The sequence below is a fragment of the Erithacus rubecula genome (genome assembly GCF_903797595.1).
Source record: "Erithacus rubecula genome assembly, chromosome: 3".
Lineage (NCBI taxonomy): Eukaryota > Metazoa > Chordata > Aves > Passeriformes > Muscicapidae > Erithacus > Erithacus rubecula.
Window position 1 is genome coordinate 119,858,394 of NC_136689.1, and position 121,896 is coordinate 119,980,289.

The 121,896-nt window shown below is 39.4% G+C and overlaps 1 protein-coding gene and 1 long non-coding RNA gene across 2 annotated transcripts; one reads left to right on the forward strand and one right to left on the reverse strand.

The window, feature by feature from the left end:
- The first annotated feature begins 78,228 nt into the window (after nt 1-78,228).
- On the forward strand, nt 78,229-116,508 carry STMN2 (stathmin 2). Its single transcript, XM_079300081.1, has 5 exons — nt 78,229-78,557; nt 101,926-102,021; nt 102,574-102,746; nt 112,636-112,827; nt 115,138-116,508. Exons 1-5 carry the CDS (start codon nt 78,539-78,541, stop codon nt 115,195-115,197), a joined length of 540 nt encoding a protein of 179 aa, XP_079156207.1. The 5' UTR covers nt 78,229-78,538; the 3' UTR covers nt 115,198-116,508.
- On the reverse strand, nt 111,051-121,601 carry LOC306799288. The gene is made up of 3 exons (XR_013773571.1): nt 121,457-121,601; nt 119,087-119,176; nt 111,051-111,196 (listed from the first exon to the last, which is right to left on the reverse strand). It is a non-coding gene; the product is annotated as an uncharacterized lncRNA (long non-coding RNA).
- Nucleotides 121,602-121,896: the final 295 nt, after the last annotated feature.

A 121,896-nucleotide genomic window follows, 5' to 3' on the forward strand; every position in this document is an offset into this window, starting at 1 on the left:
AAGACAAGTCACTTAAAATTATTTAGAAAAATTTGATTGTTCAGAGTCAATCCATTTCCACCTCAAAGCTTTAAGACATTCTTCTCAACATTGCTAGATTTTCTTTGCAATTTTTTCTATTCCATTTAAGTGCACAAATTAGATGTCCTTTGTCCATATTTTAGCCTGGTGTTCCAAAGAGGTAATTCATACAATAGACATTCATATCTAATTGACATTTTTAATGAAAAATTAAAGAGGGACAGGAGCCTCCAAAACTATTAAGTCTCTAAAAGTTTGCCATAATAAATGGCTGAGTAAAAGGAGAGTAATTCAAGTTTCCATGTCTTCTAAAGAATGTCTTCTGTTGTTCCCCACAGAACAAACATTATTGCAACATATCATAGTTTTTCTTACTTCAGTTCCAGGTTCTTTAAAGCACGTATTGCTGCCTTGTTGACTCAATATTTCAGTCTCTTCTCAAAAGAAGGAGGCAAATCCTTGTTTCTATGCATCAGGCTGCATGTACACATCCAAACACATGAAGGCTTACATGGTGCTGTACATGTATATGTATGTATATATATGCACATACAGAGGTAAAATAAACTTCTTTCCAATTTCGTGGGTTTTTTAATGTCTTTTATTGTTCCTCAGATAGTCTATGCCATCTTTAGTTTTTCTCAGCCAACAGCATTCAGGTCTTTGCTTCAGAAAGTGTATTTGGTGAAGTAAAATCCTCCTTGAAGACCTGTCATTTCCCAGCTCTGCATTCTGCACATTGCTATTTTCATCAGAAATTTTTGGAGTCCTAAAGAAGTTGTGAAAGTCCACTTCCATACTCAAACAGAATTTAAATTGTTTTATTACAAAACTAATGTTTCCTTTCTGTAGAATTTTTTAGAGATATTCTTGTGACTTTCTCTAACAGTTTATTATGAAACTGCAGTGTTCACTCACAGTCATCATGAATCTGAGAATAGTTCTGTTTAATTTCCAAAAATACAATTCAGAACTCCCCAGAGAATGAATAACCATTTTTTAAACCCTGGGAATTAAATTAAACTTGGTTTCTCTATTTCATTCTTAAACAGCAACGTAGTCATAGCATTGTCGAACACCAAAATAATTTTTATTAACTTGTCATCAGTGTATGACCTTGAATTCCTTGAATGGAATTACTTGGAAGGAAACACACAGTATTCTTTTCAAGAATCATGTGAATATTGATGTCTGTTCTATTTGCAAACATTTCTTTTTCTTTCTGGAACATGTCCCATTAGGGTTGTTTGTGCAAATTTCTCTTGGTGCTTTTTTTTTTTTTTTTGGCTGCTGAAAGCACACTGTAGCACAAAACTTAGATAATTATCGGTATTTTTACATACTTCTCTTTCATGATGTTTGGAGTGATGGGGGAGTTGACATTTTTTCCAGTTACTTTTCCCACTAACTTGAAAAATATCTCATTGGTGAATTGAATTGGCTCAAGAGGAAAAAGCAGCATAATGAATTACGTGGGTGTACTCTGAATAAAACATTTCTTAGAAGAGCAGTAAATTTCATGACCTGCTTTTAAGTGCTTCAAAATACAGTGTTTCTGGATATCATTAGCATATCATACAGATTATGGTTTTCAAGGAAGATGAGAATTACTGTTACAAGGCAATTTGTATAATTTTTGAGTTATTTAGGTTGGAAAAGACCTTAAGAGCATCCAGCCCAGTGGTTAACCCACCACTGCCAAGGTCACCACTAAACCAGGTCCTCTAGACCCATATCTACATATCTTTTAAAAACCTCCAGGAGTGGTAACTCAACCACTTCCCAGGGCAGTCAGTATCAATTCAATCAGCCTTTCAGTGAAGAAATGTTCCCTAGTATCCAATCTGAACCTCCTCAGGGCAATTTGAGGCAATTTCGTCTTGTTCTGCCACTTGTTATTTGGGAGAAGTAACCCCCACCTGGCTGTAATCTCCTTCCAAGCGGTTGAAGAGAGTGATAAGGTCCCCTTCAGTCTCTTTTTCTCCAGGCTAAGCACCCCCAGCTCCCTCAGCTGCTCCTCACAGGGCTTGTGCTCCAGACCCTTCCTCAGCTCCATTGCCCTTCTTGGGACACACTCCAGCACCTCCATGTCCTTCTTGTACTAAGACTGGAAACACAGAGGAGATTGCTTGTGCTCCTCATCACTTAACCAGTCATTCCAAGTCCATGAAGTCTCTCTTGATTGCCCTTCAAATTCTTGTTGCAACTTCTCTGCTGAAAAATCAATAAAGAATGGTAATCTGAGGGTGAGAAGCTTTTTCCCCACGTCTTTAATCCAGAAGATGTTACAAAGTCGAGAGCAGCTGCCAACACTCTCAGGCCTTGGACAGGCACAGACACAGAGATGCAAGGATGTTCAATCCAACAATTTAGGTTTAGCCTTGCTGTCAGTAAAGGGATTCCCCCTTGGTCTCTCAACTGACTGCTAAAGTCAGACAATGAAGAGGCCAGACACAAACCTGTGGGAAACAAGCATATTCCTTTCTGTGGGTGATGGAACCAACTTGCCTTTCTTTCACCCACTAAGAAACCAAAAAAGCAGTAGAAAACTTCAAACACCAGGATCCTTAAAATGCACAATAAACATTATGAGGCATACCACAAAGTTAAACAGTTTATGCTACAGTGCTTGCAGCAAACTACTCCAAAGTAAGCACAAAGAAAGAGGAAGCACACAAGTTTTAACCAACATTAGTTTTTTCAGTGATGGGTGCAAATGATCTCAAAGAACAAAATATTGACAAAACTTCTTCCTGAGGTTATCTCCTCATTAGATCAATAAAAAACATCTTTCCTACCCATCTCCCCAGAGCTGCACCGAATCTCACCCAGCCATGCCTAGTCTCATAAGCAGGAATTCTCATTTCAAAGGCTGATTTGAAGTGCCTATTCTTCTTTGTAAAAGTTTCTGCAGCCTCTCTTATGAAGTAGGGAATGTAGCTCATGAATGTAGATCTACATAATAAGATTATGGCTGAAAAAGTGAGCAGTAGAGCTTATTTATTCTACATGCCTACTGCAGGAAAGGATGATCATCAATAGCATAAACTGGAATGGAGAATACCAGAGAGGACAAACACAGCTGCTGCCACAGGTACAAAGGAGATAACTGTGGGGAAACTATCACAAAATATTTGAGATAATCATTAAAAACAGCCAACAAAGCTCAGTGGCATTAACCAACTGTTTGGTTCAGACTCATTTAATGGACCACATGGGCAGTTTCAATAAATTCTGGCATTTCAGAGTGGCTGCACTGGAAGTCAACTTGAGGGCAAGAGGAAGCATGAATCAATTCCTCTAAAAAGGCAGTTGTTACAAAAATTATAATTTTGTCTATTTAAATTATATTTGTGTCAGGGAAAAAATCTGAGATGTAAAGATGATCTTAAAGGTCTTTTGCAATCTTAACAATTCCAAGATCAGTGGATATACATTAATGGCCCAGTATTGTAGCCCTATCAGGAATGCAACTTTTCCAGGCATGACACAGTCTCATTCATTTGAATGGTGTCCACATGGTAAGAGGAAAAGACAATGAACTTGATCACATCCCACTGATGCAGGCCTTTCTCTAGCAGGTATTTTACCAGAATTATATTTTGAAATTAATCCATAGGGGAAAGAAAAGTTGGACTGTATCAGCATAAGCTTGACCTTTTCTGACTGAAAGGTACTCCATTCCATTTGACTTTTCTAAATTTTGCATTATGCTAATATGTGCAGTATGCATGTTAAAAAATAAATATATTTCAATATTCTTTTTTAATTACAGAAAATATGTAAAGAATACATTCTATAATTGCAATGAAATCTCTCTACTTTCTAGAAATATATGCAAAGCCACATCCAGCATTTGATCTAGTCCTTTATACTCACTATTAATGGATACATTCAAGAGATCTTTTTCTTTAATGTATTATTAACCAAAATTCCAAAGATTAAGCCAAACTGGTAAGTTGCTTTGGTTTTTTTTCTTCACATAAACTCCATCAGCTAGATATAATTTTAAATTTATAAACTCTTGTATCTCCTTTCATACTGCTTTATCTCTTGACAAGAGATGAAAGATGAACAGACACCACCCACTTCTCATGAGCAGCGATGCTTTGGCTATCTAAGTCTGTTAGCTTTGTCAAAACATAATTTTGATGGCTCCCAAAGGAAACTAACATAAATAGTAATTGCCATGCAAAATGAAATTACTAAATTTCTTTATATAAGATACAGCTTGATTCAATATATTACACCATGACTTTAGTGAGACATATTAACAGCCAATAAGAAACACTCAGTGCTGCAGCACTCTGCAACTCCTTAATGTAGCTTGGTGGACAGCAAAATTGTCACTGCTGTGACTCCCAGCAGTATTGCAGGTGCAGTCTAAATGAGCCACTAGCTCACTTTCAATGGACAAATACCTGTGTTTTCATCAATATGTAATCTTATGAAGAAGATGAAATTGAAGTCCACAGGCCACAATGTAATCATATTTTCCACCTTAGTTTATCTTGGTTTGGTTTTTGTTTTCCTTTGGTCTGTGGTCTTGTTGCAGTTTTTCTGGTACCTTCTACCTTCTGGTGCAATCAGAAAAATACTGAACGAAATGTGTTGCTGAATACTTGTCTATTCAGTGCATTTTGTTCTGAGTATTCTTACTGATTTTCCTTTTTTCCCCTCCTCTTCCTAAATAGATATTCTAGCAAATTTAAAACTAAAATCTAATTTATCTATTACAAATGTCATCACTAAATTGTCTGCATAAAAATTTCACTGTAAACATAACCCCACTACTGTGTGAAATATCTAGTTACCTATGTGCTTTAATATGCTTACAAGTAGATTTTGGATGTTCAGTTTGGCACACATGAAAGTGATTTCACAGTGACACATCAGGAAATTTTCTCCATGGCAGCTGCTGGTGTGACTGAAATCTCTCATGACTTTCTAGTAAAGAACCATTCTGAATCTCAAACAGTGAATGTTTTCAAACGATCCTAATGTTCTAAAAATACTCCAAAGTGCTTTTGACCATGTCAACAATGAGTATTCACTGTAATATCTTCACTCATGGAGAGAAAATGAGGTATGAAAACCACAGGGTGTATATGCTGAAGTGGTCAAGACTGTGGATGTGCTGAAATGATTAAGAGCATTTTCTTCAAATCAGCCACTCCATCTTGCCTCATGCTATAGCCAAAGTCAACATCTCCATAGGAACACATTTTGTGTTGCAGAGATTGTAGCTACTGCTTCCGCATTGCTCTGCATGCCTCATGAGAGGGATGAACATACTGGAGAGAGTCCAGCAAAGGGCCACAAACCTCATTAAGTAACTGGAGCATCACTTCTGTGAGGAGAGGCTGAGAGAGCTGAGACTGTTTGGAAAGCAGACATGAATTCATTAATGTCTACAAATTCCTGAATGGGGGGGCAAAGAGGACAGACCCAAACTCTTCACTCTGTCAATTTGCCCAGTGACAAAATCAGAGGCAATGAGCACACACTGGAATATGAAACATTCCCTCTGAACATCAGGAAACACTTTTTTTACAGTAAGAGTGATCAAGCATGGTACAGGTTACCCAGAAAGGTTGTGGAGTTTCCGTCTTTGGAGATATTCAAAAGCCATTTGGACGTGGTTTTGGGCAGTCTGCTTGAGAAAAAGGGTTGTACCAGCTGACCTCCAGAGGTCCTTTTAAACCTCAAAGATATTGTGATACTGTGTGGTTCTGCTTACAAACTCCAGTTTGAAAGAACTGAAAGCTCTGCCATTACTACACTGGAATTCAAAACATGGGAGTGAAACCTTCAACCTCAGGTCTTATATGGAATGTTTCCTTCCTTACAGAGGGAGCAGCCTGCATAAAGGAAATCTTTGGTTTAGTCACCATCTCTCCTGAGGTCCTGTAAACACTGACAAGAGGAAAAATCCTTCAGAGAGCATTAAAGCGCTGAAGTCTATTTTAGCCATCTGTCTTCTCTCTCTCTCTCCCCCTTGACTACTTAGCTTAGGAAGAAAAGGCAGCTCTATCCTGCACTGGGGACAATGCCCCTAAAATTTACAAACAGCTGTCCCATTGCAATGCTATACAGGATATCTCATATTGCAGCAAGAAACTTTGGCTTTTCAACAGCTCATTAAAATAAAGCTTTTGGGGTCAGAGCATGAAGCTTTTGTTTATCCTCCAGGATCACACACAAGCATGCACATCAAGGGTATGGCTCACACAGAGGGAGGCTTCCCAAGCTCAGAAGAGATGAGCCATTGAAGTGCACACAGTGCAGAGCAGGTTTGCAGCTGGCAGGATGGTGCCTTCTCAGCACAGTGACCCAGGATCTGCCTGGAACATGGCCACAGTGATAGGGAGATGCTTTTTTAACAGTGCCAGACAAGGCAAGGTGATTATTCTGGTGGTGAGGGTCCATACAGGAACTTCCTCCCACAACTGGAGAAGATGGAGATAGACACAGGGTTGGTGGCAAACCTACAGGCAGGGAACAAGAACTAGACACAGGCTAACCCAAAATACAGACATTTGGTATCAGGATCTATGCTGAAGCAGGGCATATGGGCAGGGCTGATGAGAAGCTGGGGAGAGCCAGTTGAGCCTGGCAGTTCCCCCAGAGTCTGGAAATCATTTGACCCTACAGACTAATTACGGCCATATGTTGGCCTATGAGGATTGGCTTTATATGTGCACAGTTATAATTTCACAATTTCCCTTGTTTTTACTAATGACACTCTTTCAGATGTGGAATGACCTCCAAAGGCAATCTTCCAGCCATCCTGACACAGAAAATTCTGCTAAGAATCACTGCAGATGACTTCCAAAAATATGAACATGCTGGTTTCCTGGATGAAGATTTGCACCCATCAATCCTTCTATTGAATAAAAATTGACTCAGACAGCTTAAAATCTTTGATTTCCCAATTTACTAAAAAATTTGTCACAGTTACTAATTAAGACATTCTGTTAACTGTTAACCTGTCCTTTATATTTTTGATTCTTGTACATTTTTACCACTATATATCACTTCAAACTTTAGGTACTTTTTATCTAGGAAGATAACTGTGAAATAGCTGAGGAATCACAAATAGTTTCATTTCTCCTTTAAATAAACGTAGCCTCTGTTTACTTCTCACTTTAAGTTAGAAATACAGTATTTCTCCAATGTGGTCTTAAAAAATGTTTCCTGTATTATGGTACAAACAAAACTGTGGTCCTCAAAATTCCTTCTGAACTGTATTTTAAAAGCTTAGATAAACAAACAATATTCTAAAGCAGTTATTCTATAAACATGTTTTATGAGTTGTTTTATAAGAGACAGATAATTTTCTCTTATATCCTTAAGAACTTTCTGGAGAGGCTGTGCATTGGGTTAAAAGCAATACCTGAAAGAGATGCAGCCCCTGCAGTGCTGTCACAGACTGTGTTTGTGGCAGTGAGCACACTGGAGCTGATCAGCTGCTCCTCTGGAGCTGAATATTGCCTGGAGAGGGGCAGAGCAGTCAGCAAAGCAGGAACAGCAGGGGCCTGGACTCAAGGTGGAATTACGTGTCACATGGCCTAAAGGCCAAAACTGATAGATGTGCAAAGAGTCCCTAGTAGCTTCACAAAATTAATCACACAAGCTCAGATTGTATCCTGACTTTTTACAACTGTGCCAGGAGGTACAGAAGATTTCAGTCCAGTCCACATTTAAGCATTTCTGAAGAGTGCATTCATCCCATACTGTTAATTTTGATTTCTTTAGGTTTTGGTTTGCTGTTTTATTAAACCCCATACTTTGCAGGATCCAAAATAGGAATCTCACATGAGCAGAGAGCATAGTTAACATCCTGAACAGCAACAAAATCCAAAATACAATCAGCCTTCCATAAATAAGCAGAAATTTATAGAGTACCATTATTGTCTATTTACATCTCTGCAGAACACACACAGCTGCTGTATTTTATATATATCACAAAGCATTTTATTCCACACACTCAAGAAAATTAATAATACTCTCATTTTCTTAGCCCTGCTATACAGAACACATTTTCTTCCATTCTGTATTGGGTACATGGAGTAAATCACAAAGGTCACACCAGTCTGTCAGAAGACATGTTTATGTTCTTGTTCTGTAACGTGACAGGTTGCCTAAGCATATTTAGAGGTGCTAGATAATTTTTGTTTTCCAGGCCTCCAGCCTCCCTTTGATCTCCATATATCACTTTCCAATTCCTTCCAATTCTATTCCCACGTGCATGGATGCAGCTATGCAACAACAGAGGTTATTTGTAATTAACCCTGAATTGAAGATACGACCTTCTTGCCAAGCACCAGCCCTAGAACAGAGCCTTCTCCACCTTTCCTGTTGTGTGGTTAATTGCCACTGGGGCCGTGGCATTCCCTGTGAAGTATCTGCAAGCAGCTCAGAGCCAGGGTGACAATGAGGAATTGCATATGCAGGGCTGATGACACCAAAATTACAGCTTATTTAACAGCATGATTCATCCAGATACTTAATGACAGATTTAAAAATAAATATACACTCTCTCCATTTGAAGTTAGTGAGACAGAAATACATCTTATTGAACAAAGCATGTGTCTGACAAATTCTGTAATGAATCAAGGCTTTCTACCACCAACTCTTAACTAAATTCAGTCACATTTCTATTCTTGCAAGCTACTATTACAAGAGTGCCCAGAAATCATCAACAAGGGCTTCCATTTGTTTAGCTCTGTACAGGGTCAGGGGGATAAAAGGGACAAAAGGCTGACAAAACAAGAGAAGAGACAACCAGCAGGGAGGAGATGGGAGTGATGGGACAGAGAGTGGGCAGCACAGCTTAGAGGGGCTCAGCCTGGCAGCAGCCCCATCTTCTGGAGACTGTCACAAGCACCCTGTCCAGGGAGAGCTTTTCTGGTGTCTGAGAGAGGGTAGGGAGGCAGCTTCACTGAGGTGTGCAGAGAGCTCCTGGCAGGCAGAGTGAGGGAAGACAGGAAACTGCTTCCTTGAAATGCTAACTAGTGCAGGCTGAAGCTGGCTGGCATCAGTGACCTATCAGGGCTAAGAGTTGACACTTTCTGTGAATTATAGGTGATCTGTAGGGAAGGTGCAGCTTTGAAGCTCCTTGAAGGTGAAGTCAAGTGCTTCACCTTTCATGTGATATAAAAAGAAAAGCCAGCAGTGGGGTGATGAGAGGGAGCAAAGTGACAACCCGTGGAATTATCTTGCAGCAGCATGATGAAGGTCAGGAAAAGGCTACATCCCTGCCCAGATCATTCCCTCCCATGACCACAATCTCCCAGCTGGTCCTCCTCACTACATGAGTATATGAGGCACTTCCACTAGCACTTGGCAAGTTGGAGTTTTTATTCTCAAGTTCAGGGCACGTATGTGATGGAGACTGTACCCAGGATAAGGAGCATGATAAAAATGCCTGAGAATAATAAAAAAATTAAAATCCAATAAAAAACCAATTTTAAAAATCTATTAATAAAATTATCACCAGATAATCAAAGGAAAGTAAGCAATCATTGCCTTATTTTTACATTTTGATTCATGTTTTTAATTTCCCAAGAATTTACGAGCTAAAGGGGCATATTATTCCATTAATATGTATTTCACAAAATAATCAAAATTAGAAGTAGTAAAAACTATTTTACTTTTTATCATAGCAATTGGGTATAAATAAATGGAAAAAAAAAATTATGTTAACAAATACTTTGTTTAATTGTGAGGGAGTTTTTCATCTCATAAAATCATTTGCTTTCATGTTCTTTCGCCTTTTCATCTCTCAAAATCACACAGGTGATGTCGTATTCTCTAGACATTGAGCTGCTGAATAGATCACTGGAGATCTAATCTGTCACATCCTTTGGCATGTCTGAATCCCCACATGGGGCACATACTCATCATTATCCTGTTGTAGCATTCCATACCCACACACTGTTTTGCTGTAATTTGTTTCTTTTATTCTGTGGTCCAGCTCTTGTCACCAACCTCATGCACTGACTGTTTTAAAGGAAATCTCAGACTTTGCCTTTTAGCCTCCAGCAATGACCACATGTGACCAGTAAGCAAAGAGGTCTGTTGAGCAACATTCTCCTACATCTGATATTAATAACCAACAGATCTTCTCAGCATTATTTCCTACAGGGTTCTTTACACAACATTACTTTCTTCCATTTCCTTCCAATCAGCTTTGCTTGGAATGCACACACACAAAATAACAAATTAAAAATATCCAACAACCAATGAAACAAACAACAACCAAAAAAGGCCTGGAGCAGCTGTGTGGAAAAGTACCCCAGCATCCCTGCATATTTGCACATGAACAGTAGGATTTGACTGGGATTTGCCTCCCTTAATTTTAGCTGTCTGAAAGGCATTGCCCCTTAACCATTGATTTTGACTATTTCTTCAGTCTGTGAAGAGAAGTGGCTACCTCTGGTTATTGATTCATCCTTCCCTCCTTTTGCATCTGTTTAGAGGAGGTTTCTGACCTTTGTGTGGCTACATGTGCACACAGCACAGGGCCCTATAAGGAGGCTTCTCCTTACAGGAGAAGCAGGGCTCCTTCTTGTAGTGCAGAGCTGCTACTCTACTGCCAGAGTCCTGCATTTAAGGGATGAATGTATTTGCCTTGGTTATAACAGAAATGGTGGGAAAAGCTCGCTAATTCACTCCCCACCAGATGGAAAAAGAAGGCATTCTTCTTTTTCTGCTGTCTCCTGTGTGATGAAAAGTTGATGATTTAGCCTTCTACAGATGTCCTTAAGTGTACCATGCTCCAGACCTTCCTGAAAACACACTTACTCTGCTCTGTTCTCTGACCACCTCTGGGACACTGTATTTCTGGAAACAGTCTCCATCACTCAGCAGTTACTCCACTGACTGAAGCACTTCCAGCTGTAGGAAAGCTTTCCCTGATAAACCAATAAGCCTTTAAATAATTGCATACATGTGTGCACAGCCTCTGCATTATTTACATGTGTAAGTTCAATGATATTTTTAAAGTAGTAAAATAACAGTTGAAACAAAACATTTCCCTTCCCAATCCCATAGTTTTGCTGTCTTGTGAAGTTCATGCCTCTTTAACCTAGTTTCACCCATGCATGCTCCTAACTCATCAAAACCAAGAGAGAAGAAACACATGCACAGCTCTTAAAAAGAAAAGTGTCCTGGTAAGAAGTCAGAAGAAAACATTTTTCATATTAATCAAGTGCTGAAAACATTATTTAAAAAATAAAACAAACAAACTGAAAGCAAACCAAAAACTACACAAAAATACCCAGAAACATAAAAACCACAAACCCAAGTATTTTGAGAAGTTCTGAACAGGCATGGGGCAGACTTAACCCAACTCCTTGACTGCTAAAATATTTGTGGGTGTAGGTGAAATGCATCACAGCACAGAAACTATCTCCTCTGCAATTTCCAGGTGCATGTTTAAGGATCCTGTCAGTTTTCCTGCTTCTTGCTGTCTTACTCCCTTTTCTGTGGACTTTGATGTCTTCTATGTTTTTAATTTTCACCTTTATCCCAGTGATAGCCCTTTGAGATAAATTTCTCTTCACATTCTAGAAAAATTCACACTCATACAAGAGAGGCTTCACATCCAGTATTAATTCTTGTTTCTATGATTTAGAAGTCCCAGTGAAACTCAGGAAAATGAAGATAAAATAACAAGGCTTCCCAAAAAAAGCAGAATCGGTCTTTTGGAAATGCACTTCTGAAAGTGGAAGAAAAACAAATATTTAGACCAAGAATGAATGAGAAATAAGGGTACAAAGTAAATTTTATTGGACAATTTGGCAACCTATACTTCTATCCCAAGACACAAGACTTTTTCCTTATCATTATTTTTTCTAAATCTAAGCTCTAAGAAATACTTAAAACATTTTTCTTGAAACTATGACTTGAAATGTGTATACGTTTATTGAATTAGCCCAGAATGAAAACAGGAGGTGTTCTAAACCTAAAGGATGGAGTCCTTTCCAGTTTTTTAAGATGTTTTTTCTGTCTTTGGATCTAATTTGATTAAGCAACACACAACACAGCTACCGAGCAATGTTCCACCACATTCATGCTGTCCTTATCTAAGAAGAGAAAATGTCATACTAGCAGTTCTGAGGTCTTGTTTATGGGATTTCAGTGTGGTTGTTTATATTGGAATTTTAAAGCAAACATCAAAGAGCAAAATTAGCCCCCAAAAAGATGTCTGAGAAATAATAAATTATTAATAAGTCTATAATCAGGTGTTTAGAAAGGAAAGCTTAACTCAGGTCATTGGAAACATTCTTTTCTGTTCCCAGGTGAGAAGTACTCAAGACTGGTCAGGTAGGAATGGTGGCTGAGACTAAAGGGCTCTATTCTTGCCTGATCAAAAGAATGTGATTTAATGTCCACTCACCTGCATCCCTGAGAGAAAATCAAACAGGATGTACCATAAAAGAAAGACAATCTTTCCCACAAAATGCTCTAGCCCTGCCTGCAGAGGGATTTCTCTAGGAGCAAAAATGAAATCAGCCACAAAGATGGAAGGAAAGCCACAAAAGCAGCTGCAGAAAAGCCCCAGCTGTGTGCCACAGCAGCCAGAGGAGGAGTGGGGCAGTGGGAGAGCTGCACCTGGGCTGCAGAGCCACCTGCCAGCCTGGCTCCTGCTCCAGGAGCACAAACTGCCCAGGATGCAAAGCTTAGAAAAGGTTAGAAGCTTCCTTCAAGCTGCCTGGATCAAAACAAAGCTTACTTCCATTTCTTGAAAAATATATTTTGGGGGGAAAAAAAAAAATTGATTCCACCAATGGAATGTTTTTAATAATATTTTAAGACATTATCAGAAATATTATACATTCATCAACATTAATAAGTAACTACACATTCATCTACATTAATTAATTTAATTTCTATCATTCTAGCTCTGTAGATCATATTTTTTAAATACCCTGATTTTTTTCTCACTTACAATCCAAGGAAAAAAGTGTTTGAGTTTCTAGGAAAGGAAACTTTTGCCTTACTGGAGAACAGTTTTTTAGAGTTTAAGGTAAGGCAGACTGAAATATTTACTGGAATAGAAATTAAGCATTTCACTGCACTTGTATTTAAGTCTGTCTGATCTTTGAAAAGATTATTTTAAACACAAGTATTTTAATATTTAAAGTTTTGGAGGAGGAGGGTTTCTGTCTTATGCAGTCACCAGTATCTGAATTCATTATTAATTTGTGAATGACTGAGGAATTTGATCAGGCATTTTGTATGAATAACAATTTTTAAAATCTTTAAGCTCTCATCTTCTTGTTTGTAGGAACAGACCTAGAGGTAGCATATTATAGAAATGTGTTGATATATTTACAGAAGTATATATTTCTACATGTATTTACAGTGGTGAAAAAAGATTTTAGATATGAAATAAGACACCCAGACTGAAAACAGAAACTGAAACCACCTTGATTTCCTGGTCTTCCATTGTGATCTGGGAAATATGTTGACTCCAAGTAGGAATAAAATTCCAGAATAGTAGAACACATTCTTCAATGTATGTCCCATAGACAACAACTTTGCAGAAAAATCAACCCAAAATCATTTTTTTCCTTAAACAAAAGACTTAAATTCCTCACTGAAAATGGAAAAGATCATGCAGAGAGGTTGCCACAGTCACTCTTGGCTATTAAAATTACCAAACTAAATCTTGCAGCTTTTATTTCTAAGACTGACTCCACTACTGAAAAAACTCTCCAATGCAAAGTTATTTTTTCTCTTATTCCAGAATTTCCTCAAATTCTATAATTTGTTACTGGAAAAAAAATCACCATTTAAATGCAGCAAGGGACAAGTCAACATGGGAAGGTCAATGCAGCTGTCAAACAGCTGATTTCACATTGCCTAGGAGAAAGAATAACAGCACTTATAGTGTTTGAAACATAAATGGAGTTTGTTGTTGCTTTCAAATTATGGTCTAAAATTATTTTGGAAACCTCATAATACTTCCCCTCAGAATTTTCTTTCTTTGTTAAAAACAGACTAATACATTAAATATGGCTTTGATATATCATTTTTTCACATTCTTGTCCATCAGCCATAAAACTGAATGCTATTTTCAAGGCAAAATAATTATGAAAAAATTCTGTAGTCGACTGCATTGGAATGAAAATTACAGTCCTACTCCTGAGCCAGGTGCAAAGACATTTTAAATTTCAAAGAATTGATAAATACATAACAGTGGCAGTACTGACCTTTTTCCAGGGTTGACTATTTATTTCATTGTTCTTGATGCTAAAAAAAATGGGTGGAAGGAAGAAGAAGTTTACTTGAAAATAGGAGACACATTGCCATTACAGTTGGTGAAAATGTAGGTTTCTTGATGCCAAAAGAGGAGTTTTTGACTGCTTTTTGTGTAAGAAAAGCCCTTCACATCTTCAAAGATGGACTTAGCTACAGTTACTCACAAGAAAGAATAGTAATAAATAGCAAAGGGTTATCTATCAATTACTGGAAGAAATATATCTAAAAGTAGACAGAGGTGAGATGGTCAAGACAGATTTTTCCTAAGAATTTCCAGAAATTTTGGTCATGTGGATATGCATTCTGCTGTGGTACTTGCCCTCAGGTACCATATCCTAGAGAACATACTCTGTTCAGTTTATTGATAAGACAAAAATTTTTTCTTACTTTTTCCTGCTTATAGAGATTGATTTCATACATGTCAATCACCTGTAATTCTAGTTTGTATAATGTACTAGCTAGAGCATCAATTCTATTCAATACTCAAATCATATGCACCTTTTACTGTGTTTCAATGTGCAAAGCAAATGATATAATCCCCATCTTGGAAAGGGTGGGCAACCAGAAGAACAGCCTGTCATGAATAAATGCATTTGGATCCAGGGGGTCAAAGTGTTTGCCTCCCATGGGACAAGGGAAGAGTCAGCTCTCCAAGCCTCAGTTCTTTAAATGTTATCAGACTACATGCTGCAATATGATTTTGTCAATTTTAGCAAGCACATACTTAAAGTACTGGAGATACTAATACTGTCTATTTTGATTATCTTGATTTCACTGTTCAATGTATTAGTACTGAAATTTGACTGGTGCACCATCACTAAGGGTGAAATAGTTCACTTACGCTGGAATAGCAGTATGATATGAAGAAAATAAGGATGACAGACAAGGCTAATGCCTCTACTCCAGTGTTTATTAGATATGGCAGAACACACAAATAATGAAGAATTACAGTGCTCACAGTAGGGGAGTTACTTTTTTGATAACCAAGGAAGACCTCATAGCAGATTTTTATGTGGCATTCTCCCATTTCAGCTGTTTTGAGCACTTACTGAAGCTGAAGAGCAGTAACTTCCTGCCACTGAAATCCCACTGGAGACTATCAGGCACCCTTGCAATAACTGGAGAGGTCCCAGTGAGACCAAGCAGAAGGATTAATTGAGGTTTCTAGGATGACACCCTGATTAAATTCCTGTAAATCCCTAAAGCAGAACCATCATAAGTCCCAAGTGAAGTCCAGGTGCACTCTTGGCAAGGCCTTACCCACTTTCTGTCTGGCAGCACATACAATTTCATGCAGCTACTTACACAGAACAGGAGGCATCCCATCAGTCACTGCTAATCGCTGCTTTATAATGTCGTGTGGAAACATTATCTAAAAGTGCAGCTGAGCCAGTGCAAACAGCATTAATTGAAGACAAGAGACTTTCCATGGGCCAAAGCACTTACAACCCAAATAAATAAGACACTAAAAGAGGTGAGCAAGTTAATAAGTTTCATCAATATTGTCAAGTTCATATTAAATGGTGAAGATAGGAAATCAGTAATCTGTGTCTGAATGCACATGCAGCCCTCCAGTAGATATGTGTTAATGTCCCCTGGCTGAGTTAGTCCACAGAGGATGAGTTGATACATCTGAATTCCTGCTCTGTGACAGTACAAACTCCTGTTACACCCATTATTAATTAGGGAAGTTTCTTGGTTTAACCTGTCATACATCAGCAACAGATGAGCAGGCAGAGAATGTACTGATACTGAGCACTAAGAAGAAAAATAGACTAAATTGTTGTCTAAGTTCATGGGATGCACCTTGGTAATTGAACCTTGAGCATGGTACTTATTAAGTAAAATGCATTAGTTTTAAACCACCATTACATTTGCCTTGACAGTTGCACATAAATAGACCTGTCTTTCTGTTCCAAATAGCTCTTCATGGTTTTTTACATAAATGAGTACAAAAGTACTAAATTAAAAGAAAGGGAATTTCAAATCCTAAGATGTGACATATCCTTGGATAGGCAAAAAAAGAGGCTGACTGTGAGGTGTCCTGCATTTCTTGACCTTAGCTAACAAATAATCCAAATTCCTATCATCAAACAGTTAAATTACATTTGTAAAGTCTCTCTCTTAAAAAGATAGCAAAGGTAGTGGTGCTGGGGTTTCTTTCAGCTTACCACAGGCTATTTTTCAAACTCGGATCTAACCTCCAAAGTCAGACCTGAGCTTAGACTACAAACACACTCAAATTTCAAAAATTAGGAGCATAGAATTAGATTCTCCAAATCAGAATTGCAAAATGAATGACTTGATTTTCTGAAGTTCTTACATGTAACAACTCCCACAGATGTCAGCAAAAACTTTAATTCAGAGTTTAACTTCTGTGCTTTAGAAATCAGGTCACTTGTTCATGTCCCTAAATATAGAAGAGTAGTTGCATCTTTTTTTTTTTTTTTTCCATATTTAAGTTTAACATTCAAAGCAGGTTCTTCCTTCAGTTCCTGCAAGAGAACTTTGAAAGACTTGGCTCAGGATCCAAATTTGGTAAGCAGACACAAAGTCCAGGGGTGTACAGAGCCATGGCTTCAGTCCCCAGCCATTTGTAGAAGGAATCTCAGCCTTTTGTTCCAGTTATCCTGTAAAAGACCCTGACAGCTTTACAGCAGCCCCTTCCACAGGTGCTCTTTGTTCACCTTCAGACAGTTTACTAAAACCCTGAATTAATAGTAAATGCATGACTGGGTACAAAAAACTCAGGCAGGTATTGGGAGTGCCACCTCACATATTAAAAAAAGCATGAGTATGCAGAAATTATTAATTACATGGGTTACATGACTTTTTATAGTGGTATCATGTACACAACTATAAAGATAAATGTTAAATGGGAGATTTTTCCCCTGAGTGCTTTTCCTTAGATTTGCATAAAATAGATGATTGTTTGGTTTTGCATGTATTTGGGCCTATTTGTGTACAAATTTGCTGCCAAGTGTAGAGAGATTAACAGAGGAACAACTTTTGCAAATGACAGATCTGGAATCACTAAGCAGAAACCTACTAGAGACATGATTGGATTGGAACCTTGATATTTCCATGAGGTATCTATTGTGCATGAAATTATCCTTATGAATTTTTTAGGGTTCAGCCCTTAGTTCAGTACTATAGATCCAGCTGTTGAGGGGTGATTATTTGCTCTGTTTCTACAGCTGTCTGATGAAAGACTTCTTGTCTTTCTACTTTCAGCCAAGAAAAGCATGCATCATTGTCCCTTCAAAACTAAATCTTTGTCCCTAAACTTCCCTCTGTTTTAGTCGAAGAAATTATGCTTGGAAGGCCAAAGACCTTAACAACCGAGAGAAAAAAATTATTCCCAAACAACTTCTTCAAAACAATTTTTTCCTGCATCTCAAAATATAAAATGCATTTAAAAAAAAAAAAAAAAAAAAAAAAGTCTATATTGGGCTCTACTTATGGATTTCTATTTACCTAAATCTTTCTTTGCATCAGTCTGCAAACTTTCTTTCAGCCCAGATGGCCTTCATCTCTAGCTGAAGACTGGGAGAATCCCTACTGTAGAGAGTAATAAGCATCACTGGCAATGGGTCAATAGTCTGTTTACTCCCCACTTCTTCCTAAGGTCATCTTCTGTAAGATTTAGTATGCCCTTTAATGGTCAGCTGAATACCCATAAATCTGTTAGTTTACTTTCTAGCTCACTCTGCAGACAAATTACATCCTGTGCCAAGCCCATTACGAATACAGACATACGTCATACCTAGCTGGCAAAAAGATGGGAGAGAGAAACACTCTGGGTGACAGGGCAAGGTGACACTTGAAAACAGCTTCTACTTTGAGGGATTTTTAATAGGAGCAGCAACAGATGAGTCTCTTGCCACATCTGTTCCTAAGGGGTCAGCAAATCACAGTGCAAATTCTGCAGTGTAACTTTAATTATGAACACAAGAAGCTGGGTTTGATGAATTTCATTAACCCATGGAGAACTGAGAAGCCCAATGTGTGTTGTCGCCAGTTGAAGCACTCAGGATGGCACAACAGCAAAGGGCAGCACACTGTGTGAGGCAGAAGAGAGAGTGACCTGCAGCAGCAGGGGGCTGGCAGCCCCAGGTGCTCCAGGCAGGTCTCAGGTAGCAGCTGCTAGACACTGTGCTCTTTTTTCCTGCCTTCCCCCTTCCATTGTCTGTTTTTTTCACTCCTACCACATGCAAAACTTGACTAGAAACCTGATGGATTTAAGAAGTCATAGAGAAAAGTGTTTTCATCCAGGGAGACAATCAAGCCTTCAGTTTGTAATAAACAAACAGTCCCCATGGACACTCGTGGATTCCCTGTGGTCACCTCCCTCCCAGGAACTGCCAGGGGATGGGAGAAAATGAATTCCCTTCCTGCATTCACCTTTCTATACGTCTGTATTATTTCCATAATATTTAAACTACTTGGATGGGTTTCCAAGTGACTGCAACATAGAGGGAAAGTTCAGGATGCTGACAGCAGGGATGTTGTCATGGCGACAGAGAGGGAGACAGGGCGGTTAGAAATTTGGAGACAGGTAATTAAAGATGCCCAGAAGCCAGGGACAAAGGTTTGATATTGCCCTGTTACCCTGAGGCAAAATTCAAATGAAGATGAAACCTTCTGCCCCGTGCTTGTAATTAATGCTTCCAATTGTGCTCCCAGGCACAGGGATTCAGTCTGTGCATTCAGCTGAGCAAAAGTACTGCTTGTAACAGAACACTGATTCATCATCTTCCTGTTCATTTTGGTTTCTCTGTTTCTGTAGTGACAGCATACAACTGACATACAACTTGCCAGCTGTGGATGACCCTGCAATTGGTGACATCAGGTTTGCTAGCATCCATTATTCACAATGTGAATTGTCAGTGAGTGTGGTAGGCTGGACACCACCTGCCCACTCAGCCACGCTGTCACCCTGCTCCTCAGCAGGATGGCAGGAGAGAGGGGAAGAAATAAATTGGGAAAAGGACATGGATCACAATAAAGACTGTTCAATTTAAAAAAAAATAATAAAATAAATAAATAAATAAATAAATAAAAAAGCAGAGAACACATACAAAAGCAAAGGAAATCAAAGGATTTCATCTCCTCATCCCATCAGTAGGTGATGCCCAGCTATCTCACAGGAACTGCATTGTTCCAGAAGACAAATTTCATAAACAATGAATGCCCACCCTCTCTTCCTTTCTCCTAGCTTTTATTGCTGATCACATATCACATCATATGGAATATCCCTTAGGTCAGTTTGAGCCAGCTGTCCTGGCTGTGTCCCCTCACACACTGGGTGTGTCTTTCCCACCCCCAGCCTACTGGTGAGGGAGGGAATGGTGTACAGACAGCACTGGTGCAGTGGGAGCAGTGCTAAGGCAGCATGCTGGAGTGTTATCAGTGATTTCCAGCTCCAGAAATAAAGCACTAAAGCACAGCACTGTGAGGGCTGCTGTGGGGAAATCTGATTCCATCCCAGCCAGTCCGAATACAATGAGTCAAAATATTCTGAGGATCTGACTCATTATGGTGTGAATGATGATATGATTTAAAAAAAAAAAAAAAAAAAAAAAAAAAAGATTTTTTTTTAAAATTACCTATTTTCTATGAGAAACAAGAGAATCCAAGCCTTGTGCCTTTGAATTGCAACTATATTTGGTTCAGCATGAAAAATAAAATTTCAACTTACTTCCCTTTGTGTTAGCAAGCATACAATTATGCACAGCTAATTTATTTGCATTCATTAGGTCCACATGGATACTTAAGTCCCCTGACTGAGACACTTGTATTGCTACAGGCAGGGTCCTTTATGCTACATGATTTGGTGACTCTGCAGTTTACCCCTTGTTACAAAACATGTTCCAGGTACTCAGCTTTCCTCGTGCACACAAGTGGCTCTAGCAAAGCCTTTGTGGTGCAAGGAAAAGCCTGAGAATGTGAGCTGAATGCCAACTGCAACAGCCATGTCTCCTGCACTAGCAAGAGCTCTGAAACAATAGGACACACACCCCAGCAACACAATTTGCCTCAAAGAGCTTCTAAACCCAAAGCTCTGAAAGTGGGAAATGATCAGCAAAAAGTGTGGAAGCATCACTAAATATTATAGCAGTAGTAACAAGATTCTATGCCCAATTTTAAATCTGAATCTCCATTTAAATGCATTGAAGCTCCTACAGAAATGCTCAGTCCCAGCAGTGAGGCAGAATCTAGGGGTCTCAGCACAAATTCTGGAAGCATATTGCATTGTTGTAGGATGCCTTTCACCTACAAACAGATGCAATTATACATGCAGAAACATAAGTGCATGACTTTTTTGTTATACATTTGCAGGAAATGTTGTTGTAGCTAGTGCAGTATGTCTCATTAACCAGAACTTTGAAAATGTAATGACTGTTATGTAGGTAATCTTTTTGCACTGAAAGTCTTTTTATCCACTGCATGTTGTCTATATTTTGTGCTATGTGCACACTAACTAAAAATCTGAAACTAAAGAATTATTGTGAATTTTGTAAAAAAGAAAAACAAAACAAAACAAACAAACACATCCCCCCACCCCCCAAAATAGGAAAAAATAAAAACAACAAATGAATAAAAAGATACCCAGAAGAGAAAGTATGGTCTCATTTTTGTTTTGTTTAAAAAGGTTGAGGAATCAGAGCATATCAGTAGTATTTTAAAATACTAAAATCTTGGACCTTTTAAAGAAGATGTACAAATAATCTCAACTCTGCCCTTGATTACTGACATATGGAAAGTCTCCTTCCCCTGCAGTAAGTAAGAGGCCACTCATCCAGCTCAACACCTGGCAACCTGCCTTGCATCTGGAGCAAAATTTCTGTGTCAGAGATTTTCAGGGGAAGTCAACAGTGGCAGATCCTTCAATAGCAGCTGCTTCATTTAATGAAGGGAAAGAGTCTTACTGCTGGAGTCATTTGTTGCCATAGCTTCCCATGTTAAAGCCAGAGAAACCACTAGAGCATCTTTCTACCAGAAACCAAAGATTTTTATTCAATTACACCCATTCTGAGTGCAATAATTTGTGTTTAGCAAAAGCATATCTCTCCAAAATCTATCCAATTTGAATGTGCATGCTATTTTTCATTTCAGTTTCTGAGGTTTTTGACTTTTAGCTACTGGTTCTTCTTCTTCATCTCCTTATTGTTGGATATTTTTGAAACCAGGAGAAGATTTGGACATTCTGATCAAGTCTCTTCTTGATATTTTATTTAATAAACTGTCTGTTGTGACCACTTGTCAAGCAAAGAGCATCCTGCCTTGCATTCCTTCTCTAGAATTTTTTGGTTCATAAGCTGGCTCTCATCTTGACCTAGAGAGTCAAAAAATATTTTCTGCCCTCCCTTTAAAGGTCTATAATACCCTTGTATGCATCAGAGTGAGGAGCATAAGTCTGCAGCCCTGAGGAATAAAAATCCCTCCCTCTTTCTCAATCATTCTTTCTCTCTCCCCACCAAGGAGGGCAGCAGATTTGTTTGTTTGTTCTAGACAAACAGCAGCACAGAAAGGATAAAGCCTTTCTCTGTCTTACATATCAGACAAGGGCACACCCCTGCAGCCTAAATCTCCTGGCTAAACCCAGCAATGCATTAATTACATCAGTGCTGTTATCCCTGGCTGCTGGTTGTCTTCACTACATATACTGTCATATTTCACAGTTTCACTGTGTTAAAATGTATCAAATATGTCTATTATTGCCACTTTTTAAGAGATTCTTATTTGTTTTCCTATAAGGTACTTGCAGATTCTCTGCAAATCTACAAAGTTTGATTTTTACCCTTTGCTTTCTTAGCAGACAGAAGAAAATAATACAACCCAAACCATTACTACTTCTAGTTTTGGGTGTTCTGTTCAAGGTGCATTGCAAACAAAATGCAAAACAGAAACAACTGACTATACCAGAAAAAATATGATAATTTGGAGATGAAACACAGAGAGTGAGACCTGCACCCTGTACTCTGAATACACTGATCTCCCAGAATAAAAGAAGGATAATTTCCTACCAACAAGGTATCGATCTCCACATTGCACACACAACCATTTCCTGGAAGTGTCACATGGTGGATTTATAAAGTCTGCAAGAATTAGGAGCACAGATGTGCATTTACTGAATTGTTTCAGTACTACACATACCTTTCAGTCTCATGGTTTATTTCAAATAAGTGACCTATATTTAATAAATTTAGTGATTTAATTACTGTGAAGTCTCAATGTATACATGCAATAGGAAGTCAACTAGCTTGTTGAGCTTGTGCTCAATCCAGGCAAAACTGATCCATGTCACAATTGTAACTCTACACACATCAGAGCACACATCAATCTATACTCTTGTTGTGCTGCCAAATCATCACATTCTATAGTAGAAGTAGACAATCACATGAAAGACTAAGTAACTATTTAGTTGTTCACTACTAACTATGTGATTAACAGAGAATAAAGTGTCCAATTCCTTACCAGGCTTGATGTGAATCTGTCAGAATGATTTGATCTAATAGTGTTAGAGCATGCATAGCTTAGATAAGTAATTCATAATTTACCATATACAAGTGGTATCTCCCTACTACTGGTATTCTCTGATGGATGCTATCAAATCCCATTTCATACTGGTCATGGATTTCTCCTGACACACTTGATTATAAAGGCAGGAAATGTTTTCAAACATTAGATCATAATTTGGCTACTGATGCCCACCTGAATGTCAAACAGTGGCAGTAAAGATAGGATTTCTTCAGACCCAGGTTGAAATTCAGCATCCAGGACAACCAAAAGAAGATGGAAGACTTGGTGTGTCCTACAGCAGACCTATTACCTCCCTAGTTGATGGAGGGATTCAGATGAGATTCCTTGAGGAATCTAAAAGTGTGGCAAATCATTCTATTCAGGACAAAACACTTGCTTAAGTGCTTCTAACCCAGGACCTGAATTTAACATTCAAAATGATAGCAAGGGACATGAAAACCAATTTCTTGTCACTGCAGCATAGTGTGCTCTGTGTGTATGTTCACTACTTAAAACTTATCTAGGAAATTAATTAGGCCTTTAATGTTCTGATTTCTTCACTGCTTTATTTGCAGGTTAAGAGCACTGTAATCATTCATAGGGAATCTTGGGCCCCCATAACCAAATCATACTATGGAGAAAAGCTAGCAGTGTTATGATTAGAGAGTATTGGGACCACTGTGCTGTTTTCAAATGCCAGTGTCATTTTCTCTGCAACTGTTGACAGCAACCACACAGACAGGCTCTTCCCACGGGGCAAGATGGTCATCCCATTTCAAATCCCAGGCTGGACTTGGAGCAGGATCACAGTTGTGTGTGCATGCACACAGCTGCACAGCTATGAGGGGATTGGGGTACAATCCTATGTGTTCCTGTCTGTGACTAAATGGGAAAGTTTAAGGAAGGTTTAAAGAACTGTGCTCCCTTCTGTATTCTTGGGCCTTTTTACTGATTTCTGCAAGAATTTTTGAACTACTATTCCAATTCCCCTACTTCTTCCACTGGGTTATAACTTATGATAGAGAAGTACAACTTTGACAGCTCACTGGTCCTGGGTGAAGAACGAGAGTTGGTGCTTTGGCAGGCTCCCACCAGCAGGGAGAATGAACTGGGAACTCTTCCTGCCTCAGTCACAGGGGGTAGCCACAAACCATCCTGTGAATTTTAAGAAATTAACTGTCTGATCACTTTTCTGCTTGTCAGGTTTTAGTTTAGCTGGTAGGCACAGGGAAGAAATCTGAATTACTGATTCCTATTGGCATAGTAATTATCATCAGACTACTGTGGTCTCCAGGAGTCTCAATTGTCTACTGAGTCTCTCTCTACTGAGTCTCTGTCTACCCAGTTGCTCAGGCATCTTTTGATTTTTGCAATATTCTTAATTCAGAACTAGCAATTCCACAGCTGTTTCAATATAAAATTGATTAACAAAATGTCATGTGGATACACGCCATCCAGACTACTGCTACCATGTTTAACTATAAAAAGAAGTTTGATAAATCTTTAGCTTTGTTTCAGTAGTTGCTTTACATCAATTTAAAGCCCACTAAATGCTAAAAACACTTCCAAGAATGTACATCATGGATTGATCTAAATTTACTACTTTGATTTTCCTTGCCATCTGTCAAATTATAGACTTTCATTCCATGTATATTGCCAGATAATATTCGCTAAATAGAAAAAAAATATTTCAGAGCTGACACTGCTACCTCCAAAAGTCAAATAAACCTAGACACAAGTAAGTTAAAAAAAGGAAGTGAAGCAGCTTTGATTAAACTCAGAAAGAATCTATGCCTATTCAGGAATGATTGGTAAATGGTATTATATGTACAAGACACATTCAGAATGCAGCAGGAGGATAACAGAAGTCTGACATAACTGGTCTTAAACCAGAGGCAATAAACTGCGGGAGGGCACAGTGTAGATAAAGTAATTGTGTCTGTAGCACTCCAGCACCCACTCCCAGTAGCAGTAGAATGTTATCATTTGTTAGTAGCAGTAGAATGTTATCATTTGTTAGTAGTCCTTTTCATTTGTTTTAAATTCTTTTTTGAAGAAAAGGCTGTGGTAAGTGCTAGAAGTATAATCTCCCTGTGACTTACTACCCTCAGAGTTAGAGATGATGAAAAATAGATTGAATGCTCTCTTGTATATTTTTGAACAATTTTGTTAAGTATGTTTATTCCAGTAAAATTTTATTGTGTGCTTTTTATTGTATTTCCCTGTCCTTTTTAAATCTGGAATACAATTTCAATTGATCTTGGTATAATACTTTAAATTAAAAGCAGCATAAAGGATCAGAACAATTATCTCCTTTAACAGGTAGTGTACTTGGAAACACATCAATACTCTAGAAAAATGCATATTATTTTTATTTCCATCAAACATGAAAAATCTATCTGTTCCCCTAGCTCACTTATGTGCCACAAGAAACAACAATAGACTCTTGGAGTCTATCAAATCTTAGATTAATAATAAATGAGCACCAAATGATAAACAGAACCTTTCACTGTTCTATTGCTGAAGATTACTGCAGGGTAAATACTAACAGGAAACTGAGCAATGTTAAACATAAAGCTTAATGGATACATTATTTACAATCTGAAAATAAATCCAAAATTCACACTAAACTAAAAGGATTATGTTATGAACTGAAGGGCATATGTTAAAAAAAAATAATAAATTTTATGGAAAATATTTTAAAAGAACCTAGTTTTCAATATTTAGTTGCAGAAATGTCCAGGGAATTCAGAGGTGTCAGGTTGTACAACTTTTGATTTGTTGGTGCTGCTGAGGTAGAGATGTATGATGACTGGGAAGAGAAATGTTATTCGGGAAGGGCAGAGGACCTGAAATCTCAGCAGAATTTTGGTGGAGAGAATGAAATTACCCAAATCAGAACATGTTCAGAAGAGAGTCCTTGCTATAGTCATGTTTACAGAGTGACAGACCCCATTAGAATTTATCTTTTAGAAAAAGAAGACAGCAAAATATCTTCTGACACCACATTTTAATATACCCAGCTGGAGGACCATGCATTTAGGAGTCTTACCTAAAGTATTCATGGAAGCAGTGACAATAAGGAGCATCTCAGAGTCCCAGTACAAAGTTAGACCAGCCATATCTTCATCCTGTGATAAATTAGAAAGCCATCAGAAATAGATGTATAGAAATAGGTATTTGAGGGATTTTTTCCTTTGTTTATGTTTAGCACATAAGTGAAATTACTAGCAATCTAACAGTAGTAACTCCTTGTATTGTCAAAAGTCTGTTGAAAACATGCCTCATTCTGAAAGCATCTCAGTAGCACTGAATTGCCTGTTTCTAATATGTACATCAAAATTACTTTTGTAAAAAAACAGATAGGAAACACAGATCAAGTAGATACCACACTTATAAAATAGCTATTAATACCTAAATGTCTTTGCCCAGAGCAACAACACTTTTTCCTGGGCAATGAGTATGTGATTCTAAGTAGGAGCTGCTCTGCTCACAGGCATTTTGAGTCCTCACCCACCACTCTGGTTACACCCTATAGCCCTTAGGGTGGGCTGCTATACAGGCTGTTCCCCATCCCAAAGGATGAGACTACTGTGGAGGCATTTCATCAAACACAATGTCACTTTAGTCTCTCTCTGTGACCATCTTAATACTCTGCTTTCCTTAGGGGAGGTTACCTATGTTTTTTGATGCCAGAGAGGGACCCCATTGTAAATAGTTAATGTTAATGTAAAATGCCTATTCAGGAACAGATCACAGCTTGAGAAGAATTGGAAATGGAAATCCTGGATTTTGCTGCAATGGTGGGCAGAAGATTGTATAAAATGTCAGGAGTATTGAATTCAGAATCTTGGACAGTTTCTTCTACTGGAACTTGCATTTAGAGCTCTTCATTTAAGGAAGAAGGGGAGGCAGCAGGGAAAAGTCTGTAACTGATGAGTGCAAGATAAGCAAACAATCATCATTTCACCAAAGACTAGACTTGGAAAAAAGGGAGCATTAATTAATCTACTCCTAACTCAGCTGTTCCTTCTTAACACCTTTCCTGAATATACAAATAAAGTCCTTCCCACATCCAGGACAGATGCTTTGGGTTGGACTGGACATTAAAGATCAAACCCCCCTCCCATAGGTAGGAACATCTTCCACCAGACGAGGTTGCATAGAGACTCAAGGAAATGAAAGATCCTGGGAAAAGGAGCCACCTCTGAGCTTCATGGGCAAAATCCCAGTTCTACAGACCAGGATTTTCTTGGGTTTCTACATAAGAAAAGCCTTGCTATTCTATTTCAGGGTCCTCACAATATCATATTGTCATTTTCTGCTAAGGATGATAAAAAACCCATCGAAATGACCTCTGGAAAACAAATATATTAATAGCAACAACTCATCTTTCCTGCAAGAGCCAGGCTTCATTCCAATGTAAGGGAATATGGTAATGTTTGATTTCCTAATAGCCCAGAGACCCAAATAGGAAGAGCACCAAATAGGGATGTGTGTTTTCAGGACTATGTGTTCACCACATTAAAAAAGCTTCTATGAGTAAAGTTCAAAGATAAAGAACAGCTAGCTCTTTTCTGATTGTTTTGCTGTCAAAATCTCAGACTGTTTTATGACCAAAATTAATGATGCATGTATCATTCAATCCACTATCATTCCTTTCTCAAATACAAACATTAGCAGCCAATCATAACAAGTTCCCACAAAATCATTTTTTCAATATATAGAAAAGGTAGAGAGAATGGATATCACTAATCCATCATTATAATTCATATTCCTTGCACAGTTAGCACTGTGCTTTCAGCATTTACATTCAGGCATTCTTCTGAGGTTTCTACCATTTTCCCAAGTTCTGTTTTTCTGCCTGGTCCTTGTGTTGCCACTTACTCCTGGTCTGTAGTTGGATTACCTGGCTGTACAAAATAAGTTATCATACTCAACATGCCTAAAACCATACAAAAAAGGAGCACCAGAAGGTCCTTACCATTCACCTCTGGCAGGAATTTCAATGTTTGCATTTTTCAAGCCCTCTTCTTCCTAGCCCAGTGGTCTCTGAAAGAAACAAAACAGCCAACAGAACACCACAAAATATATATGTGAATTTTCAAATCAGCTTGCTAAAAGGTTAAAACAAAAAATCTCAAGTGCTTTTCTGCTTGATCACTTGGTATAATTTTTACTGCTGCACAGGTCCAGGGCTTAGGAGAGCAGATAGAACAAAGGGTTTAGAACCACAGTTTAAAATCACCATATTTTGGGTTTTAATTTTTCTTCTTAATGTAAAGAGGATGATATATTAGAAGGCAGTGACATAATTAGTGAAAATCATACCAATTGTATCAAGTTTCCATTAGTCCTTTACTGTAAATTCCCTTCTGCCATCCCTATTATATGCTTATTTCAATAATTCCAGGAGAAAGAACATGTTAGATTTTCCTATGTGAAAAGCTTTGAAACCAATGGATTAACACACAATGATAAGTGTTCCTCAGCACAAAAAAAAAAAAAAAAAAAAAAAAGCCTAAACTGTCACCAAAGGGGCTGCCTCCACACTGTTTCACCCTTCATAGTCTCAGGATCTCTCCTCCACTTTCTCTTATAGTTTTCAAGAGCAACTTCATCTCAGGGTGACTATTATGAATTTCACCAGCAAGAATTCACAGACTTCTCAAGAATTACTGCAAAACCTGTGTGAAATGCCCAAACACTTTGCAAATATATATTCACTTAATTCCACTGCAGTCAGCGACATTGTATTATCACCATCTGAGAAACAGGCAGGTTGAAATAAGGAGAAGGTAAGTGACCTTCCTAAAGTTATAGCAGAAGCCTGAGGTATATTTGAAATATCCTCACTGTTCCCTGATAAGAGCATACATTTTCTTAGCCCACCTGAAATTTTGGTGCTCAGATTGTTCATGATTCAATGAACATCCAAATTACCAGAGTACTAAAGAGAAAATGGCCTGAGATACTGTTCAAGTCTATCATGGGAAACCTGCTCAGACTATCACCAATCCAGTCAAAAAAATTGTTCCTGTCAGCTGGTATTAGTAGAAAGACTGATATTCAGTGCCAGTCACTATTTGGCAGAGGCCCTTAGTTCCATGCTATAATTTCAGGCATGTGCAGAAAGAAAGAGTAAAAACCATCTCTACTTCTATATATTCTTCATATCAGCACACTTGCAAATGGGAGAGGGAAAAAAGGAAGAAACCACTGCAAATGCCATGTGGTTTATAAACCTCAAAAGCTTTTTTTCTACATGCTTTCTGCACACCAAAGCACTCATTAAATCTGGCCTGTCAGGAAGAATTCACTTGGGGGACTGTCTTGTTGATTTCTATCAGGAACCAAGGAAAGCAATTTTCCAGAGAAGATGCATGAAAAGACAGAGCTGCAGAAAGAGAAACAATGGGACTCATCCCCTTCCTTATACCTCCTACCCAGCCAAGAAAGTGGCAGTGTCTCAGCATAATCACATCATCAGACTGCTCTGCAGTGTGGCCAGCCTTTGTTTCTTTTATGTGCTTCTTCATTACTTATCTGTGCTAAAAATCAAAGCTTAATGGCTGACACACATTTTTAATGAGTCAGTGTGACAGACAGAAGGGACATGATCATTACTGCCATCCCAATATATGCAAACACTGCTTTTGTTCCACTGCCCTTTCCACATCACTTCATCAAATTTGACATGTTTCTTGTGGATCACACGCCCAACCAATTTATAAACATCAGCTGTTTCAGACCAAGAGGTTTTCTTTGTATTGTACATAGACCTTTACACCCCTCCAGTAGTAATAATGATCTGCTTTCTTAAAGTAAATAATAAATAAATAGAAGCAGAGTGAACTGAGTCTAGTGAGAGGTTTAAAGATGATAGACCTTGTTTCTGCCTTTGCTCTACTTCTGTAAATTATTATGCTGCAGCTACAAGGGGAGCATAAGCCATTATGACCTGAAGCATTTCTCCAGGGATACAGTACAAAAGTGGTCTATCAGAAATGCAATCAATTCCAGAGATGACTGCTTCCTGCATGCTTCCAAGCTGCTGCTTTATAAAACAGCTCCCCATAAAAGGAGCAGGAAATGCATGACATCGTTTAGCAACCAGTCATTAGAACTTAATGGAAGAGGATTAAAATAAAAAAAATGCTATGCTTACAGACCTTTCTGTACATTACCAGAACATTGGAGAGGAGGAATTGGTGACATATTGGTAGAGCCTTAACCCTTTCCTCTACCTTCAGAGATGGAAACATCCCATAATCAAATAAAACCTTATTAGAAGGATAAGTCAAACAAAAATCAAACCGCTGAATGAATGTGGAGTCAAAGGTTAGATTTCTCCATTTTTCCCTAAAAACCCCTGGGGTAAATGGAAACATGTTCCCTAATCCGGATTTCTCTGACCTGTCTTTCCTCAGGTGCTGCACCCTGGCATTTCTTGTGTTTCAGCCCTTGTCTCATTTCTAGTTGCCTACATGAAAAGTGCATGTGCGCTCCCTCTTGCATATGCTTAAGATACAGTGAGAACCAACCAAATAAGACCTGAAATTATATTTCTACTGATTTATTGTGAAAACATTTTTGGTACTGAGAACACCTGGTACACAGTATCATGTGCATTGAAAATAATTCTGGCACAGCTCTTTTCTAGAGCAAAGCAAGTATTTACAGCTACAGCAGAATACTGGTGATGAAGTCATTCTTATCAATCGAAAGATAACTTGAACAGTAGAAATATATCCATCTCTTGAGGTTCAGCTCTCTCTAAATCACCCCCAGAAGGTTCTATGAATCTTTCTCCTCTCTGCAAGTTTTGAAACTGACAACTGCATGGTGCAGATAACCAATATCTGTATAAATGGTTTTTCCACTATATGTTAAATTATGTGGCGCTAAAAATAAGCTGCAGATCATCTATCTTTAAAAAGCATATTACGTATCTCATAATGATTACATATCTCTTAAATGACAAGTTTTTTACTGTACTAAGCCAGAAGCCAGAGTAGAGATATGTTCTCTTTTTGGCATCTTTTCTGTCTCACACCACACAACACTTGGGAGTCAGAGCACTGCCTGGCATGCAAATGACCAGGTGCAGGACAGAGTTATGTGGTCACACCTTGCCATCCCAGAGCCTGAGGCCCTTGCCAGCAAGGTGCAGTTACAGGAATCCAAGGTGCTCAGCTGTAGGAAACAGCACCTTACAGTACTGTGAGAAGTGTTGACTCACAAGGTTTGTCTGACTCACATTAAATATTTACTATTATTCGTTACTTTAATTGCTCAGCTGTAATAAAAAGCATTCCCTCCAGCCACTGCAGGCTGTGCTCCAGCCATGCTCCACACCCAAGGCAATGTCAGCAAGCCAGCAAATGCTGTCTCCTGCCATCTCCAAAGCAGGCAAGGACAGCTGTCCAACACTGGGGACAGCTGCCACTCCATGACCAGCACCTCATCCAGAAGCAGCAGCTGGGAAAAGGGGTAGCTGAAAGTACTGCATGCTGGGTGAAACTAAAAGGCATTTGGGCCATTCCTGACTATTAGATCAAGGAAGATGCCTTCTCCCAAAGCACAAAACTAATTCATCATTCTAAACCAATTGATCTTCATCTGACTCAGAGTTTGATCCTTTTGTGGTCTTAGCACAGCACCACCTGACTATATCTCTTCTCTAAGGACAATGTTTCAAACCTCCTGCTATTGCAATCAGACATTTCATTGCTCATGTCATAAATGTCAAATACAGGGTTGCTGTTTATTGCTAAAAATCGTCGTGTTCAACCCAAAGATAGATTTATTTCACTACCACACAAAGGCATTCATATATATATATATAAGAAAACCTGTTTGACATGCCAAAAAATTACATAGACACCAAGACTAAGAAACTTGGGGTATCCCTCAACTCTTCCTTTTTTTCTAACTGCACATTTAACATACCCAGCTATTTTTTTATACCTATGAAATTATGCAATGTTGCAACAGTAAAACTGAAATCAAAATCAACAAAAAATTCCTGTAGGAAATTGTGGCTGCTCCAAATGAATATCCTTTATTATTGCAGTCATTTAAAGTTCAGGTAGCCTGTGATGCTGAAAATCACCTAAATGACTTGTTTAAAAAACACACTTTAATTCAACATGCATAGGTTTTTAAGAAGCATTTCTAATACAGAAATCACCAGCCTCAGACACAAAGGTAAAATTCAGATCTAATTGTCTATTTGAATATAATTTTTACAGCACTTATGTATATTATTATTTTTTAATTATTTAGAAACAAAATATAATGCAAGGAAGAACATAACACTGGCTCAGAGCAAGGGCTTACTTTTAGAAATATTGTGCCTTTAGCAGTGGTCATGAGGGGCTATGTAGGGAAGAGAAAGAAAAGGAAACATGTGGGATCTACCTAGTTTCAGCCACAGAGATTTTCCAGCTCTGGCACAACCAGTAACCAAATTAGTAAATGTCAACCAATCTCTCTCCCAAGCATTTGTCCAGTCTGTTTTCACACCCACCTGAAGTTCACCCATATGAAACATCCTTTGACAAGGAGCTCCACAGGTTCACTGCATCTCACACAAAGAACTATATCATTGCCTTTGTTTTAAACCTGATCCAAATTAATGCAGTACCTAATTCTGGGGGATCTGTATCTGAAAAATACAATGACCAGTTGATCCCTAGAATTCCTCTCCATGTCACTCAGAATTGTGTGGACATGTCTCATACTCCCAATAACTCTTTTTGCTTTCAGCTATGAAAATATAGCTTACCTCAGCTATACCACATTGTACAGTGGATAATAGAAGTGCATTTGTAAAACAAAATTATTGATATACAGTCTCCAGCATTCTAAGCAGGCTTTTTTCTTCCAGTTAATATAAAATTGGTTCTGCAGATTGTATAGTCATTAGCAGTTGGATTGCACTAGTTGTGTTGTAGCATGGGCTGGTTCTGTTTCATCCAAAAGGAATTCGGTTCAGGTGCCCCATAATTGTCTTCTGTTTGAACCAAAGTACAAATAAATGAGGATAATTTGAAGATTTATTTCAAAAACTACATGCCTGATCTGAGCTAAAACTGGCAGATATACCTTGGTTTTCCTTACACAGAAGTTGCTCCATAATTCTGAATTGTCTTGTCACCATGCAGTGAATCTTTTCCCCTTCAAGGACACACTTCTTTGAAGATGGGAGGACCAGAATTGCACACAGACATCAAGATGTGGAAAAACCATGAATGTATTTTTTAAATTATGTCTTCTGTTTTCTCTTTCTGTATTCCTTTCCTAATATTTCTATTTGATTTCTTTTCATACTGTGGCTAAACACTGAGCTGACAATATCACAGTCCTCAAGATCTCATTCCTGAGTGGTAATGGTGTCTCAAAACATAACATTTTATAAGTTAAGTCAAAATTGCTTTTCCCTGTATGTATTGCTATACATATATGCATGTATCTCATTTTTGATACACATGTGAAGTCTAAGAATTGATAGAAACATCTCACACAGCAGTCAATCAGCCCATTATGTCCCACAATATTCTTTTGAGGTAGGTAAGCATTATTATGTCCACTTAAACACTGTTATATTTTTCAAGAGATAAGCCCACTTGGACAAGCAAACTCAAACAAGGGGGGAGTTTTAATCAGTGGAGCAATGAATTCCCCCTAAATTTCTCCTACTTTTAGAACATTAAAAACTTGTCACAACTACAAAACAGTCCTGGAAAACCCTTCTGGTAGAGTTGTTTCCAGAACAGACCCTTCCAGCTAATATGCAATTTGGGACCACTAGTAACAACTAAAAACACATTATAACTTTGGGTTATCATGTCAGAAAAGAGCATCCAAAAGTTAATTACATTTTTGAATTGCCTGGCTGTTCCTCACCACTTGCCAGGAGTGACCTCAGGAAGGACATTCAGGTGCTCCAGGCCCAGCATTCTCTGATCACAGTAACTCAAGTTCAAATAAGCACAGCTAAGCTCCCTCTTTTTCACACTGAGATATTAAATGTTTCTAAATTTAATACAAAGCCGCTGAATTTTAAGAATTTTAATGCATAACACCGGATGATAGGCTCTAGAAAGAGAATTCTTGAGAACAGAAAAGAGAACACATTAAAAAGACATTGTAGCTCAGATCTGAATTCTGGCAGGACATAACAGACATCTTAGTCAGCCAATACATCAGACTTTTTATGGGAACAGCTAAACTAAAAAAGACCTCACATTTTAATTTCAGATTTTCAATTACTTGGTCCAAAAACTTGCATTGTAGCTTTTTTTTTTCTCTCTCTCTTAAGGAAAGATTAAGAGATATGAATGTTACAGAATCAGAACAGAGACCCTTGTGAAGGAGGATATTAATCTGAAAATCACAAGATTAAATATACTTAATGCATTCTATTATATGAAACATATTCATTCTATAATTTAAAAATATTTCATATATACGCATCATATTGATGCCTTCTGGCTTTAGAGTGTTGGCATTCCCTCAGGTTGCATATTCTTCATAAAAATGAAACCTGAGGAGCTTTTTGAAAATGAAAGCTTAGATTGTCCTAAACTCTCATTTAGGTCTTGCAAAGCAGCCTTTTGAGGCAAATGCCCTCGTGCTTGGCTTTTCTCAGGGTCAGAACTTTTTACCCTGTGTGATGAAAGCTGATCCAGTGCAGTGTGGATGACAAGCACAAAGGTGTGCAGGTCTAAAGCACTGTGGGTTTAGTGTGTGTATATTTGAGCTGCCTTCCCTCTGACCCAGTCAAGCGCCCTTGCTTTTCAGTTGAAAGGCTTGTACCTTCCTCTGTAACAAAAAGACACCACTCAAAACAAGACTGAACAATCCCCTGCATTGCACAAGGCAGGAAACCCTTCGGGCATCAGTGAAATTCCTGAAGAAACTGAATTACCAGGAAATCAAAGCAATATCTCATTATCTGCTGAGCTCTTCCTGCCCAGTCCCCTCCGAGCTGTGCTCCTGCAGGAGAGGGGCTGAGCAGGACCAGCTGAGATCTGCCCAAGTGCTCTGCCCTGGGAACCCTGCAGGTACCTCACTGCAAGCTGCCAGTGCAGATGAAGCCACAGCAGGATGGAAAGAGCTAAGAAAGCACAGATTATATCTGTGACCATACCAAAATAGGCTAGACACTGTAAAGGCACCTTTGTGTGAGATTTAGAACTCATCCTCATCGGTAAGGCAATATCAATCCAACTATTGTATCCTATGCCTGGTAGGGTTATGTCCTCAAAAAACGTGTAAGAAAGTTCTGAAGGTTCAAGTCTGCATCCATACCTGAAGTCTTTTCTTTGAAGGAGTAGTTGTGGGGATTTCCTTCCTTCTCCAGAAACTTCGTATTGCACAATGATTTCTTGTCCTGGAGAAGTGTTATGAATCTCTCCTTTTCACTAAAGAAATGTGATTAATGTTATGCTAAGACACCACTAATACAGAAAGGTGTCGTTGGAGACCACTGGGAGCCAGGGAAAAATCAGCCTTGAAGCCTTGGGTTTCTCAGCCTGCCCAAGGACAAGAAATTATAACAATGATTAAACATCTGCAGGGTTCACGAGAGCCATGTGCCCCGTGCTGTTTTGCAGAAAGCATGTTTTCAAAGAGGTGTTGCCTTCTTGGACCAATGAGTCTTCTCTATTCTGTTTTGCATGTACTCCCCTAAGTAAGTGTAGTATTTCTTTAAATAAACCTCTCTCTCTTTTTCTTTTGCTTCTCCATTACACGAGGAACTATGCTGCATTATCCTCTTTGCTGCTCTCTTGTAGCCTCAAAGGCAACAGAAAGGCTTCTCATCTCATCTCATCTATTTTCTTTTTCCAGTCTGTTCATTGAAGATATTTTGTAGCCTTAACTTTTAGATTAAAGTAGTGGTTAAAATGATTGAAATGACAATATATTGGCTATTTTTGTAGTCTGCAGGGATAATATAATTCATTTAGCCTTTCATAAAACCACATACAGAGAACAACAGAATTTTAGGAAGTGCATTAATTAACAAGTATGTGTGTTACTGTACCTAATACCCACAACTACAATATATACCCCTATATATCCAAGCATATAATACCTGGATGAATTCCAGAGAATACATGAGAAAACCTACACACTAGAGCCAGCATATGACAGAGAATCCTCTTAAAAGGTCACTGGCATGGAACTAAACCTGTTAAGGGAGGTTTTACTGTACTCCATGGGTGTGCTTAAAGAAGGTTCTGTTATATTCAATTACTATTGATTCGTTAGGTACATGAACTTTACAGCTCTAATTAGAAACCTTTTTCTTTCCCTCTTTGAAACAAATGGGGAACCTTAAATAGATTTATTCTGGAGAAAAAAAAAAATTAGAAAAATGGTAACCCAAATTTCCTGTCCTTCTTTGCTTTGATGTCTAAGTAACCATGGTGTCTCTGATTTTTGAGAGGAGGCAGCAGATGATGCACCTTCCAAAGCTCTTAGATTGCTTGTGTTCAGCATGAGCACACCTTGGCATGTCCACAGGCAGGTGCTGCTTGCTCACACACTGTCCCTTCTGTCTTGGGCAGGACAAGGTCCCAGTGCTGGGAATCCCAGAGAGAAAAGAGGAATGCAGAAAAGGAAGAATGGCTTTATTTGACTATTCAGGCTTCTGACACTGACTCAGAGTGCCTTTCTCAGGGCAGGGGAAGGGCTGGCAAAACACAGTGCAGGAAATGGGTCTGGCAAGGGAGATTCTTCTCCTCAGATACACCACAAAACCTAAGAAAAAATTGCTGGATTTTGCTGAGCTTTCATCATTCTCTGGCTGAAGTCCAGCGTTTACTGGTGACCCAGTAAAGGTCCTCTGTAAAGAACCTTTCCTTGTGTAAGGTTCTTTATCCTCTGGCCCTGATCCAGATGATTTGTGAACTTGGATAGTCCTCCAGATGTTACAGCATCAGTAAAAGGCTTTGCCAGCTGGACTGAAACAAAAGACTCCAAACCTACCCTAGGAGAGTGAAATATGCCTCTCTAGGAACAGTGCTACTTTGTGCTTAAAAGCCTGTCACCTCTGCTACTTAGGCTTTGATAGCTACTCAGAGATGATAAATAGCCAGAGGTATTTTAAATACTTTATACCTTCCGATTACCTTGCAATTAGCAGCTAATCAGAGACAGTCCAGTCACTTAATCCTTCCAGTGCCTTCCCATGTATTAGTGAATGGCCAGACTTCTTAGGACAAAAAAAAAAAAAAAAACAAAAAAAAAAACCCAAAACGTTCTAAACATTGTCAGTGCTCTCCAAAATAATAATATACCCAGGCTTTTATTTCTAATATTATGCACCTACCAGGGTTCCATTGGTGGTAATTCACCAGACCAGGATGGAAACCATAGGGATGCACTGTTTTAACACAGATTTCTACAACCTCCCTGCTGTTGCATTTCTTGCTGAGATGGAGACAGATTCAGGCTGGATCAGGGCAGTTTGGGGCAGGCATAGCCCATGCACCCCATCCAACCCAGTGTGACTGGCAGCTGGCAAAACATCAGTCCCTGCCCCAGAGATGCTCCATCAGGGCCAGGCTCCAGGTCCCATAGCCTTACCCAGCCATAGAAATAGATTCTTAAAAGAACTGTTGGTATTCAATAGCAACAGGAATTTTCATTACTTACTCAAGATATTTTTATGGAACAGAAAATTCCACCTCTGCTCTCCTTTAATCAACCTACAGAGTCTTGCAGTGTGTATATCTGTATACAAATTGCTGTGGTCAGTGGACTTTTCCATAACGATTTCCTAGACTCAGTTGATTTTAGATAACCATTTCCAACATCGATCTGTTCTGCTTAATCTTTTCAAAATTTCCTCCTCCTGTGTGATGGAAACAACTCCACAAGTGAGGACAAGCATTATTTTTTATGCCTGCTACATCCAGTGCTGTAATTGTGACAGGTTGCAGCTTCATCAAATTCCTCCCATAGCAGCTACTTCTGCTCAGCCTCCAGCAGGGATCCAGACCAAGCTGCAGGTACCTTTACACATGAATAAACTTCCACCAGAGGCTGCTGCTTTAATGAACTCTATGTGCAATTCAGACAAATTCTGGTCTACCCTCATTTTTATCCACTTAAATATGTTTTAACCTGTCAAGTGAACAGAAAGAGGAAGCCATTACTTTTGTAAATGTAACAAGAAAAGTGTCAGTTCCATTATTTACACCTGAGTTGAGCAAGGTAGAGGATAATGTATGGTAGAGACCAATTCAGCATGGAATGGACTAAATAACCCACTGAATTCCATTTCATCAGCAACTTACTGACTTTCATCTCATTTTCCTGCATCAATAAGTTTGGTTATTAAGGCACAGACCCCTGCCATGCCTCTGAAAGGCCTCAGCACTGCTTTATACAGCAATTTCACTTCCCCAACTGAAAGAATTCTATTTTCTTCATTTCAAGGATATGTTCAATCTAACTTAAAACATCTGTGCCCAGTAATTTTAACAATGCCAAAATCTCTGCTCCCCAGCTCCATCCTCAACAACTCCCTATGGTCACATGCTAAGAGGACAAGCTCCTCAAAGGAGTTCTAAAGGCCAATAATATAATTTTCATATAAGTAATTTTCAAAGTCCAAACAACTTCAATAAGAGTTGGCTAAATCACTGCGTAATTGAAAACTCAGTGCTAGTCTTTTTTTTTGTTACTTTATGGGGTTATAGAAGAAGTCTTAAAACTATACATGGTTAGAATGAGAAATTTAATCTTGCAGAGTTTCATTTCTGCTAATTGCTAAAGCCAAAAGGAAGTCTGTTAAAGGCTAATAATTCCCCAGCATCTTCCTGAGACATGAACATACATTATCAAATAAGATTATATTTGTCCTTTAGAGGGCATTCTATGAGTGAGGAGTATGCTCTGGGTAACACTGAGGGTCAGATCTACTCTGGTACATATTTCCATATTTTCAATATTTGCACTTAGGCAAATGAAAATGCATGAGTTACACCACTTGCAGTCATTACTCTTTGTCTTTAAATGTTTACTGTAAAAGCCTGAACTGACCTAAATCTTTTCAAATGGATCCACATGACTTCTTAATAGCTTTTACACAAAGCTTTACTGCTGCTATTTTCTGTGTTCTTTTTGCCTATATATCTTACTTGGTTGATAAAGAAGTAGAGTCACCCAAAAGGAATGGTTGTTGCTCACTGTCCCATAGACTTCACTTGTAAGAGTTGTTTCATATCTGATTTCTCCTTTTCCAGGTCTAGTAATACTTAAATATTATGATATTTAAATATAGTGATATTTAAATAAGAAATTCTAGAACCCAAAGGCTCATCAGCTATATGCAAACAAATTAATTTTAGGGGTATTATCAGACTGTCACTCCATAAAAATTTAAAAAAAATTATTTTAAATAACTATGATTAAATAATAACCAGTCATATCTGGTTCATTCAAGAAAATTAATACTATTAGCTAATAATCAAAAAAATACCAGCAGGTCTATAGCACCTTACTAAACCTTGTACTTAATCCTTACTAAAGGTGACTTTTGGCATGGATTCCCTGAAAGTTTTCCAGGTCAGTGATTTTATTGACATGGTTTTGGAAACCAGAATTGTAAAAACAGTTGGACTGGAAGAAAGATCCATGGATGTAAAACATGAAATATGAGATAAATTTTTAAAGAATCAACCAGCCTGGATCAGAGAGATCTAAGTACACTTAAAAAAGAAAGTCCAAAATATATTGGGAGAATATAATGTAACAAGAGGAGAAATGCCCTCTTTAAAGTTGAGGTTGGTAAAAAAAAATTTGGGGTTGCCTACCAAGAAAGAGAGAAAGATAATAGAGTAAAGAACCCCAAAGGCTCTCCAGCAAACCTTCAGCCTCAAAGCAGGACCCAGTCATTACCTGCAGTCATTTAAAACATGGACAAATGGTGGGAATACACTTCTGAGAGGAATACAGAATATACTTTGCCTTATCTCTCATTAGTGTGTTTAAACCTGTGAAAAGAAATGTGTTTTTTGAGGTTATTTGAATAGCCAAAGTTGATCTAAAGCATGTGCCAGTGGGTTGACAGATGGCATGAAATATGATATTAGTCTGAAAGGTTGCATAATTCTGGGCTGTTGGGCTGATCAAAATATGTAAAATTACCCACATCATTAACTCCCCCCTGTGCAGTGGTAACTTTCAATATAATAAAGGTCTATAAAAAAGTTGAACTTCTGCCTACCTTCTGGGACTCAGAAAAGGCTGCACTGTCATTTGTGCCTTGAAATGAGACTCCAAACCAGTTATTCATAAAATCAGCAGCTCTGTTCTCCCTGATCACTGTAATTGTGCCCTGTGCTAAGAAGCATAGAAGACTTCAGGATATTATTTTCCAGAATATTTGCCAAAAAAAAAAAAAAAAAAATTTTTTTTTAAAAAAAAAGCCTCTAGTTCTTATATCTCTCAGAATTTCCAGTTTTGGCAGTTTTAACTCTCTGACTTCTCAGCACATTCTAAGCAGGTCTTTTATCAATCCCACTTCCTGCAATCTTTAAAAATCAAATATTGCTAGTGGAGAAAATCTTAAAATGCAGAGTGTTTATTTTAAAAGCAGTCTTTATGTATGGGACAGAGATATCCAGGCTCCTTCAAGCATACCTATTTTCCTAAAATCTCAAAGAACATCAGAAGAAATAACGCAACAGTTTCCAGTAATGCAGGAAACAATTTTCCACCTCTTCTGAGAATCCTGCTACTAAATCAGAAAGGATAAAACAAAGATTTATAGGATTAAAAGATGAGCATCATGCAAAGAAGGAGTAATCAAAAATATGTGTAGTCAGCAGAACCAAGACAAATTTCATACTCTTCTTAATCTAGGGAAAATTAATTCAAATTTCAAATTGGATTATGTGTATGCATGTGTATCCATCTGTGTGTTTGTGGGAGAGTGAGGCCAGCCAAGTCTCTCTCATCTACTCCACATCTGATTTTTCCTCTCTGGGATTCTATTCATCACTACATGCACTGGCTGAACCACACTTGAGAACCTTGATAAATGCCATCTATTAATATCCAATTACCTCTGTGTTGGTTAAATGTAAAAACATGCAAGCCCCAAACTTTTTGGCTGAGCAGGTCTGTGGTTCCTCAGACTGGCTGTGTCTTTCAGTAGTGTAAAAGGGCAACTGTGTGTTTGATGAGCATTTCACTGTGAGCACAGGCAAACCTGTCCTAGAAACAACCACAAAACAAATGGCTGAGGTAGAGTCTTTTCAGTTAGGAGTGTTTCCATTTCTCTTTGGTATAATCTTAGCTGAAGTACTTCCAGGTGCTGAGATTAACTAAAGTCAGAAAGGAGGCAGGTCTGGGTGTGCAGAAGTGGTGATTCTGTCTCAATAGCAGAACTAGGCGTGGACAGTGCTAATGCAACCTGAACAGACACATCCACCACTCAGGAAGCTGCCTAGACCTCACCAGCAGCTGAAGCAACAGTCCACCTGCCTGATCAAACCATACGAGAGGAAAAACATTTAAACAGTTTGTCTGACATGACACAAGACACCTGATAAACTCAGCAAGATAAAAACATCAGATTTTCCTAAATTAAGATCTTGGTTGCTGCACATACTTGTGCAAAAACTTGCTTAACAAGGAGAAGAAGGTCAGTCCAAAGATGGAGAACTCTCATCTCCGTTTCCAAAACTCAGGATGCAACTAAAGATTTTAAGGGAACAGCTTTGAAGAATTCTATATTCTAATAAATAATATTTGCAGCTGCCTTTAGCCTTTGACAAAATGTCAGCAACAGCAAATGTACTTCCTCCTTCGCTAGCCTATATGTGCAGAGCACACCTCTGTTACTCACACTCAGCCTTCCAGTCACCAGCAATTTTTCCTTCCTCAGCCTTTAGCAGAATGATTGCAATAGCAGAAGGCAAACGAGACATAGTAGTCAAAGAAAAAACGAAAATGTATGAAAACAATGTTAAGCATAACAGTTAAACACATATTTTGTTAATTTACGTGAAGAAACCACTTTGAGATTTCCTACAAGTCTAAAAATCTTTAACTCCACTTTATACTAGACAAAGTATGAGAATAACAGTTTTTATCTGTGATCCTGCCTTCTCCTTGTCAACTAGAACAAGCTGAGATTTAATCCCTTTCTGACTCCTTTTTCTCAGACGTTGTTTATTGGGTTGAAATTATGTGGAAATCAACACAAATGTGAATTTTATCTCCCTTTCATTGGAAGTGCCAGCAAATTACTCCATCTTAATGTCCACAGTCCTGAGCCAGTCAGTAGTAAATCTCCCTTTCTACTGAAATCATCTTTTAGTAACAATCTTATAACTCCTGAGGAGTTATAAGTTTAGAGAAAGCTCAAATCTGTGGTAAGAGAAGGTACCTGAGACGTCCTGTATGGCAGTCACAGGCAATCAGTAACAGTGTATTGATCTAAATCAAGTGTTGCAGGAGAACTGAGGATGTGCTCCCAGTAGCTGATGATCTCATAGCAAGTTTTGCTTTCTGGGAAACTTGAGGCTGTATTTGTATTTGCTAGTTTGGAGATGTCTGGAAAGTCAGCTTTACTCCTTACCATGCTTTCAAACGCAGTCCAGGTTCATCCCAGGCTCACCTTAAATTTAATTAGGATTTTTGTAACATTAAGTTTCTGCTACAGGCAGTGATGACAGAGTGGTGCAAAATCAGCCTTTGCAAGTACATCTCTTTCATTGTGGTTGGAAAGGGATGGCTGTATTCCTAAAATGAATATCCCAGAAAGTCAGACAATACAAGTCTGTCCTCTGGTTTCACAGCAGCCACAAGTATTTGACTGAATCACTAGCAGCATTCCTGATGACAATACTCCTAGCACTGCACAGCCTGACTGGCTCAAGGCTCTGTTTCTAGTTCAAATGCATGACTTCACACAAATCCTGTGAAATCCCTCTCTAAACTTGCCTGTAACCATCTACAGAGAGACACTGGTCTGTGTATTTTTAATAGAGAGCACCCAGCCCCCCTCATCTGACAGAGTAGGTGTGCTACACATGGAGAAAAATAGTGATTTTAGCCCCTGAAGAAAGACTTATTCATAGAAAGAAAGATGACAGGGAAGCCTGAGTTAGATTTCAGTTAGGGTAAAGAAAACAAAGTCCTGTGTAGAACCATCCTTCCCTTTAATCAGGACCACACAGAATAACTCTCATATCTACACTTCCTAATTCTGAGTTCAGGATCTATGCAGGAAATTCCCCTTTCTCCTTGTCTCTTCTAGCAGAAGAGCTGATACCAGCATGTAAGCTTTATCCTTCCCAGGAACCTTATCAGAATAAGAATAAGTAAACCCAGGGGAAATTCAAGAGCAAGTCACCTGATGGGATTGTTTGACAGAGCACTGGGGACACCTGTGTACCCCAAAGCATCACAGTTCAGACTTTCTAGAGGACAGTGAAGACTGTCCTGGTTCCAGGGAGTGTGAGCAAGCAGCACATGTTTAGGAGTGTTTCAGTGGGAACACTGAATTGGGGAACACCTTTCCTAAACCACAGCAAATACTTACCTTCAGGTATTTCACAGATGGTTGATAGACTCTTCCTCATTAATGAATTCAGACTTCACAACATATTGTCTTGACATAAGGACAACATTTAAAGATTCAAAGACAGCAAGAAGCAAAAGAGGTTATCTGAAATAATTTATGTGAGTAATGTTCTTTAATTAAGTTCAAGGTCCTTTGAGTATAGCCCTGATAAATACAAAATCCATGCACAAGACTATAAACATCTTTAAAATATCTACTTTAGAAATACTAATAGTTTGAAACAAACATAGATGTGAAAAATAATTATCAGAGTTAGGATATTGATTCTGTACTTTTCTGACACATTCAGTTTTGCTGTGGTTTATCACTTGGAATTTAAAAACAAAAATTCTAACAACTCCTCTGAGAACAGAGTAGAATTTAAGATTCTAGCTATACTTAAGACTTTCATAATTTTCAGTAGCATAAACCAATGCTTTCTTTTATTGTAGTTTTCAGATTCTAACACACTGTCTTTTTTCAAAGCTTCTCCCTCATTAGAGAGATTAAGGTCATTTGTCAGCCTCTGCTCAGAGGATAAATTACTCTCCGTGAGAATGATCAGGAGCAGTGGCCAGCACATGATTGTTAGCAACACCACTGCAGAACTTTCAGAGAGAGACAAACCTTCTTCTAACAGAAATCTGTAAAGAAATACCCAGAAATAGGCATCTCTGTAATGTCCAACATAACAAATTTAAATGGAGTCTGAAAATGCACTGGGAAAATGCTGCTGACACATGCATTTTAAGAGAGGAAAGTTGTTAACAAGAGGTAGAGCATTTTAGAGAACATGGGTGGACTTTGCTCACTGGACAGCACAAAGCTCTTGTAGTTGTAGCACGAAAAGACACAACACAATATCTTGATTTTTTCACTTCATTGAACAAATCTATGTGTAGTTGTACCTGTAGAAATGAGGGCCAGACCATTAGAGTCTCCCCACCTCCAGCACATTCAGCCATTACTCTGAGCAAAGAAAGGGTTTATTCTTCCTAATGAATAGTTGGAAACTTTTTCAAAGTCAAAACCAGATCAAAAGTATCTGTAAATCACCTCTCTTATCCTCACATTAACCTGGTAGCATTGAAGACAGAAGAACCATGGTCTCCACCTGCTCCCCAAGCTACCTAGGGAGAGACTGTGTTGCCAGAGCAGCATGCTAACTAAAAATAAGTGAGTAAAGAAGGTGAATTTGCTCAAGAATTTTCCTAGACTGTTAAAACCAGTGGGAAATGCATCTTCAGAGAAATACTCTAACAAGGAAAACCACTTATGCAAAAGCATCAGAATTTTCTAGTGGAAATGACATTTTATGCTAGGAAAAAGGCATGCAATTTTCTGTCAGGAGAATAAAAATGTTAGTTTTGTGATTGCCCACCTGGAGGGACTCTATCCATTAAACTCAGTACTGACTAGAAGAAAGCAAATAGGTAAATTCAGCCCTTCATGAAGCTGCTGCCTTTTGCAAACATTGTTGTCTCCTGCACAGATATTGATTAAGGCCCTAGGCTTTCTTCCACATTTTTCTACTTTTCTAACAGGTTTTTTTTTTTTTATTCTTATTTTTGTTTCAAATAATTTTTTCTAGATAAACAGGTTTTTGTAAAATCTTAAAATCCATGCTGAGTTAGTACAGCAATATCTTGCAAGAGAACAGCTTTAGGAAAGGATGTGTTGTTACAAAAAGCATGGTAAATTAGTTTTTACTGAATGCCTTCCAGGGTCTGTTCAAAAGCCTCTGGTTGCTGGGTAATTCACAGATGACATTATTTCCACCCACATGGGTTTGCACCCATGTGAAAGGTTAATTTTCATATAAATTACACAGGTAATGGAATGTCACCCCCAGAGCTAAGGAAGAGGTAAGTAAAAGAAAATGCAGATGAATGGAATCACCTGAGAGAAAATAAAGGGCAGAATTGAAGTAGGATGTTTTAGTTTGTAAAAAAAAAAGAATTATCTCTCCCTTGCAGAGTTTCTTTTCTACACAACCATCAAGGTCCAGATTTCAGTCCCCATACTTTAACTTTTTCCAAGAGGAAAGCCCGATTTCCTGAGCATATTTTGATTCCTTTGTACATATTTGTGAATGAGTGGCTATATAACTCAGGAAGGTGTAGTAGAATGTAGCAGAATGGAAGGTGTAGAGAATGTAACATTTTCTGTTCCTTCTATAGCAAGATGGTGACATGATTGTTGTAACAAAAGCCATCCTGTCTGTGACTTTAAATACTTAGCCTTTAAAGTGAAATTCAAAGAGGAGGAAAGTAGGTTGTGGTATTTATCTTTTTCAACTTGGTACATCCAGGACAGAAATATATCCCAGCACAGTCTGCAGAAGATGTCATTCCTTCCTTTAAGAGGGAAAATCTTTACTTCCAAGATCCTGAAACATAGTGTTTTGAATGTAGAAAGAAATAATTATAATGAGAGTCCCAGACACTAGTATATTTGCAATCAAAGCTACCTCTGAAGAAAGAATTGAGATGAATGGCAAAGTGAGAGCTGTGAGAGACAGGAGAAAGAACTGGGAGTGAGGGAATTAAGAAGCAGTGAATAGCAAACATCTGCAAGAAAACTGCTGATTTGTGGCTGAGCAACTTCTAGTACTGAGCCAGATGGTTTATTAGCAAAAGAGTATGGGGACATGCCAAGCAGCTTTAACCCTGCAGTGACCAACACCTGTACCTATTGCTTCCAGGAGCATTACAGAGACAGGGCACTCCAGAGATGTGCCATACAGCTATTTCAATATTAAGGCTGGCAATATTGAATCTACCCTGTAAATAGCTCCCCAAACATGCACAGAGTCTGGCAGATAAGGCAGCAGATTATTTTTAAAGGTATAATAGATGTGTTGCTTTGTAGGAGCATCTTATTGCTCTTTCCTGTTACCTGTCATTTTGTGACCTTTTCTCACCATCCACCAAGTTCCAGGGAAAATGTGACGTTTACCTAATGTCCAATTTGTTCCATTTTCATTTCTCAAGGCACTAGACATTCTCTTTCCTTCTACACTTTTACCTTTCTCTCAGACACTAATATCAACTATGAGAAATGCTTAGTTATTCTTGTGCTCAAGGCAAAGTCTTATTTTTCTCTTTGTCAATGTAATACACACTGAGGCCAAATTTTCAGCAGCTCTTTCCTGTCATCTTAGTTACAACTTAGTCACAACCACAACTGTGGGTGAATGAGAGAGTTTGAAAACCAGGCCCACCCAGACTCACACAAATTCTCTGTGACAATATTTGGGCATCTGCTTTAGAGCAAACATAGAGCAGACAGAGAGATTGTTGCCCTCTTTCACCTCAAAAACATCAGCACTGTAGATTGTCCATTAAAAGAGGCTCTGAGAACACCTGGGTTTGTATCTCTGGGGCCATCTCTGTGGAAATCAGGTGATACTTCATGCCACTCTCACCAAATCTGCAAAATAAATCTGTATTTATACCTTCCCAAGGCCACCTTGCAATGAAAAGAGCTGTGGAGTGAAGGACAATGGCACTAATTTATAATTACAACCCTTTACCCAGGATGATGGGGTACATAAGCATCCATCAAAGACAAGTAAGTGCTTAGTAGATACTGAGTCAGGCTTGTAATTTCCCAACCAGCTGGCAAGGACACCCTTCCAATGGCTGAATATGCTTTTCTCCCATGCTGATAGCTTTGTGCTTAAGGCTAATATTATATTTAAAAGTATGCTTAGCATTACATCAATATAATGCAGTCCCTTCACCTTGCTGGAGACATCTGTCCAGAGTATATATGGCCTGGAAATCCTGGCACCATCAGCAGTGATGATGTTTTCTGTCTTTATTCTGGAAGTGGTGATACCACTTCCAAGAACCTATATACAAATGACCCAATATAGCTAGCCAAGGAAAAGAAAAGAAAAGAAAAAAAAAAAAAAAAAAAAAAAAAAAAAAAAAAAAAAAAGCCTCCTTTCTTCACTTGAAATCAAGTCTCCACTGCCTCTGGACATTATTCTACCATGTAACTTCTATGCTATTTTCCTAGAAACCCAAATGCCAAAACTCACTTTTATTCTGCACACACTACTCAGGGATTGATCTCAATCTTTCACCCTAGCTAAATCCTAAAATCAGAAAAAATGTCCTATGTAGTTAGACTTCCCATTGTCCACTGAAAATCAGTGTCATTTGAATGTATCTTCATACACTCCTGATGGGATCAAAGAAACTGAGTGCTGAAAAACAGCTACAGCTACTGACCTGCTGGCATTATTCTGAACTCTAGGTGTTGAAAGACTAAATTTCCTCCCCCCTTACCTTCACCCTTCTGGTCAGAGGGATACACTAAGGTCCCTTGATTAAAAAGTGTGGATATAGACATGGAAAATTAGAAGATTTAACACTTCACCAAATATGTCACAGAATTGGATTCATATTTACCTGCCAGAAAGTTATCTGGGTTAAGACATCACTACCTGTCTTCCCCTCGGGATATGGGATTCCTTTGTCATTTCCTATTTTTACATTTCACTCAGGTCTTGTTTTTCACTGGCTGCTTCTCTGGAATTTGACCTTAATTCAAGGACATTTTTGGGTTTTTTATGGAAGTGTCTAGATGTGAAAACAGATACCTTTGCTACATCCTTGAGAAAATACATCCTTAACTTCTTCATCACAAAATCTAAAGGTTTACAGTATTATATTGCCCTTTGATTTCCTATTTGCACTTCCTCTCATAGCTTGTGTGATTAGGCTCAGCTTGGGTTTAGAAAAAAGCCTTGCTTTTCTTCTCTCCCAATGCAAAAGTATTTCTTGCACCTGTGGCCTCCGTTTCAAAGTATTTCAGATGGATCCTTGCCATTTTTCCAACAGCTTCAAACTTCAAACCTCCCTGCAATATTTGAACTTCACTGGAATTCTGTCCCCCTGCCTCTGTCTATACTCTCAAGAAGTTTCCCTTCTTCCCTCTCACCCCAGTCCTGCACTGGAAGAGACTGGGGTGGTTTCACCCTGGCTGGATGCCACTCACCACAGACACTCTACAATGGGACAGAGGAGAGAAAACATAACAAAAGGTTCATGAATTGAGATATAGACAGGGAGAGATCCCTCACCAACTACTGTCATGGGCATTACAGACTTGACTTGCAGAAAACAATTGAAATTATAACCAGTCAAAATCAGAGCAAGATAAAGAAAAGTAAAATCTTGAAAATGCCTTCCCCCCACCCCTTCCTGTGCCTTGTAGGAGGCAGAGGGAGATGAGGATGGGTCCTTCCCACATGAGATAATCTTACTATGGGTTACAGTTCTTCACAAACTGCTCCAGAGGGATTCCCATTCCATGGGGTGCAGTTCTTCAAAACCAGGCTGCTCCAGGGTGGGTTCCCCACGGGGTTGCAAGTGCTGCCAGGAAACCTGGGCTCCTCTCCCCACACGTCTGCAGGTCCCTGCCAGGAGCAGGTGCTTCCCATAGGGCCACTGCCTTCTTTCTCCAGCATGGATCTCCTCCTCTGCAGGTGGATCTCTTCATCCCACTGACCTCCAAGGGTGCAGGGGCACAGCTGCCTCACCATGGTCTGCTCCTTGGGCTGCAGGAGAAGCTCAGATTAGGTGCCTGAAGCACCTCTTCCCACTCCCTCTCCACTGACCTTGGTTTCTGCAGAGCTGTTCCTCTCCCATATGGGAAATGCTCTCTTCTCTGAGCACAGTCACAGCTGCACAATAATTTATTCTTTCCTTCTTAAATATGTTATCACAGAGGCCAACATAGTTGTCACTGTGATTGCCAAATGGCTTGGCCTGGTCAATGGTGGGTATTGGAGCTGGCTGGCAGTGGGTTTGCCAGACATGGGAAAGGTTCTGGCTGCTCCTCACAGAACCCACCCCCTGCTACTAAAACCTGGCCACACAAGCCTAATACAAACCCAAATATTCTTACTGGCTGCAGATGTTAGAACCTTGCTGCTGCCTCCTGTACAGGGAGTAGGGTGTCAATAAATGAGACAATGGTTCTGGTTTAGTTAAGTGGTCTATCATGTCCTCTGATAGATGACTGAAACACTCTATGTTCTCACCAGTTATGCAAGGTTGGCATTCTTGGCACATAGAGTTGGATGTTTTTTAAAAACAATACATACCTCTTTTCTTAGGCATGATACAGTTAGTACTTTAATCAGTAAACATTATTTTGTGCAGTTAAACTGAGAAAAGAGCTATTCATATTTTTGCTATTCATTTTTTGCTGTTCATATTTTTTCTATTCATATTTTGGGATAGCACACAGCATAATTTATTAGGATTTGCATTTATGGTTGCATATATGACAACTGATTTGCAGCTCTGAACCCTCAATACACACCTAAGGATAATTATCAGTAACTGTCTTGTTATTGTTCCCTAGCATGTCAAAGATGTTTATTCATGGGCCTCTGGCTGTCTTCCCATCACTTTGGCCCTGCTCTCAAGTCACTAGATCTGAGTCTGTGTCTTCACCTCTATTTCCCACTGTCATTATAGAATAACCATTTGTATTTCCACCCATCATCACTGAGCTTTGATCAAAACTAAAGTCACTGTCTAGAGCTACCATTGATTTTATGTGCTGGAGACAAAAAGGCATCACATCTCTAGGAAAAGCAGCTGGGTCCCTATTTTTGTGCCATGCTTCATGACTTTGCTATTTCAAATACATCTGTATAACTTTGGCTCTTTGGCCCTCCAGTCCTCATCTGTGTTCCACCCTTTCAGCATACTTTCCATTAGCTTCAAGCCACAATCTGTTTCACAGTTTCTCACTTTTATTTCACTGCAATCAAAAGCTGAAGTTGCTAATCCTCTCCTGCTCCTCGCTCTTACATCAAGGAGCAGAGCAAAAATAGTCATTTCATGTTAAAATGTCATTATTACTGTTGTGAGGTTTTTTATTCCATCATTTTTAGAAATACAGGACACCTGCTGCACTGGAACTGGTCACTGTAAAAGCACCTTAAGTGCTGAGGTGCCAGGGAGACTGATGCAATCCTCCAATCATACATTTAAGTTCAAATTGCATCTTTAACCTTTGTCTCTCTCATAGGTAGAAGGAAAAAAAGAAGAAGGACAAAATTCATTTATTATGCATTTCAACATGCAATTTTTTTGAAGATGTAACAGTGAAAAAATGTTCAAGAGACAAGTCATATCTGCTCAATCAATATTAGCATAGTGATTTCATATCTAAATTACAATTATTTCCTCTCTTTTAGTCAGTAAATCAAATGGAAATTAATCTATTTACAACCAGTATGCAAAATATTTCATCATTCTACAAAATTAATTACAAGTGCACATATCATACCAAAAATAAATTCAATTGATTGAGAAACCAACCATGACACAAGAAGACTGAGTAGTGAGTACATGAGCATGCACAAATAGGGATATTTTGATCTACAGTATCTTTATCAATAGTGTCATCAGAATAGAGAGTTGAGGTCCTGCTGGCATGTAACACACATGCCATATAAAGGAAATTTAATCCTATATAACATTTATGATATTCTGTATAGAGAGACTCTAACTGCAACTCTTCAGTGTCCCTAATACATTCACTGTACACAACACAAACAATATAGAGAAAAACATCAGTCCTGTCCAGACTGGTGTAAATTGTGGCCTTGCAACTATTGGCTGAATATAAGATTTAAATATAAAGACACTGTTGTGTTGTATTTCCCTTTGCTAAGAAGCCATCTTTGAGTAACTAACAAAGACAAATTTCCAAAACTTTGCCAGGAGATTTTTTAATGTATTTGATGACCAAACCCACTAGCCTAACATGTTGGTGGTTATTCTCTACAAAAGAGAAATCCACCCCTGGAGTGTCCAAGGCCAGGCTGGATGGGGCTTCTGAGCAGCCCAGTGGAAGACTGGAACCTGCTGGAGCAGACAATCTTCAAGGTCCCTTCCAACCAAAACCATTCTAAGGTTCCATGAATGTGACACTTCATGCTTCAAAAACTTTTTTTCTGGTAGATGCAGAAATTGCACAGGTATTGAGAGACATTAAATTTTGCCAAGGATCAGCTTCAGAGGCAAAAATAGTTCTCTTTAAATAATCTCAGAGTAAAAAGCCAAAGCCTCTAAAACTGGAGGTCATAAGAGATTCCACAGAAGGAATAAAGACATAATTTTCTCTTTAAATCTGATGAAAACTGTAAGCAAATCACTTCTCAGTTTCACAGACAGGCAGATTCAGCCAATCCACCTGAAAATATCACAAGATTCTGTGAGCAGCTGGACAACTCTCACTGGTGCTGAAAACCTGAGTTTCTCCAAGGCTTTGTCAGTGAACAAAAGGATATTTGTCTTTTAGTCTGACAAAACCAACAAGGCTGACAGCACCCCTACCAGCATAGATGTCATAAATAACCCATTTTAGAGTGGAGACTGCAGGCAGATTTAATATTCTCATGAAATATCATATGTTTTGACCCATCTTGTTTTGCTAAAGGTACATGGTGAAGAAATAGAGTCTTTATCATTAAGAAACATTGAAGCAATACAGGTGATCAGGAAGTCACTGTCACTTTTATTCAAATTCATTCTTTCTTCAAGACCCTTAGAGGGAATGTCAGTCATATTACCAGTTTCAAAGGACATCTTGCTATATTGCTCAACAAGTTGGCTTTTTCAGGAGGCATATTTCCATTTTTGTAATGGCCAGCAGCATTGTGTGAAGCCAAAATGGCAGATGGTCTCACAGTTATATTGTTGTTACGTTCCCAAACTCACAGAACCAGTTTTGTTTTAACCAAGATGTTCATATTCTTTGCTCATAATAGCTCTCTTGGGCTAGCTTTGCCTTACTATTCACATTTCATTCCCTTTACTCTTACATTGCCAGTGTGAGAGTCTGAGTGTGGCTGTCAGTGAGCTGCCTTCATGACTCATATTTTTGCACCTGCACACAGGACAGCATGAATTCAGTCCCACATGGTGCATGACAAAACCAAAATTTTGTCTTGCTCAATTTCACATGCATTTGGAAAGACTGTTGTCATTAAAATAAATTTCCTAGTTAAAATGCATTTTCCTAGTTTAGGAAATAATTGTTCTAAAATTTTCTGTGATATAAATGTTGTTCTTGCAACAATTTGTCATGACATTTGGAATGATTTCACGAATCAGAAAACAGCTAGAAATGAGAAGTGAGATATCTCTTGAGTTAATTATTTATACCTAAAGCAAAGCAAAAACATTAAGAATGTAATTTCTTTTTTTTTTAAGAAATAAAAATCCTTGTGTGTTTGAGACAAAGAAAAGGCACATCAGTGATCACACCTTCTTGTCCAGATCTTAGTGATTCTTTCAAATGCTGCTTTAGTCAGGTTGTTTGTGCAGTGACAGGGACTCACTCCCTGCAGGGGCATTGGCAGCCCTCAGCAGTCACCTGTTCTGTGTGCAGGGTGATGACAGCTAAATGTTGGTATCTGTGAAGGCTGGCAAGAGCTACAAAAGCCTAACCAGCAGGCAGTGTTGATTGACTTCCAAATTCTACCACTCCCCAGGGACTGCAAAATATGGGAAGTGTTATGAGCAGGTGAATCCTTTCATTCAAGGTTCTCAAACCTACATCATCTTCAGGTAGCTTTGCTCCAAGATCGATGGAAAAAAAAATCATCATTCATGGATTTAAAGTTAAATAGCCAGTACATAAAATGCAAAAGTCATCAAAGGAATTAGCGCTGAAATTCCAGTCTGCTTTTAACCAGCTAAGTGTCCTAATTATGGCCAAAGAACCTGATTTGTTCTGGAAACACCAAAACAGTCCAATGGTTTTATGAGGACTGCCAAGAATTTTGGATGTAGGTGCTGAATTTCTGAACCAGAATTTGAGGAAAATAAGAAATTAAAAAATAAAAATAAAAAAGCCAAAATCTAAATAGCTAGTTAAAAGATTACTAGTCTTAAAATGGGTCTAGTGACCTATACTATGTGTTTGTGTTGCTGTGTCAGTGCTAACTGTACTATTTTCTTGCTCATGGCACTTACAGATGCATTATGCAGTGCATTGCCGGTTTTATATGTTGCTCCATAGACTGACTCATTAGCTAATCATATGTGCAGCCAGCCAGAAACATTCTTGAAAGGATTTTGGCTCTTTGATTTTTTTTTCCCTCCAAATGAAAATTACAATTTTTCCACTCATCCAGTGTTCTAAATGTTCAGTTATATATAATATATCTCACAGGGACTGAGGCATTAGCTGGTATTCACAGGCTCCCAAACCCATTTCTGAGAGATGTTGAGAGTAAAATGGAGCATCCTTGTCTCAGTTTCATTCTGTATATTCATATTTAAATACAAGAGAATCCATCCTGCTGAACCCAGGCTCAGAGATGGAAAGGGAGGATGTACCCCAAGCACCAGAGCAGGAATTCTGCAGCCCATGGAGCAGACCATGGTGGAGCAGATTCCTCCCTGCAGCCCACAGAGGACCATGGTGCTGCAGGTAATCACACTGCAGCCTGTGGAGGACACCACGGGTTCTCCAGCTTCTCTCATTTTTCCCTGCCTTACAGCCACACATGGACAGCTGTAAGGTACAAAACTTCTGTTTCCACACACCACAATACATTTTGATTATACCTTTTTTCCTGATTATATTATTAAATTCTTCCATATTCTGTTTTCTTGTTCACTGGTGGAAAAGATAAGAAAGAAATATAGATATGTTATATTCTCACAGGCGTTTTTACAGGAACTAGTGCCTATATGATTTCTGTATTCATAAATTAATAATAACTATTCAGGCACAATTCAGGCTGCTGAGCTTTCTAGCACTAGTAGTTAGTATGTCACTCTTTAGCACCAAAAATTATCATGTAGTTTACAAAAAAAATTCAGTTTTAACTAAGCCATCATTTTAGAGTCAATTGTAACATTTACAACAAGTTTCTGGATCTCAGATGAAGCAGTCTGTAGGAATATGCAAAACTGAGACATTTGTCATGAAATTGCTATCAACTTATCACAATAATCTTTCTGTAATCTATAAATCATCCAAAAGATGTGGTTAATCTGAGTAATATTTGCAGAATTTTCAGATTTGTGAAGAGTCTTCAAATGGTTTTCATCCTAATTCAAGGTGGGTGGGAGCAAATTTCTGAAATTTCAGCATTTCCTGTAGGGCAGGATTTCAGGGCTTTCACCATGTTATGGACTCGATATTTCCCAAAACTACAGCTCCACCACTGTATTATAAATGCCTTGACACTGAAGGCCATAAGCATTTGAAAAGTATTCAGGAAATGCCATTGCTCCTCTAGGATATATTTAGAATGTTTTTGTCAAAATTAAGTATTTCTAAAAGCAGCTAAGGGATGTTGTGTATCAGAAGCTAGAGAGAATTGACAGTAGTGGGTCTTCTATCTAAGAATGGTAATAACAGATTAGTAACAAAACCATAGAACAAGCTCTAGGATAAATTCTTCTAGAGAGGTTCTCTGTGGTCCTGTGATTCACATTAATGCAGTGACCCTTTCCATAGTCCTGAGTAAATAATGCATTTCAGCACAGAAGCATGATGTGACTTCAGTTCAAAATCAAGCATAAGCCTTGACCATATAGGAATCCAAAATTTCTGAATTCAGAAAAAAAACGTTGCTAGAACCTCAGCAGAAATGGCTGTGAATCCTGCCTTTGGGTAATGCCCCTGGAGCTGATGAGTTAAACTCCCTGCTCCATGAAATATGGCAGTGGAGGAAGGTCTGTCCTTCTAACAGAGACATTCAGAAAATTTGTGCAGATGGAAACTGATAGCACTTCCCAGCTACCTTCCCAATACAGCCCTCCAGGAATAAGGAGCTATGTGACTAGAGAACTGGAAGACAATATACCAAAGAAATTAATTACAAGCTGATTACACATGGCACCAGTTTCATGTCTTCTCACCTTCCCACCAGGAGACTTGGACACAGAACAGCAGATCTCAATTCCTGCATCCATGGTTTCTGGTAACAGTTCTCATCATGCCATATTAGAGTAGGAGCACTTCTGTCTCATTCTCTCTCTTTGTTTTTTGGTTTAAATATGACTACAGAAGCACTTGAAGCTGGCATAAAAGGTGTGGTTAATGAAAATCATGCAGACATTGAATGTCAGAAGAAGGGGTTGAGGATTTGCATGCATCATACTGGAGCCACTGCATACATTTCCATAACAGTAAGTGATGAATAATAAAACCTTCAAGTTTTATGTTTTTATCACGTCATCATCTCTGATTTAATATTCTTTTTGGTGCATTTTTTTCTTCCTTGTTCACAGTGCTCCTTCCTTCATTATTTAGTTCAAACCATAAGCTTTTCTCCACCTTTGGGAGTTGTATTTATACAATTTTCCCTTCCTGATGCAAAATAGAAATATGCATTTAGAAGTTCTCCCAGAGGTGATTAGAGTCATTCATATGTAAAGTAAAAGGAGGACTCTCTGGGGAGGACTACTAAGCTCATGTCACTGCTTAAAAAACTCTTGTTTTTGTCTTTTTCTTCCACTATTTTGCGTGCCTCCTCCCCTCCCTCCTAAAAAAGAGAAAACCTTACTGCATGCCAGAATAGATGACAAAAAAATTTATGGTGCCATTTGGTCAAGGTCTTAGAAAGTTGCTCTCTTCAGGGAATGGTGGTGATTTGTGTTTCAGCTCTTACCAGGCAGATAGTCAGTCCTTGGGACAACCTGATCCTGCAGCTGCTGAGAGCTTGCAGAAGAAAGCTTGCTGTTAAGTCTGATCCTTCCACTCTGAACCCAAAGACAATGTTCACCTTTCATTTTAAAGCAAATAGAACCAAGAACTTATACTGGAGATTATTATCTCTGTTTTACAAATTAAGGTTGGTGTAATAAAGCCTTAGGATAGGACACAGCTGACTACCTTTCTTTTAACCAAAATTTTACATTCTCCTTTTAACACCTGCAAAATGGAAATCGAAGGGGACCTGAACTGTGCTTAGCTATCACCTAGCTAGAGAGGCATCCAAATTTCCTTCAGCAAGATATTTCATTTTTTTCTTTTTGTGAAGCCTGAGACATTTTTCAGTGAATGTTGTAAAAATTACTTGGCCACTGTCAACTTGCTTTAAGATTCTGAGTATAATGCTGGGATTCCCCAGGGTGCTTTGGGCGCTCATTTTTCTAAAAGAAAAATCCTCTTGTTGTCTGGCTGCCTCTGACTAGGAACGCCTATGTGTCAGTAATATTGAATTATTTAATACCCAACCTTTATACCTACTTATCTCTTAGCATAATCCACACACTTTGTGCTCAGTTCCACTGCTGGAGCTTTTCCCAATACATTTCCTCTGGTATTTACCTACTGGAGCAGATCCGAGTAGATAAGAGAACCATTCAAATATTTTGAGTAAGACCAAAACTGTTTAAATGCAGCCTTTAGAAGCTACCTTAGCCTTTGCAAACTTATTCTCTTATTTAATTCTCAATACATCTAGATACCAATGTTGTGAACTGCTGAACTGTGATAGCCAAATTTGACTTAGATATTTTAAATGAGTTTTAAGCCTGTAGTTACGACAGCCTCCAACAAAGACTAAGATTTGACAATTATGACAGATGCCAAATATAAAAACAACTGGAGACCAAATAAAGAGAAAACTAATACAGATTTTTTTCATTGACATTTGAAATATTTACACATTAAGAATTCATTTAATAAATAATTTTACTTTCCTTAAGTTATTTTTCTCAGTGTTAAAAACAAAATCATTTAGACTTCTTTTATTTAAAAGAGTTAAGCTAAAAACTAAATCCCTTGCTGAAGTGTTCTGTCTGATTTATGTGATATGCTTTACATTTCTTTAAAAACAAACAAAACACCCTAAAATGCTGTCAATTAGGGGTGACCCAAAATCTGGTAAGAAAATCACTGTACAAGATCTATAGTCATTTGCATTCTTTTTTTTTTTTTTTAATCTTAGCTTAAATGAAAATATAAGCAGGAAAAGGAGAATAATATGCCAGAAATTAACTTTTTGCCCCGACCAGAGTACAAAATTGTCACTGAGATTGGAATTTCAGCCCAGATGGCTTGGCCAAGAAACATATGTCAGTAGTGTGAACTGCACTGTATATGATTTGACATCTTGATATTTAGCACACTTAGAAAAAATTATTACAAGAAACATAGATACTTTAAGGATGAGCCTTACTAATACCACTATAGCTATTCTCTGCCAGTGTTCTCCTGGATTATGTGGCAGTGTGGAAGGCAGCTCAGGCTGTCTGCAAAACAGCAAATTCACCACTGTTGCACCCTCTCTAACACACTTTATGTGCCAGTCCCGGGCATTTCACAACCAGATAAGAACCACTCCAAAGTAAAAACTAAGGGAATGCATTCAGTGTGGACATCAGATGGCATTTCACCATGCAGACCTTGCTCCCTCTGGAGCACAGTGCTGGCTGTGTAAACACACTAGCAAGCACATCAGGAGAAACAAAAAGCCTGGGAGTCCCTCAGGTGCTTCACCTAAGTGTCTGAGCCATCTTGCAATCGGATTTCAAAGCACTAAATATTCATCACAATGAATTCAATCAGTCAATGGTATAGAGAAGTGCAACTGCTAAGTATTCTACAGGCAATTGTCGAAAGCAATTTTTATTGCAATTTCCATTACAACTGCAAATAGAAACTTGTTCTTAATCTTTTCATAGCAGTCTCCCACTTGAGCTGTTAGCATGAAGTATGTTTTCTGTCTTGAAGTACTGAGGACAGCATAGCACAGATGGGATCAACCATATAAAATTATTTAGGAATTGGATCCTATTACCAAACAGTTGCCATGTTAAAAATTAGCAGAAAGAGTGTAACAAGATTATTTTACAAAGAGGATGCAGAGGAAGATGAATTACTTCTAATGAGATTTTCCCTTTTTTTTAAATTATTCTTTAGAGTTGAGACTTAAAACACTATAAAAATAATACATAATTTTTAATTACAGGGAACACTTAATTTTTCATAGGGTTCTGTAGAGCTTCAGGAGGCACTAAAGTGAGGCATCCAAAGATTTCTCTATACAACACTCCATCAAACTTCAATTGAAAACATACTGTTATCTATCTAATGACCAAATCGATGATTGTTCTGCTCTCTGAAATATAATTTTTTAAGGAATTCCTAATACATTGTCCTTTTGCTTTCTAATGTCACTCATGAAGGGTGTTAGTTTAGACTACAGCTGGCAACATAATTAGTTGATTAGGCAGAGTAATTCTGGAGCATTCACTGCTCTGATGCCTGTGATCTTAGTAATGAAACATTTTGTCCCTCCAAATGAGAATGCTTTTCAAGCACATGCCAAAATCAAAAAACATGTGGTTCTGCTGTGGCAATGTTCCAGAGATGAACCAATGCTTACAAGATGCACCTTGTACCTTGCACTGGTATGAAATTGGAGCTCAAATGATGATTCAGTAAAACTTCTGAATCAGAAGACAGTCTGCAGAAAAGGTATAAATATGCCTTACAGGGCAAAAAAGATAATAGCCTATCACACTATATTTTAGCAAAGGGTCACCATCCTCAGTGGAAACAAACCATAAAGATGTCATTGTAGCTGACAGGAAAAAAAACATCTCTTTGTTTTAATTGATACAATAATTTTAGATTTTTTTGTAGTAAAATTAAAGCAACTGTGTATTTCCCCTGTCTCCCCTTGAATAAGGAATTGGTTCCCTGGAAATGCTAAGACAGAATTTTCTACAAAATCCAATCTTATCTGACAGATTCATTGGGAAAATTCATATTAGTTATGATAAAGAAGACTATTTTTGTATCTGTTTTTTTCTTTCTCTATCAGTGATAGGGAATAAATAGACTTAATAAAATCTCTCAGCCCACCAGCAGTAACGAGAGTTATTGATTCTAAAAGAGAAAATTAAACTTTCTAAAATTAAAGATTTTCACTCCAGATATAGCCTTTGCTTTGTTATCAACAGCTCTGGAGAAATGCATTCAGTCCATTAATATGCCATTAATAATGGTAATCCACTGTTCCTATTTACTGATATGTGAAAATTACCACAGATTTCTCCTCTGGGCTGTTCCTTTACTTTTACTATTAATGGGATAAAAGTGCCTGCCTATGTATCAGTCCACATGGTAAATATTCAGTGTTCTAGCAACAGTCCCTAATTAATATTCACAACATTTCTCTAAGGTTTTATTTCATCTTATCATCAAAAATTAATCCGAGATAGAAAAAAAGAATGAATGGATCAAGATTTCAACACATTCATTAGTAAAGCTTTAATTTTAAGCTGCACCTTCCTGACACTCACCATATACATTTCTCCCAATACCTCCCAAGAGAGGGCCAAGAGTTATTACTTCTTGTCAAATATCCCATGAAAAATCAAAACCTATAAAACCAGAAATTTTCTGAGTTTTTTTGGAAGAAGTAAGCATTTTTCCTTATTTTCCTACCTAGTTATGAAAAAATTAACTGCACTCATTGCTCTGCACAAGTATACATGAAGACTATGCCCAAAGTCCTTCTACAGAGATATTCTTGACTAAAATGGATATGAATCAGGCTGAGGAATTAATTTTATGTCAGCAAGAAGCTTCCTGACCTCCTACTATCTGGCAGCACCACATGTTCCCATTCTGCAAAATGATTCAACAACCCCCTGGAAGCACAACAACAGCCTTCCCCTGCAAAAGGAAATGCACAAGGCAGAAAAACCTGGGATGTTCTATACAACTATGAAAATGCAGATCCAACAGCAACATTAAGAGAAAGACTCAACACAGAAGGAAGCTGAACCTGTAAAGACATAATCCATATGAAATTCTAATGTTATTGGCATCAGATGGGGAGAAAAAATAAAACAGGAATGAGAAGTATTGATAGGGACTTGAAAATGTTTCATAAGAAGCCTGAAAGCAATCCTGAAAGCTATTTGCATAGATTATACAAGGAAAATGTTCCCAAAATACATGCAAAGTAATGAAAATTACTAAGAACACAAGCAGAATAAAGAAAAGATTTAATAAACAGGAAAGTGCAGCAGAAACCAAACTAAAAGCAGCCAGCTCGCATAATAACTCAGTTTTTACTCAATCCCTGCCTTACCAATAGCATTTATTTGGTATTTATGGGCTTATTTCTATAAATCCCCATGCAACAGCACATATCTACACTGCAGTTTGTGACTTACAGCTAAAGATCCTTCACCACAATGGGCTCAGAGGTGAGAGGAGACACCCTCTGAGTGTAGGAGGGCCTGGGAAGTATTTACACTGAAAATATTCATATGTTAACAGTGGAGAGTAATACTTGGTATGCCTGAAGGGGTTTGGGCAGGGGGTCTGGGGAGGAGAAGAGAGAGAGAAGTAATTCTGAAAGACCTTGGATGGAAGGCAATATCCTGAAATGCCACAATGACTTCAGGAGGAATAGGGCTAATTTACTGATGGTTTAGTAATTGTCAGGCTCCAGTGAAAGCCACAGAAAACCTTTAAAATCCCTACAAAAGGGGCCCGTTTTAAAGAGGTTGTCATTGCTGAAAAAAAAAAAATAATAGACAAATGGGACTAATTCTAAACCCAGCAGGTCAGGAGCTGAGGCCTTGCAGAATAGAAAGGGAAAGCAATCATGTCAGATGAAAGAGAACTTGTAAGGGGAGAATATTCTGCTGTGTACCACCAAGCCAATTGTGAACTAATGCACATCTCTCATTGCTGCCACTAATTTAAACAGGCTGAACATTCAATCATTATTATTGTGTTATCTTCTTAGCTGAAGGTCAGACAAATGGGCATTGAAACCTTATGACTTCTCCTGTACATGGAAAAAAATCCCTGCACCTACATTTGGCATGTAACATTGCATTTTTTTGCTAGAATGTTTACTTGTAAACAGAATTGAAGGACATATCTGAGAAACAGCAAGCAGAAAATCCTTATCCAACAAGCAGAAAATCCTTATCCAACAGATCAGCCAGGTAACGAAAGGCATGCTCCCTTCTCATAGACCTTCCCAGTGTGAACACACAGATTTGGGATGCCAGGCCAGGGCTGTGGTCATCAGGGAGCAGTTCTTGTTATTGTGGGTCCTATGATTATTTCTCAGAAAACTGTATGTGAAAAACAACATTTACAGGGCTTCTCCTTTATTTATGCAGTCCATTATGCAGATATTGAAAAAAAAAATTACAAAGCAGAGTTATTATCAGGAAACTTATAAATCTATATCTCCAAAACAAGAGCTGTCTCTGTCCTCTAAGTTTCTTAAAGAATCATACAACAATTCAGATTGGAAGGAATTTAGGCCATCTAGGTGGACCTCCAAGAACAGGGCCAGTTAAACTGGAACAGCTTCCAGTTTTATGAAGTTGCTCAAGGCTGTGTCCAAGAAAGTTTCAAGTATGTACAAGGATGGCAGCTCACCAACCTTGCTAGGTAAATATTCCAGTGTTTCACATCCTCATTGTGCAGAAATACTTTCTTTCTATCTATTGGGAAGGTTTAACATTTCTGTATTGAAAGTAAAAATTGCTAACTCTGGTCTTTTCAGCATGCCAAATAAAGATTTTTAAATAAGCAAATGCCCAGTTCATTACTGGAACTTGCAGAGTAACCTGAAATACAATATAAATTTTTAATACCATATGCCTTGGAAAAAAAAAAAGGAAATAAAAAATAAAAAGCAAAAAATTCGAGGACTCGGGATTTCTGAGTTATTACTCTCTCAAACTGAAAAATGGGAACAGAGGTATCACAGCTTTCTATTCTCTTTTTTAACTAAATAAATGGAAAATAAGCCTTTACAAAATATTTTCTATAGATCCTTCCAAGAGGAAGACTTTGAGGCAGCTCTATCTCCACACAGTACACACCGCTACAAACAGGACACACACCACACTTCACCAGGACACACCTGAAGTAGATTCAGATAACGTATTAGAAATTATTTAAGTTACAGTTACTTTTATATGTATCCTAGTGTTTTAAAAGACTGCTATGGACTATGCAGCACAAAACAGCACAAGGGTTTCTGTTAAATTTAAACAATTATACAGAACCCTTATAAGCATGGTCTGGTCAAGACAGAAGAGAGTAGGGAAGAGGATCTGGGATCTTCACCTCCTGACTTGTGTCCTGGCACTGGTCTATCCAAATTACAGCCCCAGCTGCCCTGGGTGAAGACCTGCAGCAGAGGGAATGAAGGCTGCAGTGGTTTTAGCTAAACAAGCTACCCATGCTCACAATAGTACTCAGGGCAACACTGCACAAGTCAATGCACAAAATGCCATTGTGCCTCTTGTTGTCCAAAAACTGTCAGTGATTTGGCAACTGCCAGGCAAACCAAGAGTGCTGGGATTAAGCAACACAACATTTTTCTATGACTATAATTATCTCTATAACTCTATAACTATAGATGCTCCCTAAATTAATTTACACTAACTTGTAAAGATGTCACTGACAGTAAAACCATTACTTTTTAAAAGTCTTTAAGAAAAAGCCTTTAAGAAAAAAAATAAGATGATTAGTAACCTCCATTGTTTAAAATGTAAACCCTTTTACAGGCTGAAATACAGGAATCTTTCACCTTCCAGTCTCAATATGCTTTTACACCTGGATCTGCTGAAATGATGGTCTCTTTATCAAATTTCTGTTCTTCACATAAAATTACATAAAAGTCACTTTTTCCCTCCTCAGGGAGCTCAATGGATTAGTTGGCCTTATTTTTTTTAATGAATGGGTCCTGTCCTTACAGCTGTTGATGTTTTCACCACTCCACGTTTCCTCAAGGACATTTACATAACAGTTCTCTTGAATTGTGCTTGTTACTCCAGCAGCTGAAGCAGGGCACACCATGGTAACCAGCCCACAATTACCTCTGTGGTTTCTGACAGCACTGCAACAGCCCCTGTTCTGTTAATGGGATAAATACATTTACTGACAATCGCAGGGAGAAACCTGCAAATGATTGTACAAACACACATCAAGGTCTTCCATCCAAAATTCAAACCCATTCAAAACACTAACTGAACAAAGTATTTGTTATTTTCTTCACTGCTGTGGTTATATGCATATATCAAGAAGTTGTCTGGTTTTATCTTGTAAAAAGAGTGATGCAATACAAGTCTAGGGCTACAATAGTGTAAAAGCAGGCATCTCCACCCTTAAACCACACTCATATTTCTTTGTCTCTGTCAGTCAGGCACAAATGCTGCTCAGAGATATGCTCCATTGTGGGAGTGGGACTGGCACTTGAAAGCCTCCTTTTGAAAATTATGGATTTCTCCCAACACTTCTGAAAGGTGTAATAACTCCCTACCCAAGGCTACGAGGATCCTGGATGGTTCCAATTGCTATTACTTGAATGTGTGTCATTCCCAATGCTTTCACATTATAGAATTTATGAAGTATCTGCAGAAGGCTTCAAATTAACTCCAAATTTCAAAGTGATATCCAGGGGGTACTGCACTGAATTCATTAGGGTTTGCTTTGAAGCAAAGACCTTCAGGCATGAACCCCAGAGTTTCCTAAGCCTGAGTGAAGCTTTCAGAAAGCACTGCAAGCAGTTTAAAACAGCACTAAGACAATGCTCTAACATAACAGTAAAACAGCACTGCAAAATGTGATCTTTCCTACAAATCCAGACTAAACCCATGGAAATAGGTCTGCTCTCTGCAGCTGGTCAGAGCTGCCATAAATGGCTTTATGACACTTAGTGAGGCAACAAACTGCCTGAAAAAAACTACTGAGAAAGCAGTGGAGCTGCTAAACATGACAACTAATTGTTTCCAATTCAATGAGATGAGGGAAACAAACACAGGAGTCCTGTGGAAGATAAGCCTGGCATCCATTTTGGAAAGTTCAGCAGACAGCTTTTTGGAATGCTGTGACACCAAACTCTCCAGAGATCAGCTCTGCAAGCCTTGGCCAGGGAGGTTACAGCCTCCTTGGTCTGGGGATCAGATCTGTCCTGAGGGTTGGCCATTCTGCTCATCAACCGCACTGTAAGAACCGTGGTGTAGCCAGACCTCCCCTCCTCCTGGCCCCTGCTCCTCCTTGCACAAACTCCTGTTGGGGCCAGGTGTGTTTTCACACCTGCAGAGCCCAGAAAGCTGCTTTCCTCCAGCTACACAAACAATCCACATTCCCTGCCCAGACCTTGGCTCTTGGCACCCACATCTCCCCCAGCAGGACCGAGCCAAGCTTGGCCATGGTGTGCAGCCTTTGGCTTGAAATCTGGCCCCCGAACGTGCAGAGGATTTCTGGCACCTGTGAGTGTGCACTGCAGAACCAGATTGCTATTCCGAGAAACGGGACCAGTCTCATCCCGGCAAAGCTGCTGGTAATATTCGTAATTAATGCATTAGGAACAGTCCTCGGGAACTATGCTGACATGTAATTTCCCATTAGCCTCCACAGGGCGGCAGTTTTACAATGTGACAATTATTCAAATATCACTTCATTGTAAAAATTACAGATTTAAACTGTGCCATGGGTTTTGACATTTGATAAATTCATGATACTTTTTATTGCGTGTTCCTACTCGGGTGTTGATGTGCAAAATCTTATAAATGCAACAAAATACAATAAAACTTTTGATTTAAGACATTAATTAGGTGATTAAACTGTCACACAAGGTTTGTTTGGCCTTGATAAATTAGTATCTCAACCTCACAATTTATAAGCAGAACTAATAATAAAAAAAAAAAAAAAAAGATGCTTGGTTTACTAAAAAAGCCACTAAGGTTTTGCACAAGGCCAAAGCAACCATGGAAAATTGATTTTCCACAGCTTACTCAGTCTTGAAACGACACTGCTTTATAAAATTTTTTTATTGAGTGGAGCCAAAACTCATTACAGCTTAGACCATTAGGAACAATGTGTGTTTGCACTATTATTTCTAATGTCATCAACATCACATTTTAATTTTGTGTATTAAACTAAGGAGAGCTCAAAGATGTATTTGCATTTTACTATCAGGGAAAAAAGAAGGGGACTGTGCTAGATCTTTAATAAAATGTGGGTTGTTGGAAAAGGAAAAGGATTATGCATTATTTCTCACAGGATGAATTGTAGGTAAAGAGAAGGTTCAAGGTAAAACAAAGCAGCAGTTTTTGTACAATGTACCACTGTGGAAACCATTATCATTGGACTTAAGGACAGCCAGCACAAAATGGCACTGAACAAATCTGGAGGACATTACACACACAGCATTCCAGGTGCTGCCTAAGAAATCTCCTGATCAGTGATCACTGCAAGCTGGGAAGCCTTGAGCAGCATGGAATTCTGGAATTTGGCCTCACTGGGGGAAGCAGGCTGGACCACAGACCTCCTGGGGAAATCTTCCAACTTGAATCACGGTACATCCCTCTGTCCATGCCCTTGGCTTACACTGCTAACATTCTGGCTGGTAGCAGAAAATACAAGGGTGACAGGGACATTTGATTTGAACTGGTGTGGAAGAGTTTATGCTGTGTTAATAAATAAACTGTGTCACCTGATCCAGGATACATTAAAATCAGCAGTCTTCAGGAGCTTCTGTAGTCATTGAACTGGTGTAGTTGATTTTGCCAGGATTATCATAAAGAAATTCATCTTCAGCATATTCTACACAGCTGAATAATAATTGCATAGGGGCTAGGCAACCTGCATTTTACAGCTGATACAATTTCTGATCCATGCAAGAATCACCAGCTGCTCACCCAGCTCATGGCAGAGGCGTGATCTCACAGAGCTTAAATCCAGAGTTGCCACTTGTGATCACCTAATCTGATCTACTTTTCACAGGCCATTACCTTTGTACTGAGCTCAGTAACTTTGTGTTTGACTTAAATATATCTTCCAGCTTGACATCCTGTCTTAATTTGAAAATGAGAGATGGGGAACCCATCTCTTCCCTTCATCGTGTACTTCAATGATTAATCACTCTTTCTGTTAAAAACGAGCACGGAATTTCTAATTTTAATTTGGCTGGTGACAGCTTCCAGCCATTGCTTCTCTAGTACTTGGAATCTTCTTATTGTGAATATGCTCACACATTTTAATGAGGTCACCTCTGAGTCTTTTTTTTAATTCACTGACATGCCAATTCCTTTATTTCTCACGGGATGAGGTATTTCTTACAGCTCATGAATTATTTCAGTAGTTCTTTCCCTTGCTCTTTTAAACCTTTGAACCATTTTAAAAATATGAATATGAACAGGATACAATATTCCATTTCTCTGCAGAGAAGTAAGACATCTCCACACTCCTATGAGGAGTTTTTTAATGGGTGTCCTATCATTGACCAGAGCACACAAACTAAATTTGTTTGCATGAAATAAAGTCATATTAGAAGACTGACAGTTAACTATATGAGTGAACCTTCTTACATTCAAAGATTTAGTTGAGCATCCAAATTCCTAAATAAAGATAGCAAATTTCTCAGTGAAACTTGTTGGCTGTCAAACTGGCCTCTCAAAAGTCAGATTACCACCTGATCTCAGTTTCCATAACTATAAAATTGGAACAAAATCTTCTTAACCCTGGAACACCAGGAATAAAATGTTTGCTGTAATACTGTCATAGCAATTCTGGTCTTCACCACTACTGAAATTTTCAAAGAATTATGCCACATTAATGGGACTGTCCAAACTGGAGAAAAAAAAGGGAAACATTACAGCAGCCCTCCAGTACCTACAAGAGAACAGGAGAGGGACTTTTTAAAAGGGCATGACATGATAGGACAAGGTGGAATGGCTTTAAACTGAAGGTAGGCAGGCTTAGATAAAGCATTTGGAAGAAAATCTTTACTGTGAGGGTGCTGAGGGTGCTCAGAGAAGTCGTGGTTGTCCTACCCCTGGAAGTATCAAAGGCCAGGCTGGATGGAGCTCTGAGCAACCTGGTCTGGTGAAAGGTGCCCCTGCCCAGAAAAGGGGAGGCAGAACTAGAGCACCTTTCAGGTCCACTGCAGCCCAAACCTTTCTAGGATTCTATGAAAAAATAATTTTATGAAACAGTTCTTTCTTCTCCATGGGCTATTCAAAGCAACTTCTTAACCTGTAAAATCTCTACATCTGTAAGAAAAGCTTTTTATCCTAATGCTGCAATGGTGAGAAAGATGATCACCAAGGTAAAAAAAAGACCATGGGCTGTACTATGTTAGCTCAAACCTACTGGATTTTGCAAATTTTAGCTGACAATTCTCATTTTAGAATCGCTGCTGCCATAATAGATGTTTAATAATGCCAATTTAAATGCATTACTGAATTGAAAAAAGAGCTCTTAAATGTGCATTATTTACTTTAGAAATTATTCCTTTTTAGTGATAAGGATACGTGGTTTCTCAGAAATGATGGATGCTGCATTCCTTTTGCTGTTCAGGATTCTTATCATCCTTTCAGACAATTGAATTTCTTCCATTTGTAAAATCTATTACCAGCAGAACAACTGCATGTAAAAACCAATGACTGGAATCAGAACTGTTTTGGCAATACAGTGAATGAGTACTTCACTGATCCATATCAATACCCAGGAATCCCATTTTTTAAAAATAAAAAAAAAATTAAAATGGTATTTACTTAGACTTAAAAATTAGAATTCAAGCAATACCATGAAAAAGCTCAAAAGGGATAAAAGTTCATTTTATTTATACAACATATTTCTGTAAAATACACTTTAATTTGGATCAATTTGATGCTCTGATTTTTGGAAATACACTAAATAAACACAACTACATTAAATATCTAAAGGCTGATTAACCAGAGAGACTGAAGGAAGTAATAGCAGGCTTAGCAACTTTATCCAGAGGTACTTTCCAGGCAGAATCTTCTTTAAATCAGATTGAAGCAGCATTTCTTAGTAATCTAAGTGGGACTATTAAACTGATGATAGTACATATGAAATTACTAATAAAATCTGTGATTTCATAAATAATTATTTGCAGAATGACTCAGAGAAAGTCATAGTCCTTTCCAGACTTAAAAATTTATGAACTGATGACACTCTATTGATTGGAGCATTTACTGCACTTTCTATGGGGCTAATTAACAAAACTGCTCACAAAATTAAACATAGTGCTTATCAGGATGACACCATAGCCCAGTTCTTTGCAAACATCTCCACAGTCAAGCACTTCTGTCCTCATGGAGTGGCCTAAGGAGGAGCTGGCTGCTTGTCCTAGTGAAGCCAGAGTGTTTTTCATTAACTTCCATTACCTTATGCTTACCTAGACACAAATATAAAACTACCTTGAAGATTAATTATTTTGTGCCTGTAAATTTGTGCAATGTAAATTGCAGGATTTGACCCTTGATGAAATAAAACTGAAATAAATAGAATACTTGGTTTGTTTCCTCTACCATTTAATTTTAAATCATTACCATAGCATGGAATATGTGGAAAATTTTTTTCATTATTTTTTCAAATAATATCAATTTGAATTTTAATGTGCCAATGCAAAAGTATAGACCCATCAACAGGAAGTCTAACACAGCAGAGAACAACAACCTGGAAAGCAGAGTCTGAAAGGGATCTGCAGATCTGCCAGAAATGGCATGAACTCTTAGAAGCAGTTATATTATGACAATATAAGCTAACACAATTTTTAAACATGTTAAAAGAAATCAGCAAAAAGAGAGGGGCAGTTTTTTTGTCTTTTGATGAGATCATTTTAGAATAATATGTTTCTACTACATTTTTTTTTAAACAAGGACAGAAATGGAATAAGAAGAGTCACAAAGCTAAGACTTAATGCCTTAAAGCAAGAAACTTCAGACACCAAATAATCTTGGTTTTTCAGGAAAACAACTGAAAAGAGACTGAAAACTGAAACAGAAAAACAAAATCAGAGGATGGACTTAGAAGACAGAGAAATTCAGCTGCTGAACTGAAAGTTTTCATCTAATGTGTTTTTCTGTGTTTGGTTATTACAATGGCTATGTACCACGGAGCCACTGACAAAGATGGACAGCATTTTCCTCTTTTTTTACTTTTCTGTCAACAGTCCTTACTGTACTTACATAACTGGAATCTAATAACTTTTGACTGAATACAAAATCAGAGGTAAGTTAGGATTTTTTCAGCCCTAGAAAAGATAAAAGTGAGTTCCAGCTTTAATTTGCCATTGAATTAGCTCATATGAATAATAGCTCACAGTCTTTTCAAGTTCTGTGGTTTAATAAGACTCCCATTATTTCTTTATCTGAAGATTTACTGGAAAATATTCATTTCTTCTGAACTTAGTGATTACACTCAAACTTCAGACACAAAAAAAGAAATAGTTATGGAAGGCAAAAAAACAAAATTAGCATAAGCTGCTGGGAGCACAGGTTTTATAGCACCTTCTACATGTCTGCTACAGGACAAAAAACTGATGGGGCACCTTGTGGCATGGGATTGCACCAGATGGGTTTTGAAGGGCTGCATGTAAAAATAAGAGAGGACAAAAGGGGACAGGCAGGTATGCACCAGGCAGCAGAATCATCACCCACATCACAGAGGTTGGAACTCGGACACTAAATTGGCTTTTGTCAGTTCAGAGCTGAACTAACAAATACAGGAGAAATTTTATGCCATTCAAAACTAAATTCCTATTGATCCCCATAGCTAGAGTGCCCACAAGCAAACACTAACAAAAAATCACTTTGTATACAACAATAATCAAAACAAAAGGTCACTAAAGGAAACCATTCTTTATTCTATATTGTGAGTTACTAAGCCTGTAACTCCCTACCTGCATAAACTCTTCCTAAAGCACCATTTTCCTTGCAAACAGTAGCATCAAAGATGTTTAGTTAATCTCTGACCAGTCACAAGCTGTTAATGCATTGCCATTACTTTCCATAATACAAACTAAATATCTACCTAAGTATTATTCATTCTTAGTGTACCTAACCACACTACTCAGAGGCACTACTCTGTGGGACACAGTTTGGAGTAAGTTTCCATGAGAGACAGGAACACCAGAAAAAAAAAAAAATTCAAAAACTCCATCACCTTCTACCCTCAGCACAAAGTGCACTCATGAGCCCTACACATTTAAAATAGGAGTGTAGCCATTAAAATATTGATCACAAACCTGAAGCTCCATACTACCCAAACAAGAGACCCCACCCAGAGACAGAAAGAAGCACATGGAGCATCAGTGCATCTTTTAATCCTCATCCTGGAAATCTACCTAGCACAAAGGTGATAATAACTTCCTATATTCATGCCACAGTCTTTAACTGCTATTTTTGTGTATGACCACTATGTTATATTCACCAAACAGTTAATCAATATTTTGCTTTCACCTCACAACTCACTGTGTGGCCTGTGCCCTGCTCACTGCCCATTATTCAATTGCCTTATGATGCTAGAAATATTAATTTCCTCCAGAGCTTCTCAATGTTGCTCATCACTTCAACAGCTGAATGCTGAACAAATTCAAATTAATTCACAAAAATTCACAGCAGCAAAGAAAATATACTACTGCTGTTTAAAATACAGGGCAAGGAGGCACAAAATAATTAAAGGCAGAGGTAGTCACTGATTTTAGATGTTATTTCAGAGGCATCACAGATGTAATTTAAAAGTATTTAAAAATATTTCAAACAGACATTGCAACATCACTTGCAGGTGTGATTGCTGAGAAAATTGGATTTAGGGCTCTAAAAGGGGTCATTAAAAATTAGATCATTAGAAACTATTACACCATTAGAGGTTCCACACAGAATTAGTTTAAGCATCTATATTAGCACTACATAGGAAAAGTATTCTTTGTGCAACAGTGCATTATTACAGTTGCATGACCTTTCTTTCCCCTCCCATTGTTCATTATTGACTTCCCAGCTCAAGCAATAAATGAAGCAGGAGCCACAAAGGCATCACTCATCTCTGCTGCACAGCCCCAGTACATCCCCAGAGCAGGTCCATCCTGCACAGAGTCAGAAATCCTGCATGAACACAGTATGTGATCACCCATGTATAATAAGGGGACCAAATTAAGGTTGCCAAGCAACCACCTCCCCACATTATGCCACAAATCCCTGTTCTTCATCTCTTCAGCAAACACATGCCAGGCCCTGTCTCACAACCTAACCCTCCCTTGTCTGCTTCTGTGACCCTAATTACCTGTTCTCCCAAGGGCTTCTTCACTGCAGTTTCTTTGTCCAGCCAGGACCCATTTTCTCTCATTATTCCAGTTGTTACCCTGTCTTTCTGTTCTTCATAATTAGCATTTTGTTCATCCCATTTTCCTATTCCCCAGCTCTCAGTCCACTGATATTGCTAAAAAAAAAGAAGGGTCAAGCAATATGAAAAATATCAGATGAAGATAATGAAGTCTGGCAAAGCCATAAGCAATAACAGTTGTTAAATGAAATTTCCCGTAAACATTTTAATGTACTAAGAGCAAGACTATAACTAAAAAAGTTCTCTTAATGCTTCATTTTCTAAGTGATTTTCTGCTGCTGTTTTCTTCTAAGTGTGAATTTCACACTAAGATTTCAGCTAATATCTTCAAAGTCTGTTTTATCTAACCTCAGCATATTTTTACTTTACCATCATCTGTTGTTTTGCACGCTAAATCACCAAGCCAAAATAAATTTTAGTTGTAGAAAGAATAGATGATGTGCCTGGTATCAAGAACTGTATCTATTTGACAGCCAACAATAATATAACACTTATTGTCCTAAAACAAATATATCTATGAATATACCTGACTACATAGAGAAAACAGACTAGGATACACTTGGAGCAGAAAAAGGTTTGTTGGTCTTTTCCAAGGGATGTGAGAAAACCCATGATGAAACATCTGATAACCAGCCAATGGTAACAAGAAATTTAGTCAATTCAAAGAGCAAAAGAAAGTTAAAATAGTTCAACACTTTCTCACAGCAAGCAGTAAGGGACACAGTGCAAAGTGAACTAGATAGTTTACAGCATTTGGTTGCTGACTTCATGTAACATGAGGCATTTCACTGTTCAGAAAATTACAGTCAGGAAAGCAAATCAGAACCATGTCAGGATATATCTCATTTGGATAGGGCACTTGGAGGACACTTTCCAACCAGGCCTCCTGGTCTTGGAATGACTTGTGATTCAGGTCTGCTTTATACTGATATCAACACTTCTGGTTTTCTAGGAAAATGTCACTGTGAACCTCTGAGGTGCAGCAGATGGTGTTGTTCCTCATCAGCCTGGTCTAACTCCTTCTGCATCATCTATTTCTCCCAGTTTAAAACTATAGTTGGATTTGGTATTCTTACCTCCCTTTTCCTTTAAAAACAGAATCACCCCATGATTCTAGGGCTGAAAGAATACTTAGTATCCCACGTCAAGATAAACATAACAGCTCTTGGTAGGATTCATGTTCAGTATAAACAAAAGAAGATGCTTCTTCACACAGCAAGGAGCTGCTCTGTAGAACAGCTTTCCATGAGACACTGTGGACACCACAGAAGGAAAAAGATTGGTCAAGGGTTACAAAACTGCATTAGGTTCAAGCATTCCTGAGAGCAGTCAGCAGCTGGAATGATCCCTAGGGAAGTTCTTCATGTGCTTTACCTACTGCCAGCCTTCCCCCAGAGTTCACCTGCAGCCAGTGCTGACAGAGAAGCTGCATTTCTAGAGGGTAGGTAACTAAAAGTGTAGAAATTACAGGAAGGTCTCAAAGTTCATGTTCTGGGAGCTTGCCCTTTGCTGCTGCTCCTTGGCCTGTGCTTGTGGCTGCTCTTCCTATTCAGTTTCCCATTTCAAAGATAAGTGTCAGTTCATCCCTCTACAAAAATAGAAAAATAAGACTTTACCTGTGAATAGTGAACTGAAAAAGAAAGAAATTAGGTGTGTGTAGATATATATATACATACATAGTTTTTTTTTAGCAGGAGAATATGGAAGTGGAAGCAAGAAGGAAGGGGGGAGTCAAGGAACTACAAATGTAAGGATTCACATGGAGACATCTCGAACAGCACTGTGAGCACACTGAACACATGCAAGGACGTGGGGAGGCTGCCCAGTGATGGCTAACACAGAGATGGGTCAGCATGAGAAAACCAGAACTGTCTCACAGGCACTGGGATTCCCCTCCAAGCTGCCCTGTCCAAGAGCTGATGATGAGGGGTTCATCCAAGGGGAGAATGTCACTGACTAGGAAATTCTGCTGTCAGGCAGGGCCTTGGAAGAAGAGGATATGCAATTTACATGCTACTGGATGAATGGCCCCTTGGTTTAATTCCACACGAGTTCTCAGAATCTCATGCACATGCTATGCTTATTCAGAATGATGTAATTGGCTTCCACCTTAATTTTCCCAGTCTTTGCCCATCAGCCCTATGATTTTTGTATTTCTGGCACAGCACAGATCTAGCTGCAACCAAGTCACTCCCATCACATGGCCTTGCCCAGCTCTAGCTCACATCTCAGGGACAAGGATGTTGAGGGAGATCTCATTATGTACAATACCCATGCTTAGCATTAAGCCATTGCTTACAGATTTCTGTGAAAATAAAAAAATAAATAAATCCACAAATGCCATAATACCATTATTCAGCTTCCCCACGGTGGTGCTGAATGCTGCTGAAAGAAGCACCATGTGCAGCCCTGCAAGTATAAAAGCCTGCAGGAAACCAGGAGAGCCCTAAAGCTGCCTTACTCCAACGTGTGTGGAACAAGCAGCAACCAAAATCACTAATGGGGACATTGTTTGCAGCTGGCTTATCAAGCTGCTACCAAGCTTCTTTACAAGATGATTTTTAGATAGGCTATGCTCAGCAAAAAAAGCACAATTTCAGAAGCAGAGAAATGCTAATGGGAACATAATAGTACTCTACTGCTTCTTAGTACAAATGTTACATAGGGAAATGAAAGGAAATTCAAGAAGAAAATGGTCACCATGCTTCAGATCCAAGACAATCATACATACACATATATCTTTGCTCTCTCTTTCTTTTCTTTATATATTTATACAGTTCTACAAAAAATTTCGGAAAAAGTTATCAAAAAATCCCAAATGTTACAAAGATTATGAAAATCACACATGCATATATTTGGGGTCCTGTTTTTCTAAATTTCACATTAAAATATGCTTGCTTATCTGCTTACTGAAACACAAATTATGCTAACACTTTCTAATCTGTGGTTAACTGCTGTGAAGAGTAAGGCAAAACAAAAGATTCTTCACCCCAGAAGAAAAATATTCTGGCAAATATTCTTGCAAGAAAATCTTTATTGTACCCATGCATTCAAGGACACAGAGGACTGTGTCAAGGTTCTTTTTTATGAGAACAAAATGAAAATAAAATATCAAAAAGGGAGTACATCCCTTGTTATGTATGTAGAGAAAAAAATAGCATGGAAGTATATAATTAAAAACTCTATATTATATAAATACATTGGAAGAGTAATTAAGGTTGTATAGGGTCCATTTTTTTCAGTTTTGAAGACTTCATTGTACAGTCTGAACCATATATTTTATCATAAGTTTTGGTGAAGACATGAAAGCAACAGGGATGCAAACAAACTAATAATAAACCAATTATTAACCCATTTTCTAAAATTTCATAGACAAAGTGACATCACTCTTGAAGGTCCAAAGAAGGAGTAGAAGTGAACAGAGAAATAATCAGCTCCTCTAAATAAGGTCCATCACATTTCCTAATGGCAAAGTGTAAACAATTCTCCCAAAAAATTCAGTAGAAAAAGAAGCTGACTTTTCAGGTTATTTAAGAAAACTAAACAAGGGAGCAAAGCCTCCCAGCCCATGCAGTGGAAACACATAGCACAGGCAGAGAAAAAGAGATTCATGGCCTATTCCCATCTCTGTGATTCACATTTCAGTGCCATTGCAGTTCATTTACTTAGCAGCAATTGTCTTCAAAGTGCTGTGCAAACGTTTTTCTTTCCAGTACCACCTCTCCTCCTCCCTTGTCTGCAATAGGGTAAAAAGTAATTTTTTTCTTATCAAATGGAGAAAAGAACAAATGGGAAAAATGAACAAAAGGTTTTCAGTAATCTGGCCACGGCCAGAGAAATGTCCAACAAAAATGAGATGAAAGCCACAGTTATGCCTTGCTGTCATTTAGAAGCAATTCAGGGGTGTTTTGTTCATTAGCACGTCCTTACAACCCGTATAGCCTGGAGATAGCCTGGCCTGCAAATGCATTTTAATGTCAACCAAGAAAAGGTCCAGACTGAAAGAAAACAACTCCTAGCCTTGCTAGGCCATGTTGGAGCTTAATTCACTGCAAAATTTGTGTGAAACACAACGTCAAAAAGTGGCAATCAGTGGAACAGAAATGATGTATGAGCTGCCCTGTAACTGCTCCTGCACACGCCAAGCTTTGACACGACAGTGATGGCCAAGCAATTCCTGCACCGCTTTCTCGGCACTCCCCGCCCCAGGAGCCCGGGAGCCGAATCCTGGGGAGACCCGAGCTGCCACCGCCGTCCCAGCCCTGACACCCCGGAAAGCGCTGCGGGCAGCGCCGGCACCGGGCGGGGAGCAGGGAAAGGGGAAGCGAGATCCCTCCGGCAAGGGCGGGGAACCTTCCCACCCTGCCGGCCGCCCGTGCCGCCGCTTCAGCTCGGAGAACGGGAAAATCGACTAAACAGAAGAGACAGACGCCGGGGCGGGCTCGCTGCCGACTGGGCGTGCCGGGCGGGGGATGGGGAGCCGAGCAGAGATGCTCTGTGTCAGCGCAGCCCGGTGTCACATCCCTCCTCGGGCAGCCCAGCCGAGCCGAGCCGAGCCGAGCCGAGCCGAGCGGGGGTGCCGTGCCCAGCCCGTGCTGGGGAGGCACCAGGGCGACGGGGAGCGGCGGGGCCGGCATTGAGACCCTCCCGGCCCCGCAGGGCCGGGCTCAACCGCACCCACCTCTGCCTGCCCCCTCCTCGTCCGCCCCTGCGCCCGGTCTGTCCTCGACCCCGTCCGACTCCACCCTGCTGCTCGACCCCATCCCACTCTGTCCGACCACACCCTGCTGCGCGACCCCATCTCGCCCCCGTCCGACCACACCCTGCTGCCCGACCCCATCCCGCCCCCGTCCGACCACACCCTGCTGCCCGACCCCATCCTGCTGCACGACCCCATCCCACCCTGTCCGACCCCATCCTGCTGCCCGACCCCACCTTGCCCCTGCCCGACCCCATCCCGCCCCGCCCGGCCGCAGCGGCCCCGAGCGCCGCCGCTCTCCAGCACCACGGAGAGCGCCGGGCCCTGGTCCCGCCCGCCCGGGAGGCACCGCCCGTGCCCGTGCCCGGGCAGCGGGGCCGGGGCGCGTCCCGCGGCCGGGGCGAGGCTGCCCGTGTGTGCGCAGCGCAGCGCCGCTGCTCGCCATTTCCTGTCGGCGATAAGCTCCTCTCACTACACACATCCAGCCGCAGTCCTGCCCCTGCCCACCAACGCAGCCACAGAACCGAAGGCCCACGAGTGAAACACCCTAAAAAGCCACCGGTCCGCCGGCGGTCCCGGGCCCGCCTTCCCGCTTTCCCCGCGGGGAAGTGCTCTCATCCCCTCTCCCTGCACCTCAGCAGGAGCCATCACGGCGTCTGCCCCGCCTCAGCTCGCATGCTGGTGTCTGTGCACGGGGGTATTTCTCCCCCCAGACTCACTTCGAGACTTTTCTATTCTCATTTAAAGAAAAAAACTAGTTTAGTTTTGAGTGTCGTCATTAGTGTCTCAAAAGAGAAAGATAGCTTTATGATCGTGCTCCGGGTGATGCTTCACCCAAAGATGCTCTTCACTGACTTGGAGGAACCTTTAGGAGCTTATAATGGTGGTTACCTGTTCTAGGGAAGCACACACAGAGTGAGAGCATCACAGTCAGCGACAGCACGCAGTGTGAGCTGTGGGACTGTAAGCAGCCCCACACAGTGAACAATGGTGCCAATGCCCTGCTTTTCCCACCCATCCATACACATACCATGAAACACACCTACAAGTAATGTACTCCAAATTGCAAGCTGAAAATTTGCCCTGTCTGCTTGGAAGCAATGTGGGAGTCTGGTATCTCTGAAAGTTCTTAATGTTAAGGCTGGTTATCCCCTGGGAGAGGCAAATGAGCTCCAGCTGGACAGAGATGAGAAAGTAAAGGTGGAGCATCCTTCTCTTTGTGCCAAGGTCTTGGATACTGGCTCTTCTAGGCCAGCAACTGCTTCCAGGCCTGCAAGGTGTACAAACAGATCCCATCACTGCCACGTTTCTAGCAACGTTTCAATTAACCCCCACCACATTTGTTTAGTGGCTGCCAGTTATGTCACTGGCTTTCCTCTTATCAGAGATAGAGAATTCTTCAAATTAGTGTAGGGAATTCTTAGAATGTGTCCATCCCCTTTCATATAATGACCATATCAGATCCCATCCTGCAAACTTTATCAAGGGAATCAAGCGCACATCTTCCCAGTGACTCTTACCATAGTGCATCAGGGAAGTAGTTACTGACTTCTGTCCACATTTATCATGTTCTGGGATTCCCAGAGCCCTTTGAGAGTGTAAGCAGGTCCAGCTGCCATTTCTTCAAGGTTAAGAAAAGTTTGACATGACCGAGGTTAGGTCTGGGGACAGTAAAACAGGTACTAAAATGCAGAAACATTCAGTATAAAGCAATTGTGCAATATATCTGTGTACCCCTGCAGGAGGCAAAAATAATCTGAGCAGCTGTTTTACTGAAATGGTCTAGGAAATGCCTTGCAATGGTCCCCTTCTTGTTGTATCTTTGGAATGAAATATGTTAAAGTGAATTTGTGCATGTTTTACAGGTAGCAACAGCAGAGCCTTCAACACCAATAGGCTTTTTTCATGTAAGACATAAAACATTTGACATGGAACGTACTATTAACGCCAGACCGAGGGGGGAGAAGCATCCAAGGACTGATTTCCATTTCAAACTGCATTCTGGCACTTTGTACTCCAGCACCATTGGTGGATCAATATTTAATGCCCGGAGATTCTGGCTCTGCAGGAGTCATGTCAGGGGACCTCTCGAGCCAATCTGCTTTGGTAGAGGAGTGATAATTATTCATGGGCTCCTGCCTCTTGCTCCTTCTCTTGCACAGCCCCACTCTGCTGACTCAGTGCCTTATTCAGTCTTCTCTCCCTCTCTCCACTGCTGTAGCTGGACCCCTTTGCCTTCAGCGCCTCTGAGAGCTGCACATCCCAGCATGGCTAAAACAGCAATGGGTAAGAAAACACCTCTCTTTTCCTTCAGTACTACGGCCACGGTCTCCTAGGTCTGCTACCTACAACTGGGTGTTCTCGCTCTCCCAAAAGTGTAGGGAAAAAAAAAATATCAAGAGAACACTGAATATATTTTTAATTTCATTGATCAGAGAAGAAAAAGGAGGGTGGGTGGGACCCGGGGCTATTTTAGTATCCTAACCAGAGATCGGGTTAATTGTATACTGATGGGTGAGGTCGGCACATGAGCACAGTGTAATTTTGGAACGGTTTTCATTATTTTAAAGATGAATAGATATTAGATAGATAGATAGATAGATAGATAGATAGATAGATAGATAGATAGATAGATAGATATAAGTATTATATATTTATATATAATATACATATGTAATATGTATATATAAATGTGTGTGTGTATGCATATATATATATATAAAAGAAAGAATGAAATTGAAAACAAAACCGAACGGTAAAGTTATCCCTGTTGTCAGTGTGCCTCCACCCATCCCCGCCGGCCGGAGTCAGCGCTCCCCTCTGCCTCTGAAACCGCGCGGGGAGAAGAAAAGCGGCACCGGGGAGCGGCCCCGCCGCCCGCAGGGGCTCGGCGCGGGTCGGGGGCTGCGGGCGGGGCCGGGCCGGGCCGGGCTGGCGGTACCGGGCGGGGGGGCTGCGGCGGGGCGGACCCTGCCAGGCGCGCACTGCGGCCGGCCGCGCCCAGCCAGCCCAGCTTAGCCCGGCCCAGCCCAGCCCAACCCAGCCTCGCACAGCCCAGCCCAGCCCAGCTCAGCCCAGCCCAGCGCGGGGCTGCGGGAGGGGGGCGAAGGAGAAGAGGAGCGGGCGCTCGCCTTGCCCCGGCGCTGCCCGCACCTGCAGTGTGCCGGGGGGCGGCTGAAGTAGGTCACTGCATCACGGAGGGCTGGTGTGCGCTAGCAGGGCCCGCCCTGCTCGCTGTCCCGGGGGGCAGCTGCCCGGCTGTTGTTGCCTCGCGGTTTCCAGAGGCACGGAGAGCATCCCCCATCCCCGCGGGAGCCGCGCCCAGCCCTCCCCGCCCGCCCCCGCCCCGGGGGGCTCCCGGGTCGCCCGTGCCCCTGCTGGTCCTGCTGCTCCTGAATGGCAGGAGCAAAGGGCGGTAGCCCGGCTCTGGCCCCTTTGTTCGAGGGAGGCTGCTGGGGAGGGTGGGCGAGAAAATCCCAGTGAGGGTGTGGAAAAGGAAAAGGAGAATAGTCGTGGGGTCGGGCTGCTGAAAGCATCCAGACCCTGGCGCTCCTTAGGGTTGGTTTTTGTTGGTTTGGGGTTTTTTGAGGGGTTGTTATTTTTTTCTTTAAGAGGAATGAAGCCGGACCTGTATTTGACGCATTCAAATTCAAGTTTTCACAGTCGTTCACCATTAATGCCGTGCACGCGCAAATCCCACAAAATAAGGATGAAGTGCTCCCAACACAATTAGTGTCCTCCCCAAAAAGCAAATCCTGTTCAAGTTTTCATGTGTGCAGATTCTTGTTGCCACTCTTCATCGCAGTGCACGAAGTTACACCAAACCCTCCTGGCGCCGGCTGAAACCGATGCATTACACCAAGGCATTTATCTGAATGCTGATGTTCCGCTCCCCAGGAACAATCGGTGTGGGTTGAAAGCATTCTAACCCGGCTGTGGCACCCTTGGGAGCCAGGCATGAGACAGCTGTAGATGCAAATAGAGGAGGGAAGCGAGGGCTGTGGGAGTCTGGCCAGCCCTGCAGTGCCGAGCACGCCGTCCCCTCCCCACTGCAGCAATCCCGTAATCACTATTGATAATTTGTAGTCGGTCGGGGATTTAGCGCTGCAGAAGGCCTGCTAGGAATTCTACCACAAGGGAAGGAAGGGCTCCTCAGCCTGGTGTTAATGATCTCGCAGCACAGCAATATAAAGATTTCTGCGGCAAGAGTGATGCCGGGAATCATTAGGTTTACCCAGAGACAAGGGGCTGTGTGGCGCCAGTTTGTCTGCTAATCCCTGGTTAACGAGCCACCTATACCGGCAAGAAAAAGCCCTGCAGCCACCTAGCCCCAGTTTCCAAAAATACTAATTGCAACAACATTCAATTAGAAAATCAAAGTTACTTTTTTAAAAGCATCTTCCACTTTTAAACTCACAAAGCTTAAAGGATTCTCCTCACCATTTCCTTAAACTATATATTATTTAAACTATATATTCCTTAAACTATAGTTATAAATAGACAAAATTTGTATCTAGACAGCCTATTAGAATAAACCATTACAAGAGTTACAACAAAGCAACAGATTTTATTTTCATGTGGAAAACTAGATGTATTCTCAGTGATGCACATTTCCAGTTAGGGCTAAATGAGCTACATTTGTTCTGTGCTCAAACTTTACCCAGCAGAGCACTGAAAGAGCTACAGAGTGCCTGATTTTTTTTCCCTTGTTGAGCACCAGATTTTGCAAAGTGGCAATAAAGGCTAGGTCCTGCTACCACTGGAGCCAGCAAAACATTTCTAATCAGCTTAACCCATCCCACTATTATGTTTCTGGCCCTGGTCCAGCAGGGCACTTAATCAGGTGTCTGAGCATGTGAATAATCCTACTGGCTTTTGACAAAACTCTTCAAATAACTCAGGTTAGGCAGATGCTAATAACCTTGAACAAGCCTGTGTTTATATTCTACCATAGAAAGTAAAAATAAGCCTAATTTTCTACTAGACTGTGTAAAATAAAAGGTTTTCAGGGCAAGCTACTCCTAGTTACATAGGAATTTCAACAGCTGCAAGAACTTCTGGAGATCATTACACTCTGAATGCCTGCAAGATTGTTCTTTTTGTTTAGTTTACATAGTATATGAATGATGCATGCCACACAAGCACATTTGTTTGGGTTTTTTTTTTTAAGTGTAGGGGTTTTTGAAATTCAATGTAGCACAACTATACAGAAATTCTGGGGGCAATTACACTTCATCCTCCCCCTGATGCCCTCTTCCACATGAAATATATATTGGATAGGGGGACTCCTTCATGCCTTAAGCTCCCAAGCAAACAGGAACTGTGTTACATAAATCAGGGCCTTTGGAGTTAGGGTCACTACAGACCAATTATGCCACATATCAGGTTTGATAAACTTACTTAGTGTGAGGTACATAGATGGCAGTGTGAAGGTGAAGCAGTCTGTGATGCCACTGGAACTAAAAAGGTGTTTGAAACCATTATTTAATTGTTTCATTGTATGTTTATTTAATGAATATTCATTATTGAAACATCTCCAGACAACCATCATGCAGAAAATCTCAGTCCCAATTATGGTTCTGATTTATTTTATGGGAAGTTGCTAAACAGAAATACATGGGGTATGTGCTCACAGTGTGTTACAGAAGTGCTTTAATCTCAACGTCCTTTGAGACAGTCAGGAACACCATGAGGTTATAAATGGGTGGGATTATGAGGGTACAGGAATTCAGGCAGCCCCACACTCCCTCTTTCACATACCTAAGACTGATTAAACCATTGTAGAAGAGCTTTAGAGCTGCTCTTCTACTTTGTCATTCTCTTTCCAGTTCCAAGCTCACACCTCAATACTTAGCTTGATGTAGGCAAAGCCACTGCTCAGTTTCTCTATGAACTGAATACTACATTATTGTTTTATCTGGTATGTAACATACATATGAAGTCATAAATAAGTGTATGGTTGTTGAGTTTAACCAGTTCCATTTTTTTTAAATAAGTAGCCTTTCTTTAGTGCAAAGGGGTAAGAATTCTGCCTCTGATCTGCCACTACACTTGAACAACTGCTGGATTGTCTACAATTGCACATGAGTAGTCATCTGAATATCAGTGGCAATGACAAGCTTAAGTTAAACAACATATGGCTAAGTGCCAGGCTGAATTTGGACTGAACATGCTTCTTTCCATATTATTCAGTTTTTAGCTGAAGGTTTAACCTTCCCCTTTTATAAATAAATGAATGCACGTCAGCTCTGAATTATTTCCAGCTGACAGAAAATTACATGTCTGCAAATAGGAAATTACTTTAAGAGAAGAATTAACATAGGCAAGAATCAGAAAGTTATTTATTGTAACATAATGTTGGCAGAAATGTGATTTGACTGAGATACCACTATTCCAAAATTTTTAAAGAACTAGTAGAAGAAATCACAGAATATGCTGAGTTGGAAGAGACCCACCAGGGTCACCGAGTCCAACTCCTGTCCCTGCACAGAATCATCCCCAAGAGTCACACCATGTGTCTGAGAGCATTGTCCAAACATTTATTGAACTCTGTCAGGCTGGTGCTGTGACCACTTCCCTGGGGAGCCTCTTCCAGTGCCCAAACACCCTCTGGGTGAAAAAACCTTTTCCTAATACCATTTTGATGTGATAAGGAAACTGAAGTGATAACATTTCAGTTAGTTTATTTTTTCTGAGAACTTTTATTACTGACCTAATATTATAAGTGTGTTGGTAAGTAAAATTCACTTAAGAACTGAGGTTAACACCTATTCACTTTTTTTTTTTTGGTTTTTAAAGACTAGATTACTCTTCCTGCTATTGAGAATTAAGGCAGGAATAATTTTAAAAACAGTCCATATGGCTAAGGATTTTTATTACCTCATAGCAGTTCTTTATTTGGCCTGTGAGGTGTACAGGCAGGAGGGATAGAATGTCATCTCTTCTATTTTCTTATGGAAGATATCCCATAACACACTGAGGAAATAAAAATAAAATTCAGCAGCTTGAACACTTCCAAAATGTTCTCTCACCTCCACCTCCATTACCATCACCTCTTTGTCCCAATGTAAGCTCTAGTCAGACTAAAAACTTCCCTGTTTAAAAATGTATTCCTGTAATTCATGCACATAGATTTTGTGAATTTCAATTTTCTTTAATTTATTATTTAAGACTGATTTTTTTTTTTACTATTTTTATTGGTATTTGTCCTACAGTAGTACATTTCTCTATCACATTTTGCACACGTATTTTTTATTATATATACTATGTAATCTAACCTTATGGTTAGATATATCTCAGGTGACATATTAATTTCTTTAGAAAAGAATTCTCCATTTTCAAATTAACAGCACTAATTTGGAAAAAAGTCATTGCAAAAGAGAAATGGAGCACTCACATCCAGCAATATATTTAGATAGTGTTTTAGCCTTCAAAGACTATACAATATTAACTAATTAATTCTCCTAATTGCTTGCAGTAAGAAGTCAGCATTATTTCGTAGTCTAAAACACAGAGAGCAGGAGACTCCCAAGACAGATCAATCTGGGCAATACTTGACCTGTGAAGCATTTTAATTTAACTACTTTATTAGTTCACAGACAAAAGAAACAGAGATGCTCAGCACTTCAGAAAAACAAGAAGCTTTAGGAGTCCTAAAGTGGCATCCAAAAATGCTGTCACACCACATAATTGATATAGTTGGAAAAACTGACTCACTACAAACTTTGCTAAAGCTGGTGCAGCAAAAAAGCTGAGCCTTGAGGGACTGAGGGTGGCATCTGGCCCTGTGACCAGCAGGCAGCACAGCACTGGGAGTGGATCCTCAGAAGCCTTCTCACAGGCTGGAGAGAGGGAATGTAAATCTGCCTTTCAGCTTAGGTTATCAGGCTTCAAAACCCTTTATCCTGGCACTCTCAGTAGCTCTGCCCAAAAGGATGAGCAAATGGTACATCATGAAGCAGCATGTGCTTGCTGGCCTCTGCAGTAACTACCTCCAGAAAAATCTGCTGTCAGTTCTCCATACAAGTCACCTTTGTAAACAAAAAGTACTGCCATCCTCAGGTGGCTTGTAGAGAACATGTCTTCCTCAGCATTTTTCCATAAAATGGATGATAGATGAACCAACTTTTCAAATGAGCCTTGCCTCACTGGAGCCAGTGGAGTCCAGCTCTGGCCTCAGCACAATCAGCTGGTCTTTAGCCTGTGGAGAAGAAACTGGCAGCTGACTTGCAGGAATGGCTGATGGTCACAGTTCTTTCTAGAACCATTTCTAGAACCATTAGAACCCCTTCTACAGCTCTCACACTATTCTATGGATACAGTCTGGGGTGTTGCTGGTTTTCAATCAAAAGTACTGTTGATCCCACTTGGAAGGCTGGATCCCCACAGGGAATCTCTGCCAGCAGTTCTACCAGGGACAGATATCTTAATCCTGCAAGGTGCTGGGTACCCATGACTGCACTGCAGACAGCACCTATTCCTCTAGTTCCTCAGCACTTTTCAAAAATGGACAAAAATTGCTTTGGAACCTGCATCCTGAGTCAAAAAACAAAATGGACTGATGCAGAAATGCTGGCTCCTGGGAACCAAATACTTATGACATCATGTGTCTGACAAACACCAGCATACAGAGCTGATCTGAAATTATTTCATTTTCTCTGCCACTTATGTTTTTCTTTTTCCTGTCTGCTAATACATGATTTAACTAATGTAGTGAATTTAAGCTATTTCTGCCAGGATATGCAGTTAAACTGGTGCACAGCATCTGCACAAAATATTAGGCTTCACTGAATATATTCAGAAATGTTATTTTTCTAAGTTATAGCTTCAAATCCAAGCAGTTCATAAATAAATTATGATTTATGCATTCATTCAAATGCACAAAACCTATCACTGTTGTAGCAATTACTGTGTGGAGAAGTTGTGATCCTTCACAGACAAAATGACAAAGCAGGATTGTTAGGAGTTTTTCACCAACTTTGCCCTAAGCAGGTAGATTAGTTTAGAGAGGTGAATTAGGACAGGGTTAGTGAAGCACCTGTGGTGGGATACAGGCATAGCTGTACCTCCACAGCACTCAGGGAGAGCTCAGCACCTCTGGCTATGGTCAATGTCTGCCCAGAGTGAATGCTCTCATAATTCAGTGACCCAGAGGAAAATGCAGGGAGGAATGGTGAAAAGTTCAGCTGTCCCTTGGACACTTCACACACAGCCTGAGAGAAGCCCTGGCTGTCTCTTCCATGGTGGTGGGTGGAGAAAAAGATGTGGCGATGGGTGCACTCCTGCCCCTGAGGCAAGCAGCTGGTGGTTGGCCTCCAGGTGTGGCCCTGGGATGTGGTGGCACTTGTCCCTGTGTGTCCTCCTCCCCACAGAACACCAGAGCCACCAGGCTGTCTTCATTCCACACTCCATAGGAAGAACATCATGCAGACAGCACACAGGAGGGAGCATGACTTACACCTAGGAGCTGGGCATCCCAGGAGCATCACTAGATTTTGCAGAAAACAGAACCTGAGTTCCTTTGGGTGACAGTTGGGATGCTTTGTCTTGAATGGAAATTTTGGGAATCTGACCCCAGCTCTGGTGTTTCCCAGCCAAAGGTGTCACTGTAGGCAATTGCTCCATTGGGCAGGAATGACAGACAGCAGAGTTCCTATTCAGCTGCATTTTAGAAGAAAATTGTGGCTTGTTTATGAAGAACCCTGTGCTACCTCTGTGTGCCACATGCTCCCAGGAAATGGGCTGCACAGATTTCTTCAGAGGACTGCCTGTGAGCTGGAACAACCTGCAATTCCCAATGTTAGTGGGAATAATTTCAAGTCTGAGCTATCCTTGCTTGTCCTAAGTTTAGCACCCTACAATGTACACCAATTTAAAAAGCACAAATTGTGTTTTTCTGTATTCTCATGACCTCTCTTAATCTGTGTAGAAATTTATAGGATCCAGGTTTTCAATTTAAAAACCTGAGCTTTCTTAAGCATCATTTTAGGTGCCTAGTTCCTTTATTGGATTTGTAGGTTAATCATTTTATGACCTGACTTTCTCCTCTTTAAGATGGGGATAATCTTGGGTACTTACCTCAGAGCTGGGATGTGAGGTTATGCTCCATACTGCATGGAAATGTGTAACCATGCTCTGATGTTATAGAAGTTGCCAAAATCCATACTGATCAGATTAAGAAACAGAACAACTCACCTCCTAAAGCTGTATTAGCACTCTGTGCTATTAAGGTACTTTTTTTAATCCTTAGGGAATTTCTTAGGTAAAGAAAAAATAATGATGTGTGCATTTTATGCTACTGAAGGCATAGAGTTCTACAAATTGAGAATTTACCCTAAGCTAAAGTACACTCTACCTGAAGGGAGATGAAGTATCTTTTAATGCAAAGGTTTTTACATTTGAATATGTTCACTAGTCACTAAGTAGCTATAACTTTTGATCTTGATGCTATTTTTGATGCTTTCAAAATTGCTGAAAACACAAATTGTTCTTTTGGACTAATATTCCTCATATATACATGTTTAAATTCATCCTCTGGTTTCCAGTAGGATGACTCTAGATGCCATTTCATTGGCAGAGCTCCCTGAAGTGACTAATATCATCACAGTTATTATTTTTCCTTTTTCAAAAGACTGTGGAGACCACAGCCATGTCAAAGATGCACAAAAAAATTTTAGCAAATTTGCTGTATAGAAGTGGAGCAAAAATTACAGTTTTTGGTTTACTAGTATTTTTGTACTGCAAATCCTCCAGTTACCTGAATGGAGCTGTAAGAAATGTTGCATCTACCTAGGAAATCTTAAAACAAATGCATTAATCAATATCTATAATCTTTCAAAAACATTTTTGGAAGTGAAAGTCACTTCTGTAACCCATTTTATTAGTCCATTAGCTATTTTGATATATTTGTTGCTCAGTTTATTCATATGAAAATAAAGAGTGGCTAATGTCACTCAAGTCATGTTTATATCACTTGAATATACCTTCTTTGTCTCCAGGTGCTGGTGTTTATTAAGTAGCTGTAATATAAAAAGCTATTTCCAAGCTGATATCTTTTCTGTGTGCTGAGATACTTTTTGATGCTGTTGAGACTGCAGTTAGGGGGCTTTCAATATAATATATTTGTCAACAAACCACTTGTTCTCAAAGCAAATAACTTCTTGCTGGGAAATGATGTTTTAAGTCTAAATATCATTTTCCAAGTAAAATATCAATAATGACTTATTGAGAAAAGGTTATTATTTTAAGCTGCATTGACAATTTGAGTTACTCCATTTTGAAGTGCATTCATTTTCTTTTTTGCAGTGATACATTAGAAAGAGAAATATCTTAGAGAATCACACTGCATTTGATTAACAGTGTAAAGTGTTTCATCATCTTGTTGTGAGAGGCCTGAAAAACAGGAATAAACATGGCAGAGGTACTTTCAAGTCCTCTGCAAAATTGTAATTACCAATTTACATAGTTTGCCAGTTCTGGAGGTCTCATCTCTGCTGGCATCCTGGTATCTGCACAAAGATGTGAACAGGTCTGTCAAGGGTAAAAATTGCAAAAAGAACAAATACTGAACCCATGCAGTAAAATGGAATTTAGATAATTCAAACAGGTAATCTACAATATGAAGGCTACAAAATCATATTTAGTACACTTCTCTGCACTTATACAAATAGAATTTCCAAGATTAAAAAAAAATAAGAAAAAGTATTGTGTAAACAAAATATTATATAAGATAGACTCCAGTCTGTCCCTGAAGTGCAACTCTACTATTTTTATAGTCTTCTAATGTTATTTGCATGTAGGGGAAAGTCTGAGATAGCAGTTAGGAAAATTTATATTTGAGATGTTTTCAATGTTCTTGTGAACAATCTACTTTCCTAATCACTTTGCTGTTTACTTCATCCCCATGACCTACTGATTTCCAGTCTCATCCATTTCCTTGGTATATTTTTCCTGATTTTCTCAACCTAGTTTAACTATCTAGTTGGTCAAGTGTTACCCTCATTCTTGATCCAGTTTCAATTTCAGTCTTCCTTTTCCCTGACTGACCTTACCTGCTTGGTTTTCCTTTATTTATTTTATTTTATTTTATTTTATTTTATTTTATTTTATTTTATTTTATTTTATTTTATTTTATTTTATTTTATTTTATTTTATTTTATTTTATTTTATTTTATTTTATTTTATTTTATTTTATTTTATTTTATTTTTTTCTGCTCTTGGCAGTTACTTCCATAATGCAGATTCAGCTCTCATCCCTTCACACAGCTGCTTCATTCCTGTAGTCCTTCACACTTCTGTGAGGCCAGAAGGGGAGGAATTGAGACTGCAAGATAGTTGTTTCCTCTTTTTTTTTTCTAGTTTTGAGTGCTCTTCTGGTCCATAACATCACTCTCAGCCCATGTGAATCAGAATCCAGCACAAAGTGGCTTGAGAGAAACTGGCTGTAAAGCTTGGATTTGTATCTCTCAGGCAAGACTCAAGGCTGAAATCTAATATTTCATTGACTTATTCCATGGCCAGGCCTGGCCACATTTTCAAATGAATGATTCCCTAGCACAAAGCACTAGAACCTTTCAAACAACTGCAATAACCACTTGCTTAGTTTACCCACATGTATTTTTCCCCAGTCATCTTCACAGAAATAGTAAAATGCTTTTAGCTAAAAGCTTCTCCAAAATTCAGCACAAAGCAGCCTTCCAGCCAAGAAAACTGAAGACCAAATTGTAGACCAAATGCAGTTTAACAATGTGATGTTCAGTGGAAGGACATATTTCTAATGCAGTGGAATAAACAAAGTGGCACAAGGTGGGAAATAGCAATGGCTGATAGTGTTGCACATTTAAGTGGCTGAGATGTGCAAAGGCCAGGAACAGCAGTCTTGGAAGAATTAGATAGTAAACCAGTGGAAATCTGTGGGTGAAGTAGACTCACGTTGATTTACATCTGATGAACCTATTTTCCCCCTTTAACTCTCCCAAAGCATCAACTTAGGAGGAAATATCTCCTTTATTATTTTAAAAATTCATGTAAGAGCCAGCTACACTTTAAAAAGCAGGAAAATTTTATTATTCAGAAAAAGAAAACTTCTTTTTATACTGGAAAAGGAATTTGTTCATATAATGAAAGAGACAGAACAGGCTGTTACAAATTGACAACTTTATTACAAATTTGGGGGTGCCTAAATCCTGCTAGTTTTAGAAGATATTAGAAATTCAATGGACAATCCAGTTCTGGAAGTTTGATGTCTGTTACAAAGGACAGGCTGAACAACAAAGAAGTTCTGATTTTCTGCTAATGACAGATCGTTAATGCTAGTGCACAGTGCCCTAAAAATCTTGCTATTGCAGCATCATTTTTTTTTTCTAAATGAGACAAACACCCTTACACCAACAATCAGTGGAGCATCTCTGCAGGGGTCAGCTCCTCATGTGGTTAATTTAGTGGCAGAGCAGTGTCTCTGAATTCATCAAGGTTTTCTTCTCAGTGGAGATTGGCATTGCAGAAAAAATAGAGACAGAGACACGTAGCTGCAGAGAGAGAGATAGACTGACAGAGCAAATGTACTCCAGAAATTTTCAGTAATATTTCAGGATGGGAAAAATACCACTAAATTGAAAAACAATAAAAGAGATAATGAGAAGAAAAAGATTAAGCAGAGAGATGGGTCATAAGAGACTTGAGAGTAGTCACATTCCCAAAAGTCCATATAAATTGTTATAGCATAGACACTTATGCATTAATTTTACATCTTCAATAATCAAGGTGCTTCTATTATGAAATCTGAGCAAAGCTACTTAAAACACAGGTCACTGCACTGCAAGCAGTGGCTCTTGTTCTAGTTTTATTGTACCATCAATTATAATAAAAGTATTTTGTCAGCAAATGTTCCCTCTCAGCCAATTTAATCAATTCTGAATAATATACTAATTTCTTTGCACTGTCAGTGTGGTTTCCAAGAAGAGGTGTCATTCTTTATCTTTCTTTTTTTTTCTTCTTGTCAATTTTAAACATCTTCTGGCTAGCATACTCAATAATATTTATAATCTATGCCCAATCATGATAGATTTTATATGCTGTTGAGAGGTATCATTATTTTCATTATGGAAGCAATCAAATGTCTGCATAAAGTCATGGCAGGGTTCAACAGTAGAAGTATAAATCTGATAATTAGCAGTAATAACTGCATAGATTGTTTAAAAGAAAGGTTGATTAAATAGCACAAAAATCCACAAAAAAACCCTCAAACTCTCCCTTGTGAGACTTTTGGTACCAACCTACACATGCTGAATTTATTTCTGCAAACTTTTTTTTTTTTAAAAAGTCACTTCCCCAGTATCCATTCCTATTTTGGTTCTTACACTTCATCCTTCAGCACTGACAGTTATGGGTTTAGGAACCCATCATCCAAAACCTCACTTGGGCATTTGTACTTTTTTTGGACTGTGGAGAAGAGTAACAGAAAATTACCTTATCCCTTTCAATGTTGTAAAAATAGATATCCACACTAGCCCCAGTTTCTAGATTTGGTGACCTGCCAAAAGATACTTCTCCTAGTCATTCTGCTGCCCACTAGTTAGCAGAAAACACCAAGTGAAAAGATGAGTTTTACAGAATCTGCTTTGTACCAGCATGGTTGGTGAGGGAGTTGCTGTTATTTTTGCTTGCTCTGTGCAGTGCTTACAAAGTCCTTCAAAACCTGAAGACATTATTTTTGAATCAAAGGATTTCTCCAAAGGTAAATATGCTTTTGATAGGCTTCCCACATAGGGAGACTATTTTAAGTTAGGGCTTACATTTGTCTAAACGCAGAAATTTAGTCCTTTGTAATATCTCATAATTAAATACTGCCCCTTACTCCCACATATAACCCACTGAAGAGACTTAAAATTGTATAAAAACATTACATTCTGATAGTCTTTGTTATGAAAAAGGGGGATTGAGCCACACAATGTAAAGCATCAGAGTAACACAGTCTCCATTATCATGTCTCCTAGGGTTTAAAGCAAAATCTTCCACAATTATGAGTTATGCAGACAGGCAAAATCTAATATCAAACAGTTCTATACAGAAACTCAGAAGTTATTTACTAGGAGCTTGTTTTGCTCTGGCATTCAAATTTAAAATACTACAGTTAATTAATACAACTGTAATGTGTGTCTCACTGTATTATTGCAAGGATTGGAATTCTTCCTTTGTAATTAATTTACTTACATATATTATTTTGCAATTGTGTTCAGAAAGCAAACTTTATAGAGAAAATGCCTTTATTCAAGCTGATGAGGCATTCTTATTTTAAAATGTCTCACAAAATAAAAATTCCATTCAAAACCCAGAAGTAAATTGTTTTTTCCAGACTGCCTCTTTTCATTGTCTTTTGCATTTTGACATTTAGTCGGTAGTCATGGCAGCCAGTAAGAAAGATTGTGTAGCATAAAGATGCAGTTACACAGATTTGGTTTAGGATTAAGTACATTAAATACATGGGAATTGCTCAAAATCAACCAATAAACTTACACAAATGAAGCCTTATATACATATATATATACGTATATACACACATATATATTTATATTTATGTGTATATATTTATACATATATAATATATATGTGTATATATGCAAACACATATATACTTTCTTATGCATACACATATATATAAACTATCTAATTTATGATTCTATACATATGGTTTTCAGACCCTATAAAATGTGTTTTCTAGTCTATAGGGAATGATTACTTTTGAAAGATAATGTCTATAGCCCTCACAGCAGCATATTTTCTCTTAAATGGATTCTGATATTAATGGTCTGACAATTACTGCAATAGGTTTTTCACTCAGTGTGATGACTCAACAAGCAAGGAATGCATTTAATTACTGGAACTTGAGAGTTCAACCCTACAAGAAATCGTAATTGCATTTATATCATATCATATAAACACAAGTATCTACTTAGCTGATTGCCCTGCTTCTTTTTTTTCTTTTTGTCTAGGAAAAAAAAAAGGGCACCTTGCAATTTATCTGGCTTATTGTTCTGAGCCTCAAAACACAAAATAATATTTTGGCCTTCATCAGTTCAAAGCAAAATTTTGAAAATACTGGAAGACATTAAAGGTATCTGCACTTTGGAATGGGACAGGTGAATGAAGGTTGTGTTTAAAAACCTTATATGAGTTATAAAAATGTCATATTTTTTATCAGAGCTACAGTAATGGTAAAATCATTGTGCCTATCTGAGCCAGAAAAATGGCAAGAACTAGCCTGTCTGTTAATGGAAACTGTCTCTGTAGCAGTCTCTGTTCCCTTGATTGAGATACTCCACAGCAGCTGAATGATGAAAACAGAAAAAGTTGCATTCCTTACCCCTTCTTTCTTAGTTGTTTGCTTTCCCTGAACCATTTTGGGCCATTCCTTTCCTTGATGCTGTATCAATGGCTTGCTTTCAAAACATGTGGGTAGTCCTGCTAAAATCTGCTTTCTGGAGAAGCTCAGCATGAACAATTTGACTGTAATCTCAGCACGGAGGTGATGGGAGGGATCCCATCATGTAATGCCAGGTACAAGTCCAGAAAGGATTCACTGTGTCCAGAAGAAAAGAAACAGTAGCAGGAAGCAAACTTCTTGTTTCCATCCTGGAGAATGGCAATATGCAAGGTTATGTCATTGGTCTGCATGCATGATAAGAAACTGATGGCTTGGAATAAATTGACACTCAGTGTCGGGTGTCAGTGGTGGTGCATGGCCAGGTGATGCATGACCAGGAAGAGTTTGTCAAGCCAACATGAAGGGATAAAGTGATGCAAATGCAAGTCAGTGGAAGCCTTTGAAGGCATCACCAGGAAAACTAAATAAATAAATTACTGAATAAATGCCACTGTTCCAAACACACATGGAGACAGTGAGCTTCAGTGAGATACAAGTAATACTGGCAACTCTCTCCCACTCTGCTCTAGTAACCCAGTCTGTGTGGAACAGAGCCCACAGCGTGATTCATACCTTGGGAAGATGCTGTTTGATCATAGAAGGCTGTGTGACTAAACTGCTGCAATTCTATCTCATCATATTTGATTTGCATCCTCCCTCAAGGGGCTGTTTCACCTGCCAGCACCTTTATTGCCTGCAGCACTTGCAGAGAGGTGTCACTTATACAGAATTCAGGAGAGCTCTGCTCCCCAAGAAGCCTTCCTACAGAATAGGTCTGTGACCCAAGGCTTTTATTTTACATGTTGTGGGTCATTTTTTCCCCCAGCATCCCTTGCCTGTCTTTCTCACACCATAAGCTCTTTGGCATGGGGTGTTTGCATCTGACACATTTTTACAGAAAGTAGCACAGATCTCAGCTGGGCCCCCACATCCTCCCACAAAGGGATGACAAGATGACCTTAACAGTGTACTAGGAGGTAGCAGCCAGCCCTGATAGGCTAGGTGGTTGTGTTGAAAAGAGTCTTTGAAAATCCTTCTGCATCCCTGGCCTTCAGACGTGTGCATCAGGACTCCTGAAAACACTGCTTTTCAGTCTGCATGTAGATGGACATTATGCTTCAGTGGTGCCTACAGGAGGGATCCTCAAAGCCATGTTAATGGAAGCTTTGGAGTGAAATATCTGGCTTTTCACACCATTTTATATGTAACCATTTTATATGTATTTCTGTCTCAGAAGTGTAAAAAAGATTAATGTCTTTGTGTCCTGGTGAAAGGGTATGTCACAACCCTTCAGGCATACAATGCAAAGGAAATACATTACACACCAGGAGCTCTAAATCATGGTAGGCAAACCCACCCATTCAAAAACTCCAGAGCTCAAGGTTTTGTTTCTTAAATCATTCATATAAGACTCTAAGTGATAGATGAGGAGATAGGGATTTTTCTTGAGAATGGGAAAATTAGTGATATAATCAAACCCCAAACAATACATGGAGAATTTTACTAGTATTCTAGCAGGAGTTGTCAGCTAAAAGTAAAACATTTTTTTTCTGTAAGGCATGACAGAGCCAAGCTAGCTACAATGCCACTCAAAAGAAACTGTTTGCCCCAGGTGCAGGTGTGTAACAAATCCAACAACAGTTCTTAAGCAGGTAAGGTGAGCCAAATAGGAAGGTTACTTTCTCCTGATGCTTGCTGAAAGCCAATTCACTTCTTCCATACATTCCATATTCAGGAAAATTACTTTGGTTCAAATCATCCCATAGCTGAATTTCCACAGGTTTTTTTTGCTGATGATGAATACAGAGGACAGTGGATAGCAGAATGTTCCTGGCTGAGGCTGCTTTTAAAATTTTCAAATTTTGATGTTTGCATGACTTTCATATTTATGTGATAATCAGAAACTATCTGTGTCTCTGGTGGTCTCTTATGAAGAGTGTAAAGTCAGCATCTTAAACATCAGTGTCCTGCCAAATTATCTGAATAACAGGTTTGAACCTCTGGTTGCACAAAAATTAAACAGTTATGTTCAGTTAGCCAGCAGAAAATAAAGCTGTCTTAGGATTACTGTAGTTCATTTTTCACTCTTCATCCTCTGCATTGTTTTCAAAATCTGTTTTAGTGACTTACATCCTTTCCTACACAGAGGAGAGCAGATGGGATGTAGAAGGAAATATGGTAAAGGCAAACCAGACCTTGAAGAATTCTGTGTTTTCCCTTTGTGGGAAAAAAAAATCAATCTCTGAAATTTTTGTTTTTAGCTTGGTTGAAGTTGTCTTAAGTTCAAATGGATTTCAAGAGGGCCACAGTTCTCTATATCAGCTCTGGCTCCTTTGCCTTCCCCTCAGTCCCAGAGGAGTTTTGGAGCTGAGCTGCCAAGGGCTCTTTGTGCCAGTGTGATGCACGGGCTCTGAAAGGCGTGGCTCAGAAGAGAGTGCACATCTGGCTCTGCCACTGCTGTGGAGCAGGCTCTGCAGGGCTGAAGGAGGAGCTAGCCCATGGCTTTCCTTTCTTGTGTTCCCATGTTTCCACCAGCAGGCAGTGTGGGGAGGCCCCCAGTGCACCAACAGGCTCTGAACAGGCACACGGCTGCTCTGTTCCTTCCACACTAGAAGGAAATGTGTGTGTGCTCATTTTGGTGACTAGAAAGCACAATGTGACTGCAACAAAGCATCTCCATCAGTGTTTATTTGAGTAATCATGACAAAGTTGTTGTTTTTGCAAATTCAAAAAACCCCTTATATCAAAATCTCATTTTGGAAATGGGCTTGCATTAGCTCAAAAATAAGTCCTATTAACTTGTGTCACAGATGACTGTAATAGTCAGGGGTCAGTAAATAGGTTTTCTCATTGTTTCAGCAGTGAAAATTACATACATTGAAATAATACAAAATAGTAACTTTACATCTTAACATTCTGACATCATAAAGTGAGCAAAGACATTTGACTCTAACCATGCACAGTAAGTGAAAACCCCAGACATGGTACCTGAAGTAGTCCAAAATGCCATAGTCATGATCAGTGATAGATTAGGTTGTAAAATTAGGAACAACTTTTAGTGACACTTATGCCACTCTGCAATCTGCATGTTTGCATGCATTTGTATCCCTGCACCAGAGGTTCAGGAAAACCATTACTGGACACTCTTTCCATAAGCAAACAGCTTCTTCTGTATTCCACAGGATGGGTTTTCCAGCCAGATCCTCAGCTGTCACCTAAATTGTGCTGTGGAAATGATATGCCAGGCCTTGCACTCAAGGACAGGGTTCATTGGTACAATCTGACGCAGTCTTAATAAGAAGCCAAAGGTTAGATCTGGTGTTTGCATTTTTTATGTGTGTATTTTGAAGAACTGATGCTACAGTGATCTCTGATTTCATGGTCACTCTGTGCTTGTATGGATAACTCTAATGCTTGATTCCCTCCCAAGCCATTTTAAAGACTTCTGTTAAAAGGATCTTGTGTTGGAGAGAACAAAATTGATTTCTGCCAAAATGCAGGAAAATTCCCCAAGATTACAGAAATTAATGCCTAAAACTTTTTTTCAAACTCCCAGTTGCCACAAAGGCAGGTTAAAGCTGTCCCAAGTTCTTCCTTTCAGGTTTTCCAGGCATATTGTAGGAAATTCTAGAGCCATGGTTGACAGAGGAAACACACTGGTCAACTCTTTTTCTTAACTTGTTTTCTGTTTCTAGTTACTTTTTCATAGTACCTGCTTATTCTATTGCCTAGATATAGAAATATTAAAAAATCAGGGACAGGGGACATAACCAAAACTCTATTCGTCTCTCTATGTTAAACTTTATTGCAGTATATTAAGAGTGCAGTTTTAAAGACTTGGTCCCCAAAGAATGGCCCCAGGTGAGTGGGAATCATGTGCCACCTTTCCCTGCAATGAAGCAGGTGAGCACTGTAGGGCATTAAAGAGTCTCTAAACTGCAAAGCAACTTTATTTTTGTTATTTATATGTTGTGAGATGAACTCAACCTAACACTCTGGTGAGCAGTGTTTTGCATTCAGAGACTAACAAAATAAGCCCCACCTACGTGAACCACCAAAATGAGATGTCACTCATGGCTGAGCATTAGGGATGGATAAGATATATTTACTACAAGGACTTCTGCTTTTGCTCCTTCATCACTGGTGACTCCATAAACCTATAAGCATCCTTAGGCTTCCTGACAGAGAAGATAGATGTGCTGGTCCTAAGACAATCTAATTTGTTTAGCTGAAGACATCTAAATGGGACCAACATTCCCTGGTAGTCCTAATCTCTCCCTAGACTAAAAAGTAAGCTTTCATGATTTCTGCAAAATAGCTCTCTTAAATAATGGCCAGTGTTAATTAAAGTGAATCCCAAGCTGATAGACCTCAGGCATGCAAAAACTAAATGATACCTAGAATCTACTCCTGCCCCATCTTGAATTTTAATTCTGCCAGTCCCATGTGCTTGTCCCAGTACCAGCCCACCACTTTAGCAGCACTCATCATGTAACTTTCTTCAGATACCCCACCAGCTGTGGGGAAACAGCACAGTTGGGATTATATAACGTTGTCTTGTTTGGCAGAAAAAGATGCAGCACATTACTAAAATGGATTAACAAAAAAAAAAAGTGAATTACTGGTCAACAGAGTGTGGCTGTTGATGTTCACAAAATTATATTACATAAAGCATTACCCTGACAAACCAAGAGCTCTATCACCCCAGAGGGAGCATTACCAAAATGACATTTGTAACAAACCACATTGTCAATAACATCCATCAGAAATCCACATGAAGAATGGGTGTGATAAGTGTTCTCTATCTGCAATTCATGCTTAATCTTACATCCTAATAGTTCAGTGTCTTCCAGAGGAGAAAACTAAGCAGAATTTCAGTTCATGCTCAGAAATGCAACTGTCATGTAGGTTCCTGGCAAGGGAGCCCAGGGCTGAGCTGTGTTATGAGTTGCACATTCTGACCATGGGCAATGTGTCAATTCCATTTTCCTTCCAGGTGTGCAGAACTTTGAGAACTAGTTGGCAAGTGATACTTTAAATGTCAAAATACAATAACATTAGAAATTAATATACTTAATGCATACATATTAATGTATTTGATTAATATCTATACATATTAATGAGTGTGTAATATATATTTCTTATATGTGGACTACATTCAGTTAGGCAAAAATAATCAACACATTTGCTTTCATCAGATGTTAATTATAAGTAACATTTACACTTTTCTCTCTCCCTTCATGTGTTAAAAATAGTCTTGCTTATGAATAATGGTCTCTGCTGTGACACAGCAATCTGTCTGAGCTGTGCTTTGCCAAGGAACAAAATGTGACCCAAATTGCCCATGGCCCATCAGTCAGGAAAGATTTTTATTTTACAGTGTAAACTGTAAAAAATTCCTTATAGCCATTGGATAACAGATGAGAACAGACAGGAGGGGTTTAGCAGTGCTTTCCTTAACCTTCCTAGTAGTAAATAAGTGGTTGCTGACTTCTAAGCCTCAGCACTCTGCCTGAGCAGCTTCATTCATTGGGCAAGTGAGCAGCAGGACTGGCATTGACTACTTTTCTACCATTAGCACAGAAATGTAGGATAAATCTGAATAAACATATTGTTTGAGATCAGTAGAGGATTTTCAAAGAGGATCATCAAAACCCCCCAGCTGACCATGCTTTGGTTCACACATCAGAGCAATCTGGGAGCACAAATGAGTTTAGTTGATAGGTGTTGAAACTGGAAGTTGTGTATTAGGAGTGTGTCTTCTATTCCCTAGGCTCTAATGGTTGTTCAGACCATGAGCCCAGACTAGCCTAAAGAAGAGATTCCCAAAATGATACGACATGGGCATGAAATCCTTAGAATTGTTTCCCTCCAAAGATCTAGTCCTGCTGTCCTTCCCTTCTTGCTCATGCAATTGTAGAATTGGAGCCCCTAAAAGGCCCCTGAAGATCTTACCTGGACCAGCAAGCAGAGCCACAAAGGAAGAGCATGGATGTTCACCCAGCAGTTTGTTGAAAATAATGCCAGAATGTTGAGAAAATAATGAGATTGGATTAAAACAATAATATTAAGGTACATTTGGGACTTGTTCAGAAAAAGACAATCATGCATTCTTGAGTTTCAAAGCCATCTGAGTTAATTCTTTTCTGAAGCTATCAAAAATTTAGGGGCATTTGACAGTATTTCTAAGGCTTTCTCTGCAACTCTGAATATGAGGGGTTTATTCTTAAAAGGTAGATGAGGTTCTGGAACAATCACACAGTTTCAGAATTTAAGACCTTATTCACAGCAAAACTACAAGAAATGCTAATATTGAATTCATTTCTGGTTTTAGCAAAAATCAATGCTCTTAATGCATATAAACATTTACATCTTGCTGCATGTAGCTAAGAAGATTCTGTTGCCATCTTTTGTCAACATTGTTCTTGCCTAGCAATTTCCCTATCAAAGCTTTTGTAGTATTGCCATTACCATCATTTAGTCTCCTTCATTTAACTTGCACAGTTAATGGAATGATATGTATGTAGCCTACATGACTGCACAAGGAGGGATATGATTAGCAAGCCACTGGAAACACATTTGGAAAATAAACTTCATTGCAATCACTGCTTGTCTTCAAGGGTTTTGAAAAGCTCTACAATGAGGCAGGTAATTTTTGTGCCTCTTGCAGGTTACACAAGAGGTCCTGTGCAGATTGCACAAATACTCTGCTCTTGGTTGTCTGCTCTGTGTGTGCTGCTTTCTTAAAACTTCTCAAGACAACTGGCTTCCATTGCTAAAACACTAACCCTTGGGATTTGGGAAAATACAGTTACCTCCCTGACTAATCTGTGGGACATGGGCCAGCCAATTTAATCAGACCACCAGCTGGACTAACATTACTGCTTTCAACTTTTTAATGTGTTCTAAGGAACACATGAGAGCTGAACAAAGCAGGGCTCCTGGTACTCAGAGCTGAGCCTGATCAAGAGGAATGTGCCATCACAATGTTGATGCTGGACACCAGAGGAGGTGTGTGCCTCTTCAGGTCCTTTGACACCCTCAGACATTGTCTACAGGAAAACCAGTGTGGGCAAATGCAGACTAAATCAATTTTAAAAAAATAGTGATTCTTGTGAAGGATAGAAAGTCATTCTAGTTCTGCCAGTGGCCAGAATGAACTAAGACAATGATTTTGCCAGCATGCTTTCAGTGCAGCTATTGCACTGAAGACAGCTGAGAATGTTCTTATCTTTCTCCTGCTGTGTTTTGCAGATGGCAAGCTGGGGAAAAAAAAACCACCTTTCTTTAATAACTTTAAATGCTGCTAGGAAGCAAAACATATTCAATGTCAAGCAAAGGTAAAAATATTTACAAAGGTCCCAAAAGGCAAGATTCTTAGGATGCTGTTTTATATTCCTTTTCTACAAGGGTATTTCAAGGTATACATTTTAGCAGTTATTCAGCAGATCTTATACCAGATTCTGCCTGTATCATCAATGGCTATGTCTTTAACACACAACCCAGTGTCCATTTTCTCTATGTTTAGCAATCTGCCAGGGTTTGATGTGCACTCACTCCCCAACCTTGCTGCTGGGAAGGATGTAATTCCAGTGGTATGGGCAGCTGGGCAAGCCCTCCTTAAAGAGAAGTCTGGAAAACCACACCTGTGTGCTTGATGGATGGAGGTCCAAGTGAACAATTCATTATGTTTATCATTATTCATAATTCAACATACCTCAGATGGACATGATTTTTCTCTTCAGAAGATTTTCAAGTTATTCTTTACAAATTGGTACTTAGGTTTCAAACCAAAGCCTTGTCAAAATCAAGTTTCTGTGACATCTTGTGTTCACAAAAACCAAAGTCTTCAGTGCACTCTTAACCTCAAATCCTGTCTTTTACCAATGATTTCTGAAAAGCTGTTATTCAAGGTATATGATTAGATGTCCTTGTGCAAAGCTTAATTAAATTAACTAATCCTTTACTGGCAGCTAGAATTTTTTTCTTGAACCATGGATTATTCAAATATCACCATACTGAGCAGCTCCCAAAGGCTCTCAAGCCCTCATCAATCTCAGGTTTCTTTCTGAGTAGGAAAAGCAAAATCAAAAACCACAAGAGCATCCATGAGAGAATGTCATAGGTATCCACAGTTTGAAGATCAATGGACCATTTGATTTTCCTTTAGCAACAGCAAGGGCTAATTTGGTCTAATCTGTTAAGTACAATACTATGAGTCACACATATTTTAAGTTATGTTTTCACATGCTGGCAGCAAATGAGTGTCTGTCTCTGTAGATGATTTTGATAATAGCAGAGGTTTGTGTGTGCCAAGATGAATTTTGAAGCACCCAGCCTTGACATCCATGCCTTATGGAGTGTGGGCAGTGGGCAGGGTATTGTCCCAGGACAGCCAGCTCTAATCTGGGCTCTGTCATTGGCTTGCCAAATGACTGAGTACAAAACTGTTTTCTTACAAGCAATCAGGAAGGGTGAGCACAGCACACTGCATGATGATTATGTATTGGTGTCACCATTTTTAGACCAGTGCCTCCTCTGTTCATGACTTGGGCATTATAATGTCAGCAAACATAGCACCATATAGGTAAATTACAAGAGTATAAATTGCATCAAGTAATACAGACTAGGCCTGAGTGTGAAAGCCACATATTTTGGCCAGTGAGTGGGGAAGGAAAAGCTTTGTTTCAGATAGTTAAGCATATCAAGGACATTATGCAAATGATTTGATAAATGCATCTTCATTTTTTGTTTTATTTTTAATTTTCTGGATGACAATTTCATTTGTAAGATAATGTCTTTAGCATCTGCCTATGGCAATATATGGCCAGCTTTTCCTAGCTGTTCTCAATTGCATTTGGACACATCAAAGAAATTGTAAGAGCTGCATGTCTCTCCACCTGCCAGGGGAGAGTGGAGCCATGGCACTCTTCCAATGCTAAATGCATTTCCTGGTAGCCAGATTCACTTTCTGCAAACCAGAGAGGACTGCATTATGCCTGAGGCTGAGGTCATGTAGAGGACCAGAAGCCACCTCTGCAGTTCTGAGGATCTCATTTGTGATTTGATAAAGGTTCAATGTTGAGATGAAATAGGTGAAAGTAAATATTCTAGAGAAATCTGCCAGGTGGGTGATAGAGAAGGTTTTGTGGTGCCCAGCCACTCATGTCAGATAGTGATTCACCCAGGAGGAGCTGGGGGAGTGAGGCATGCTAACAAGATCTCTCCTTTCAGCTTACAAGGAAAAGATGAAGGAGCTGTCCATGCTCTCGCTGATCTGCTCCTGTTTTTACCCGGAACCTCGCAACATGAACATCTACAAATATGATGGTGAGTGCTGTTTGCTGGAAATCATCCTGCAGGTCAGGAGATGTGCTAATGCTGGGAAACCCCTCAGTTCACCTCCTAGTCCATAGTGTTGGGTGGTGAGTATTTTGCCGATTTAACAATTTAACAACTAGCACTAGCCCTCTCATACTGAGCTGCTCGTTCCTTAGTCCCCATCTGAGAATTACAGCTCTTCATAGCTGGCATAATTCCCAAGAAAATGAAGAAAAGATGAAAGCACGCTTAAAAAATTAATCAGCTTGGACACTGCTCACAGGGGGTGTGAAATGGCACAGAACCCCAATAAGCTTCCAAAATTGATGTAAATTTTTATCTTTATGAGATTAAGGTATAATTAAACTATTACAGATTAAATGGAATATACTCCTGAGAACAGTTTTCAGCCCATAATCTGCCATTGCATTTAAAATGCCCAAGGCAAAGATGCTAAATCATTTGTCTGTGCTTGTGATCCTACTCTGATATTACTGCTGCTTCTCCCCTCAATACTGCTGGTGTGTTGAAGGACTTACAATTTCCCACCTTGTTGTGCAGACATGGAAGTGAAACAAATCAACAAACGTGCCTCAGGCCAGGCATTTGAACTGATCCTAAAGCCGCCATCTCCAGTCTCAGAGGCACCACGAACTTTAGCTTCTCCAAAGAAGAAAGAACTCTCTCTTGAGGAGATCCAGAAAAAGCTGGAGGCTGCAGAGGAGAGGAGAAAGGTATCTTTTATTAAAAAACAAATGCCTGTAATGAGACATGATTTAATGTACAGAATAGCAGTTGAGTTTCCTGTCCATTTGTGTGTTTGCCATTGTCATCACTGACTCATGGTAGCCTACATCATCAGTGTGTTTATAGAAATTAATGAGTTCATTTTCTTTCAGCAGCTTGCAAACAGGCCTCACTAGTTTCAGTGATGGGGAAGCACACATCACAAAATAGACACTGCTTCAGACAGGGGCCAAGTGGACTCAAATGCACTTGTTTACTCTGGGAACATAATTAAGTGGTTCATTCAGGGCATCTGTAATAGTTGCTCAAAACCAGTTCAATTACTGTGTCTGGGTTTAAGAGATGGATTCAAGCAGATGCTCTCTGGGCTACCTGATCCCGACTCTTTGTAGTGTTCATGGAAATACAGGGTCTGCATAAGGCAGCTAAAATATCTTATTTATGCAATACAGAGGAACACTCTGAATAGAGTGAGTTTGGGATCATTCACACACACTTGAATGAAGATACTAGAATAGCACAGATACTAAAAGGCATTTCTAACAGTTTCAGTAGTGATGGAAAATGGCCTTCTAGGGTTTTTCACAGACTAAGTCTTCCCCTCTTTCTGGTCTTTCCCATAATAGCAAAGCTCTGTTTCATAATCATTAAGTTTGTCACATAGCATTTGGAAGAGTTGTTACACCTTTTTTTTTTTACAACCAACAAAGGTTGGCACAAAGGCAGCTGGAAATACCCATCAAATGCTTATTTGGCTTTCATCATGACTGACATTTTGAAGAGGTCTTCATTTTCTCTGTCAGAGCTGGATCAGGTTGCCTTTTCTTTTTACGAAGAGAAAAAGACAAACTCCAGATCAGATAAGTCAGAAGATGACAATGAGACACTCACCATAGCCAGCCTGAATTGCCAGTCTGGAAATTATCAGTGTTCTACACATGCCCAGCATTTATGCTGCATTGCACCATTTCAGAAAAGTCATGACTGGCTGCAATGACCACAGAAAAATCAAAATTGGTAATAAATAGTTCTGGTTAATTAATGGATTTTTTGCTAACACACAAAAGGAGAGACACAAAAGCTTTAGGATCTTAGGACTTTCTGTGTCCTTCACTGAGGAGATCAGTGTTCTTTTGTGGCAAATCAGCCTGCACAGTCAAATAGGAACCCTCTTCTACCTGCTCCTGGAGTCCCTGGTAGAGGGTTTCTGAAAATTAAACAAGCTTATATGTCTCTTAAGCCTTTTATTTATATTTTAAACAATGGGATTTCTTGCTGAAACTGCTGATAACAGAACTTATCCTGATGTTGTCAAAAACGTATACAGAAGTTCAGGGACAGCATCTGTGCCACAGATAGCACATGGATCAGATCCAGGAAAAGCAATTCCATTCTCTTTTATTCCTGTCAGACCAGATCAGGGTGACTGCCAAGAACCTCAAGGGAATGATTACTCTGGTGTGTGGTTAGTTATGCTGAAGTCAGTAGATCTGGATTTCTGACAGGTCTTTAAAACCTGGCACTCAGTTTGGATTTGCAGTGAAACCTGACTGTTCTGGACCTCACTAATTTGAACAATTCATCTAGATGAGAACTGCAGTGCTGCTACTTTTGTCATTTTTGCTGGCTTGCTAACAAAGCCTCTGTGATTCTAGCACACACTCATTAGCACTATTGCTTCTTTCAAACAAATATTTCTGCCAAAGCATTCATCTCAGTGAGAGGACATGACTGTATTTCAAAGGAGTTTCCATTTGCACCAGCACCTGCTGAGAAGGGTGAGGTCTCACTCACCCAAGTTGATATTCCAAAAAAACTCAGTCCATGAAGTTCCTCTGTGCCAAGTAAAAATGTTCAAGTAAAGATAAAGAAACAGAATGAAATGGCAGCAATTAAAATGCCTGATAACTTGGTGGAAAATACAAATTGAATGTTTCAGAGATTTAATTCCATTGATTTCATTACTGTTCATTTCTTTCCAAAGAAAAACTTATTATGCAATAGATAGGTAATCAGTGATAGTAATAGAGACACCTGCCATTTCTTCCCCTTGGTACTGTATTCATTTTGAATGAACATATAACTGAGTTATTTTAATAGACAAGATCCTCCACATTAACATTGCAGCAAAAATTGCTGGGAACAGAGAAAAATGTTTCTTTACATCACTGTTAAAATCCCTGGTGTTCTCACATCTCAACTATGGACTTACTTTTTGCCCTAAAAATGAGCATAGTACAGAGAAGGATAAAAAAGCAATTAGAGGAACAGGAAATCTTCCATAAGAAGATAAATTAAACAGTCCACTTTTCAGCTTGGAAAGAGACAGCAGATGTAAGATAAGGTAGAAGTCTACAAAGTCATGAATGATAATGAGAAGATTAATAGGAACAATTAGATTCTATTTCACACAATCCAAAGGGGACAAAACACTCAAGGAAATCATCAGACAGCAATTTCAAAAAGAAATCATCTTTTCATGTATTGTTTATTCAAATTATATTTGTTATCACAAACTGTTTAGAGGTTATTGAAATATTATTTAGTTCAAAAATATAATAACAAAATTGTAGAGCATTCCCTTGTAGGAATTTATGTGAATGGAACTTGTGACTCAGAAAATTGTGAACTTGCTGACTGATGAAAGCTAGAGAGATTTTCCTAACTTCATCTACAGTTTTCCTCAGCATCTTCTTCCACATTCTGCTGCTAGACAGACCAGGAAGACTTTTTCTAAAAGCCAGCATGACTGTTACTATCATACTTTTCAATCTATGTACAAAGTTGTCAGGCATGGCCATTCTAGATCATTTCCTTCCAGCACAGTTCTAATTAAAATCAAGTATAACTAATGGATGAGAGTTGCCTTTTTGGAAAAAAAAAATCACTAATGAATTTTACACTGCTTAGGAAGTAGGTTCTGCTCTGTTAATTAGGCAGTGTTCATTAATAAATTTTCAAACTCATGAGAACATCTAGAGCAATACATCCATTTCAGCAATCCCTGCTTAGGCTTCTTCCAGTTTGTTATTCTTGTTCATTTCCTTGTAAGTTTTTATAAGACTTCTCTTTCCTTTTCTTCCCTTTTTTCTCTACCTCACTTGACAGTCATGACCTCACACTCTCAGGGAATTTCACCTGAGGCATTTTAATTTTTTGCATTACACAACAAAGCCCATTTAGTCTAGTTACAGATTTGTTCTTTCCATTTATAGACTCCTCTCCACAGCAAGTCATTATTATCCTTTTTTTTTTTTGTTTTGGCATATGTGTGCTAAATTTTCCTACCTTGGTGGATAAGATCTTTTCGTGCTTCTCAGTAAAGAAATTAGAGCATTTTGACATTGCATGCAGCAGAAGTTTTTCTTACAGAGTATTTAATACTTATCAATTTTTACCCATTGGCTTTGAATGTTCAGCTGTTATTATTAGTGGTGTACAGATTTCAAGGGGCACATGTCAAATTATATGTTTCTATTGCCCATGTTCAATTTACTTACTAGCATAAGAAAAAGAAACACTAAAGGGATGTGCATTTCTACTAGACTTTGGATTATAGGAGAGAAACTGTATGCAATTAAATCCTTTTAATGGATTTGTAAACTGAATCAAGCTTATTCCTAGAGCTTAGTGTGACAAAGAATGCAGGAAAACAGTAAATTTTTTTTTGAACTTTCATTCTGTTGGCTTCAGACTTGAAGCTTCATGGGGTTTTAATGGTGTTGCAATGAAGTGCCAAAAGACAAGCCCTCCATGCAGCCTGGGCTGGGCTCCTCTGCCAGCGCCTGGACCATCAGTGCTGGGCTTCAGCATCCAGCTCATGCCCCTTTGAGCCACCCCACAGCCTGCCCAGAGGCAGCTCCTGACACTCTAATCCATCTCTGCTCTGGCCAGCCCTGCTTTGCTGCCCTGTGCAGGAGGCTGAGGCAGAAGGGCTTTGCCAACAGGGAAGGTGGCAGAGCTGGGGGACGAGTGTTCCTCCCTGGAGATTGCACAGCTCCTACAAAACTGCTGCTCCAGGTGACAGGGGGAGAAGGGATGTGCACCTTCCTTGTCCAAAGTCAAGCTTTCTTCTTCCATCTCATGTCTGCTACCCTTTCCCACCAAATTTTTAAGGTGAGAAGGATGGCAATGAGGATAGGCAGTGCTTAAGACATATTTCTCCTTGCCCACCCATTGATCTCCCTTTCTATTGCTGCTGGCCCTTAGCTGTGCTTCTGTGGAAAAGTAATGGAGCATGGAGCACTTTTCCATGTAGAGATCCCAGTAATAGGTGTAATCAGCACTAGAAACAGGTGTTTCTGTCACATTTTGATTTACACCATTGTGTGTCTGTACACAGTGGTTCACGCCTAAGTAACCAAAGGTAGCCAAAACTCCAAGAAACTTCACAACTCCTGTCTTGGTTTGAAGGACAGTGTCTGCTAGAAAAGGCAGAAGCCTCTCTTTGAAATGGAGAATGTAAACCCTCTCCCTCCAAATTATTATAATTTTGAAATTAAGGGGCTTTTAGGGAAAGATATGAGAAATAACAGTTCTTTACTAGGAAAATTAAAATAGAAATACGGTATTACAAAGAGTAATCCCAGAACACTGACAGAGTCAGAATACAACCTGACACCCTGTCAGTCAGTCAGGGTGTTGGCAGCAGTCCCATTAAATGCCAGCTACAGTCCCCCTGCAGTGGCAGATGTGGTTCAGCTGAAGCAGTGCTCCTGTAGAAGGTGCAGTTTTCCTCTGAAGGTTCAGGGATGGTGTGGGAAGGTCCAGCTTTCCTCTGGAATCCGGTGGGAAAAGGCTGCTTTGGTGTCCAAAATCTCAGTTTTTATCTAGGTAGGAAAGGCTTGGCTCCTCCCCCTGGCTGGAGCATCTCCCTGTGGGATGATATAATTTCAGTCATACAGTGGGACTTAATGGCCCATTAACAGAAGATACCTCCCTGGAGGAAGGATGGGTTATGGAAAAGATGAAGATTACTGTCCCACCTGGTTTTATCAGATGGTGATAGAATTCATACTTTTGGTCACATCCTGTACTGCAACCTAGGACAGTTCCTCACTCAAAAACACACATTAGCCTATGGAATATGTCCCTGTAGGGAGATGTTTGCTCCCAACAAGGACAGGATTTGGTGTTATGCACCAATGTCTGTCTTGGAGCACGTGGAGCCACGAGCACACATCCAATGCTGGCAAAGATTCTCTCCCCTCTCTGCCATGGGCTCTGCCACTAATGAACAGCCATAAAACTATTTGACATTGAGCTTCATTAACCTAGTAATGCCAAACCTCAACCTGCAGCAGGCCAGGAGGGCAGAGGGCTCAGGTGGTACTTCTTGCATGTCCCCAACATGCCTTGTTCACCCCCACAGGTCACAGCTGTGACAGCAGAAATTTTGTGGCAGTTGAGGAAGAGAAACTGAGTTTTCTTGAATCACAACATCAATGGGCTCTTTTTTTTTTCTTCTACTCCACATCCCAAAAGTTTTCGACAGATGATGCAAAAATAAATTTTAATAGGAGATCCTCATCTAAATTTAAGCAAAATTTTTCATCATCTAGCTTCACTAGAAGGAGAGCTGCACCTATAGCTACAGATCATATGTATCTGACTCTCCTGCCACATGGGTATTTCTGAGAGAAGTCTAATTTGAGACCATTCCCATACTTTTACATGGAAAAATCCCAGCCTCAGTTCCTTCCCCTGAAAATATCGGTGCCTTTCTTCCTGTCTTCACAATCTGCTCCATTAATAATATCTCTCAGATACACACTCTACTGAGGAATACCAATGTTACTGCACTTCTTCTGAACAACTGTATTGTAAAATAACCCAATCAGTAGACAAATGTGTTGTGAAAGAGGAGCACTCATGACTGGTAGTGTGTCTCAGACACCCTAGTGAGTAAGGTGTCTGAGGCTGAATGCATTCAAGCTGAAATTCCCAGCTTAAAGCAGTTGTCTGAACCCATTTCTTGTTAAAGAGCAATGAAGGATTACTTTTATCTCCATATAAATTACTTCAATATTTGGATATATCTGTCAAACAGAGATGGATGTGAGAAAATAAAGCATCTCTTACTCAGATAAGGAGAATTTTCTTCCTGTGAGTAATAATTAATACTCTATCTCCAAAGCCAGTTTTCATAACTAATTTTGCTCATGATGTGAGTGTTTAGTAGTCTGCATCTATCTCTGACCAGCTAGGTAACAGATGTGGGGTTCCTTTTGAACCACTCATCTCTGGAAACTGAAGATGCACATGATCCCTTCAAAATAAGACATGAACATCACAGGAGTTTCCCTGCACTTTTAACGCATCAGTATGTTTGTTGGAGCAAAGGTATCTGTGCCAGGAATATTCTCCAGTATTTTGTTCCTCTATATTTAAATATTAACAAATAAACGTTTTTGTTTCTCCACATTATTTTGCAGCCTTTCAGTACCTTAAAGAGTCTTGTAAGAGATTTTTCTCCAAGGATGGAGTTTTGCACAGTCCAAGACAGTCTATGATTCTTTGATTCTATGATGCAACATTAGATGCTGCAGCTGGAGTTGCATTGGCTATGCCTTGATATATTTAAGAAGTTTTTTAATATTCCCCTTTGAATATTGCTTTTTGTATTCTCCACCATTTCATATTTTTCTCTCCTTATTAGTCTTCTTTATCTTTCATCCCATTTTCTCACTACATCTGTATAAGGAGCACTATAAGCTTTTACAACTATGTTGGAACTATCAAAGATTGGAAAATATCCTTTCCAGCACTTAAAACAGTGTTGAAAATAAAAACTTCCTATGTGTATTGGAATCCTGCATCATTGTGGAGCTGTATGAGTCCAAACACAGCCATTTAAAAGCCAAGACAAACAAGAAAGGGAGTCTATTAATCCCAGCTCCCCTGGGTATCCATGGTCATTCATTTACCCATTTCTGGATGTGTAGTAGACTTTGAACAGACAGGGTGGCCAAGTTCTTTTGCCAAATGGGTTGGAAACAGAAAATCGTTTGACAATCCAGTGCAAACACACAGCAGCCGCCTTCCAGAATTGTCGTAAGGGGATTTCAGGATGGTCTGAGCACCAGGAAACAGGCAGGCTGACAGCTGGGCTGCAGTGCCATGAGAGAAGGGACATCAGGCTAAATGAGACTCTGCCCTGTGGGTGTTTTGTGGCAGGGAGGGGGTTCCTTGATTTTAAACCAGTCCTGGGTACCGGTGATTGTCCTCTCTCAAAATTCATCACAATGTGCCATTAAAGACATAATGTAAAGGAAAATCCCATTAGGGGTTTACATCAGTTCCTGAGACCTAGTTCAGCTTTCAAGCGATCTCTTACTGGTGCCAATGCAATTTGCATCCAGTAAATACTGAATTAGAATATAAGGATTTTCTTCATTACCATGAATTAGAGGACAAATTACTTTTGAATGTACTGTCTGCCAGGACACCATCCAGAAATGTGTGTGCTTTGATATGAAGCTCTAATTTTCACTGTTCTCCAGGATTTATGATAAAAAGTCTTTCCAGAAGGCAATGGGGTTGAATGGAAGAAAAAAAATTCTTAAAAAATGGGCAAGTGCCTCAAGGTCTCAAAGGCATTTTGCAGCCTCCATTGAAAGCAAAAACTCTTTTTAAAAAATGCTTTTTATATGCATACTCCAAATCTTACTTTTCATTAGTGCATGACTATGTCCTTGAAAATTGTTTTGCAAATCTGAAAAGGTCTGATTTTATAACAACACATTATATATGCATATTTAAACACCATTACATGTTAGCCTTTCAAATTAACAATTCACTTCTGAAATGTTTCATGGGAAAGGACATTACAATTAGTCTAATAGTGTTTTTTTGAGAAATGGGTTCTCAGATTATCCATCACTTTTAGAATATTTAAGCAAAGGGTTCAAAAAATTCATACCAACAAACAAAATTTAATGATCATAACTTTTCCAAAAGTAGATGAGAGATTGCCATTGAGTAGTAAATTAAACAAAAAAATGCAGAATAATTTCACAAGCACTGGTCATACTGAGCCATTCAGGTTTGTCCACAAGTGGACAAGAGAAAACAAGATGAAAATGAGAAAGAGAGATGAAAATATATCATTATTTCAGTTTTACATTGCATCAGATCTTTTAACATAACTTTTTTACATTGTAAAATAACCTACTGTTAAGAACTGATAAATGCTAAGTATCTGAAATCAAACATTTTATCTCAAAATAAACTATTTCTATTATATTATTTTAAAAAATTATGTTCTTAATAAACTTATGGGGCTTTTATTATTTTTTTAATTGCTCTATAAAATTCCTTCTTTGCCCAGCTCTTCTTGTCTTTGGCTCATCCTTCTTCCACAGTCCACCTGTGAAACTCCCTCTGCTTTTGGCTCCATCTCTCTGAGGGGTTTGGTTCCATTTGCACCATCTTTCATCTGTCACAGCAGAGTCAAAGACATGAAAAATGCTGTAAGGGAGGGAAGAGCCAGGGAGAGTCTCTGGGAGGTGCCAGCCTTTCCAGGAGGCCATTCCTACCAGCAAGTGCTCCAGAGATCATTTTGAGGAATGAGCCTGTCTGTGCAGCCCATTAGGGGATAAGGATGGATGGAAGGGGCTCTCTCCTGTGAGCTCAAACAAGCCACTGCAGCTTTTCAAAGCCACGTGTGTTTTACTCCAACATCTTGCTGCAAGATGCTCTGCCTGGCCTTTGCAGCCTTTTCTAGAATCTGCTTAATTTGCCTTGTCAGTGCATTTGGCTTTATGCATATCTTACTTTTATTAAAATATTTGTTTTCTCCCAGTTGAGTCTTGCTCATATGAAAGAATTGGAGCCTTTTTCAGTCCATTTAAAGCCACACAATAGAGTTTAAAAGGTTTTGTTACCACTAATTGTAATTAATGGTTAAACTCCTTCATTTAGGCCTTAAACTCACTCATTTTTATGGATCACAGTGGCAGCAGTGCCTTGGGATCAGCATTGAAATGCATATTTAGCCTCCCAGTGCCCTATTTCATTCTCTATTTTTCTGTTTCTTCTCAAGCTGCCTCTCATTTATTTTATCCAAAAGTTTATGATGATGTTTATCCTTTCCAAATAACTGTCTTTTCAGCTAGGCTTGCCTGGAGAATGGGCCCAATGCTGCAAGTTTTTTGGCTTCTTTCCTAGGATGAGTGATTTCCTGTTAGAAATTTGATTTAATGTAAACAACAAAGCTTATGCTTCTGAGAGTGAGTTTACAAGGAAGAACACAATATTAAGCACAGACTGCATCTGTTTAACTCCTACTCACAATTTTCATCTTCCTTGAAAAATAAAAACTTTTAACTAAAAATTTTTGCTACTTTCTATGCAATAAAACAATTTTCCCATTCCTAATTAGTGAGATTAATCCAAATATAAGTGAAATAGGAAAAAACATTGTCTGAATTGATGTTGCCTGCCTTTCATGCCAATAAACTTCCAAGCCTGTAATTAACTATTTAAGCACATTAAGGAGTACCTGCTTCAGTAACCTCCCTTTTAACTCTGAACTGTTTCTTCAACCCCAGGTTCTTATCTCTAAAGACAAAAGGCCTGGAGCTAAGAGAATGCAGCTGCCAGAGGTTGAGCAACCACTGCAGTAATCCAGGGCAGCAACACAACAGCATTTCTTGTTAACAGAAGTGCTTTGGACATTTCCCTGCTGCTGCCTCAGGCATGTGCCCCACATTTAGCCAGTGCTTCTAAACCCGTGATTTTGAGGCTAATCTCCTTCAGTCACAAAGTGATCTTTCTAAAAAAAAAGCAGCAAACTTTACACAGTTCTCCCTGGAAACATGGCAACATCCTTTGCTCCATGTGAGTATTTCTTCTCAGCTAAGTCTTTGTTTTCAGTCCCAGGAGGCCCAGGTGCTGAAACATCTGGCAGAGAAGAGAGAACATGAGCGAGAAGTGCTTCAAAAAGCTTTGGAGGAGAACAACAACTTCAGCAAAATGGCAGAGGAGAAGCTGATACTGAAAATGGAACAGATCAAAGAAAACCGTGAAGCTAATTTAGCTGCTCTTATTGAACGCCTCCAAGAGAAGGTAACCACACCATGACCTCAGACTAGAGAGGAAAATCTAATCAATATTTTGCAGGATGTTGTGCATGGCCCTTATCTCAGTCACTACATTTGAGCTATTTTTAAGTCAGAGCTACTGATGCCTGTCTAAACCACTACTCACTTTGATAAAGAACTGAAGTGTTACAGACACACAATCACAGGATGGCTGAGGTTGGAAGGGCCCTCTGGACACCATCTGGTCCAACCCCAGGCTCAAGCAGGGCCACCTAGAACCAGCTGCCCAGGACCATGTCCAGGTGGCTTTTTAATATCTCCAAGAATGGAGACTCCAATTCCACTCTGGGCCAGTGCTCAGTCATCTCACAGTGAAATAGTTTTCCCTGATGTTCAGAGAAAACATCGGTTTTAGTTTTTGCCCATTGCCCCTGATCATGTCACTGGACACCACTGGAAAGATCCTGGCTTTTTATTCCCTTCATTCAGCTGTTTATAGATATTTGTAAGATCCCCCTGAGCAGCCTCCAAACTGAACAATTTCAGCTCTCTCAGCCTTTCCTCTTAGCAGAGACTGAGAGATGCTCCTTAATCCTCATGGCCCTTTCCTAGAGTGTCTCTTGAGAAAGGTTGGTTTTCTGGCTTTTAAGGAGTTCTGTGAACAAATGAAAGGTCACTTGTGTTTAGATTTCAGCTTCTAAGAAAAGTCACTGATCAAATCAAACAGCTCTCCTATGTCTGTAATTCTTGGTTTCTCAGAGGAGAAAGATAAAAAATCATAGGAAAAAAAAAATCTTTCATATAGACGAAAAGAGGTTCTGTCTTTCCAGAAGTTTTGCAAGGAAGAGAGTAAATTTTCCTATGGAGATTTTTGGTACAGCCAGAGGAAACAGGGAATCACAAACCCTAGGTGCAGAATGAAGTATGTGCTTCTCAAAAAAAAAATAAATAAACCCGTCCACACAAGGAAGAGAGACATGCAAATAAAGATTTAGAATTATTAAGAAAAAAAAATTAGTTCTGTATGGGTGGTCTCTTGTTTCTCTTAATAATGAGCTTTCTAATATACTAGTACATTGGCTAAAGAAAATAGCTCTCAGAGGTTTTCAAGGAGATCCCCACGAGCACCTCTACATCTTTAATGGAGCCAAAAGTCTTTGAGAGTAGGAAAGAAATAACAGAATCCAAAGGATGATGTTACAAATAACTTTGCAAGCAGGATAATTCTTGAGCTTAAGAGCAGTAGCCAGATTGCTTGACATTTTTGCATTAGCTTCATTTGCAGGCACATACCCAGAACTTGTGAAAACAAAGGGAAAAACAAATTAGTTATCCTTGAGGTCCAAAAGGAAGCAGGAAGGACAGCTGATGCATCCCTCTGTCCTAGGTTAATGTTAACAGACTGTTAAACCCTGCTTCCACAGAAATGTGATGGCATTATATGCATGAAACCAAAGAAAGACTTCTGAGGAAAGATGACAGTAACTCACATGTAAACATTTGCACTAACCAGTAATTAAAAAATACAATTTTGCCAACACAAAAACATTAAAAAAAACCCATGATTTGCCATCAAAAGTGAGAAAAAAGTGAAATATCTGGTTCCAAGTCTTCCAAAGTTAGAGCTGTGGGTTCCAGAAGGTACTGGTGTCTAGAAACTACTGCAGAGCTAATTTCTGTATACTGCAGTTAATAGGAACACCAAGCAACAAATCCCTTATAAAATCTAACATTCAGTGTTACAGATCTTTCAAGGACTGATTTACAGGTTAAGTTAGAGCAGTAGGTGGTATTCTCCTTCATAGCCAGAGCAAGAATCAAGAGGACAGGTAGCTTCAGTGTTCAGGAGATGTTTGAGTTTTCAGATTGACTTATCTCATTGAAACTATGTTCTTGGATCTTTATTAAAATTCCTAAATGCTACAGATAACAGAGTAACTAACAATGTGCAGGCAATTAATTCCTTACTCTTCCTTCCCTTTATGTAGTTTAATATCCAGGAATTCAAAGAGCAAATGTGAGCATGTGGCACATTTTATGCTGAAAGCAGCACCTCCTCTATGTGGCCCTTTTAAATGAGACTCTGTGAGGATTATAAGACCATATCAGATAAAAGACTGAGCTCCAGAGCAGGAGTAGAAAATAAACACAAAACGTGCCTCGGGCTGGTCTGGTGGATGACACCTCTCCTGTGCTGCTTCCTTTAAAGATGGTTGTGTGTGAAACACGTTTTGCACAAGCATCAAATACATGACCTAACAGGTTGCCATCACAAACCTGCCTGGGCAGGTGGAACAAGAAAAGGTTTGATTTTTTCCTTCTTGCTGTTTTCCAGGAGAGGCATGCTGCAGAGGTCCGTAGAAACAAGGAGCTCCAGGTGGAACTGTCTGGCTGAAAACAGCAATGGTGGATGTGACCCATCCCCACCATTAGTAAACTCCCCCTGCCTATATTATTATGGATCATGCGATATAAGTATGGGAAATGTATGACGTGGTTTAAAAAAAAAAAAAGTAAAAATCAAGAACTCAATAAAAAACTTTAAAAAAAAGAAACAAAAAAAATAAAAACAAAAAACAATGCGGTCTCTTTGCAGAATGATTTGCTTGATGTTTAAAAAACTTGGATCTTATTTTGTAAATACTTACATTTTTGTTAAAAAATACAATTATTGCATTATGCAAGTTATTTCATAATCTTACATGTCCTGTAACAGGCTTCTGATGTTGTCTATTTCCACTCGGTTGAATTTGCTGGGTCTGTTCATTTGAAGCACCTCACGTCTAATTCCATTCCCTGCGACTTCTCATTCCAACCCATCATGAGGTCAGTAGTAGTTCTATGGTGCTAGAGACCAGTCATTGCCTAATAACCTAGACTGCTTTGCCATCAATAAGCTTTCTTGAAACAGTGACTAGATCACAGGTATTGTGACTTCACGTTCAGCTGTCCAAGACAAAAGGCTCTTAAAATGATTTTTCAAATGCAACTTATGCTGCAGGGCTCTGTACTGTGCTGTACAATTGAGGTTGAATTGCCACATGGAGTGTTTGTTGCTTCTGCTTTTTGAGGTGAGAGGCAACAAAAACAGCTGTGCAACAGAATGAAATCAAGCAAGATCAGTTTGAGACAAATTGAAGAGGCACATTGTAACCATCGAGCTATGACAAATTTTGGATGATGCCAAACAGCCATACAAATGCTAAATGTAAAGTGAGCTTAATCCACCACTTGAAAATTTATTGATGGAGCAACTAATAGATAGCATCAAGTGGCTTTATCTGTAGGTGCCATGATCTATGATACTTATCTGATGCTACCACATTACATGTGTAATAGTACAAGAGGCTACCGAATATCTCACCTGGAACCCATGAGCCAGTTGTTACCTTTTTTTTTTAATGACACTGCTGACTTCCATTCATCATGACCTTTACTCTTCAGTGTTAGCCAACCCTACCTAGTGACAGACATCTAGGACTAAGAGGGCTGAAGCAGGAGGAATGACTAGACAGGGTGCTTGTGCCAAGTACAATATCACCAAACCCAACACATCATCCCCAAAATAGCTGCAGTTTTGAAGTTGTCCCTACCCCCCCTGGAGGTTGCTGCCTGCATATTCTACTCTTCATTAGTGCTATTTTCCTGTATGTCATTGTGAGCAAGCTGTGATTAATAAAGAATTGGGGTTCTGTGAACTGAAAAAGGGCTTGTTTCTTCTCTCGCTCTATCACGCCTCTGGCACGTGCCCACATAAGGGGAAAACATAATGTAGTCATAAAAGCATGGAAAGGAGATTTAAACAACACCTATTAATAAGCCAAGCCTATTTCTCTGGTAGTATGAGACTAACCCCTGCTATGTACTCTCCAGTGCTTAGACTGGTTGTTTTTAAAGATTACTGTATAAACTGAACCTGTAAATGTGACCTCTGGCACTGAGTTTATTAAAAAGAACTAGCTATATACACATACACATGCATTCCTTAATCCTGACTAAACATTGGGGGGGAAACGGAATTTAGGGAAAGAAAATAAATAATCTAGCTCTGGCAACATACATCTATAACTACAACAAGATTCTGGGTGTTAACACACTGGTTTTCTGGGTAGAAAATATTAATTTATATGATTTATTGAAGAACAAAATCACTTGGATTTCTGCTGAGCTACAGAGCTGAGAGGTAAAATTGAATCAGACCCCATTTTGAACTGGATAAGTGATTAAGAATTCTCTCTAGGATTAGTAGAAAATTAAACTAATTATTTGAAGTCATCAAAGTCCCATCATTTATTTGCTCTTTCAGAGAGATGGACTATATGCTCCAGGTCTGGAACAGTCAGTTTTTTATTTTAGGAGACTATTTTTTTGGAGCTAAGAGATGGCCTTCAGTCAAAAAGCTGCAGGAACTGAACCTGGAGAAAGGCTGTGAGTTCAACTCCATGTGCAGTGAAATCAATACCACAGAATGAAATGAGTATTCCAACTGGTCAGGCAGCTGGATCTTCTTGCCTAAATTACTTATCTTTCTCATGAAATTACCAGAGATGAACCTGGCATAGAAGCCAGACATTGAGTCTGGGAGATATGAACTTAAATGTTGACAAGCCTATAAAATCTGTATATTGCTTTAAGCCCCAGTTTTAAAAAAGAACATTACTGTAATTAAATTTAAGGTCTAGAATCTTATCTTGAGGGCTTGTGGATTCTGTTTTCCTTTCCTAATGGAAAGCCACTCACAGTTATCCCTGTCCATTAACTTAACAAATTCTGGTAGTATTTTAAGCCCCTCTCCTGTTTGTCTTCCTGGCCATGGTTGTTCATAGAACAAGCCAAGAACAAATCTCTGGTGCTGAGCCAAGCAGGGCAACCTGCATCACTTCCATGGGGTTCAACTCTCTCCCCTCACGAAAGAAGGGTGTCCACACCCAAAGTGCCAACTGGGATGGTGTCCAGCACACTCTCACCCTACCACAGAACTGGGCTTTGCCTGGGGATTTCTTCTCAGCAGGTACCAAGGTTGCACCAGGGAAAACAGTGAAGAACCAGACAGTGGGAGCACAGCTGCCCCAGGTCACAAACCATGCTCTGCTCCTGCCCACCTGGCTCTTTGAACAGTGGAGAGTCTACAGCTCATTTGATTCACGTGCAACTATGCATTTAAAGCCTGTTTGCAAATGCCTATTTAATCTCTAATAGCAAAAAGAAGTATCTTGAGACTTGCAGCATGGCCATTTCCTTCTTTTACTCCTGTTTCCTGACATTTCCTTATATTTTGCTTCAGTACTGCCTTTCTAGCTCCTCTCTGCTTGTGCTAGAAAAAGTGTATTGCCATGGGTCTCTCTTCATGTGTAGCTACAGAGAAAGAATCTTCTTGAAAAGTAATAAAATATAAAACACCTTCTTTTTAAAGTATTGCCATTTTGGTAATACAGGGTTTTTTTAATTCAACAGCAACCACAGGGTTCAGGGCTTTTAGATAAAAAAAAAATTAGGTTTTTTTCGATTGTCTGTAGATGTTCAGGTCCATGTCATGAGCTGTGAGAAGCTGCTGCTCAACTGCAGACCATTTTCCATAGGCTGCCTGAAACCTCCCACAGGACTGGAGGGAGGCTGGAGGGCTGGCATGGCACCACAGAGATGATTCCTCCTTTCACTGGGCTGTGTGATGGCTCAGAAGCAGGGCAGAGCTGTGCAGCACATCTGGAGAGCCACTTCTGTTCCCTGACCCCTGCAGGTCCAAGGACTGCCACTCCAGGAGTGGGCAGGGTTCGATTTCCTCTTGGTCAACTCATCAGTTGTGTCAAAGCTGCCACGAGGCAACAGCCCGAGTAATCAAACAGGAATGCCTCAAACCTGTCACAATTCTCATGTCTCAATTCTCTCCCAAAGCTACAAAATTTATGCTCAAACCAATTCATAGAATCCTAGAATAATTTACATTGGAAGAGACATTTGAGACCATTGGGTCCTGCCATCATTAGCCTGGCACTGCCAACTCCACCACTAAACCACATCTGTAAGTGTCACATCTACACATCTTTTAAATACCTTCAGCCACTTCTGTTCCAATGCTTGATTGCCCTGTTTGTGAAGATTTTTTTCCTAATATCAGTCACAGAATCACAGAATCTTTTATGTAGGAAAAGGCCATTTGATCCAACCTATGACCAAACACCACCATGCCAATTAGACCATGGCACTATGTCCAGTCTTCCCTTAAACACATTCAAGGATGGTAACTCCACCACATCCCTGGGTGGCCCATTCCAATATCTTCTTACCCTTTCTGTGAAGAATTCCTTCCTAATGTCCAATCTGAACCTCCTTTGGCACAACTTCAGGCTGTTTCCTCTTGTACAGTCATTTGTTACCTCAGAGAAGAGACCAACCACACTACAACTTCCAAATGTTTCCAAAGTCAGGAGATTTGGAGCTATGGTTTAAATCCACCACCAGTTCAGAACTTGAAAACAATGTCTTTTCTTTCCCCTTTGTTATCATGATTCTTGTCACATGGGGGGATTTTCTGTTGCTTTGTTTTTGAATAACTGGAAGGGAATCCTAACCCTTTATAGCCAAACAGCAATGTGTGCCCATTCCCTCACTCCAGAACCCCCAAACATGTGACTGATGTACAGCAGCACTGTACACACACTCAGAGGTGTCTGCCTGAGGCCATCCAGCCCTGTCAGAGAGATGGGGTCTGTCATCAGCACAGGAAAGTTTTAGTCCCATCACCTAAACTAAGCAGAGGAGGGAGGTGTTCTTCTCTCCTATCCCAGAAGGAGGGAGACATTAGGGCAGTGTGAACACCTTTCTCACCCCACTGTTGCCAGATCCCATCAGGTCAAATCAAACCCTCCCATCAGGTTTTGATGGAGAGAAGCAGGGATTGCACAGGAGCAGGCAGACCTCACATCCTGCTCTGTTCTGAGCATATTCCAGTGGTGGGAAGAGGAGATGTTCACTCAGCAGAAAGGATATCACCAGGGTGATTTTAGGCAACGTTCCCTGTGCCTCAGGGCTGGTGCCACAGTGATGTTGGTGCAATACTGCCATGCAGTGGTCAGAGTTTGCAAGGGGGAGCATCTCTGAATGCACCATGGATTGAGTGCAAGGATTTCCTCTGAAGAATATCCATTCCATCTGCTGCACAGTTTGAAGTTCATATAAGAGTATTTTATATAAGGTAGATGGTGGCTTTGAAACTGAAGCCTGAGTCCAGACATTTTCAGGTTTAACTCCTCTGTAACAGGAGTGGCATGACCACGGAGAGCTGCAAGTCCAAAGAAGGGACTGATACTTTTGTGTGGAACATGGAGCAGCCAGATCACAATTATTGCTACACCACCATCAGAAGCACTCCTGACTATGATAATTCCTACATTACTGGAACTTCAAGTATGTCTAGAAAGCAACATAGTGCACAGTAGCCAGCTCAGAAGAAAGACTGAGAAATTGATAAAAGCAATGCCTGAAGTACAGGGAAGGGCAAAAGAAGCTACATCAGAAACCATCAACAGATTTGGGGCTAAATGAATTGTGAAGCAAATCTCACATTTGAAAAGTAGTTGTCATCTCCCAGTGAAGGAGAGAGCAGGGTCATCCTTGAAGCTGTCTCTCTTGAAAAACTCTCAATTCTTTCTCCATCCCAATGGAGAATTCTTGGAACTAGGGCACAAAACAGAGGAACCTCAAGTCCAGCCTACATTATATATATATATCTGTGTGTGTGTTATCTATAGCTCTGTGAGCAATAGGAACCAGAATATCTTTGGATTATGCCACAGATTAGGGGGTTCTCCAATGTACAGTAAAATGCCTGTGCTCCAGCCATTCATAGTTCCAGTGCTATGCTAGTTTTCCTCCAGGGAAATTCATGGAGATTCTTTTTTCTATTCCAAGACCATAAGAATGCATGTAATTGGTAATTTACTTAGGGAAACATTTGTCTGTTTCAAGTCTACAATATAATGCCATGTTTCCCTATTTTGGATGGCAGTAAGTAGCTGGTGGGAAATGCCTTCCTGCTGTAACAGTTTGGCTTTGGTGAAATGGGTCACAGAAAAGGGAGATCCTAGGCAACCCTTGAAGATGGATACATGAAAGGCAATATCCCAGATACAGCCCAGACAAGTGTGATACAAGGAAACAGCCCAGCTACAGCTTAATTTTTAATTTTTAAGTTATTATAGTTGCAATGGATTTTTAAACAAACTTTGAAAACTAGTTTCACCCTATCAAAATACATTTTTAAAACATTAACTCTTAAAAGACACAGCTTTGCAAGAAGTCGTTTAGATAATAATTTCTACATAGTCTCAAAACTTGACAAATATCCCCATGTACAACTGCTTCTGACCAGAAGATGGCAATCTCTTATTATTTAAAAGGCAACCACAGATGGTAAATTTTATTTTGAAGAGCCTTTCAAGCTCTGCAGAATCCTGAAATCCTGTTTTGTGGAGTCTGATGTTCTACATTTACCCTAAAATATGGATTTGGGTTTATATAAAACATAAAAGACAACACTTTTTCCTTGGGCAAAATTCATTGCTTTTGCTACATTTCCTTAAAAGTACAGCACTGGGCAGACATTTAAAACAAACTAAAGGGTAAGGCAGCCATATGGATAAACTGGTTAATATTACCTGTTCCTTAGTCTGGAGCTTAGAGGCTGATTCCTGCTCCTGGCAAGTCTGAACCAGCTCTCCTGAGTGCTGGATGGAGGCAGGAAAACATCTCTGCTCTTCAGACAGATTTCACATGGGCTGAAAAAGGGTGATGCTCACAGCATAAGAAACTGGAACATCCCTTCCTGCACTGTGTTTTACACTTAGATTTTTGCAAATGATGAAAAAAATTGAGTGCAGTGGCATTTGAAGAGCTGTCCATGAGCAGGTTGCACAGATTGCATGTTTTCCTGACACAGGTATTAGCTTGGGAGCAGCACTGGGTAAGTGCACATCCTCCAGGGATGAATTTGGAGGCAGCACAGCTGCTTGCTTGCAAAACTCAGTCTGTGCTCAGATTAACAGGTTCTGTCAGACCTTGGCTGTCCCCATGAAGGGCCAGCTCAGTCTGCCTTGTG

Bases quoted from the DNA above. Each gene is read 5' to 3' on its own strand.
- STMN2 (XM_079300081.1), top strand. The intron at 102,022-102,573 runs GTGAGTGCTGTT...CTTGTTGTGCAG, and splicing joins GAACATCTACAAATATGATG to ACATGGAAGTGAAACAAATC. The intron at 112,828-115,137 runs GTAACCACACCA...GCTGTTTTCCAG, and splicing joins TTGAACGCCTCCAAGAGAAG to GAGAGGCATGCTGCAGAGGT.